Source organism: Macrotis lagotis, chromosome 1, assembly GCF_037893015.1.
Source record: "Macrotis lagotis isolate mMagLag1 chromosome 1, bilby.v1.9.chrom.fasta, whole genome shotgun sequence".
Lineage (NCBI taxonomy): Eukaryota > Metazoa > Chordata > Mammalia > Peramelemorphia > Peramelidae > Macrotis > Macrotis lagotis.
In genome coordinates, this window is record NC_133658.1 from 599,979,705 (window position 1) to 600,093,208 (window position 113,504).

General features: G+C 34.7%; 1 protein-coding gene across 1 annotated transcript; it reads left to right on the forward strand.

Annotated features, from left to right (window-relative positions):
* The first annotated feature begins 2,637 nt into the window (after positions 1–2,637).
* Positions 2,638–112,378, forward strand: MAP3K2 (mitogen-activated protein kinase kinase kinase 2). Its single transcript, XM_074214935.1, has 17 exons — positions 2,638–2,879; positions 42,559–42,628; positions 55,133–55,251; positions 56,914–56,954; positions 58,643–58,742; positions 69,149–69,262; positions 70,728–70,818; positions 75,858–75,988; positions 76,520–76,599; positions 80,466–80,533; positions 81,000–81,092; positions 81,674–81,877; positions 84,728–84,876; positions 85,288–85,419; positions 92,531–92,660; positions 99,290–99,467; positions 102,615–112,378. Exons 2-17 carry the CDS (start codon positions 42,625–42,627, stop codon positions 102,838–102,840), a joined length of 1,860 nt encoding a protein of 619 aa, XP_074071036.1. The 5' UTR covers positions 2,638–2,879; positions 42,559–42,624; the 3' UTR covers positions 102,841–112,378.
* Positions 112,379–113,504: the final 1,126 nt, after the last annotated feature.

Genomic DNA, 113,504 nt, shown 5'->3' on the forward strand with positions numbered 1-113,504 from the left:
AGAGGTTAAGTGACTTGTCCATTATTAAGTAGCTGTAAAATGTCAAAAGGAGGACTTGAACTCAGATTTTCGTAACTTGATGGCTAGCCCACATGGTGGCTTTCTGAATTTCAACTAGGCCCAGATTAGTGCAAGTAATGAAGCCCACCTATGAAATGTTTATATATATATATGTATATATATATATACATATATGTATATATTCCAATTCATACTATTCTTATGTATTATGTTATATTGCAATATATCTTGTGTATTGTTATAAGTATGTAAATATTATTTACACATGTAAATATGTAATTGCTTATACACAAACAGAAACATGCTTTTGTATTTTGTCTTAATTTAAATTCAAATAATGTGACCATTTCACAGGATTCATCATTTGTACTAATCAGTACCTGGCTGTAGTATATCCATCCTAGTGCCTCAGAGGAAAAATGATTAGTTGTGTCTAGAATTGAATAGAAGAAAGATACTAGCTAAGACTGAATTTGGGAAATTACACAGTACTTTTGGCAACCCTAAACTGTTTCCTGCAATACAAGTATTAAACACAAGCATTTTTCCAGTAAAATAGTATGGTCATAAATCTTCAAAAACTTCATTTTTGAGGAACTGAATGGGCTAAAACAAACTTTCCTCCTCTCCTACTCAAACTAGCAGATCAGGTTACTGCTTTCTGCAGGAGTTCTGGGAGTCTAAGGGTTGGTAGTTTTTTTTAATGTCATGACTTATGGGTCACCATAACTCTACTAACTGCATTTAAGTTAAGTGTTTCAGTCCTGTCTGATTCTCCATGACCCCTTTAGGGTTTTCTTAGCAAAATTACTAAAATGACTTGCCGTTTCTTCTCCGGATAATTTTACAGCTGAAAAACTGAAGCAACAGGGTTAAGTGACAAGCCCAAGGTCACCGGCTAGTAAATGTCTGAGGTCAAATTTGAACTCAGATCCTCCTGATTCCAGGACCCACACCTGTCTACTGCCGCAGTTAGGTCTCTCCAAAGGTGTTCTTAGGAGACTAAGAGGCTATATGCACTATGGTTAGGAGGCCAGCCTTGGAGTCAGGAAAATCTGGGTGGCAGTTCTGCCTGTGACAAATACTGGTTGAAGGGCCCTGAGCAAGTCACTTGAGCTTTCTGTGCTCAGCAACCCTCTGAGACTATCAAGTTTTAGAGTGGGTGCAGATCTGCGCAGATAAAGGGAGTTTCCTGTATCCGGGAAATCTCAGATTGACCCTCACTGGCGGAGTTCCACACATGTGTCAGACTCTGCTAGGCTGCCTGGAGATACTAAGCTAAAAGTGAAGCAGCCCTGCTCTCGGGGAGCTCGCCTTCTAAGGAGGAAAGCCCACATGCAAATGATGAACAGGGCGGTATCCATGCAGGATATTGATGGGTATTAATGAGCCATCGCGTGCCACTTGCTGACATTCTCAAAATACTAGGCGAAGTGTTAGGGCTGGAGGCCCAAATGCCGAAGGTTAAATTAAGATTTCTTTTTTGCCTGTTATCCCTAAACCACCCGAGTGTCCTAGGCGGTGGGTAAAAGGCGCGAGGGCCTGCGCTTGATTCCTGCTTCTGCCCACTGAGGCACGCCACCCGGAAGGGGATGCCAGGGCAAGGGAGTCGGATTTGGGGGGCTCATGTGCCCGTCCTGGGCCACCCGGTCCGGCGGCCGGGTCTGGATCAGGATGACGGGAGCCGGTTCTGGGCGCTGCCCAGGTCCGGCGGCTGGGGCGGGTCCAGCCCTCGGGCTCCAGGGCCGTGCGTCAGCGCCCTTCTCCCGGCCTCGGCTTCCTCACCTGCGGGCCAGGGCCAGCTGGGTCGGGCCGGGCTCCTCACACACTGCGCATGCGCCGCCGATCCCCTCCTGTCCCCCAGCGGGTGCGGGGGGGGCCGCGCCGCCACCAAACCAGACGCAGTAACAGAACAAACAAACCGCTTCTGGTTGGCCGTTCGTCCGGGCGGGCGGCCCGGGGGAGAGGTGGGGAAGGATGAACCGAGGGCCGCCGGAGGCGTCGCTGGGGCTGGGGCCTCGGAAACCCCGACGCCCCGCGGGGGCCGGCAGCCGAGCGGCTCCGAGGCCCGCCCTGCGCAGGCGCGCGAGCCATTCTCCCGAAAGAGCGCGGGGCGTGCGCGGCCACGAGCGCCGCCTTCGCCCTCCCCTCCCCCGCCCGGCCGCGCGCTCTCCGCCCCGAGCTTGGCCGCGCGCGCGCACGGGCCCGGGCGGCGCGCACGCGGGGAAGGGACGATGGAGCCGGGGCCGGTGACGCCTTCCGCGCGCTGTGCTCTACGTCATGGGTGCGTGTGGAGTGGCGGCACGGCTGTCGTCGGCGACGGCGGCTTAGGCGAGCGGCGGGGCTGCTCCGGCGGGGGTGGGGCGCTCGGCTCGGCCGCCGGAGGAGCGGACGCCGGCGGAGGCCGCGGCCCTGCGCCTGCTCCGCCCCTCGGCCCCCGCCCCCGGTGAGGAGCTCGGGCCGCGCCGGGCCCCGCGGAAGGCATCGGCGGGCCGCCCTGCCCTGGTCGTCCTCGGCCCGCCGCCGGGGCTCCATGTGAGGCGCGCCTGGCCCTCGGCCACCGCCAGCCGCGCGACTGACCGCCCCGCGCCGCCGCCGCCGCCGCCTCGCCGCCGCTCCCGGGGAGCCCTTCCCTGCCCCCCGCGCCCGGGCTCGCGCGCCCGCCCCTCCCCCCCAGCCCCCGGGGGGGAGTGGTGACAGGCCGTGAGGGGGAGGGGGGTGGGGTGGGCCGACAGTGGGGGCGCCCCCAGCCCAGCCCCCGTGGAGCCGCGCGGAGACCCCCGCCCCGGGGCCGTCCAGGCGCGGAGGGGCTGATCCGGCGGGCGACGGCCCCCGCCCCCTGCAGCCCGTGGAGCCAGGTACGTGCGTGTGTGTGCGTGTGTGCGTGCGTGTGTGTGCATGCGTGTGCGCGCGCGTGTGTGCGTGTGTGCATGCGTGTGCGTGCGTGTGCGCGCGTGCGGGGCTGGTGAGCCCTGTGCGAGGCGAGAGGGCTGGGCTCGGGGGTGCACACATGTGGCAGCTGGGCCGCCGCCAGAGGGAAGAGGGGGGCCGGGGGGTCGGGGTCCCCGGGGCGCGGGATGGCCGCCTGCAGGCGGGGGCCTGGCCCGCTCCCGGGCTGTCACTGGCCCGGGCCGGGCCCCGCTTCCCCGACGCGTTGGACGCGCGGGACGCGCTCCTGGGCTTAGGCATTTTGTATGGAGGGCCCACCTCTTGGGAGAGTGTCTGGGGCGGGGGACTCGTGGAAATCGGGGATCTGCAAAGGTTTTAGAAAATTGGGAGAGTTAGAAGCATTTCGCAGCCCCCGAAGTGCTTGTCTAAAAAGTATCACGTTTCTTTAGGACCCTCCAATTTAAAATTTATTTTCTTTGCATTCTTAAGGAAACAGGCATCTTGCAGCTATAGTCAGTTTTTGCAAGGAATGCCTGTGTTGAAGAAGGTGTGAGCTAAATAGTTCCTTCCCTCTTTGGGCTGGGTACTAGATACAGTTACTGTGTGCTCCTAGACAAGTTTTTTCCATGAGTTTCTCAGCTTAGCCAAGAAAATTTTCTTTGTCGCTTTTTTGCTTTTCATAATTTTTAAAGATCTTTTTTTTAATTGCCTTTTTGTTGTTGGGGCTTGGGGGGAAATGCCTTTTTGCTCTTTTATACTATGAGGAGATAAAAATGCTCTTGTATTCGTTCAGAAATGGGCTTTTGAGGCATCCTAGAGACTTAGAAAATTGAGTGTTCTACTTGAGATTCCTTAACTTGATAAATTTGTTGTTAGATATGTGGCAGCGGCCACACACTAAACTGATTTGCAAGTTTTATGCTTTCCTTGTCTCATGCAATGTTTCTGAATTATTTGATAACTTAATTTAGGAAATCCTAGAAAGTTATCTCCTATCAGTTTTGTGTAATTGAATTTTCATTCCTCTGCAATGAAGGATGAATGTATTCTGTGTATACTTACCCAAAGAATCCATTTCATTACTTTTTCCAGAAAGTTATTAAAATAAGGGACCTTACTTAACAGAGTAGTTTTTTTAAAAACTCTTAAAACAAATTTGGTGTACTCAAATTTCTTTCCACATGCTCAAGAAAAACAGTTATCGAGTATTTGGGAAATTAGTTTTTCATGTCTAAAACAAATTCACAGATTGATTTATTTGCAAAAATGTGAATTCATTTGGTTGAATCATGTAGACATTGGTGGAATGATTATATAGTTATGATCTATGTGGAACTTTTGTCCTGAAATAAGAATCTTCTAAATAGATCTAACTTAGTTTTTGGGGGGAAACTTTATAAACTTTAAAGAAAACGTTTTTGTATTTATTTACTATTATCTTCATATTTACGTTATTTTTCAAAAGGAGATAACTATTATAAGTTAGATACAGGCATGCCTTGCTTTATGCAAACCTAATATATATATATATATATATATATATAATCTAAAGTCATACAAAGTTCAATTAAGTCACAATTGTCATCATTTGCTTTACATAAAAGATTGATAAAGCAAGTTCTCTTCATACATAAAATATCAGATTGGGGAATACTACAATTTTTTAAGAATACAAATAAAGCAAGATAGTTGTGAATGAGTTGAATTTACCAAAAAAAAAGCCAACTAACTCTTTTAAATTGTCTAAGATGATGTTAAATATTTACTATGAAATGTATCATTTGATCTTGGCTGTCTTTTGAACTCCTTTAGGACATATATTGCATGTTGCTCATAGCATTTAATCATATATTACTTTTTAACTTCTACTGTTACTTAATTTTTAAACTGTTTAATGCTTGTGTATAGATCTTCCCTATCTAGAACGAGCAGGGGAAAGGTTTACACTTTTTTGTGCCTACTTAGTGTCTAATAAGTACTCAAATCCTATTAAGAGTTTTCAGTAAAACAAATCTTATTTTTTTAAAGATATAATTATAAAATAAGAGATGTCTTCTAATGGGAAACTATACCCTATAATGATTAGTAATATAAATGTATGTGTTCTTGAAGTAAATATAAGGATGGTGTTGAAACCACCCCATTTGGCTCTGTTGTCTGTTTAGATGAGAATATTTTTTGGTTGAATTACATAATCAGAACCAGTGAATAGGACCAGTACATCATCTTTAATCATTCAGAGCTACTATGTGAGAGACCTCAGCTTATACTGAACAATTTATATGAATAAAGAGAGAAACTATTTCAGAGTAGGAAGAAAAAAAGAGGTACTGAGCCTTGGGTTTGAGAGGTTGGAACAAGCATGGAGTAAAGGGAGGACTAAGCTGTGTTTAAGAAGTGAGATTTCTGGGAGAGTCTTTGACTCCATGGGCATTCCGGAGAGAAGGACCTTAGTCTGAGGGAATTCCTAAGAAAAGACAAAACTTTTTCACCAACCTCTGGCCAGGAAACCAGTACACAAATACTACAATATAATATGTTTTGTTATCTATAAATGTTTCCTGAAAACTGAATTTTGCCTCTTATTATAAAGACAGGGAATAACCAGAGATAGATAAGATAGAAAGCTTTGCTAGGTATTAGTTTTTTCTTAAATTGAATGCTTGGAGCAGTTGTTACTGAAATCAGAACTTTTTATCTAAAATAAAACTAAAATAAAAAAGTCAGGAGGACCTGGGTTCAAATCCAACCTCTGTGTGACTCTGGAGCAAAATACTCAACCCCTTTGTCTCCAAAAAATAAAATTAATTCCCTAGAGCAGATCTCTGTCAATTATTTAACTACAGGATACCTGAGTTGTTCTTTGAAAGAAGTCAGGGATTTTAAAAAAAGGGGGAGTTGAAGAGGGAAGGCTTTCTAAGCTTGGGAAGATAGCTTATGCAAAGATACTGAGGTGGGAGGTGAAATACTGTCTTGGAAATTAGTAAGTAGGCTAGTTTCTGGGAATATGATATAGAGTTAAAGTGAAGTCATTCTGGAAAGAACCATTGGAGGCAGAGTGTGAAGGATCTTAAATGGCAAATAAAAACTTTGTATTTTAGTCTAGAAACATTGAAACTTCTTGAGCAGGGGAATGACATGGTCCGACCTGTGCTTTATCAATTTGGCAATTATGAAGAGAATGGAGGACGGAGTGGAAAGAGTGGATTATGGAGGCAGTTGGCTGGTGTTGATAAGTTACCTGAATTATGGTGATGACCATCTGAGTAGAGAAAACTGGATGGATACCAGAGATTGAAAATAAAATCATGCATCATGGCAAGGGATTAGATATGGGGAGGGAAGATTTGAGGATGAACTCTGATGTTGGGAAACTGGTCACCTGGAAGGATGATGATGTGTGCCCTGATCAGAAATGGTAAGTTCAGAAAAGGTTTGGTTTTAGAAGAAAGATGAATTCTATTTTGGACTTCATGAGTTTGAGATACCTATTTTTTGTGTTTGTTTTATGATAAGAGGATTGGAGCCCAGGAGAGAATAGGGATAGATTCATAGATCTCATACTAATTTCACAGAGATAAACTGTGAATACATAAGAGATGATAAGATCTTTAAGACCTCAGTCTTGAGTGATAAATGTGAGGCAATTGGGATTAAGTGACTTGCTGAAGGTCACACAGCTAATGTCAAGTGTCTGAGGCTAGATTTGAACTCCTGTCCTCCTGACTCCAAAGTCTACTGTGTCACCTAGCTATAACCTTGGAAAAAGCAAGTTTTTAATAGAGTGATGAAATCAGAAACTAGTTTTCAGGTGGTTTAAAAGAGTGGAATATGAGGCAGCTAGTGGCACAGAAGAAAGAGCTGTACCTGAAATAAGGAAGAGCTCAGTTTAAATACTCCTGACACTTTAGTCTAGCTCTGTGTGACCTTGGGCAAATCAGTTAACCACTATTTGCTTCAGTTTCCTCATCTGTAAAATGGGGTTAAATAATAATAATTGCTTTACAGGAATGTTATAGTGATCAATTGAAGTAATGTTTTTCAAGCACTAAATGCTAGCTATTATTATTATTATTGCCAGTAAGTATAGTTTTTCCCTAGAGCTTTGACAGTGAGGGGAAAAAAAGAGATGTAAGCTCATACTTTTAAAGGTATGACATGATCAAATAAAAGGGATGGTTTTTTTTTACTACTAGGGCATATCTGGGTTTGTATGTGAGTGGCAAGAAAGAAACTCTTGTATATTTCGTTTTTTTTAAATTAAAGTTATGTTTTAAGTGTCTTTTCTCTTTATACTAATTTCTTCTATAGAATAGGAATCCCTGTAGAATGGGAAGGATGGGTATCAGGAATATCAAACTTGCCCAGATTCTTCTAAGGCTTACATGAGATAACACACAGAATGCTTTGCAAATAACTTTATGTAAATGTTAGTTTTTACTAGATTACCCTCCATGGGACTTAGAACCACAATGAAGGCTTTAAAATACTTTGTTGTGGAATATTCAAATTCCCATGGAGTCAGTGAATTTTCTAATTAAATTGCAGTGACTAGTATTTTATGTATATGCCCTTTTAGATAAATGGTGTGTTCATTTTTCTTTTAATGTTTTATATAGTAGATATGTGAGAACTAAATGTATATAGTCTGTTGTCAAATGCACATGTGGATATTAAGAATCTTTAGTCATTCTTTTCTGACTTCTGAGGGCACTTCTAACTCTAAATCTAAGATTCTTTTTGTCATTTCTGTTATGTATTAGAGCCTAAAATTTTTTTGTGAAAATAATTTTCAAATTCATTTATATAAATCAATGGAAAAATATGATTCAATATGCAGTAATTATTTTACACAGGCTGTTACACATAATGCATAAAAAGAGGTTAACTTGTAATGGTCTTCTTGATTAATGATTCTGGGATATCATAAATGCTATAGGGGTACATTATTTTCTTGTATTATTTGTGACTCAAAAATTCATTATTAGAACTTGAAATATTTTGTGACTTTTTATTTGACTTCTGTTTCTACAATGATTGTGTTTTAGTATTACTTGAGTATCTTTTTTTATAATTACTTCCAACATCTAACTCCTTTCTTTTTATTTTTGTAATATTAAAGAGAACTGGAAGAAATCACAAAATGATTGATCACAGTATAAATTTATGTCATTTGATCTCAACTGGGCTTTCCCCAGTCAAACATCCCACCCTATTCTTCCTTTAATGACTTCAATAGCTCACTTTTCATAGCAACTGTTCCAAATCTTTTGGTTTCACCTTTCTCTTATCTTTTTTTTTAAGTTTTTTTGCAAGGCAATGGGGTTAAGTGGCTTGCCCAAGGCCACACAGCTAGGTAATTATTAAGTGTCTGAGGCTGTCTGCTACCCTTTTTAACTAAGGACCTTATCTGATACCTCACTAAAAAAAAATAAAATAAAATACAGGCTACTGGCTAAGAGTTCTTCCTTTGCCTCTCCTCATCTCATATCATTCAGACCCCCCCCCCCCCATCCCCCTTATCTTTCTTCACTCCTATCTTGGTTAAAGAGGTGGTCATTTCTTATTGCCAAAAATCAGCCCCTCTAAGTGTACCCCATTATTACATCCCCATTTCTTCAGAAAAATGTGGTTATTAATGGTTTCTTAATTTCCAAAGCTAATGTCTTTTTTTTTAGGTCCTCATCCTTGACATCTTTGCAGCCTGTAATGCTATTGATCACTTTCTCCTGCAAACTCTGTCTTCTCTAGATTTTCATGATACTATTTTCTTTTGGTTCTATTCCTTCTTCCAACTGCTTCTTTTCAATCTCCTTTTCTGTTTTTCATCCATGGTAGATCACTCATTTTGGGTGTCCTCCAGGACTCTGTTCCTGGGTCCTTTTGTTTGTCCTCCTTATATTGTTACTTATACAGCCTCATCAACTTTCAATTGTAATGATTCCGAGAACTTTATAATCAGCTTTACTGTCTGCCATCTGCTACCATCATGTACCACCAGCTGCTTCTTGGACATCTTGAATTGGATGTCTAATAGGTATCTCAAACTCAGTATGTTCAAAATAGAACTAATCTTTCCCACAATTCCTTCTCTTAACAGTTTTTCTGTTCCTGTCATGGGTACCAATATCCTAACAGTCACCAAGGTTTGCAACATATGCATCCTTATTGACTCATTTTCATTTACATCCATATCCAATGTCTTTTTTTTTTTTTTAGGTTTTTGGCAAGGCAGATGGGGTTAAGTGGCTTGCCCAAGGCCACACAGCTAGGTAATTACTAAGTGTCTGAGACCGGATTTGAACCCAGGTACTCCTGACTCCAAGGCCAGTGCTTTATCCACTACGCCACCTAGCCGCCCCTCCAATGTCTTTTCAAATTCTCCCTTTGTAACGTTGCTTGAATGTATCCTCTTCTTTTCCCTCACCACTATTGCAATATTTGTCTGACCTATCTCCCTCAACCTAATCCAGCCTCCATTCAGCTGCCTAAGTGATTTTTCTAAAGTCTAAGTTTAGCCACATTAGTTCCTGGCTGAATGAACTATAAATTGCTGTTTGGCTTTTAAATTTCTTCATAACCTAGTCTTTTCCTGCTTTTACAATCTTCTTGTACTGGGCCTTTTTTTACTCTCCTTCCAGCACTTTAAAATCCATCTTCATTGTGTTATTTTGTAGCCCCTTCATCTTTGACTCCATGCTTTTGTGCAGTCCCCATCTTATTAAACAGAGTGCTCTGCCCCTTAATTTCTCTTGGTTTCCCTAGCTTCCTTCATGACTCAGCTTTTCTTACATTATACAGTACTTTTCCTGGATCTCTCTAAGATCATCTCCCATATACTTTGTTTATTTCTTGCTCTTACTTAGTTATTCACATGTTATCTCTCCATTAAAATCCAAGCTCCTTGTTTGGGGCTTTCTTTTTATCCCTAATACTTTGCACATATAGTCAGCAGTTACTAAAGATTTGTTGACTGATTAACTGATTGATTAATGATCTATTATTTATATACTGCTTTAAAGTTTATAAAGTTCTTTGCATACCTTATCAAGTTTGAACTTCATAGTATCCTTTTGAGGTGTATACACTTGAATTATTTTTGCATTCTACAGATGAGAAAACTGGTACAAAGAGAGATTATGTATCTTGCCAGGGTCACACATTAAGTGTCTAAAACAGAATTTAAACTCATTTCTTCCTGACTCCAAATTTGGTTTTCTATTCAGATACCACATAGTTGCCTTTATTAACTGATCTAATGAGCTATTGAGAGTTTTGCTAACAACCTGTTGGAAGTGGAGAATTTCACTAGTTGGTCCATAGAAGTTGAGATGGGTTTCATCATAATTACAATTTTTAAAAAAAAATTAGCAAATGCTTGGTATACACAACACAGAGTACTAAAGGTTTAGATTGGCATATGGAAAACAAAAGAAGTTCAATACATTAATAGAACACGGGATTTATTGATTCCACATTATTTAGTATTTGTTAGACCTTATTAGGAGAATTTTATTCAATTCTAGATAACACATTTAAGAGGGACATTGATAAATTATAATTTATTTTGAGGTGAGATAATAGGATTTAAGGAAATTTGAAACCATGTTACGTGAAAAACTATCAAAGGAGCCTGAGAAAGAGAAACAAAGGGAGGACAGGCTAGTTTTCTTCTAATGTTTAAAGAGCTATTATGAGGAATTACAGATAGAACTTAAAGAGAAGAGCTAAGTCTAATGTGCTCAAAAGCAAAGACTCAAAAACCATTTGTTAAGGAGAGAACACCTATTTGGTGGTAGGAGTTTGGAGTTTATGAACCTTTCCAACTCTTAATTTCGTTTGGATTTTACAAGGCAGTGGGGTTAAGTGTCTTGCCCGAGGTCACACAGCTAGATAATCGTTAAATGTGAGGTTAGATTTGAACTCAGGTCCTCCTGACTCCAGGGTTGGTGTTGTTATCACCTTTCCAACTGCTCCACTTTCCAACTCTTTTTTAAAAATGGTGGGAGGGGTTCATGTCATTTACACTTTCCAGTTACTTTCTTCTTTCCTAGAAAGCCCTCTTTTTAAACAAGTGCATTTAAGCAAAACAAATAAATACTTTAGAGATGTCTGAAAATCTGATTTTTATCTGTTGTCCACTACTTGAATATCTGTGTACTAATTGTCCTTCTAAAGTTGTGATTGAATGCTGCATTCATTAAAGTTCCAAAGTCTCAGTGTTATCTTCCTTTAAATTATTGTAAAATTGTTCTCTTGGCTTACTTCCAGCAGTTCATATAAGTCTTCTTGATTTTCTCAGTTCTTTGTCATTTCTTGCTATCTAATAAGTATCCATTACATTCATGTACCACACTTCAGCCATTCCACAGTTAATGGGCCCCTACTTTCCTTTTAGTTCTTTCTTACTATAAGAAGTAGTCTAAAATATACCAATACTGTGTATATGGATAAAATCCTTTTGCTCTATCTTTTGACTTCCTTGAAATATTTGACTAGTATGGCATTTTGGGGTGAAACTGGATGTATAGTTGATTGACTTTTTAATATAACTCCAAATTAATTTCTAAAAGAATTGAATCATTCACAACCCTCCCCACCATATATTATTATTTCCTTTCAATTCCAGGAGTCTATGAACTATTCTAAAGTAATCAAAGACATTTTGTTATAGAATATAAATGATATAATAATGTCATACATCCTTTTTCCTTACTTCCAAATAACTTGGCATATACCAGGTTGCCAAATGCCTTGGGAAATTTCTTGCTAATTGGATATTGTGACCATGGCATCCATATTATTCCATATCTTAGAGTTAAGGGATCAGTGACTGTGGAAAAAAAGTCATCCCTGAGCCGTATGGCTTTTGATTATACTATCAATTTCCACAGTCTCTCAGAACAAGTCTAGGGGAGCTTGACCTTTGACCTCCAATCTTTTGCTTTTAATTTTTTCCAAAATTCTACATTTATCTATAGGCATGGAGACTACTGAACCTCTTGAGTATGCTTGATTTCAAAGGGATACATTCAATATCTAATCCCCAATTACCTTCTCATCTTCAGCAAATAGCCTCTGTCTTAGTGTCTGATTCAAATAGCTACGCCCTTTTTCATTTATTAAACTCGAGACATCTTGACTCTAAGCAGGGATATTTATAAGAGAAAATAAAAATATATATAAATTCAATAATTATATGTCAGACTAAAGTTATTAGAAGTTCTTGTTAAGTCACTCAGTATTAATAAGGGCTCATATTGTACTGAAAGGCTTTGTAGAGGAAACAAAAGGTATAAAAGACATATTTAAACTCCTGTTGGATCAGAGCATTTAGAACCAGAGCAGTTTTTTAGGCAAGTCTCCTCCTCATTTTAGCCCTAGAGAGCCTAAGTGCTTTGTCCAAGGTTAGACAGACTTTGTAAGTGGCAGAAGTGGAATTAGAATCCAGGTCCTCTGATTTTAGATTTTATGTTAAAAATGATTTTATGTTAAAGTGGTTGATGATTTCTTTTGTTTTTTTCTCTTGTCTCAGTTCCTGAACCACATATTTGTACCAGGACTAATCTTCTACCTCCTGCTCTTGTAGCATAGTTCATAGAATGTTGATCCTAGAGTTAGGGAAACCTGAGTTCATATTTGACCTTAGATATTTAATAGATGTATGATCACAGTCAAGTCAATTAACATGTGTGCCTCAGTGTCTTTAACTGTAAAATAGAAATAATATGTCACCTTATAGGATTGTTGTGATGATCAATTGAAATAATATTTATAAAAGATGCTTAAAATAGTTCCTGGCATAAAGGGAGCACTATATAAATGCTTATTAACTTTCCTTCCTTTTTTGGATGGGGGGGTCTACTCGATCTGATTCTGTGTGCCCTTTGTTGACGTTCACTTCCAGTATTTGGGTCCCTTAGATTTTTGAGGATCAGAGTACTATATCTTCAGGGCCCTCTTGACTTTTTAAGACAGAGTGCTAGATACCTTGGAGCCTAAGAGTTTGGGAAAACTCATTTTGCCAACAATGTATTCCAGGACACTTCCGAGGTACCCACAGTAGGTTTCCAACCATCCGGGGGTTTTCTGTGGAAGTCCACTGCCCTTAGAGCCTCTGAACACAGCCCTGCAGGCTCACTCTGGGAAGGTTGCTTGCTTTGTTGACCTAAGCAGGGAACTGGTTTTTCTGGGAACCTCCTTCCAATTATTGCTCATAGGCTTCTGGCTGACTTTTGTGCAATTCTGGGGAGGGGGGGGTGGAAATAATAAGCTGCATTTACTATGGTTGCTTATTGGATTTCTTGATTATTATTTGATTTGATAATGATTTTTAGATTTTTGCTGGAGTAGGTGTGGAGGAGCTGAACTACCTGCCTCCTTTCTAGCAGCCATCTTCTAAGACTGTATGCCTGATAATTTGAAGAAAGGGAATCAGAAAAGGCATGGGATGCTAAGTTTTAAGGAATAGAAAAAATATTTTAATAGATGTTATATACAAAATGTTTGGAATGTTAGCTAGGTAGGAAACAGATTATGAATAGATGGATAGATTTAAATATTAAACTGAGGAGTTTGTCTTTTATCTTGGGGCACGAGGAATACACTGAAAGTTCTTTACCACCAGAGTGATGATGTGGCAGGACTCTTGTGTTTCAGAAAGGTTTTGTTTGTTTGTTTGTTTGTTTGTTTTTTGGTAATTGTTTAGACATGAGAGGAGATAATAGAAGCAGATTGTTTATATATAGGAAGCTGTTGGAGTAATCCAGGTGATATGTGATTAAAGAATACAGGCCACTATCACTTATGTATTCTTTGATCCAGAACATTGGTCTTTTGGCTTTTCTACCACCAGACATTCCATCTCTTGTCAAAGACATTATCTCTGACTGCTGCCTTCCCCCCTGCCCTGCCCTGGAATGTCCTTTATCCTACTGACTTACCTAAGCTTCCTTCAAGTTCCAACTGAAATCCTATATTCTCCTGGAAGTTTTTCCCAGTCCCTCTTAATTCTAGTGCCTTCCCTCTATTAATTATTTCCTATTTTATATATAGCTTGCTTGTACATAGTTGTTTGCATATTTTCTTCCTCCATTAGATTGTGGCCCCTTCAAGGGCAGGGACTTTTGCTTTTCTTTGTATACCTAGCATATGGTATATAGTAGATGGTTAATAAATATTAACTGGCATACAGCTGAATAGACTAAGATATATGTGAGAGATGTCATGAAAGCAAAATGGATTTTGGGAGTTCAAGGGAGTAAGAAGAGTTAAGAATGACTGAGATTTGGAAGCCATGATGGATTGAAAGATGATTGTACATTTAACAGAATTAGGATGTTTGAAATTCATCAATCAAGAAGCATTTATATGCTAGGCATTGGGGATACAAATACAAATATGATATATTTTTTTATTTTTTTCTTCCTTGGATTTTCATGAATAGAAGATGTGATCATTCCTTCATTTTAGGAAAGTCATTTTTAACAACCTTAATAGCAGTGTTGGAGGATTGAAAGTCTTATGGCAGTCTAACCATGTAGGAGCCTATTGTAATGGGCTAAGCTATAGATGTGGAGGTCCTAAACTAGGGTTATGACCCCTTGAGTATAGAAAAAAGTCAGATGCTAGCAGTGTTGTAAAATAAGAAGCAACAAATTTGACAACTGAGTGAATATATGAGGTAAGAGAGAGGGAGTTCCAAGATTACACTGAGAATGTGAGCCTGGGTGACTAAGATGGTGATGCCTGGAGAAAACCCAAGCAGTTCAGTAAAGGGGAAGATAATGTTGAGTTTGAGATGCCTTGGAGACTTAGGGACAATGTCCTTAGTCTTGTAACTCAGAAGATTAACTAAGGTTCTATGTATACATCTAAGAATCATCTTCATATAAACTTGAACTAAAACCATTAGAGATGCTGAAATCAATAAGGGTGAGAATGTAGGAGGAGAAAAGAAGCAGCTATATGATAGAACCTTAGATGACACCATGGTTAGAGGGCAATGCAAGGAGACAATCCAAAAAAGAAAATGAAGATAAAAAGAAAGGAAAGCAAGAGAGCAATATTATGAAAATTTGGGTATTGGTGAATATTTAGAAATAGAAAAATATTCTTTTTGCTCTAAAAATGATGATTTTGGATGAAATATAAATAACTTTGGAAATAAAGTTCTAGAACTGTCATCCATTGTTTAATGTGATTAAGAGTATTTAGATTATATTTTGTTGACATGAATTATTTCTACAACAGTAACAATTTTTATAAAGAAACCTGCAATTAGGGAAATGTCTGAGGAGAAAATGCATTTTTTTAGATTGTTTTAAAATTAGAATAGAGTTCTTATTTTGTCAAGTTGGATTATTTGAGGATCCTATTACTTTAGTCCTCTAATACAGTTTTAAATTCAGAGAAGTATGGTATAAATTGACTCATTCTGTTTTACCAGAGATTCCTATAGAGTTATTTATTTTGAGATTACTGGAACATAGCTATTTTTGTTAACATGTTATTTAGTTTTTATTGATGAAATGTAAATAGTCTTATGGATAAACTATATGTTGAATCATATTTGACTTTTAGATTAGCTAATAATTTATTGAGTGACCACTGTATTGAGAGCATTGTTACCAAATACTATTGGAAGAAACCAAAAAGAAGAGTTTATAATTTAGTTCAGTGATAAAACATAAAAGAGGTAACCATTGAGCCAGCACAAAGCAACATCTCAGTAATGGCGATGTAATTAAATGAAAACATATAAGTACTGAAAGAATGCTTAATCAAAGTTGTGTTTAGAGTGGGAGTGAGATTAATTGGAGAACATATCTTGGAGGAATTTTTGTGATAGAAATAAAACAGGACCAGGAATCAGGAAACTGACATTAGCTGTGTGATCCTGGGCAAGGGACCTAATCTGTTTGGGGCATAGTTTCCTCATGAATAAAATGACTAGGTGAACTATATAATTTATAAAGTGACCACAATTTTGATTTAACTTGATGAGTGTAGTGGACAGGCATTGGAGCAAAGAGAGATCACTTTTCCAAGTAGCAGGAATGGCATAAGTAACTTTTGGGGCAAATATGATCCATAAAGTATAAGGAAAGCAGATTGACTTGACTCTTAAAGAAGGAATAATGAATGGGAAAGTTGGAGAAGTTTTTGTAGATAATACTAAATCCTGGAATTACAGGATTTAATACTATATGATATTGGGAACTTTTGTAATTTTTGGAATAAATGACACTGGAAATTATATTTGAAGAAACTCATTCTGGGAACTGTATAATAGTGGGAGCAAGATAAACAACTAGAAGGCTGTTATATATATAGTATAACATGTTTGTAGTGCTCTAAGGTACTAATTTAAGTAAAGAAGGGAATGAATGAACTTTATAAATACTGGAAAATAAAGATATCGATTTTTTACAATAGAGTAATTAAGAATAGGATTGTTATTTTTTTAGGGTTTTTTTTTTGAAAGGCAAATGAGGTTAAGTGGCTTGCCCAAGGCCACACAGCTAGGTAATTATTAAGTGTCTGAGACCAGATTTGAAACCCAGGTACTCCTGACTTCAGGGCCGGTGCTCTATCCTCCATCTAGCTGTCCGGGAAGATACCTTTTTGAAAGAGAGTCTTTAAAGATTTTGAATCAATTACTATAGTTAGTATACAATAAGCAAAAAAAAAAGGGATTTTCCTATCTTTCCACTTGTCAATTTGTAACTAACAGCTGTGGTTGACTAGGATATCATTTGCAAAAACTTGCATGTTCCCTTTTCATACTTTAATCTTTTTCATCTTTGATATATGTTTAGTTTATTCTCATGTAAATTTTATACAGATGTTAAAAATATGAATAGTAGCTATATTTGATATATAAATCAGTAATTAATAGCATTTTCTCTGTTTCCTTTTTTTAGGGAATAATAGTAGAACCTATTACTCTTTTCCAGAATATTTGGTATGCCCCACTTTTTGATACTTCAAATTGTTTAACTTCCAGCAGTCACCTTCATATTTGTTTTCTTTGGTGTTACTTCTGTTAACTCATTGAAGCACAGAAGGATTGTTGTATTAGAGTCCAAATAAGGTGATTCTATCGTCACTGATACTGAGCATGATTTGTTATAGAAATTTTTATATGTGGTTAGTTTTAAAGCATAACTTTTTTCTTTTTAATCTTTGTTATAAAGTATGATTTTTTTGGTTTGAGGAAGGGAAGTTTTATTTGGAAATCAAGATGATAAAAAGTCAGTTAATTTTAAAAGAAAAAATAGAAAGAAATACTTAACATTTAAAAATTTTTCATCAGTTTATTATTTTAGTTTCATCATTACATAAAGTTTCACTCCCTTATTCTTGGAAACTGATGTAGGTGGATAAGTTGTAAATATCTTCAAGGTGGTCATTTTCACTTGTGCTCATGATTGCTACAGAATGAGATTTGCAAGTGTCCATGAAATATTTCTTGTTGTCTTTGGGAACATTATAAAACCACCCCTGCCTGCTCTTTTATTTGCTTCTCAAGAGAAAACCTGAGAGGCATCTTTCCATTTCGCAGCAACTTTGCTTTGTCTTGTTTTCTTTTATGACAAGAATGTCAAGATCAATATGATTTCTTTTGTCTAGCTGTGTTTCCATTTGTTACTCATCAGAACTTATCTCACATTGAGTGTCAACAATTATATTAATGTTTATAGAGGGTCCAAAAATTGTTTGATTTTGGATCCTATGTATATCCTATGCCTGCGCTCTATGATGAAACATGTCATTCTGCCATTCCTTTTTTATTCCAGGGAGTTGTACTTTAAGAGTTGTAGGACCAATAAACACATTGAGGCTGCACTTTACAAACATTATGCAAACAACTTTTCTGAGTGTTTTATTTGGTTTGCATTTAGTTGATACTATTTTTAGTCTATACATTTAAGTTACTTTACAGATAAGCCTGTGGTAAAGGAAGGAAATAAGTATTTATTAAAAATAGTAGACCGTAGAGTAGATTATGCACAAAACCCTTAATAAATATCATCTCTTTTTATCTTGAGAGGTAAGTGATATTATTATTCCCATTTTACAGTTGAGAAAACTGAGACAGATGGAATTGGTGACTTGACCAGGATTACACAACTAGTAAAGATCTAATGCTGAATGTTTTCCTGATTCCAGGTGTAGCACTCTATTCTTCCACTTGGTTGCTCTAAAAAGGCATAGGCTTTTTAGTTGGTTTGGAGTAATTTAATTTCTTACTTTTTAAATGTTTGATAAAATGGAAATCTGAGGAAACTGAGATCCAGAGAGATTAAGTGTTGTCAGAAGTCACACAGAATCACATAATTTGAGATTTGAAAGGGACCTCAGTGGCCTCCTTAACTAGTGTTTCCAAATTGTTGATAGATAGTAATCTTTGGGAAATTGGGATTCTTGGAAATTCTTGAAATCATAAGTTATTTTATATTTTTCAAAACAATTATTTATGCATTTTAAAATAATATTGTTTGTGTAATTAAAAAACAATCTTTTTCTGATAGTTGTGCTAGAAATTTCAAACATTCTCTTTTAAAAATATAATAAGTACATAGTTTGTCATCATGAAATAACGCATTGTGAAAATGGTTTAAAAACCTATTTGGCAATAAGCTAGTTTCCTTTTTGTCAAATATTTGAAATATTTTTATTTTATTCATGATTATAGCCATCTTAAAATTTTATTTTAATAAATTAGAAATATTATAGTTAGTATTTATAAAGAACTGTGACAGCTGATAGTGAATATTCAAAGACTAGAAAATTCCACTGAACATTATTAAGTGGTATTTAAATAACATAATAATTCAGATCTCCTATTAAGGTTAATAGTACTACAGATTGTACACATTAATAGCACTACATTTTGAAATGACCAATTTAATTTTGTTTCCAAAACTTATTTCTTCGCATACCACTCACAGGATTTGTATAAAGTATACTGTGTACATACACTTAATAATATTTATTTTATATGTAAGAATGATTCAGTGTTAGCAGCAGCAGACCATGAACACACTTATTATGTGGCAACAGTTACAAGCAAGACTTCTGATTAGATTGTGACCACTTCTCTCCTATGTGTTCCTGTCTTGGTTCCTGGAAATACTGACCTCAGCCTTCAACTCTGCAGGCTACTGTTTTCTGCTTTTGATTTTGACTTGATGTCAGGGTACTCCTTCAAACTACTAACATATCTTTGTTGATTGCTAACTTTAGTTCTTATAGGAGAATCATAACACTTTTTCTTGATTTCCCAACTAATTTTTCATGGGATTGGGGATTCAGAAAAACATTATTTTCTTGGAAAAAGTAAAAAAGGGACTTCCCAAAAAGAAATATTAATTTGGATCAATTCAAACACAGAAGGAACCCTTCCTATGAAAGACCCAACAGATGATTTTCTTGTATTGCAGGAAACCCAGTAAGTGATTTTTCTAATGCCTATTTGAAGTCTGACTTCCAAGGAGCAGAAATCCTACCATCTTTGAAAGCAGCCCCAGTTTCATTTTTGGACAGCTTTAATCATTAGGAAATTTTTCATGTTACCAAACCTAAATTTTTCTCTTTGCAGTTTCTATTGATTATTCCTGGTTCTGCTTTCTGGTGCTAAACAGAAAAATTTAATCTCTCTTCTAAGGGCAGCCCTTATAGTTGAAGACAGTGATCATATCTCTCTCAAATCTCCTCTTACTCAGGCTAAAATGCCTAATTCCGTCATCATCATCATGCTATACTTAGAGACTCCGTACTGACAATGGTTTTTATATTTGTAAGTAGGTTTGTTGGACTTAAAAATATAATTGCCATTCTTAACTTTCAGGACATAGAAAAAACAGATTGAGGAGAAGGTCTTGACTTCTGGCTAGAGTTTGCTAATCTAGAAAAAGTCTGTTAAAGATAGCAGACAGTGAAATTGACCTCTCTGATCCTGGGAGGTCAGCTGATTTGAATGTAGATTCCAACTCCTAACCCAGTGATTTTGCCACTATATAATCTGCCTCCATCCTTTTTCTGAGAGGCATTCAATTATTTTTTTAATACCTCAGCTGGCTTTAATGAGCATATAAGGAAAGTCTTTCTAGGTAACTTCAGAAACATTCTCTTTTCTCTCAGTCTTTTAAATAAACTACTTTTTATTCTTTCCATTACTTGAAAGAACAATGTGCACTTAAAAATATTTCCTATTTCATTTTACAAAGTTAAAAATGATTAGTAAAAAGAAAAAAGACATTGAGTTATTTGGATTATGTTTGAGAATTCCTGTAGTAATACTTAGTATATTTGCAACATATATATTATAGACAACACTGGTGTTAAATACTGTTTTTCAATGAGCAGAAGTTTGCCTTCTCACCTTCTCAGCCCACACCCCTCCCCCCAAGTTGAGAATGAAAAACAAAACCGCTGTTAGAAACATATAGTCAATCAAAACATTTCCACATTGGCCATTTCCTAAAAAAAAAGTCTTACTCTTTGCTCTGAGTCCTTGCCTCCCTTATTGTAGTGGCTTACTAGTGGATCTTCCTGCCTCAAGTTTCTTCCCCCACTCCAATCCAGTCTTTATTTGGTCACTATTAAGTGATTTTCCTAAAGTGTGTAGATCATGTCTCACACACAAACTAATACTCTCTTTTTCACACTCTCCTTGCCTCTCCCATTCAGTAAGTTCTGGTGACTTTCTGTTGCCTCCAGGATCGAATATAAATATAAAATGTTCTGTTCAAAACTCTCTATAACTTAGCCCTCTCCAACCTTTCCAGTCTTCCTATATATTATTCCCCCAAAGGTACTCTTCTGTCCAGTATATTAGCCTGTTGACTATTTTATTCACAAGATGCTTCATCTCTTAGCTCCAGGTAGTTTCCTCTGGTTGTCCTAATTCCATAAACACTACACTTCGACTACTGACCTCTCTGACTTTCTTTTTGTTGTTGAGTCATTTTTTCAGTCATGTCTGACTCTTCATGACCCCATTTGAAGTTTTCTTGGAAAATATACCAGAGTGGTTTGCCATTTCCTTCTCTGGCTTTCTTTTAAGTCCCAAATTAAAATCCCACCTTTCATAATTAACCTTTTAACCTACATATATAGAGCACTTTGTATGTATTTGTTGTAGTTGCCCCTCCCATTAGATTGTAAACTCCTTCTTTACCTTTTTGTGTTTCACAGTGCCTAAATTATAGTAGGTACTTAATGTTGATTGAATGATTTCATGTATTTTTTGCCTAAAACATTTTAATTAAAATAAGTAAACTTGGAAGTTGTTTAATAAAATATAAACTTAATATAAACTTAATTTTTAGATTTTAATTGAAGAAAACTTTGCATTATTTTTTCAATTCCATGTCACTTATTTAAAATATAGTCAAAATTTTGTAAAATTTTAAGTCTTAAATTTGATTCTGTATTGAGTTTAATTTCTTTCTTTTTATTTAAATCAGCAAAGTAAAAATGTTAACATAAATACATGATAGAAAATGAAGGAAAATTTTATAAATGCTTGCTGAGAGATGGAAATTCAATTTCAAAATTTTAGTCAATAATGTCTGAGGTTGTAATTTTTTAACATTTATAATTCAAAATCTTTTCATAAATTACTTAATTTTTTTTTCATTTTTGTCAATTCAGTAGAAATATATGACATATCAAATGGGTTTTAAATTCAATTTAATTTTAATTTCATGGATGCTCCAAGACACTGTTCATCAAAAAAGTCACTTCTAAAAATATCAGATGATCACCATTGTCTCTTGACAACCTGATCAAAAGATTGTTTTCTGATAAGAAATAATGTAATATTAAAAATCATTTGGTACTATTTGAAAGTGTGTGGTTCAAAATGTAAGTTTCTCAATCATACTTTTTACTTTGTCTTAAATATTGAATATTGTATTTGCACCTGTATTGGTGTATTGAGTTGATTAATTTTTAAAAGATATCTGTTAAATATGATAATCTTTGTGGACATGTGATATTTCTCCAATGCATTCCAATACATTCCTTCTTTTCTATCATGGGCACACTAGCTACACTCTCATAAAAACACTACTAAACAGCTGATCAGTATTGCTAACCATTTTGTTTGAGAATTTGCCAGATAAAAGAATAGTAACATAAGAGGATAAATTTAAATAAGAAAATATCCTTAATATTTCAGTGAAAGGCATATTAGGTTTACCCTGACTCTTCTTCACCCCAATTGGAGTTTTCTTGGCAAACATACTGGAGTGGTTTGCCATTTCCTTCTTCAGCTTTAAGGACAGTCAGTAAAGAAGACAACTCTTTTCTGAGTACAAATAAATGAGTAATAACTCATGGGAAAGTTCCTTAACATTTATGTGTATTAGAAGTATAACATCCTTCCTGACCATATCTCTGCATAAAATAGTAAATACTTAAGAGTTAATGGGAATTTGGTTTTATAAAATTATTTTGACAATATAATGTAACATGCTCTTGGGTTGTGCCATTCTCTTTGATGCCCAAACATGTTGGTATATTCCATAATATGTTTATGCTATATACTCATTAATTTTTTCTTACATGCAGCAACATCCCCAGATTTCCCACTCACTGATTTTTGAGCCCTTTTGCACTGACCAATTTCTTTTTCAGAGTATTAATCAGATTAAAAATGTCTTGCCCAATTGTATGTTCTATTAATTGATGACAGAATAGCACATTCTCCCTCATTTACCATCATTAAGATATCATACAAATAAAATGGATAAGTTATATCAGCTGTCTCATATAATTATAAAGCATAAACCTCATTTTTTGGAATTCATCATCACTGGACACATGTGATAATGTATTGTTAGAAATGGTTATCATCTCTAACCCCTAAACAAAATCATGGAAGAACTAATTTTTCTGCAATAATATGAACTTTCAGCAATTTTATGACAGAAGATTTAGTTGCTTTTCTATCTTCTTGTGTTTTTTTTTCAAAAAAATAAGTGAATCAACATTGTTTTTTTCATTTAAAAAAATTTTAAAAAATCAAGAGAGACTTATAGCATTCAGACATTCCTTCTTTTTCTACCATAGGCACACTAGCTACACTCTCATAAAAACACTACTAAACAGCTGATCAGTATTGCTAACCATTTTGTTTGAAAATTTGCCAGATTAAAGAATAGTAACATAAGAGAAGTATAAATTTAAATAAGAAAGTATCCTTAATATTTCAGTGAAAGGCATATTAGATTTCCCCTGACTCTTCTTGACCCCAATTGGAGTTTTCTTGGTAAACATACTGGAGTGGTTTGCCATTTCCTTCTCCAGCTTTAATTCCCAACTAAAATCCCACATTTCATAGGTAACCTTTTATCCTATTTATATAGTATACTTTGTATATATTTGTAGTTGTCTCTCCCATTAGATTGTGATGGTCCATGATTGGCTTCAAGGTGACTTGTAGGTGCACATGTCCTGTCAATATGATTTTTAACTAGCATGACATTTGCTTTGTAAGGACACAAATGTTTGTTTTATCTTGATCACATAGTTATTTAGCTGATGAAGTACTATTTCAGGGTAACAGGAGAATGAGGGAGATACTCTGGTGCAGTATACAGAACATAAATATGGTTATGTGCATGCATTTGTGTCTCTGTTGGAAATCAGTTGGTGCTCAAATGTCAAACCCTTGTGGTGGTTTGAAAACAAATTTGTTGATAGGTTAGAAACTGCAAGAACACATTATTCTTAGAAGCAGTCAGTTTAATGTAATCACTGCATAAACACCAAAATCATTGTGCTAAGGATCATGATGGTTTTGAATCACTGTTTAAGAAAAACAAAAAACCCAACGCAGTAATGCTTCAAACATTCATTTATGTTTTGTCAGTGAGGAAAAATACATTTGTTATATAACTGGGCAATCATTTTGCTGATTAAGTCACCATTAAAGAATTGTTAGTATCGAACCCCTAGGGGTTCAAGAACCATTGGGGTAAAGTTTTTTTTTTCTTAGCCAATTGTTAAGTATTGTTCTTTCTTTCAGGGATGCATAGTTTCTAAGCCAGAACCTAGAGATATAAAACCACTACTGATGACCAGTCACTCATTTTTTCACAGTCTCAGAGAGTGTAGATAGTAAATGAGTAAACATTAAAAACTTTAAGTTTTAGGGCATACAAAGAAAAGCAAAAGTGATAGTTCTTTAATTTTTAGGCAAAGAGACTAGATGAGTGGAAGTGTCTAGTACTGATGAAATGTTTAGGATACTTCTATTTTTTTTTTTTTTTTTTTTTTTTTTTTTTTTTTTTTTAGGTTTTTGCAAGGCAAATGGGGTTAAGTGGCTTGCCCAAGGCCCACACAGCTAGGTAATGATTAAGTGTCTGAGACCGGATTTGAAGCCAGGTACTCCTGACTTCAGGGCCAGTGCTTTTATCCACTGCGCCACCTAACCGCCCCAATACTTCTATTTCCATGAATCAAGGTGACTAACTATATATCTATTGGAGAATGACTATAAAGAGGTGAGAGTTTTGGTTTATATGTTTTCTCTTTAAAAGGGTCTGAAACTTAAAAGTATTTTACGTGTGTTAGCATCCTTTAATTTTTTTTTAACATTTTCTCTTTAGTAAAGTGATGAAATTTACAGGTCAATTCAAGTAACATTTATCAGTTATCTTCTGTATACCCTAAGAAGTATTAAGGATAATACAGTAATACAAAATTCCTATGACATGGTTCCTCTCTTCCTGGAGCTTAGCAAGGTAGAGGTATAAATATCAACAAAAGACGTGCATAGTACTGCATGAAGTCCTCTTAGGACTTCAAGTAAGGCTTCTTAGGGAAGATGATATTTCATTTGAGATTAAAGGACAAATTGGAACTCAGCAGGTCAGGAGGGGAAATGAGGAAGAAAAGGCAGAGAAAACAGAATGAGTAAATGTGGAATAGATAGTTGAATCTTATAGATGTAATAATACTTTAACACTTAATAAATCTGTTATCTTTTTCTTTTACATTACATTCATTTCCAAATAAATCTGTCCTTTAGCTTTTACTCAGCTAACCTTTAATTGTAGTAAAAATTAAAAAATGAAATAGTTAAATATCTTAACTCTTGCCAGTGATTTATCTGCTGGGAATGATGTTATTCTGAAATAGCTAAACACAAGGGAGGGAGCATCTCATAGCTAGATCAGTGATCCAACCTTTTCAAAGTGAGATGTAACCTTAGATTGTTGCTGTCATTAGTAAAATTGTTAGTTAACACCCTCTGAACTTCATTTCTTCAGCAATTCCTTCTACTTTCTCTCCATGACAAATTTTTTTAACACTTAAAATAAATTTATTTATTTTTGAATTTTACAATTTTCCCCCAAATCTTGCTTCCCTCTCCTTACCCCCCCACAGAAGGCAGTCTGTTAGTCCTTACATTGTTTCCATGCTATACATTGATCTAAATTGAATGTATTAAGAGAGAAACCCTATACTTAAGGGGAAAAAAATAAGATATAGCAAGATTGCATAATAAGATAATGTTTTTTTTTTAATTAAAGGTAATAGTCTTTGTTCAAACTCCACAATTCTTTCTCTGGATACAGATGGAATTCTCCATGACAGATACCCCAAAATTATCCCTGATTGTTGCACCTACAAAATAAGCAAATCCATTAAGGTTGATCATCAACCCCATGTTGCTATTGTGATATACAGTGTTCTGGTTCTGCTCATGTCACTCAGCATCAGTTCATGGAAATCCCTCTGGGCTTCTCTGAATTCCCATCCCTCTGGTTTCTAATAGAACAATAGTGTTCCATAATGTACATATACCACAATTTGTTCAGCCATTCCCCAATTGATGGACATTCACTCAATTTCCCATTCTTTGCTACCACAAGTAGAGCTAGTATTTTTGTACGAGTGATGTTTTTACCCTTTTTCATGATCTCTTCAGTGTCTAGACCCAGTACTGGTATTACTGGATCAAAGGGTATGCACATTTTTATTGCCCTTTGGGTATAATTCCAAAGTGCTCTCCAGAAAGGTTAGATAAGTTCACAGCTCCACCAACAATGCATTAGTGTCCCAGATTTCCCACCCTTGACACCCATCTTGTAGAATGGATAAGAAATCATAGTATCTCAGTAAGAGAGGACTTGAGAGGTTATTTCAGAAATGGGGTCAGGAGAACTTCTGGAATATGTGAGCAACAAGATGGCAGACTAAACATTTTCTCCAATGCCCACCACTTCTCAAACCTCTCTAGAACAGAAACCATGTGCCAAATTTAAAGCAATTTCAGCTCCAGGATACCAGGAATCTAAAGATTAAAAAAACCCACTGACAGGACTTCCAGCCAAGATGGCAGAGAGAAGCCAGGCACTGTGCTAAGGTCTCCTGGCTTTCCCTCAGAACTAATGTTGATCAAGCCTCTTAGAAATTTGATCAATAGGGTGGCTAGGCAGTACAGTGGATAGAGCACCAGCCCTGTAGTTAGGAGGACATGAGTTCAAATTTGATCTAGGACACTTAATAATTACCTAGTTTTGTGAGCTTCAGCAAGTTACTTAACCCCGTTGCCTTGCAAAAACTAAAAAAATAAATGGATTGATAAAACCTAGAAAAAGAAGCTAGGAGAAAAACATCTCCTAACAAGATCTATCTCGGGGAGTGTGGGTGAGCCGGAGGCAGAGAGCCAGCCCAAGGGCGGCCTGGGACTAACCTGAGAACAGAAGCAGAGTCTTTGGCTGTGTGAGTGGCAGACTGGGGAGTTCCAGCACAGAAAGTGTGGCAGTACATCAACCCACTTGGCTTGGCTGGTCTGGAGGAGCAGGACTGCAGGCCCCATAATTTCAGCATAGTCCTCTTCCCAGAAAAAAACAAAAACTTCCCAGAACAAACATGATCCAGGCTGGGGCAAACATGATCCAGGCTGGGGGGGGGGGGGGGGGGGGGGGGCGGGCAGCAGATCTCTTGCAGTAGAATAAGGAGATTAACTATCTGGCCCGAGAGTGCAGCCCACATTATTCAAGGATAACCAGTATTCAGGTGTGCACCTCCCCCCACTCTGGCCTAAGGAGTAGGTAACTAAATCAGGGTCACAGACACTCCAGAAAAAGCAACCAGTATCCCCTACTGGCCAGCCCATTTGGAGTTACTAAACCCAGTGATCTTGGGATCTCAATACCCCCCTCCCAACACAAGATCCTAGGAAAATGAAAAAAAAAGCCACTGGAAAGGGGGGGTTCATTGAAAGCTACCACGAAGACAAAGATCCTAACTCAGATCTAGAACTTCTAAGTAGAATAATGTATTGGTCTCCAGCCCAGAAAGACTTCTTAGAAGAGATCAGGAAGGAGTATAAAAATGAATTGGAAAAGTTGAGAAAAGAAACAAGAGAAAATTGAAACCTTGCAGCAAGAAAACAAATTCTTGGAAAATTCAGTTGGACAAATGCAAAAAGAAAATTCTCTCAAAACCTCACTTAGGCAAATGGAAAACTCCTTCAAAAATAGAAATGACCATCTAGAAAAGGAGTTACAAAAGGTAAATGAAGAAAATTCTTCTCTTAAAAATAATGGAATCTGTGGAAACTAATGACTTCATGAGTCAATAAGAATCTATTAAAACCAAAAAAAAATCAAAAAACAAATAGAAGAAAATGTAAAATACCTCATTGGCAAAACCACTGGCCTCAAGAAAGGAGAGACAACTTAAGAATCGTTGGGCTTCCTGAAAACACTGAGGATTAAAAAAAAGCCTGGACTCCAATATTACAGGATTTAGTGATGAAAATTTGCCCTGATATAATGGAGCCAGAGGGAAAAATAGTGTTTGAAATAACACACTGATTCCCTCCTGAAAAGGATCCCAGAATGAAAACACCAAGGAATATTATGGCCAAATTCCAGAACTATCAGATAAAAGAGAAAATCCTGCAAGCACCCAGAAAGAAACAATTTAGATACCAAGGAGCCATAGTAAGGATTACGCAGGACCTGGTTGCATCATTGTTAAGGGATTGAAGACCTGGAATGAGATATTCTGAAGAGCAAGGGAACTTGGAATGCAGCTAAGACCATCTGGCAAAACTGAACCTTCTCTTCCAGGGAAAGGATGTACATTTAATGAAATAGGAGACTTCCAACTTCTTCTGATTAAAAAAAAGAGCTAAATAGAAAATTTGGACTTTAAACAGGAGACTCAAGAGACATGAAAAGATAAAAAAGGGTAAATTAAAAAATGCTATCCAATAAGATGAAACTGGCTATATCCCCACTTGGGAGAAAGATTCTCATAACTCTCTTTTTTTTAAATTTAATGTTTATTCTCACTTTGTACAAATAATGTTTTTTTTTACCATTAATAAAATACTCTTTTTTAAGAGTAAATGAAATACCCCCTCCCCCATAAATATAGACTTGCTTGAGCGATAAAGTAAAGGGGAGAGAAAAAAAATTAAAATTAAAAAAAATAATAATAATTGTAGGTATGGCCAGGTGGCGCAATGGACAGAGCACCAGTCCTGTAGCTACGAGCACCTGAGCCTACATCCGGCCCCATATACCCAACAATCACCTAGCCGTGTGACATGCAAACCACTCGAACCCCACTGCCCTGCAAAAACCAAAAAAGAAAAGAAAAAAAAGACCCCAAATAAAATAAAATAAAATTGTAATAATGGTAGGGGTGGCTGGGTAGCGGACCAGAGCACTGGCCCTTGAGCCAGGAGCACCTGGGTCCAAATCCGGCCCCAGACACCCAACAATCACCTTGCTATGCGGTCCCAGGCAGGCCACCCAGCCCCATTTGCCCTGCACCCCCCCCCCCCCAAATAATAATAATAAAAAATGTGCTTGAGTCTTTGTTCCAACACCTCTGTCGTGGGTGGATCACACTCTTTATGATAAGTTCATGGCAAAAGTTACTTCCATATTTTTCCACCATTGTCATTGCTGATCACAACTCCCTCCTTTCATATTTCTCCACTACCATGTACTATATTTTCTCTCTCCTTTCACTCTGACTCTGCTGTAGGGTAGCTGAGTGGCCCAGCTGACAGATCCCCGGCTGTGGGGCCAAGAGGCCCTGAGCCCCCATACCACCCCTTAGGCCCAGCATCCACCTGGCCCTGTGGGCCCAGACAGGCCATCCAATCCCAGCTCCTTGCAAGAAGTAAAAAAGAAAATGTGTTATATCTGACAACTCTCCCCCCATGGTCCATCCTCTCCTCCATGACTTACATCCCCCCCTTCTGCCTGTCCCCCCTCTTTCCTTCTTACTCCAGATGCCTATACCTGATTGAATATATATGCTGTTTCCTCTCCTAACCACCTCTGATGAGAGGGAAGTTTCCCTTGTCCCCCCCTTGCCTTCCCCCCTTCCATATCATTGCAATAGCTCATTGTAATTTAAAAAAAAATCTTATTATGTGAAATATCTTGGCCTATTCCCCCCCCTCTCCTTTTTCTTTCTCCCATTACATTTCCCTTTTTTTTCTATTGACTCCATTTTTACACCATATTTTATCTTTGAATTCAGCTTTCTTCTGTGCTTCAACTATAAAAGCTCCCTCTACCTGCTCTGGTAACTGAGAAGGTTCATATGAGTATTATCAATGTCATTTTTCTATACAGCAATACATGCAGTTCATCATCATTAAGTCTCTCATATTTTCCCCTTCTCCACTCTCTATGCTTCACCTGAGTCCTGTATCTGAAGATCAAACCTTCTGTTCAGCTCTGGCCATTCCAAAAGGAACATTTAAAATTCCCCTGGTTCATTGAAAGTCCATCTTTTTCCCTGGAAGAGGACATTCAGCCTTGCTGGGTAGTTCATTCTTGGCTGCGTTCTAAGCTCTTTTGCCTTCCGGTATATTATATTCCAAGCCCTACGAGCTTTTAATGTAGTTGCTGCTAAATCCTGTGTGATCCTGACTGCAGCTCCACAATATTTGAACTGTGCCCTTCTGGCTGCTTGTAACATTTTCTCTTTGACTTGGGAGTTCTGGAACTTGGCTATAATATTCCTAGGGGTTGGTTTTTTGGGATCTCTTTCTCGGGGTGTTCGGTGGATTCTCTCCATTTCTATTTTGCCCTCTGCTTCTAGAATATCAGGGCAATTTTCCAATAGTAATTCTTTGAAAATGATGTCAAGGCTCTTTTTCCTGATCATGACTTTCAGGTATTCCAATAATTTTTAAATTGCCTTTTCTAAGTCTGTTTTCCATATCAGTTGTTTTTTCCATGAGATATTTCACATTTTCTTCTAATTTTTCATCTTTTTGGTTTTGAAGTATTGATTCCTGATTTCTGGTAAATTCATCAATCTCCCTGAATTCTGTTCTTTGTCTGAAGGATTTGTTCTCCCTCCTCAGAGAGTTTTCTTATCTCTTTTTCCATCTGGCCAATTTTGCTTTTTAAAGCATTCTTCTCCTTCATAACTTTTTGAACTGTTTTATCCATATGACCTAAGCTGGTTTTAAGCATGCTATTTTTTTCAGCATTTTTTTTGGATTTCCTTGACTAAGCTGCTGACTTCATTTTCATGTTTTTCCTGCATCTCTCTCCTTTCTTTTCCCAGTTTTTCTTCCAACTCCCTCATTTGATTTTCAAAGTCTTTTTTGAGCTCTGTCATAGCCTGATACCAATTCCTGTTTTTCTTGGAGTCTTTAGATGCAGGGGCTTGTGCTTCCTCATCTTCAGACTGAGTATTTTGATCCTTCTTGGGCTCATTTGCAAAATATTTCTCAATGGTGTTCCTCTTTGTTCTCTGCTTGCTCATTATCCCAGCCTGAGCCTCTTTTGGGGGTGCTTCCTGAGCTTTTGGGACACTCCCACAAGGGTCTCAATGTGTGAGGCTCTGTCCTCCCTCCTGGTCTGTGAATGACCATATGCACCCCTCTGCCACGGGGCTGAGTTGGGGGGGCCCTGCTATTCTGTGGGGGGGCCTAGACTGTGATCAGGATCTGAATGTGGTCAGAGCCCCAGAGTCCTATTCCAGGGGCAGGGGACAGAGCTTGACAGTCTCTCTTCACTCCCCTCCCTTAGCTCACTGGGCTCATGTCCTGGGGGCTCCTGCTTACCAGCTCTGCCTGGTTCTGTTTCCTGGTCTTCCTTAGCCATGCTGCTGCTCACTGCTTGTTGTGTGCCCTGAGGGTTGGGCAAAAACTAAAAAACAAACAAACAAAAAAAAAACCATTCAATTTGGATCAGTGTATACCATGGAAGCAGTGTAAAGACTGGCAAATTGCCTTTTGTGGGGGGTGGGGAGAGGGAAGTAAGATTAGGGGAAAAATTGTAAAATTCAAAATAAATAAAATTTTTAAATAATTAAGAAAAAAGAAAAATAGGTGAAGACGGAACTCTGCCTAACTCTTTCTGTGACACCAATATGGTGCTGATACCTAAACCAGAAAGAGTCAAAACAGAAAGAAAATTAAAAACCTATATCCCTAATGAATATGGATGCAAAAATCTTAAATAAAATCTTAGCAAAGTGATTATAAGTTATCACTAGGATAATACACTGTGAACAAGCAGGATTTATCCTAGCAATGCATGGTTGATTCAGTATTAGGAAAACTTAGTATAATTAACTACCAATAACAAACCTAACAGAAATGATATGATTATCTCAATACATGCTGAAAAAATTTTTGACAAAATACAGCACCCATTCCTTCTAAAAACACTAGAGAAAGGAGGAATAAATGAATTGTTCCTTAGAATGCATAGCAGTGTGTGTCAGAAACCATCAACAAGCATTATATGCAATGGGGATAAGCTAGAGGGATTCCCAATAAGATCATGGGTGAAACAAGGATGCCCATTATCACCACGACTATTCAATATTTGTGTTAGAAATGTTAGCTTCAGAAATAAGAGAAGAAAAAGATGCTTTTTTTCGTGAGTTTTTTTTACATGAAGCCTAGATTTATTTCTTTGAAACTTAGGATCATAGGTTCAGAGATTTAATACTGAACGGGATCTTAGAGATTTTATTTAGTGCCATCTCTTTATTTTTAGAGATGAGAAACTCATTCCCAATGTGGGTAAATAACTTCCCAAAAGGTCACATAGGTAGTAACAGCCAGTATTCAAACAAGGTTGCTCTGATTTCTTCTGATTGCAAATCTGGCATGCTATTAATTGCACCATGTGTTTCTTGTTCTTATTTTTGCCTTTTAGCGTAAGGAAAACAAATGTCATCACATTTCCACTTGATAGCCAACTCTTTAAATGTTTAAAGATGGCTATTGTGTCCCTTTTGATGCATCTTTTCTATTGGCTAAAACTCATTTCTTGGAGTTGACCAGAACTTGGCATGAACTTAAAGCCCATATCTGGGTGCTATCCTTTGGATCAGAGATTCTTAACCTGAGGTCCATGATTTTTTTTTAACATTGTAATAACATTTCAGTAAAATTATACTCTTATAATTCTATATATTTTATTTTATGTATTTCAAATATTTTGTTAATGTTAACATTATTTTGTATCTAGTAGACCATATTAGATTATAAGTCAGTCAGAGACTGACTTTTCTCTGACATGTCAGAGAAAGTTAATTCTTGCTTTGGATGATCTGTACCATATTATCCCCAACTCCTATTTTAACTTTCTGTAAACAAAATAAATGATTGGTGTTCTATATATAAGGAACAGTAACAGTTTGACTGTTCCAGAGAGAACATGATAAAAAAATGGTACCTAATAGATTAGAAAAAAATGTTTTGATCAAGCTTTAAAGGACTTTAAATGCCATATAGAGGTGTTTTTTTCTTAGACCTTAGAGGCAATTAAAAAAAACCCCTGAACTTTATTGATAAGGTAGTATGACATGCTAAAACCTCCTCTTAAGGAAAATCACTTTGGTAGCTGTGTGAAGAATGGATTAGAGTGGTTAGAGGCAGGAAGAACATTTAGGAAGCTGTTGGCATTATTCCAGTGTGAGAGGTGATGAGGCTCTGATGGTGGCTACATGAGTAAAAGTGAACAGGTAGACGAGATATTATAGAAGTAGAAATGACAAGATTAGTTAACTGATTGGAGCTTGAGGACTTAAAGATGTCAATAAGATTACAAATCTTAATGCCTTCATTTGCAATAGGAAATAGATAAAAAGAGGATTGCATTTGTGATGCCTATTTAACATCAGTGTGAAGTGGTCAGTAGATTCTGCTTATGTTGGCCTAAATCTCAGGTAAGAGATTTAGGACTAGATATATAATGGGTCTAGGAGTCATTTATCTAGAGAAGAAAATTGACATGGGAGTTGATGAAGTCACCAAGTAAGAGAGAATAGGAAAAAAAAGATGGTAGCCCAGGACAAAATACATACAATTATAGGACATGATTTGGATGACAAACCAGCAAAAAATACTAAGGTAATAGGAGGAACTCTATACTCATAAGAACCTAGGAGGGAAAAAGAGAATATCCAGAAAGAGTGGTCAACAATATTAGATGCTACAGAGAAGTCAGGAAATGAATATTGCATTAAGACCCTCAGATTTGGTCATTTGGAAATCATAGGTGACTTTTGAGAGAGCAGATTTCAGCTGAGTGATGTGATTAGAAACCAGATTTCATGGAAATAGTGATTGTAGTAAGCTTTTTCTAAAAGTTTGAGAAAGTTAGCTATCTTGGACAAGGACTAGAGAGGTTGGTGGGATATAATCAAAACTTTTTAATGTTTTGCACATATTTATAAGTAGCAAGAAAGGAATTAGTGAGCAATAGGATGGCAGCCTAGACATTTTCTCTATTTCTCATAACTTCTCAAATCTGTCCAAAGCAGAAATTTTGTGCCAAGGATAAAACACGTGTAAGTTTTTGTTGTTTTTTTTTTATTGTCTAAAACACTCAGAATCCAAAAAGAGATTAAACAAAGTCAAACCTAGAAAATGATGCTCTCTGACCTGTAAGTACGTTTTTCCTACCTCTCCCACTACTAGAAGCAGGGGTGCACTAGTAGATCTAGGGATACAACATAGGATTACATTAAAACATCTTGCACCGCATTATCCATGTCCTCTTCCAGTGACTCTAGACTGTAGAAGTTTGCTCAGGCCTTGACAGCTATCTTTGCCATAGCACTTGAAGAGAAGTTTCTGCAAAGTTCTGAATTGCCAGTGCGAGATCAGAGAGCTAAGGAGCAGAAGGAATGGGACAGTTAACTAGGCCTGGGCGTTTTTGAGTATAGAGAACTGTGCAGCATTCCTCTAAGCCTAAGGTAAAGAGCACAGCATTCAACTTGTTAATGTCCATTCAAAAGTCAATTGACTCAGAGACCTAAACTGTATTGGTATTTAAATTTTGCCCAGTGAGGGAGGAGGTCAAGACAATTTGGCATCCAACCCCCAAGCAAATGAAAGGGAAGGGAGTGATAAGAAAAATAGGGGAATGGAGAGTGGGTGGTGAAGAGGCATCAAAGATTTCAAGAAGAAATCTCTTAACGTGAACATAAATAGATAAATCAATAGGAAAAAACAAAAAATATAGCCTTCCTGTATAATAAATGAGTCCAAGTATCTATAAATAAATTCTTCAAAATGAAGGCTAACATGGAACCACAACCTCTGTTTCTGAGTTTCTGAGAGAGAAAAATGAGAATTATCAGAGAAAAATTTATGAGCAATAATGAGTATTCTAAAAAAACTGGAATCTGCAATGGCTAGACTCACAAAAGAAACAAAGGAGAGAACAGTAGATTGGGAATGCAAAAACACAGAAATGAAGAACAGAAGAGAAAATATTAAAAGAAAGTATGCTCTCCAAGCAAAACATTCAGATTTTGAAGATAGAAACCAGAGACAACCTAAGGATCATAGGTCTCCCAAACAACACAACAAAACAAAAAACTTTTGACATCATAATGAAGTTAATAAAAAAAAGGAATTGACCAGAACTTCTGAACATAAAAATGAAATCCCAGTTGAAAGAATTCAGATTGTCTTCAATTTAAAAACAAAACAAGACTGCAAACTCCAAGATATATAGTGGTTAAATTTAACAAATAAGTTTTAAAGCAAGATCTTCACATTTAAAGGAAAGGGTATTTGAATAACACAAGACTATTCCATACCCAATAGAAAAAAGGGGGAGGGAATGGAATAATGTGTTCCAGAGAACATTAACACTTAGGATGCAGCCCAGGTTACATTCAGGACAAAATATGGATGTTCAATAATATCAAGGAATTGGCAACTTTTTTTGTTTTTGCTTTTGCAAGACAATTGGGGGTTAAGTGACTTGCCCAAGGTCACCTTAGTAGTAAGTATCAAGTTTTTGAGGGTGGATTTTAACTCTGGTCTTCCTGACTCCAGGATCTCTACTCTATCCATCATGCCAACTAGCTGCCCTTGGAAACATTTTTTTAGAAGGAAAACCAGAAGTGAAGAGATTATTTGCTTCATTAACAAAATAAATGGCTATAGCAACAGAATGAAAAATAAACCAAAAGGAGGACTTCTTTCTAAAGGCTCACAAGTAGATAGGGATAAAAACAGATTTCTTATGGTAACATTGAAGAGATGGGAAGGGGGGGCAATATAGACAGAGCCTAGTGATATCCTGTCTAGGTGAATTCTTCTGTGGAAGCATATTTTAACAAGCAGGGGAGAAGTGAATAGTGGAATAGAAGAGTGAGTAATGTGCTGGATCAAGTTAAGGGTGGGACTGGGGGGGCGGGGTGTGGGCTCTGTGGTTTCAGAAATAGAAATCAATAGCATAGAGAATGAGGAGGGGAGAAAATTGTAAAACAGTGGGGTGGGGGTGGAGGAGGGAAAGGAAAGGAGATGAGGATCTTACACTAGATGAGACCTGGGGGATTTGATGCCTGAAAAGTCTACTTTCTGGGAGAGACAAATCGGAATTGATACTTGGAGGGGTGGGAGAGCATAAACACAAGGTGGTGATTTCTTTGTAAATGTTGAAGAGGAAAAAGGTCAATAAGAGAGAATACAGAGTGGGCAGCAGTATTATGCCACAGTATCCTTTCTGATAGCTGTTTTAACTGACACTCTTCTGAGAGTGGGGCAAGGTGAAAAAAGGGAAACTCATGGAGTAAACCACTACAAGACAGTATCAGGAAGCACCTAGAATGGATAGCCTAGAATGGATAACTGAATACAGGAAAAAAAAAGAGATCAGATGATTATAGGCGTTATAAATCAGGGAATGATTATGTAAACAAAGAAGATGGATAATGAAGAGTAAAAAGATATCCTTTTTAGAAAAAGGGTACAGAAATGAAATTTAAAATGAACAGAAATAGAGGTGAGGAGGAGAATGGGAATTAACTTGAATAAGAAGGCAAACCCCGTTTGCCTTGCAAAAACCTTTAAAAAAAAAGCTGATGAAAGCAAGAGAGCTGAACAAACAAAACCCTAAAGGGAGAAAGTTAACAAAAGAGAGGAATGGGACCATGGAAGGGGAAGAAAACCAGTGGGAACAAGGCTACCTTAAAAAAAAAAATTTAAGTAAAATAATTAAAAGAATATAATAGGGTATTTACAGCAAAAAAAAAGGAAGGAGGGGTTATAAGTTGAAAAAAATTTAGAGAAAGATGGAGGAAAATAAAAACAACTTTAAATGTAAATGGATTAAACAATTCTTTAAAATGAAAAAGTGACATTGAATAAGAAAACAATCTTATAATCTATTGTTTGCAAGAAATGCACTTGAAAAAACAAACTTAAGGATATGGGGGAAAATTACTGTGTATCAAGTTAATCTAAAAATGTCAGGAGTTGCCCTCATGCTGTCAGACAAAACAAAAACACATTCAAAAAATAAAAAAGCTCAAACTGTTATATTGAAAGGAATAGACAACAAACAAATTATCAGTAATAAATTGATATACCCCAAATGCCTTAGCATCCAAATTCATAAAGGAAATATGTGAGCTTCAAAAAGACATAGCTTTAACACAATAAAGAAACAAGCCAGTGTCCTATTGATTTTGCATAACTAGCAGAAAGATAAATAAAAGAGAAAATATGGAACTGAACAAATTGCTGGAGAATTTAGCGTTAAAATACTTGACATCTTCTCAGTTGTACAGTGAATGAATGTGCATGCTTTTCTGTACCACATAGAACTTTTATAAAAATTAATTATAGGGCAAAGAGATATTATAAACAAATATAAAGAGGCAGAAATAGTAAACCAGGTTCTTTATATATCATAACAAGAATAGAAGTTAATTCAGGGACCACAAACATAAGATACAGACCAAATGGAAACTTAATGATGAAATCTGATATAAATGGGTCAAAGAACAAGTCATAGAAATGATGCTTACATAAAAGAAAATAGGAATGATGAAAAAAACAACAAACCAAAATTTCTGAGATGTAGCTAAAGTAGTCCTAGGGCAAAATCATATCCTTAAAAACATAGATTAACAAAAAAAAAGAAAAAAGCAAGGATTAAGGAAGTTTCTTTGCATTTAAAAAAATTAGAAAATCAACAAAGAAACCTAAAATAAACACAAAAGAGATATTAAAAATTAGAGAAGAAATAGATAAATTGGAAATAAACCCATAGAAATGATAAATAAAACTAAAAACTAATTCTTTGAAAAGACTAATAAATTTGATTAACTCTTAGCTAATCTGATTAAAATGGAGAGCCAAAAAATCAAAGCTCAGTAAAATAGTAAATGAACAAGGTAAAATCACAGTAAACCAGACAAAAAAGAAAAGAGTAATCAGTAATCAACAAACAAATTGAAAACAGAAAAGAAATAGAAAAGTACTTTCAAAAATATAAAATACAGGAACTCTCAAAAAGTTAGAGTTCTTAAATAAATAGCCCAATATCAGAAAAGTATTTTGATTGAGGCGTAAAGGAACTGCCAATTGAAAAATTTTCTGGACCAAGAGAATTCTATCAAACTTTTAAGAATAGTTAGCACACATATTCCACAAAGTATTCTCAATGATTGGGGGCGGGGACCACCCAGAATCTGAGACAAATATTACTCTAATACCTAAACCAGAGAAATATAATTTTATGAAAAGAAAACTTCAGGCCAATATTACTAGTGAACGTTGACTCAAAATTTTTTTTTTTAACAAAACACTATTAAATAGAATACAGCAATTTATGCAGGAAATCATTCATCATGAACAAATGAGGTATATACCAGAAATATAAGGATGATTTAGTATTGGACCAACAGTTAGTCAACATAATTAATAATATTAAAAACCAGTCTATTAAAAACTAGTCCATTCAAAACCATATGAGTGGGGTGGCTAGGTGGCACAGTGGATAGTGCACAGGCCCTGGAGTCAGGAGTACCTGAGTTCAAATCTGTCCTCAGACACTTAAAAATTATCTAGCTGTATGGCTTTGGGCAAGCCACTTAACCCCATTGCCTTGCGAAAAAAAAAACCAAACAAACCACAAAAAGCTACAGAAAAAGCCTTTGACAAAATACAACTCCTTTTACATTAAAAATTCTAAAAAAAAATAGGTATAAGAGGGACTTTTTAAAAAAATATAAAAATATCTAAAACCAAAACCAAGAATTATATACAGGGGAGGCTAAGTGGCACAGTAGATAGAGCACTTGCCTGGAGTCAGAAGTATCAGAGTTCAAATCTAGCCTCAGACTTAATAATTACCTAGCTGTATGGCCTTGGGCAAGTCACTTAACCCCATTGCCTTGCAAAAAAACAAAAAAATTTTTAAAAAATTATATGCAGTGGAGATGCACTAGAATCTTTATCAGTAAATATGAGTGAAGTGAAATACAGATACCTCTTCTTACTATTATCTGATATAGTTCTGGAAATGGTAGTAATAGCAATAAAACAATCTAGGAATGGGAGGAGTAATGATAAAAGGAGATAAAATATCCTTGTTTGCTGATGATATGTTGATTTGTTTGGACTATACCAGAGAATACACAAAAATACTAAGCAAGACAGGTAATAGCTTCAACAGAGTTTCAGACTAAAAAAAAAATTCTCAAAAAAAATCAGCATCTCTATATAATAACAAAATGTTTGAAGCAATAATAGAAATTAAAATCTCATTCCAAATAACTACAAAACACATAAAATATCTGGGGATCAATCTCCCAAAGCATACAAATGACTCCTTTTGAATGGATTACAAAATAGTTCTTAAAGAAATAGCCTTAAAAAGCAAACCTAAAATTACCTAAGCAATATTAAGTGCTCATGGCTAGGTTATGCCAGAATAATAAAAATAACACTTTCAATGCTATGCTAATTAAATTAAGTGTAAATTACTTTACAGAGCAAGTAAAAATAATTTTTAAAAATTAATTTGGAAAAACAAAAGATCTAAAATAGGGAAATAAGATGCAAATCTAAAGGGGAGTGTACTTTAAGACTTAAAACTATATCATAAAGAAGCAGTCATTAAAAGCATCTTGTACTAGTTAAAGAATAGATATGGAATTGGTGGGGAGGGGGAGAGAAAAAAGTGCATAATAGAACAAAAAGCTTTTACTTTTTTATCTTTCTATTTTTTGGCAAGGCAATGGGATTAAGTGACTTGCCCAAGGTCACACAGCTAGGTAATTATTAAGTGTTGGAGACTGGATTTGAACTCAGGTCCTTCAAGGGCCTATACTCACTGCACCACCTAGCTGATTCCTATGCTTTTTAAAAAGAAGCATAGAAAAGCAGGATAACTTTGAAAATGTATTTATTACATAGTTTTTTATTTAAAAAGTAAATTGTGGAATGAAAATTCATAGTTTGATATTGAATTCTACTTTAATACTGTATATGGAAATGTTTTCTTTTTTAAGTGAAATTCAAAATGAATAAAAATTTAATAAAGGTGGGAGGAAAGAATGAGAGAGATCTTTGGAGCAGGATAAACAAGGGAGATTCAGAAACAATAGAACTCAGTAAAATACAATGTTTGAGAGGCAACTAGGTGGCACAGTGGATAGAGAGAGCACCAGCCCTGGAGTAAGGAGGACTGGAGTTCAAATGAGGCCTCAGACACTCCATGATTACCTAGCTGTGTGGCCTTGGGCAAGCCACTTAACCCCATTGCCTTAAAAAAAAAAAATACAGTGTTTTTTAAAGTAGAAAACTTAAGTTCTTTAGAAAATTCCTTATTAAAATAACAATTGTTTCTGTTTTGACCAGAAATCCTGAGGGCCTTCCTTCCCAGAAAGACTTTTTATTAGTAGGTAAAAGAGGCTATCTTTTTTTTTTAAAACTAGCCTAATTATTGAAGGGTTTTGTCCCAGTCAGACTGAGATCTATTAAAGACCTTTGCTTAAAAAGTCTTCCTTCTGGCCATTGGACCCAGATGGCTCTAGAGGAGAAGCTGATAGCTTTGTACAGTCCTCCCTCACTTAAATCTAATTATTCACTTGCTTGTTATAACATCACCTCTCTTATGCATGATGTACCTCTTTGAGAACAAAGGACAAATAATATTTGTTGAAAACTGGTGGGAAAAACTGGAATATAGTCTAGCAGAAAGTAGGCTTATGCTAATACCATACACTATATACCACAATACATTCTGAATGAATATATGTATCTGGTATTAAATATCACATTATTTTTAACAATTAGAAGAAAAATAGATCATATACCTCTCACAATTATGATATATATTCTGAACCAAACAAGAGATAGAGACAATTATACAAAAGAAAACATAATAACTTTGATTACTTGAAACTGAAAAGCTTCTCAATAGACAACATTGGTATATTTAGGATAAAAAGGGAAGTGGTTGACTGGGGAAAAAATCTTTATGTCAGATTTCTTAGAAAAAGATTTGATATACAATATATCTATCTATATTTGCAATTAATAGCCATTACCCAATAGTTAAATGGTTCATATCAAAGAATATAAATAAATTGTTCCCCAAAGAACTGCAAAATGTTCACAGTCAAATGGAAAAATGCTCCATATCTTTAATAATAAGTGAAATGCAAATCAAAATAGCCCTAAGATTTTGTTTCACGACCTACAAATTGACAAAAATGTCAAAATTTAGTGTTGGAAGGGGCTGTGGGAAGTTTATTCTTATTACTACATTTTTGGTGAAATATTAGGGAAGCAATTTGGCAGTATGCAAATAAAGTAACTAAAAAACCATTGAACTTCTACCACAAGGAAGCTAATGATTAAAAGAGAAAAGTCGTCATGTACTCCTAAATATTTTTAGCAACACTTTTTGTTATGACTAATAAATTGAAACAAAGTAGGTGTCCATCAACTGAGGAATAGCTAAATAAATTGTAGTATTTGAGGGCAATGAAATTTTACTGAACTATAATAAATTATACATATGATGAACACAGAGAAATGTAAAGAGAGATGTATATAAATTGATGCAGAATCAAGTAATCAGAACCAAGAAAACATTATACATAGTAACTACAACATAAATGGAAAGAATGATAGATCAAAAAATTAATAAATGTAACAAAATTAAGAAAAACAAGTGAGATGTGAATGAAGAGAGATAGAGAAGTTATCCCCAACATACCCTTTGGGGAAGGTAGAAAGCCCATAGATATTACATATTGCACTTGTTTTCAGACTTTGTCAATTTGTAAGTCAGTTGTGCTGACTTTTTTTCTTCTCAAAATGTTCTATATAGCATGACTTGAGGGGAAGGGGGAAAATAAATGGCATGCTTATAGTAATGTAAGAAATAAAATTTCAATAAAAGCAAAGAATTGAGATTGGAGCATATAGCCCTGTAGACAGGCAGATTATGGTGAAGATATGGGCTATGTCATCAGAAATCATAATAGAAAAAAACAGAAAAGAGATACAGAGTGGGAGAGAAGAAGGGTTGAAAATAAATGTATTTGGCTAAATCTTCAACTGAGAGGGACTGGGGAATAGTAGTTTTGAAAAGATGAAGAGATAAGAAAAGGTTTGAAATAACCATTTTGAAGAATAGGGCATCAATTATGGAAAAATCAATGGACCATCTTACTGTAATTAGGAACCAGTTGAGTTTTATATCACATAAATTTGTAAGGGATATAGTTTGCTGAGTTGTTTGACTTTTTCCATCTCAATTCTGCAGCAAGTGATTAGGATAGGACAAGTCAGACAGATAATGGGAATAATTGAGGGTTGACATTTGACAAGACTGAGATTGTGATAAGATATGGAGGAAAGGGATTCAATAGTAAATGATATTGTAGAGTTTAATAAAAGGGTCAAAATTGGGAATGGATAAAAGTAAAAGCATAGTAGAGGGATGATTTGGTAGAAAAGTATTAAATAAATTATGAGGAAGAAGAGCAGATCTAGTAAAGAGAAGGCATAAGGAAAGATAAAATGACATTTGATGCAAAGGTTTTTCCACTTGATAGTTGGTCTTTTTGTTCTAATGAAGGAACAGAAAGAGAGATAAGCAAATATTTGTTAAGGCACCTACTAAGCCCTTTATAGGTACTATCCCATTTGATCTTCACAGCAACCCTTCAAGATAAATGCTATTATCCCCAGGCAGTTGGGGTGAAATGACTTGCCCTATCTTATAGGATTATGAAAATCAATGAGATAATAATACATAAAATACAAAACATCTTAAATGCTATATAAATGTTGCCTATTGTTTTTAAACATGTAATAATTATTAAAAAAAATTTTCTTCCTTTTTTAAGGGATTTAAAGAATGCTGATGGGAGACCCATTTTCCTAAAGAACAATCTATCAAACTGGTTGCCACTATGGGTGAGTTTATACAAAAACCAGAGCATGATTAGCTTTAAATTAAAGGAATAAATTTCTTGGACAGGAGAGGAGGGTTATTAAGTGATTTTCAAATTTTTTTGTATGGACTTTTATCAAGTATTGTAATAATATATTAAACTGTATCATAATTATTCAACAGATGTTTGTTTACTGGGTACTCCTAATATCATTGTTGGATTCTTGTATTAATAGTAAAAAAGTGAAAAAATAGTAAAAAGGTGAAAGAAATGTCTCTTGTAATCTAATATGGAAAAGTCAAAAAAGCACATATAGACAGACAAAAGCAATACAACTATAAAGGGCAGCTAAGTGGTGCGGTGGATAGAGACAAGCCCTGGAGTCAGGAGGACCTGAGTTCAAATCTTAATAATTACCTGACTGTATGACCTTGGGCAAATCACTTAACCCCATTGCCTTGCAAAAACAAAACAATGCAGCTATAAACATGATATTTATAAGTATTATGAGGAAATACTCGAGTCAAGGAGTAATTTGAACTAGATGATGTGATTGGTTAGACATTGGACACATAGAAAAAGGAATTGTATAGCTTAAAATATAGAACAATGGTTTCCCAGCCAGAGGTAGAAAATATCTAATAAATATAATATAAATAAGAATTTATTTTCCTGAAGTTTTGTAAATCTAATCAGAAAGGCTTTAAATTAAAGGTTGGAGGGTGGAGGGAAAGAAGACTGTTCAAAAAACCAGATACTATAGGGAATAGCTATAATGAAGGAAGAATAATATTTGAGGACCCTTAGAAGGTACCAGACAGCATTCGAGCAAGCTTATAGTAAAACACATGGCTTCAGGTATTATGCTTAAAAAATCACAATGTATAGCCACCAAGAAATGACCTATTAGACGCTTCTATAGAACCACGCTAATTTTACTGTATAGATATTACTCAGACTTGGTAGGATGAGACCAATGCTGAGAGTGTGGTTCTGAATCAATATACTGTATTAAATAAAACAAAATAAGTAAAAGGGGAAGGGGCAGAGTAGCATTTTTTTTTTTTTTGCATCATTGTCTCATTTGGTTTTCAAAACAATTCTCTGAAATTGAGTGAAATTATTTCCATATTACAGATGAAGAAGCAGACTTAAAGAAATGCCATATCTTGACTAGAATGACTCAATCAGTAAATGTCGTGAGATATGATCTGAACCCAGAGCTTCCTGTCTCAAAGTCCATTGCTCTATTCGTTATGCAATGCTGCCTTTTATTTCATTTTGAGATTTATTCATGTACTCAAGAAATCTAGGAACCAGAGTTGGGAAATAGTGAAGAGTTTTTACATGAATTTGTAATGGGAATATATTGCAGATGCCACTTGGACAGAAAGAGGAAATAGGTAATAAGCCAAAAGCAGCAGCTATTAATAGTCATTTCAATTGTGTCTGATTCTTTGTGGGTCTCTAGAGTTTTCTTGGCAGAGATACCAAAGTGGTTGGCCATTTCTTTCTCCAACTCATTTTACAGATGAGAAAACCAAGTCAAACAAGATTAATTGACTTGCCCAGGGTCATATAATTAGTAAGGGTCTGGGACTGGATTTGAACTCAGGTCTTCCTGACTCCAGGTCCCACACTTGATACACAGTGCCACCTGGGTGTCTCCAGCTTTAATTAATTTCATTTTTCTAAAGGTAGAGGAACCAATCAAGGGAATATCCATTTTGGAGCAGTTTTTTATTGATGACTGGTTGCTCCAATGGAAATGATAGTTACCTTAAAGTTAAATGTCCCCTCCATTTTTAAGTTCGTAATAGAGGAGAAGAGTAGGACTAGGCATAATCTGATATGTATCTTAGATTTTTTTTTTTTGAAGAATTGATGTTAAATACTCCAAAAGAAGAATAGGTAGGTAAGATAGCACACTAGAATTTTATAGGGAAAGTCAGGTCAGGAAGGATGGGAACCTAGGTATTAAGTTCTGAGGAGGCAAATAGAAACATTTCTCATGATGAGCATGTTGAGGAGTTTTCTGAAGAGATTATTGTTGATGCACAGGAAATTCACTCATAACTTAAATTTTAAGAAGATGTAATGAAAAGGAAAGCAAGATCAAGTAACAGAGACTGAAAAAAAAATATGGCATGATTTTATAGGAATCAGAAATCTCAGAATGAACTATAATTTAAAAAGCTAGATATAGACCAAAAATTTTAATGAAGGCTATGGAGCTGTGTTGAAGAAAAGAAAAACATTAGAAAAAGCACAGGATCATAGCCTGAGATGGATGAGACAATTATAACAGATAATAGAAGGTAAAACTACTTAATTCATACTTTGCTTTTTTTCCTCTTTTTTAAGTAGCATGGACCTTGAGCTAGAAAGAACAGAAAAAGTTGCCAAATTTGGGAACTGATAGTCAAGGTTAAAGAGAGAGAGAGAGAGAGAGAGAGAGAGAGAGAGAGAGAGAGAGTAGGACCTTAAATTCCTTTGACGAGTTCAAATCAACTAAGACGAACTGACTCCACAAGTAATGAAATAATTGGTGGATGATTAAATTATTTACAATATTTTAAAGATTAGAGAGAAGGGAGAGGTACTGCAAGACTAGGTAAAGCTAAACAGTGTTTCAGCTGTAAAAAATAAAAAAGAGAATGGAATGTACAGACTGAAGAATGGTTATCTTAGTCCCTAATTTTTTTAAAAAAATTTTTTATTTATTTAAGGAAATGGGATTAAGTGACTTGCCCAAGGTCACACAGCTAGGCAATTAAGTATCTGAGGTCAGATTTGAACTCAGGTCCTCCTGACTCCAGGGTAGTTAGTTACTCTATCCACTGCACCACGTAACACCCCACCACCACCTCTTATGCCTAGCAATTAAAGAGATGGTTAGTGAATATCTAGAAAAGGAAATGATTTTCACAAAGTCAGTTGTGACTTCAACAAGAAAAGGTCATATCATACTAAACTTAATCCATTTTTTATCAAGATTATTAAACAGGTTAATCAGGAAGACAATAAAGATATAGTTTGCCTGGATCTTAGCAAAATATTTAACACCTTTTTTTATTGACAAGATACAAAAGATGTGTGCATGACCCATATCAGATTTATTACTGTCTTGGAGAGCGTGGAGGAGAAAGAGGAATGGAGAAAATTTTTGGACCTAAAATTCTTACAAAAATGAATGTTGAAAACTCTTTGCATGAATTGAAAAAAAATACTATTAAGTACAAAAAAAAAGATGTGTGCTAGATCTGTGTACAATTGTAGATTCAGAATTGTTAGCTCCTAATGGTTGGACAATTATCTTGGGAAGAAGTCTCCTGTACTGTGCCCCAGGGATCTGTGCTTTGAACAGTATTATCATTGACTAGGTTAAGGCCATGGGAAGTATATTTATCAGATTTATAGACATTATAAAGCTGGTACAGATAGCAAATGGTGAGTAATAAAATTCAGAAAGATCTTGATGGACTAGAATATTAACTGAATCTGACAATAATATATTTATCCCTATAAATTTTTAAATTTTTTCTATATATTTGGATTTAAAAAAATTAGCTTTACAAATAACAAAAGGTAGGATATAATTAGACAACAATAGTTCTTCTGAAAAAGATCTGGAGACTTGTAAGCTCATTATGAGTCATTATTTGTATAACCATGGTAGCCCCCAAAATCAAATGCTTTCTTTCTTAGACTACATTAAGAGATAGAGTCCAGAACCAAGGACGTTTAGACCTTGCCCTGGTCAAGTCATATCTTTGATAACTAGTTTTTGGTTCTGGTCACCACAATTTAAGCACGCTACCTTGTAACTCAATCTAGTTCCAATTTTAGAATTGAACAAACGTAAGGTGCAGAGAGAGAGTGAAAGACTTGCCAGAGGTTATAGAGGTTTTACAAGAGGTTACACAGATTTTTCCAACTAGGAAATACTTTCTAAATATAATCGACTAATCATTAAGCATTTTTATTTTTCAAATTTTTTAGTGAACTTTTATTTTTATAGTATGTAGGTACTATTCTAGACCTTGGGAATATGAAGTAAAAGATGAAACAGCCCCTACTCCAAGGAACTTTACATTAGGGAAAACATTTAAATATATACAAAATAAAAATCAAGAGGACACTAGCATTTGGGAAAGATCGGGAAAGGCTTCATATAGAAGCAATTAATCTGAGTCTTGATAAGTAAAAGGAGACACTGTACAGTCATGAGAACCTAGAAAAAAAAAGAGAATATCCTGGAAGAGAGGGTGATTAGCAATATTAAATGCCACAGAGTGGTCCTCAAGTCAGTGAGCATTTATTGAATGCCAATGCTAACAATAAAACAAACAAAAAACCCAATTCCTACCTTTAGAGTATTCATAATATAATGAAGGGAACAACAGCAGAATACTATACAGATTTGATATACAAAGGAATAATTAGAAACTCTCAGAAGGAAGGTACTAACATTAAGGAGGGACCAAGGAATGCTTCTTTTCTTGAAGGTTGGCCCCATGATGGTGGCAATGTCAGAAATGAGGAGATGTTGCATCTACAGGACTTGGCAATGGATTGGAGGGGAAGAGAAGAGGAGAGAGAGAGTGAAGAGTTAGGTCTTATACCTAGATTGTGAACCTAGGAGACTGGGAGGATGTCAGGATTCTTGACAACAGTCAGTTAGGAAGAGAGAAAAGCTTGGGGGAGACAGTTAATGAATTCATTTTGGGACATGTTAAGTTTATGATGTCTATCTATGGGACATTCACTATGAGAAGTTAGCAAGGTTTGAACTGATAAATAAGTAGATTTGAGAATTATCACAGAGATAATAATTGAATTTGTGTGAGATCACCAAGTGAAATAGTTTAACTGGAGAAGAGAAGGCAGAACTTTAGGAGATACCCATACTTAGCAAATTGCTTATGAATAAAGATCCGACAAAGCACTGGTAGAGAAGATGCAGTCTGATGGATCAGAGAACTAGGAGAGAGTGTCACCAAACTTAAGGAGAAGAGAATACCAAAGAGCAAATGGTGACTGCCAGTGCCAGAGACTGCAGAGAGAGGACCATTGAATTGGTAATGTTGGAGAGAGCCATCTTAGCAGAGCACCCTATCCTTCTATGATCAAATATAAAAATCTCTGTTGAGTATTCAGATCCCTTCATAAGTGCCCCCCCCCATCTTTATGGGGGGGAATATCTTTTATACTACCTCCCATTTTCTCCCACAATGTCTTTTCAATCCACTGGCTTCCTTGCTGTTCCTTGAATAGGACAATTTATCTCCTGATAGGACTGACTGTCTCCTATTACTGAAGGGCTTTCCCTCCTCATCTCTATCTTCTGACTTCCCTAAGCTTCCCTTCAAGTCTCAGTTAAAATTCCTTCTGCAGAAAGCCTTTCCCATTCATCCTTTTGTTGACTATTTCCTTTTTATTCTTTATACAGCTTGTTTTCATGTTGTCTCCCTGTTAGCTTGTCAGTTCCTTGAGGTCAGGAAACTATCTTTTGCCTTTCTTTGTGACCCTAGCTTAATGCAGGGCTTAGCCCATAGTAGGCACTTAATAAATATGTATTGACTGACTGATTTTCATCTCTAAAATTCTATATTAATACAGGTTGCTCTTTTACATGATAAATGTGTTGTTACAAAACAGAGCTTTCTACATCATGACAGGCAGAGACAAACAGAGAATAAGAATGAATTTGAGAGTTTGGTACTTGAGTCCAAAAGGTGTTCAAGTTCTAGCTAAAATTCTTTCCAACTATGATCTTGTTTGCCATTGAAATTTTCTGGATTTCTTCATATGTAAAATGGGGATAGTTATTGTGAGGGAAGCATTTTTTAAAGTAATATATAGGGCCGCTAGGTGGCACAGGGGTGGCTAGGTGGTACAGTGGATAGAGCACCAGCCCTGGAGTCAGGAGTACCTGAGTTCAAATCCGGCCTCAGACAATAATTACCTAGCTGTGTGGCCTTGGGCAAGCCACTTGCCCATTTGCCTTGCAAAAACCTTAAAATAAAATTAATATATAAATGTAAAGAGTAATGGATTTTGCCTTGTGAAGCTGAGTACAGAAAGGAAAGCTTCAAGAGGGGAAATGCCATTTGAATTATGCTTTAAAGGATGTCAGTCTTTTGGTAGGTATGGTGCATATTTGAGAAATCAAGTGCGTCAGTTTGTAGTGTGGAGAATCTGAAGGGAACAAATTTCAAATGAAGTTAGAATGATAGGATGGCACTAGATTGTAGGGGACCTTAATTACCAGGAAGTAATTTGAATTTGAGATTTTTAAGCAAGTGACTTCATCAAATCAATACACGAGAGATTGCTGATGAAAGTATCCAGGATGAATTGGAGGGAAGAAGATTTCATAATGAATGGAACTGTCCACAAATGGAATGGGCTACCTCATAAATGAATTACCTGTCACTGGAGATCTTCACGCATCACCTGAAAGACAACTTGTGGTGATATAGAGGAGCTTTAAATTTCAGGTTGAATTGAGTAATATTATCTGAGGTTCTTTCTAACTTAAATTCTCTACCTCATAATCCTTATTTCTGTCCCCCATTCAATCCAATTGTCTGAAATGTACGAGACACTCATGCATTTAAGATAAAAGAAATTTTTTGAACAATTCCTCTTTATAAGGATCTTCCGTTATACTGGAGCAACATAACATATAACATAACATATAAACAAGTAGATATATGCCAAGGAAGATATACGAGAAGGAAGAAAGTACCAACAAAAAGAAGAATCAGAAACATTTTCCAAGAGGAGATGGCACAAACAAAGCTTTGAAGGAAGATAATAATTCTAAGAGATAGATGTTAAGATGGAATAGGGAGGGGAATAAAGAGGGAATATGTACTGACAACCTGGACAAATACAAAGAAACTAAAGCTCAAATGCCAATATTGGTAGGGAGGTTTGCAGATAATTTGCAGAAGGGAGAGACTGGAAGCTTGGAATCTATTTATGCTGTTGTGGTAATCCAAGGGAGAAGTGATAAAGACCTGAACTGAGGTCATGTAAGTGCAGAGAATTGGATTCATGTGAGCTTTTTTGTCTCTGAGAGATGAAAAATAGGAAATGACTGAGTGATTAAAAGTATTAAAGTATTAAAAGTATTAAAAGGGAGTCGTGAATTATCTCCCTTTTTTTGCACCGAAGATATCTGCTTTCTTAGAACTACGTATCTAAATTTTCCCTTTCACCAAACCTTCAAGTTAGGTGTATTTCTAATAAACTTGAAAAATTAATAATTGGTAAAATATTTAAGAGCAGCTAGGTGGTGCAATGGCTAGAGCACTGGCCCTGGAATCAGAAAGAGCTAACTTCAGAGCTAACCTTAGACGTTAGCTGTGTGACACTGGGCAAGTCACTTAACCCTGTTTGCTTCAATTTTCTCATCTATAAAATGTAAAATGAACTGGAGAAGTAGCAAATCTTTCCAGTATCTTTGCCAGGAATACCTCAGAATGGAGTCATGAAGTGTCTGACACATAAGAAACAACTAAACAACAACAAAGATTATTAAATAAAGGAAACCTTTATTAAACTTTAAGTTTTGAGCAAGATTTTTTTTAAGGTGGAGCCTTCCTGTATTCTTAGTTCAGAATATAAATGTAATCTGTCTTCCACATGACAGTGCTTTTAAATATTTGAATATAGCTCCCAAGTCAACTTCTCTAGGCTAAACATCCCTAACTCTTTTAATTGCTTTTCATACAGAATGATTCAGTTCTTGTCACCATCCTCCTTGTCCTCCTGTGCTTCTATCAGTCAGTTAATACTGAAATATAGTGCTCAGAACTCTAGATAATATTGCTAATATTTTCAAATAATACAGAATAGTAATAGAACCCTTGCCTCCCATGTTTCCTATTATTGTCATGAATACCATCATTCTAGTTACCTGCTTTGAAACTTTGGTGTTATCCTCTTAATTTTCATCCCATAGTTAATAAACTTGTTATTTACCAAATCTTACTGATTCAGTATCCACAATATGTGCAGTACTCTACTACTGGACTACTTGGCCTCAAATTTATCATCCATTCATCTGCCTGAGTGATTTCTTAAAGCTCTGGTCCACTCATGGCACCCCCTGCACTTACTCCTTAAACTCCAATGACCCTTATTACCTCTTGGACCAAATACAAAACCTTCTGTTTTGTGTGTTCAAAGTCCTTCATAAGGTAAGCATCCCCTTCTGCCACCCACCTTTTCACCTTACTCCCTACTGCTTACTTTATGATCTAGTGACACTGACCTCTATGCTGTTCTTTTTTTTAAATTTTTTTTTTATTTAAGGCAGTGGAGTTAAGTGACTTGCCCAAGGCCACACAGCTAGGTATGATTATAAATGTCTGAGACCAGATTTGAATTCAGGTCCTCCTGACTCCAGGGCCTCTGCTCTATCCACTGTGCCACCTAGCTGCCCCCTAGCTTTCTGTTTTTTAAACTAGATGCTCAGACTCTTACTTCCAGGCATTTTTTTCTGACTGTCCATCATGCTTGGAATATCCTTTCTTATCTCCATTTATAGGCTTCCCTGGTTTTCTTCAAATCTCATCTTCCCAACCCCTCTTAATTCTGGTGTCTCTTTTAAAATTATTTGCTCTTTTTTGTGAATATAGTTGAACTGGACATGTACGCTTGTCTCCACCATTATATTATGAGATCCTTGAGTCCTTTTATGCAAAGGCTATCTTTTGCCTCTAATTGTTTCTCCAGTGCTGAGTACAGTAAGTGGTGTGTGTGTGTGTGTGTGTGTGTGTGTGTGTGTGTGTGTGTGTGTGTGTGTGTATAGACTGATTGACAATGTCTCTCAAATAAAGTATCTTCCTCTTCCCTCATGTAAGTATCACCCTACTCCAGGTTCTCATCACCTCTGCTGTAACAGCTTCCTAAATGGCTTCTCTGCCTCAAATTTCCCCACTTTAACCAATTTTCTATATAGCTATCAAAGTGATTTTCCTGAAGCTGATCATGCCATCCTCCTGATCATTAAACTCCAATACCTCTTTTGTCTTTAGAATAAAATATAAAGACCTCTAATTTTAAAGCTTTTCACAGCAATTACTACTTTTCTAATATTCTTAATACTTAACTGCCCCTCTTGCAACTATGCCACACTAGCCTACTTGCTTGTTTCTCTGGAATTTATTCCTTTTTCTCTGCCTCATTAAATTTATGATTTCCTTCAAGACTTAAGTGCCTTTTTTTTTTAAAGTTTTTTGCAAGGCAATGGGGTTAAGTGGCTTGCCCAAGGCCACACGGCTAGGTAATTATTAAGTGTCTGAGACCAGATTTGAACTCAGGTACTCCTGACTCCAAGGCCAGTGCTCTATCCACTGTACCACCTAGCCACCCCTTAAGTGCTTTTTGATGAAGCCTTTCTTAAACAACCCCTCCAGTCTCTAAGCTTCTCTAAGCTACCCTGTATTCATTTTATATATATATGTTCTGTATCTATTCATAAATGTGCAAATTGTCTCCCCTGTTAGAATGTAAAACAGACATTCACTTTTATCTTTGTAGTCTTAACATATTGCTTCACACATAGTAAGTGCTTAATAAGCTCTTAAATGATTAATAATGATAACTACCAAATTTTATTAATTCAGCCTTCTATCCTACTGGTTTTTTTGGTAGCCACAGTAGACCTGAATCACTGAATTTTTAGCCCACTTAAATTCTTAAGTCATAGGAGCCATTGTCAGATTAAATTATTTTGTCTTGTATTTTTGTATTTTGTTCAAAACTCAGGTATAACCAGTCTTAGCAACCACAGTCTCATTGATTTTGTGGTCCACCAAAACTTTTAGAATTTTTTTTTTTAACCCAGGTGTAGGACTTTTCATTTGTCCCTCTTACATTTCATCTTTAGTATATTGTGTTTACCCAACAGAGATTTTTTAGGATACTGATATGATCATTCTGTGTTATTATCTATCCCTCCCATCTCCTTGTTCTCTGCAGATGCATTTTATCTGTATCTGGTTCAGACTTGTTGATAAAAATATTTTAAAAGGTCATGACCAGTGAAAGTTTGATAACTATCTGTTCTTTGAGTAAGTCACTCAGTCAACCCAGATTTGCCTAATTAATACTGTCTTCCAGTGTACATTCCTCTACCTTATCCTTTATTGTGATGTTAACTAATGGATAATGCTCATTTTTAGTGATTACTGCTCAAAAGCCAATTTTTAATGATTTTAATGACCCATTCTAGAATTTTGCATAGGACCAGTGACAACCTACACTAGTTTATAATTTCTAGAACCTACCTTTAAAAATATTTTTTAAAAATGAGACATTTGCTTTGCCTGAGATCTGCTATTGGTTATGCTTTTTCAAAGATTATTAATAGTTTTGCAACACTTTCTTTCACTTAGGTGAAATGTAATTTGATTTGATCAGGAAACTGCAGTTTGTTTAGAACAATACTATGCTTCATTAACCTCTTTTATCTTGGGCTTCAATTTCCTTTTAGTCAGATTTATTGTACACTTTTCAGTCTGAAGAGAATTTCCATAGCAGAGAGGATAGAAACAACAAAAAATTAACAAGGAAAGGCTACCTGAGAAAATAAATAGGGATGATTATATTCAAAAGTGAAATTTTATGATACTATGTAAAAAAAAGCCACAAAATATGACAAAAGTCAATAAAGACATCATCAAACCTGAGTCCTTTTATAGCTATTATTAATCTTTTTCATTTAGTCATTTTCAGTTTTATTAGTTCACTTCAGGGAGCTTTCCATTCTTGGCCAGTTACATTTCCTTTTAGAGAACCCAGTTATGGAATCGCAGCTTTGAATTCCGCTTTTAAAAATCTAGGGCAAAGCTATTGCCATTCTTGGTATCACCTCTTTAGATGATGCAGTCAGTTTTTCTCAATATTCCTATTATTTGTACATTACCAACCGGGCACCCCCTTGTTTGTTAGAGCTTTAACTAGAGTTGTAGCTTATTTTATCTCTCAGAAATTAAGAGGAAACAAATGACCATAAGGGATATTGAAAAGTTTTTAAATGCTCTATTTAGTTCATAGGATCATAGGTTTTTAGAACTAAAAGAAATCTCAAATATCATCAATGTCTAGTCCAACACCTTCATTTTATATTTGAAGAGATTGAAGCCCACAGAGGACAAGTGACTTGCCCAAAGTTTACAGAAATATCAGCAGAGCTAGGATTTAAAACTAGTCTCTCTGACTTCAGACCCAAGACTCAGTGATCTCCTTTGATTTCAGATAGATGACATGCTATGTTATATAGCTACAGGAACAACCACAGTGCCTTTTCCAACTCTGGTGAAAAATTCCAGCCTAGACCTTTGGGCCATTCCCAGCCTTTTCATCTCTCTGTAGTTTTTATTGAACAATTATGAACTACTTGGAGAATGGGGGAGGACACATGGAAGCAACACTGATGGTTGCCATCTACTTTCCTATATTTCTTCAAATAGCCTGGTTTAATAGATTAAGTGATATATATATATGGAAAACCTGAGTTTGATTGTCACATCAGGCTCTTGAGAAATTGTGTGATGACAAATCATTTAATCTCAAATTCAATTTTGACATCTGTAAAATGGGCATAGCAATTTTTATTATATTAAATTCACAACCTTGTTGTGAAGCTCAAATGAGAAAACATAAGTTGTAAACTTTTTAAAGCCCTTTAAAGAAAGTGAGCTGTGGGGTGGCTAGGTGGCGCAGTGGATAAAGCACCAGCCCTGGAGTCAGGAGTACCTGGGTTCAAATCCAGTCTCAGACACTTAATAATTACCTAACTGTGTGGCCTTGGGCAAGCCACTGAACCCCATTTGCCTTGCAAAAAAAAAAACTAAAAAAAAGTGAGCTGCTGCATCCTACTTTGCATCCTTTTGGTCTGCAGATGCCAACTATAAAATCTGTACTAAATTCTTCAGTGACAGGATCACATTAAATAATATGTCATCTGGTAAAAGCCCAAATATGCATTGCTCTCTTGAGAAGACCTAGAATTATAGAATCATTTCAACTAAGCCATACTGAAATACCATTGTTGTGGTATATGTTAGTTATGAATTTTCCATTAACCTATCAGAAAGCAGACAGTCTATTCACAACCTATCGCTACTTTTACACAGTACTTTTTTATCTTTACCCAAATGTTAATTTTATCTTCTAATTTCTCTTTTGAATTATTAGGTACATTTTCTGCTACTATTCTTTCCTTGTCATATTCTCATATCCTGAGACCCACCATATAATTTTATTTTAATATTATCTTGCCTATAAGATAGTTTTGTGTGTGAATCCCAAGAATAATACTTTAACAAAGTTTATATAACTATATTTTGAGTTTGTTGTTAATTATCATAATTTTGTTACACTATGTAGTTCATTAGCAGCCTATTCAGAGGGTCTGTAATGTATTTTTCAAATTTCTGTATTTTTGTTTAGTCTTAATGTATGTTGAAATGATAGTTTCTGCATGTGATATTTTTAAAAACAGATGATCAGCAAGCCTTGGATTCAATAATGCAAGATCTGGCTGTCCTCCATAAGGCCAGTCGACCATCATTATCCTTACAGGAAACCAGAAAACCAAAATCTTCATCACCCAAAAAACAGGTATTTGCTTCATAATTTCATAAAACAAAAAATGTTGCTATGTAAATTGTCTTATTGTCCTTTAGGGGTGGCTAAGTGGTGCAATATATATAGAGTACTGGCCCAGAAGTCAGGTGGACCTACGTTCAAATCTGATCCCTGACTCTTACTAGCTATGTGACCATAGACAAATCAATTAACCCTGATTGCCTCACATCGAGGGCTATCTCCAGTAATCCTGATTCATATCTGGCCACTGGACACAGATAGTTCTGGAGGAGAAAGTGAGATTGGTTAGCTTAGTATATTCCTTCCTCAAATTCATATAAATGTCTTGGCGTCACCTCCCTGATAAATCATGGTTTTCTTCATGAATGAAGAACAAACATTATCATCATCTTCATCATCCTCCTTCCCCTTTAAAAAAGTATTTTGATTTTGTTTGGGTTGGTGTTTTTGTTGTTTTGGTTTGGGGGGGTTGGAGAGAGGGAGTGTTTTGTTTATTGTTTTAGAGTTTGTAATTTTTGGTTTTGTTCTTTGGAGATTGGAATTTCTGTCTTATCCAACTTGAAAGTATAGGAGACTTTCACAGGCATGATGACAGTACTGGTCAGCAACAAAAGTTTTAATTTACTCCATTTTTCTGACTGGACCTGTTTTGTCCCTTCTTAAGGCAGCTTGGTGGCTCCCCACTTGCCTTATTAATACAAATGATGTTTATCCTTTGTTCTCAAAGGGGAGGCCATGACAACAGGGAGGTAATGCCATGATAAGCAAATGAATTGTATTTGAGTGAGGGGGTGCTGTGCAAAGTCACCAGCCTCTCTTTCTCCTCTGGAGCTTTCTGGGTCAGGTGGCTAGGATAACTGGAAATGGCCCTGTATGTGAGGCAATCAGGGTTAAGTGACCTGCCCAAGATCACACAGCTGATAAGTATTTTAAGTGTCTGAGATCAGATTTGAACTTAAGGACTCCTGACTCTGTAGCTGATGTTCTATCCACTTCACCTCCTAACTAATCCAAAAATCTGTGAAGCTCTATCTCTGCTGTCTCAGAACTCCTGAACTCAAGCAATCCAATTGCCTCAGGGTTCCTATCATCAGGGAATCCAGGGTTGCACTATCACACGTAGCCCTTGCAGTAGTTTTAAAGGACATATGTAGAATCTAGTGTCTGGATATTTAATTCCAGTTCATTTAAATTAGGCTCAAGTATCTACTGATTTAAAGTCAAAATTTTTCTATTGATAATAATACTTAGAAATTTTCCTTATATTTACTTCCTAATTAGAAAGCAGGAAAGAATATTGATATTTTATTTTTAATTTAGTGTCTTGAGTTTTATTTAATATGAAATTTTCTGTAAAGCCTAAATGTACTATAAGGAAAGTATTTTTTATAATAATAATTTTTTCAAATCATTCAAAAAATTACTTTGTTTCAGCTGATTTATTTCTTGAAAATTATGCTTTACAAACTTTAGAGGTATAATTGTACAGTATCTAACACAAAAAAGAAAGAAGAAATATAAAGTATTTTAATGTTCTAAAACTAATGATGTGTTATGTTATAGATGTTAATTTTTATCTAAAGAAAAATTAGAACTTAATCAAAGATCATAGCTGATTTCTATCTATCTCTTAATGATTTTCATTTACGTCTACAATTTGTCTTTTCATTATAGAATGATGTTCGAGTCAAATTTGAACATCGGGGTGAAAAAAGGTAAAGTAGAATAAAGATAAACCCTTTTAATGAGGTTGTTTTTCTCATTAGTTTGAATGTATCTTTTAGATACCTTGCTGAAGCTATCAATGATTTTTTTATTGTTTAGTTATCAATTGTGTTTGATTCTTCATGCACATTTGCTATTTTCTTGGCAAAGAGACTAAAGTGGATTTTAATATAGTCTCATTGAATAAAGTTGAAAAAGCATTAATTACTCTTTGATAACTTGTAGATAAAATGTAGAACAGACATTTAAAACCCAGTCTCTTGAAAGTTAAGCTCCAAATGATGTGTCTCTATAAAGAAGTATGTTCGTGTATTAATTGTCCTCTAATTTGATTACTATGTTATTTTTATTTCAGATTGTCAAAAAATGTTGGTAGATTCCACCAAGTTAGACAATAACTTTAAAACAATTCTTATTTTGTATGTTCAATTCTTTTGTTGTTCTAAATAAAAATAAACAACACTTAGTATCTTATCTTTTATATGGACTTTTCCATGACAGTATTTGAAGACTATTGATCATTCAGTAACTTGAGGTAGTTAAATACTAAATAGATATTTGAAAGCTCATATGTACATAGCTTGCAAAGAGAGAATTATTTTCTATCTGATCAAAATCTCTTTGGTCATAAAGGTTCTTTAAATTGAGTTATTAAAACGATCTATATGAAACTTTTTTTGAAAAAAAGCCAATAACTTTTACTAGTGTTTTTCTTTGGGTTATAGATCTGACATTTCAAAGGTGAACAAAATACCCGTGCAAATAGAATATTAGAATTTTGAAACTGAGAGTTTCTTTTATTCTTACTGGGGGGGGGGATCTTTCTTTTTTTATTGCTGTTTGCTAAACAAAGTAAGAAATTATACTGTTAATTTTCTAAAATTAAATTCAAAATATTAATGTTGAGTTTATCCTTCAGATTTGTTTCATATATTGTATAATTCAAGAGTTGTGAGTGAAAAATATGTTAATTCAATCCAATTGATTTAAATAGTATCTTTTAAATAATCAGTTGGCATATTGAAGTGTATTGAAAACATTTTGAGGTCTTTTTTAAGGGTATTCAAACTAATAAAATTGATTTGAAATGTATTTTTATATGCACAAAAAAACTTTACTGAAAATCACCATTACCCCTGCTGAGTGAAAATTCTGTCACTATATTTCCATAGTTTTTTAATCTTTACATTACTTTTTTAATGCCCACCTATCATTTTGTATGGTCATCAGACTAGAAAATATTGAAAACAAAATATATTTTAATTGAGAAAATGTGAAAAACTACACTAATTTGAACTGCCAATTTGTTTATGTCAGTTGAATGTTTTCATATATATTCTCTGAATTTTATGTCTGTTTAATCATTTTTGGGGGTAGGGTGGGAGATGGCACTCACATCCAGTGTGAAAACTACCTTCACTAATTGTATTGTCAATGATTCATCTGCCTAAGCTACCTGAGCACCAAAATTTCCCTATGGCCATATCATATATCTGCTCAACTAAGATGTATCAGAGGCAAGACTCTTGACCTCAGGTCTTCCTGTTTTTGAGGTCAGCTCTATGCAGCTTTTACTGTCTTTTAATCAGTACACAATCTTTATTGCAAGATTAAATCTGAAGATCTGTAGATTGGGCTATAAGATCAACAAAAACCTCAACCATTTGTTTCTTTACAGAATCCTTCAATTTCCCAGACCACTTAGATTAGAAGAGCTGAGTTCTAAAGCCAAAATTGCTTTTGGACAGTCTATGGATCTTCATTATACCAATAATGAGGTAACCTAAAGAACTCCTGTTTTCTATATTTAATACCTGTGGTAAGCAGTTATAAATGTTGAATAAATAATTGAATAATTTTATACTCTTTTAATCTGGATGAGTGTTTCAGGCAGGACTTCTTAGTATTCAAAAAGGATAGTGTGTGCTAGAGGAAGTAAACAAAATTAAATTTTGTACATTTTATCTGTCTATATTTTAGTTTGTTTATGTTTCTGATTTGTCAAAAAAATTGTCAAAGTCTCCATTGAAAATTATATAATAATAATTTACAGAAAGACAATGAATTTTTTATTATATTTATTATTTATTTGTTAGCAATATTTATTAGCAATTTTCCCTTTCTTTTGTCACACAAGCCCTCCAACCTTTCCATATGAAGTTTTTGTTCAGCTTCAATAATAATAATAATAATAATAATAATAATAATATATTAGTCAGTGGAATTTATATACATAGCTATATTTGTCTCTAACTCACAACTGAAGCTTTCCTATCTTATTCTTAGCATAGGACTAGATGTTGTTTGATTACTTGTCCAGTTCCTCAATTTCAACTCTGGATAATCAGAGGAAGAAGTCAGTCAATAAACATCTTTAAGTGCCCACTGTTTAGCAAACTTTGAAATGGGTGGGTGGGTGGGAATACAGAGGAAGATAAAAGACTATCCCAGTTCTAAAGCAACTCCTTGTCAAAAGATGAAAGAAACATGCAAACACAACTTTGAATAAACAAGACATATACAGGATAAATAGGAAATGATCAACAGAAGATAGCCATTATAATTAAGGGGCATTATAAAAGACTTCCTATATTTAACTGAAACTTGAAGGAGTCCAAGAAACAGAGTTGAGGGAGAATTTTCCAAGAATAGTAGGTAACATGAAAATGTCTAAAGTTAGGGAAATGGAGTTTCTTGTACAAAGCATAACAAGGAGACTGATGATACTGAATTGCAGAGTAGATAGGAGACCATAAAGTACAGTAAGACTAGAAAGGTTAAAAAGTAGAGTGAGGCAGGATATAAAGGACTTAGAATATCAAATAGAAAATTTAATATTTCTTCTTGGAAATGGTAAGAGTTGACACTTGGATTTTCTTGAGTAAGGGGATTATATGGTCAGACCTACACTTTGGAGAGGTGAGAGAGAGGCAGGGAGACCAACCAGCAGGTTATTGTAATAGTCCAGGATGAGTTAATGAAGTTGGTAGCAATTTCAGAGAAAAGAAGGGTCATGTGCAAGATGTTACTAAGGTACAAATCTACTAGACTTGACCACAGATTGAATAGGGGAAATGAGAATAAGGAGTTGAGGATTACACATAGGTTATGAGCCTGTGTGACTTGGAGGATATTGGGTGCCCTCAACAGTAATGGAGAATCGGAATAGGGAAGAGTTTAGGGAGCAAAGTACAATAATAAGTTGTTTTTGGACATGTTGAGTTGAAGATGTCTATGGGTCATTCATTCCATTCAAGATATTGGAAAGTTTGAGACATAAATCTGAAGCTTTGGACTCATAAGTAACTTTGAATACAAAGAGGATAATTGAGTCCATGAAAGCTAATGAAATTTCCAAATAGTGTAGGAGAAATAAAGTGGATCCAGGACTGTCTTAGAATATGCACATTTAATTAACAAAAGATTACTTCTTATCCTATACGATTCTTTTCATTGTCTTTCTCCAAATCTTCCATAGTAGAGATTTTTCCATAGTACTCATATTTCATGTCCACCAGTACTGCACCAAAGTTGTACACTTGATGTTTTTCATTCTTGCTACATGACCAACCAAGTTCTTTTTCCAGACTAAGATATCTTTTGATATTTTTTGTACCATTTCTGAATAAAAAAGTCACCTTTGGTAATCTGCAGCCTAATTACATCAATTCATTCTTCTTTTCATGTGTGTGTTGGTTTCATATCTCCAGTTCTTCTGAAATTGTCATTTTCATGTTTAACAGTCATATACTATTAGAATGATATTGTTGTGAAAGATGGGATTTTTGAGGGGAAATAATCAGGGATCCTTAAAACAGTTGTGCCATCTTCCCAATGTTGTCCATTATGGAGATCTCTCTCTCTCTTTCTCTCTCTCTCTCTCTCTCTCTCTCAGTGTTCAGTAAATATTATAGGATCTTTTATTCTTTATTCTCAAGTCATTTATATGACTCTCAGACTCAAGATGTGGTCTATTGTAGAAGATTATCTCCTAAAGCATACTTATTTTCTTTTCATATTTTCATCAAGAATATACTTGATACATGCACAGGTAAGGATTACAAAGATTTTATAAGGATAAGAAAGTGGGGATTGATAGTTATTAAACGTTGTCTTAGGTGCCTCATTTGAGATAATGATATTGTCTGGGTTTTTTTCCTATGAGAAAGTTCTCCTTTGAGATATGTTAAAAATTAATTTTTTGTCAAATTATTCTCTCTAGCATAGATTTTATCTATATATATATCTCTGATTAGCTTCAGCCACACTATTCAAACATGACTTGAAAACCTGAAATTTTTTTTCTTTCACCATTAAAAAACCTTCTGGGAAACATTTTTATGTTAAGCTATGTGCAACAGAAAGCAATAATGAAAGTATTGTTAGTCAGAGATATTAAGATATATTATGATATACATATATGATCTGTTCACTCTGGATCTATCTTAAGTATTAGAAATATAATATACAAACTTCTATGTCTCTCACATAAAAAAAGGTGAATTGAGATTATTTCCTTTTACCACATTAAGATGAATCTTACTCCTATGCAATAACAATGTTTGTCTTTCATTCTCAAAGAAGATCATGACATCAGGGAGGTGATATCATGACTAGCACTTTAATTGAATTTTGAGTATTTGGGGGGAGTCACCAAGTCTCACTTTCTCCTCCAGAGCCATTTGGGTCCAGTGGCCAGATATGAATCAGGACAACTGGAGATGGCCCTGCATATAAAGCAATCAGGGTTAAGAGACTTGCCCAGAGCCATAAAGCTAGTTAATATCAAGTTTCTGAGGTCACATTCAAACTCCTGTCCTTCTGACTCCAAGACCAGTACTCTGTCCATTCCACCACCTAACCCAATCAGCTGTGGTACTTTAAAGCTTTTAAGTACTTTACTCATGTCAGCTATGGGAAATTTTATCAAATATTATCATATTCATTTTATAAATAATGAACTGAGACTGAGAAATAAAGTAATTTGACCAAGGCCCCATGGTTAGAAAGGGCCTAAGGCAGGATTCAAACCCAGACTTCTAATAAGTTCAGCACTTAACTTTTACTTTACTATACTACACTTTACTGTCTATTATAGAGCTCACACTTATACAACTTAAAATTCATATTTTAAATAAATTTGAACATGAATTTTTAAATGTTTCCTTTTGAATCTTGGTATTATCTATCAGTGGAAGGAAATCATCATGGAAGGAAATAAGATTGTGTTATGATTTTGATTTTTAACTGCTTATAATCTATCCATTTTATAGTTCCTTATATATTTTTGCTAGAGATTGATATCAGGTTCATCAATCTTTGGTTTCTAGAATCTATATATCTCAAGATTCTTCCACTACCATAAAGACCAGGACATTTTCTGCCAATTGTCTCTGATCTTTTTTGTTCCATTTTGTCCAATTTTGTTTCAGTTTGTTCCAATTTTTCCAGCTCCTCCTTGGTGAAGGAAATAGAAATAACAATATTCTAGTTTTATCATTGATTGGTTCTGCTTTTTCTCTTTCAATATGTGTTTTTTCCAGACTGAGGGCCTATTTTTTTTTTTTTTTTTTTTAGGTTTTTGCAAGGCAAATGTGGTTAAGTGGCTTGCCCAAGGCCACACAGCTAGGTAATTGTTAAGTGTCTGAGACCAGATTTGAACCCAGGTACTCCTGACTCCAAGGACAGTGCTTTATCCACTATGCCACCTAGCTGCCCCCCATTCTTTCTTTATTCTTGTCTAGCCTTTTTTTTTATAACAATTTTTATAAGACTTCGCTTTTTCTGGGTTTTAGCTTTCCTGGTACAATTCTTTCAGGTTTCTTATGTTACATAAATTGTAATCAGAAGCTGGTAAGTAATTTAGTTCCAGCAGTTGGAGGTTTTTAGCTTACTTACTTGTTGATTAGAACAGTGTGATACTAAGATTATTTATGTGTTTCATTTTTAGTATCATAGAAGCAGTGCTATAAAAGTTTCTAGAATTTATCTAGTCCAACCCCAGTTTTCATTTCACATTTGAGTAAACTGAGGTCTAAAGCAGTTAAATTATTTGCCCGATGTCACACAAATAGGTAGTGGCAAAGCTAGAATTCAAACTAAGGTCATTTGATTAAATCCAATGAACCACCTAATGCCTAATTTCTCCCAGCTACTAGTGTCCTCCTCAGTAAACACCTTGCATTTATTTATTTATTTTATATTATTGAAATAATTTTGCTATAAGAGTAAACATAACCCCCCCCCCCAAGAAGATGAGAAACTTCAAAATTAGTGAGAGAGAGAAAAAAATGTACTTTAGTTTTTGTTCAGATTCCAATGGCTCTGTCTCTAGGGTGAGTTGCCTTCTTTATCATAAGTCCACCAGAGAAGTTGCTTCAATATTTTTTCCATAGTTGCTATTACTAGCTGTATTTCCCTCCACTCTATTCTTCCCCACTCTCATTTATTGTATTTTCTCTCTCCTTTCATCGTGTCCCTGTCCAAAATCGTGTTGTATCTGAATACCCTCTTCCACAATCTTCCCTCTCTTCTATCACTTATTCCCCCCCCTTCCTTCTCCCCCCATTCCCCTTTATCCCATCCCTTCTCATTTTTCTCTAGGGTAAGATAGATTTCTATATTCTATTAAGTGTGAGTGTTATTTCCTCTCTGAGCCATTTCTGATGAGAATGAAGGCTCACTCATTCCCCCTTGCCTTCCCCCCCCATTCTACTCCACTGAAAAAGTTTTTCTTGACTCCTATGTGAAATATCTTAGCTCCTTCTTCCTCTACTTCTCTTCCACCCAGTACTTCCCTTTATCACCCATTGACTCCATCTTTTTACTATATTATGCCATTATATTCCGCTCCTTCCTGTGTCCTGTCTATATATGCTCCTTCTAACAGCTCTTATAAATGAGAAAGTTCATATGAGTTATCTTCTTCCCATGCAGGAACACAAACAATTCAATATCATCAAGTTCCTCATAGCTAGGGCTTCTCTTCCACCCCCTCTATGGTTCACCAGAGTCCTGTACTTGAAGATCAAACTTTCTATTTAGCTCTGGTTATTTCTTTTTTTCTTTTTTCTTTTTTTTTTGCAAGGCAAATGGGGTTAAGTGGCTTGCCCAAGGCCACACAGCTAGGTAATTATTAAGTGTCTGAGACCGGATTAGAACCCAGGTACTCCTGACTCCAGGGCCAGTACTTTATCCACTACACCACCTAGCTGCCCCAAGCTCTGGTTATTTAAATAGGAAAGTTTGAAAGTCCATCTTTTCCCTTAAAGAGAATGTTCAGTTTTGCTGGGTAGTTGATTCTTGGTTGTAAACCAAGATCTTTTGCCTTTCAGAATATCATATTGCAAGCCCTACGAGCCCTTGATGTAAATGCTGTCAGATCTTGTGTAGTCCTGACTATGGAGCCACAGTAGATGAATTATTTGTTTCTGGCAGCTTTTAGTATTTTCTCTTTGACTTGGAAATTTTGGAATTTGAACTATAATATTCCTGGAAGTTTTTCTTTTAGGATCTCTTTCAAGAGGTAATCAATGAATTCCCTCAATTTCTGCTTCTAGGATCTCAGGGCAATTTGGCTGTATTATTTCTTTTTCTTTTTTTTTTCTTTTTCTTTTTCAAGGCAATGGGGTTAAGTGGCTTGCCCAAGGCCACACAGCTAGGTAATTATTAAGTGTCTGAGACCGGATTAGAACCCAGGTACTCCTGACTCCAGGGCCAGTACTTTATCCACTACACCACCTAGCTGCCCCAAGCTCTGGTTATTTAAATAGGAAAGTTTGAAAGTCCATCTTTTCCCTTAAAGAGAATGTTCAGTTTTGCTGGGTAGTTGATTCTTGGTTGTAAACCAAGATCTTTTGCCTTTCAGAATATCATATTGCAAGCCCTACGAGCCCTTGTTGTAAATGCTGTCAGATCTTGTGTAGTCCTGACTATGGAGCCACAGTAGATGAATTATTTGTTTCTGGCAGCTTTTAGTATTTTCTCTTTGACTTGGAAATTTTGGAATTTGAACTATAATATTCCTGGAAGTTTTTCTTTTAGGATCTCTTTCAAGAGGTAATCAATGAATTCCCTCAATTTCTGCTTCTAGGATCTCAGGGCAATTTGGCTGTATTATTTCTTTTTCTTTTTTTTTTCTTTTTCTTTTTCAAGGCAATGGGGTTAAGTGGCTTGCCCAAGGCCACACAGCTAGGTGATTATTAAGTGTCTGAGACCGGATTTGAACTCAGGTACTCCTGACTCCAGGGCCGGTGCTTTATCCAATACGACACCTAGCCACCCCTGTATTATTTCTTGAAAAGTAAAATCTAGGCTCTTTTCCTGGTCATGACTTTCAGGTAGCCCAATAATTTTTAAATTATTTCTTCTGGATTTGTTTTTGAGTTCGGTTGTTTTTCCAATGAGATATTTCACATTTTCTTCTAATTTTTGGCTTTTTTTGGAAGAGTTTTATTTCTTCCTGATTTCTTGCAAAGTCATCAGCTTCACTTAGTTCCATTCCACATTTGAAGGAGTTATTTTCTAAAGAGAATCTTTTTAATTTCCTTTTCTAGCTGACCAATTCTGCTTTTTAAGGCATTCTCCTTATTTGCCTTTTGTTTTGCTTTTTCCATTTGGCCTAATTAACAAATTATTTTCTTCAGTATTTTTTTGTATTTCTTTTACCAAGCTGCTGATTTGGTTTTCATGATTTTTCTGCATTGAGCCCATTTTCTATTTCTTTTGGAGGTTTTAGATATGGAAGCTTCAATTTTGTCGTCTGAGTATGTGTTTTGATCTTCCATGGGACCAAAGTAATTTTTTATGGTCTGATTCTTTTTCTTTTGTTTGCTTATTTCCTCAGTCTGAGACTAATTTACAGCACTTCCAAGACTTTGGAGTTTTGGGGGGGATACCCCACTGGGTGTCTTTATTCCTCCAAGGTCTTATGTTTTCTTGACTGTGTTTTGATATGTAGGTGACCACAGGCGTTCCCCTCTGCCCTGGAGCCGTGAAGAGGGTCCCTGTTATCTTAGTATGGAAACCCAAACTGCAACCTGAATCTGAGTGTGGGCAAACAGCAGAGTCCTGCCCCAGGGAGAGCAGAGAGATTACTGCAGTCTCCTCCAACCCCTTTACCTTCTGTGGGCTGTGCTTTGGAGGTGCAGCTGGTTTCTCCAGATTCTTACTGCAGGTTCTGCAGCCCATGCTCCTCGGTCCACACTCATTCTGTTGTAGCAGAGTTCTCTCATCACCCCTTCATGTTGTTCCCAGTGATCCCTGGGATGGATTGGGCTGCGGCTAGGGCTTTTTTCCAGCTCCCTCTCCTGGTGAAACACACCTTTCCTGTGGAGCTTCTAAGTTACCTTGGACTGGGAAAATGTATCACTCAGTCTTTCTGTGGGTTCTGTCCCTCTAAATTTTGGATGGAGTCATAATTTGATGGCTTTTGGAGTTTTTTGGGGAAGGAGTTTCCAGGAAATGCTGTCTTCATTCTGCTATCTTGGCTCCGCCCTTTGTATTTCTTTTTTATTTGCTCTGTATGTTTCTCTGTGTTTATGTATATATACATATACACACATAGTTTCTCATAATGAATTATAAGCTCCTCCATTTTCTCATAATGAATTATAAGCTCCATGAGAAATTGATTCACTGTTTTTTTCTTGTGTTCCCTAATACATAATAATACTGTTTGTCTTTAATTCTCGAAGAAGACCATGGCATCAGGGTGGTGATGCCAAGACAAACACATGAATTGGATTTGGATTTGAGTGGGAGGTGCTGTGCTAAGTCATCAGCCTCACTTTCTCCTCCAGAGTCATCTCAGTCCAGTGAGCAGATTTGAATCAGGATGACTGGAGATGATCCTGGATATCAGAGTAAAGTGACTTGCCCAAGGTCATATAGCTAGTAAGTGTCAAGTATCTGAGACTGGATTTGAACTCATCTCCTCCAGACTCCAATGTCAGTGCTCTATCCATTGTACCACCTAGCTGCTACCCCATACATAATTCACTTCCTGACCATATTAGGCACTTAATAAGTACTCATTCAATGATTGTCACAACAACAGATCATTAATCATAGGAGGGAAGTTCGATATTAGTGTATAGTTCCTGAAAAATCACCTTCCCTACTAGAAAAGTAACTTAATCATATACCTTAATGTCATAGATTTGTAGCATTCTCCTGTATAAGGGACTGAATTTTTGTGGATATGATTCTTTTGCTAATAAAACCTAGCAACTCCCCTATTTGGAATTGTGTATTTAGATAAAATAAAGTAAAACTTTAAAATAAACTTTAATACCTTGAATTTTAAAGTGAAATAAATGGAAGGAAGCAGCCAGTAATCTCATTGTCATTTTAATATTATAATGAATTTGTATAGACTAAGAGATATTCATGATAACTACAGAAATGTCTTTTAAATGAATAATTTTTTCATCACAAACTGCTGATTAAATTCAGTAGTTTTAGTTTAAATATATTTACTATAGTCTTTTAAAATTAGAAATTCATTAAACATTGGGAAAACAAATATTTTTAAAAAATTTAAATAACCTTATTGAATTTTTTTCATGGACAATAGAACAGAAAACCTTTTTTCAGTGCACTCTTCTCATTTTTACTATGTGAAGACAAGATGGGGTGGCTAGGTGGCTCGGTGGATAAAGCACTGGTCCTGGAGTCAGGAGGACCTGAGTTCAAATTTACTTAGCTGTGTGACCTTGGACAAGACACTTAACCCTATTGCCTTTAAAAAATAAAAAAAAAGACAGGAAAAGATTCTTCCCTTTAAAACTAGATTTCATTTGCTGTGTGCTTACACTTCCCATCCAAAAACGATTTGTATTTTTGATCAATCAGTTCCTATACTAATATAACAGTTCATGAAAGAAATTGAAATGTTCTCAATAAGCAGGAAAGAAAAATATTCTGTGATTTATTTAGAATAATTTCCATAGGCTGGGGATTGTTTTCTATTCTTAGTCTAAAGACTAGAAGACCTTAGAATACAGAATGTTTTGGGGGGGACTTTTTTTTTAACCCAACTCTGCCACATCAGAAGTATGGGCACTTACCCAAACCACTACTCCAAGAACTTCTCCAGGATTGTCAGATATTCAAGTTAGCAAATTAAAATCACTTAAATTAGTATTTAGTTACTATAGGTTAGTGTTGTTGTCTCCCCCCCCTCCCCAGAAGCAACAGTATCTTAGAGAACTAAAAAATAAACCTGTTGTAAATTTTTTGGAAGAAGTCAATAATTCATGTTTCTTCCTTGTTGGAAGCATCATGATATATAGTAAAAAGAAAACTAACTTTGGAGTAAAAAAAAAAAAAACGACCTGGTGTCCAATCCCACCTGGCTTACTTACCCATGCAACCTTAAATCATTGAACCTCCTTAGGTTTCAGTTTCCTCATTGGTAAATAAGAAGATTTAAGTCTAGAGTTCCCTTTTGACTCTAAAGCTGTGATTCTATATCTCTTGAATGAAAGCACTTTCAAAAAAGCTAAAGAAAAATATTTGCCATTTCTTTGAAGTATTTTTCCTGTATTTAAAATGCCATCAAAACATTAATATTGAAAAACCAAAAGAAGCAACAGAACTAATAAATGCATAAAATACTACTCCGATTTAAAAGGTAAATCATGAAAATATTTCATTAGAAAGGTCATATCATTCTGTTAATAACTAAACAGTTAGGGTCCATCGTTCTTAGATAAAAATTGAAGTGTAGAGAAAAATTGCACTTGTAGCCAATTATAAAAATATGACCATATAACGAAATATACCTAGATAATAAGTTTTAATTGTTTTCTGCCAGAATTGAAAGTTAGTATAGGGGTAGTAACTATTATACCAAACTCATATGATTAATTTTGGGAAACTGGGTAGAAATATCAGAAATATCTAACTTTTTCACTTTATTTTTATCTTCCTAAATATTTACATTGTATTTCAATTCACTTTAAATTAATTGTTTCTTTTTCATTGTACTTGTATTCCTAGGGCCTGTCAGCTAGTAGTTATTTAATAAATTCTTGTTGATAGATTGAAAGTATAAGAGAATTTGAACTGTGGCTTAGTGTGGCAATGTAACAATCAGATATATTAATCTGCCAGTGTAGAAGCATCATGGTGACCACTGTTTATTCCTAATTGAAACATTTCCTATTTAAAACTTGTCTAGCTGGTGATTCCATTAACTACACAGGATGACTTGGACAAAGCTGTGGAACTATTGGATCGCAGCATTCACATGAAGAGTCTCAAGATATTACTTGTAGCACATGGTCATATACAGGTATGTATTTGCATACTTTATTCATTAGAGAACTTAAAAGTCAATTTCAGTAAAGTTCTGTCCATAACATTTTTAAAACAAATTCTATATATTCAGTGGTCACATCTATAATTTAATTGAATGTAAATTTGTTGTAATTACAATTCTTATGATTATATATGTCCCAATTCTTAAAGAATGTTGCAAAAATTAAAGACAAGAGTCTTAGACATGAGTCTTTTTTTAATTGCATTTTAAGAAATAGATAACATGAACAAGATTTGAAAGACTTAATGAGATACATATAGATATTGAAAGATGTTCCAGATTGAGGCTAGGTGAGTACATTGAAGAAGAAATATGATGGAGTAGAAAGATTTTTGAATTTGAAATCAAACAAGCTGAGTAAATTCCTACTCTGTTTCTTGCTAGTTCTGTGAACTTGCACAAATACCCAGTTCCCTTACCTGTGAAATGGGAATAATGCTAGTTGTACTAATTTCCTCACTGGTTTATTGTGTCAGTGAAATGAGATAAGTTATATAAATTGTTTAATAAATTATAAAATGCTATATTAATGTAAATATTCTGTTTTTTACTTAAATAGTTGAAATTCATTAGTAGTACTTCCACATCCAAGCATTAGATCTGTAGTCAAGGATTTCTGTTCCCCAAAATTTCATTACCAGGTGAATAACTTCCTTTTAATGATTACCATTAACTAGGAATAAATGGAAAATCTACTTCAATTAGAAAATATTTATTAAGGACCTACTGTGTGCCAAACATTGTCCTAATTCAATAAAAATTCAAAAAATATTCTCTGTGTTTAAGGAGCTCACAGTCTAATGAGGGAGACAATATATAAATAACTTTGTACATTGCCAGCTATTGACTGGATAAATCAGAAATAAAAGAGGGAAGGCACTAGAATTTAGGGGAATCTGTTAAGACTTCCTGTAAAAGGTGGAATTTTAGCTGGAGTTTTTGAAGGAAACCAGGAAGCAGAGTCACATGAGAGCATTTTAGGAATGGGAGTCAACCAGTGAAAATGCCTAGAGTAGGGAAGTGGAGTTTCTAGTGTAAAGAACAGCAAGGAGATGGTGGGGTTAGATAGAACATCAGAAAGATTTCATATAGAATTTCTATAAACTAAAGTTGACTACAGAATCCCTTTTTTTTTGTGATCCTCAAAGGAAAACTTTCATAGAGCTTATTTTCATAAGATGAATTTAATAGTCATGTATGTTATTTTATTAGGTGATATCAGTGGCAACTTACGGAATAAAACTTTTATACTTTGTAAGTCTGCAATGACAAGAAAGCAAAGAATTTACCATGAATAGATTGCCATTGTTAGAGCAAAAAGTAAAAAAGTTCTTAGAATAACAAACAGTAGGTTATACTTGGATAGAAATAAATAGATCCCCTTTGAAGGAATAATATGGGAACGTTTTGTTTATTTTTCTTTTTTATTTATTATTAGGCTGCCAACTTGGAGCCTTTGCCATCAGTGGAAGATTTGGATAATACAGTATTTAGAGTAACAGAGATTAAAAAACGACTTCCTATAATAGGTAAGAACTTCCATTTTACTGAATTCAGAAATAGAGATAGTTTCTCCTGATTTTTTTTCTAGACTTTGAGGTATGTGCCCTCCAAAACCATCTTTGCTAAATAAGAATTTGCTTATTGTTTCTGTCACCTTTCTTAATAAAACAGTTGTTTAGGAATGTATTTCACACAATAGCAAAAAACCTGAATCCTGTGTAATTATAATGACCAACCAGCTTTGACCTAAAGAAGAGATGGGTAAATGTTATCTCCCATCTTACTGAGATATTGCATAAATTGTCAGACTCTGTTGCAGTATTGGTTAGTTTTTTGGAATGTCTTTTTTTCTTTCTTCGTTTTTATTCTTGGTAATAAGGTTTCATATCCGGGGCAGGGAGGGGGAGGGATATGTTCAGAAAAATAAAGGTAAAGTTTTTGTTGTTATTCAGTCATGTCCTCTTCATGACCCCATTTGGATTATTTTGACAAAGCTGTTGGAGTTGTGTGCCATTTCCTTCTCCAGTTCATTTTCCAACCAAGGAAACTGAAGCAAACAGGGTTAAGTGACTTGCCCATGGTCACCCAGCTAGTAAGTGTCTAAGATCAGTTTTAAAGTCAGGTGTAAAGTATATTTTAAGTATTATAAGATTAGTAATTACTGGTGTTAATGTTTTATTTTTCCAACCTAATTTCTTCATATTTGATAAAATCTCAAAGTTAATAAGAGCATGAAGAGGTCTTATTTCTACAAAAAAATCAATAACTTTAACATATTAAAATTAACAGATGAACATAATCCTGTGTTTTTTAAACTACCTAATTTATCTCTTCCGGTTTACTACATTTATTTTTATCTCATTGGTTTTGGGTTGTGATTTAATATAGAGTTGAGATATTATCTCAGAAATACTTTAATAAATAATAATAAGATCTATGGGTCATCAACATATGAACATGAACTGTTATACAAAGTAAAAAAGTTGTCTCAACTCCTGACTTAGATTAGTTGATCTTGAGAAAGGGTTTAAAGGAGAAAGAAAGGTAAAATTATGGATAGGTTTAGATTACAAAGCTCCTAAAGATAATGTTAAAAAAAAAATCATATTGATAAGACTTGGAAAAAGAAAATAGATGGGAGGGAAAAAAATGCATTCCCAAGGGATTAAGCACAGTGGATAGGTTTAAAATGAGAATTCTGGCAAGAAGTAATCACTAAAGAATAACAAGGAAATTGTGAATAAGGTTTTATTAACTGTAAAAAAAAGAGTAAATTGTGCTGTGGGCTATTAGAGTAGCTATTGCTTTATAATTGAGGGGCAATTCTTTGACTTGCATTTGGATTCCATAGCACCAAACATATACAGACCTTGTTGTTGCTGCTGCTTGATTAATTCAAAGTAGTGTTTGTGGGCACATCAGTTAACATTTTTTGTTTAGAAAGGGTTAAGAATATAAAATGCAAAAGGAACAGAAAATTAATCATTGGTGGTGACTTTTATGCAAATATATCTTAATCTAGTATTGAATTATTAGAAGCATAAGACATAGTATGATATAGTAGATAGTCAGAGGACCAGGGCTTAAGTTCTGCCTCTGTTGGTCTTGTTTCTCTGGGCAAGTCACTTAACCTTCCAGTGTCCAAGACAACTCAGTTGCAGATCTGCATGGTAGAGGGAATTTCCTCATTGGGAGTTCCATATACAGATAAAATAACAGGTTTCCACCAAACAAAGGAGACATAGATTCCATCCATGATCATGAAAATTAAGAGGATTCTCTTAATCTGTGCATACCTTAGTTTTCTCATATATTCTGCTCATCTCAAGGAATTGTTATGAGGATCAAGTGACTGTGTGTGTGTGTGTGTGTGTGTGTGTGAGAGAGAGAGAGAGAGAGAGAGAGAGAGAGAGAGAGAGAGAGAGAGAGAGAGAGAAATTTATATATTTTATACATAACTAATGATTTTCAGAGTTCTTTGTTTCAAAAATATATTTGTGTCAATTTCAACAATTTCTTAACCCCAAGCAATAGGTGAAATATGCTTAATTTGATCTTTTAAATTGTTTAATATAGTTAAATATAGGTTTAATCTTTATCTTCCAGGACAATGAATTCCCTCCTTTGGATTTCAATACCAGTATGAGACAAAGTTAAAACTATATACATATAAGACAATTGGTTTTCTCTTAAAAGAAAGTCCTAGGTATTGAATACCTTTGATATGACCTTGATCATTCATAGTCTGGTGTCTATTTAATCTTTTTTTTTTTTAAGAAAAACTTTTCTCATGTAGAGGGTATGCCGGTATGATTCAAGAAGTAATGGGAGTGGCTAGGTGGTACAGTGGATAGAGCACTGGCCCTGGAGTCAGGAGTACCTGAGCTCAAATCTGGCTTCAGACACTTGATAATTACCTAGCTGTGTGACCTTGGGCAAGCCACTTAACCCCATTGCATTGCCAAAAAAAAAAACAAACCTAAAAAAAGTAATTGGCATACTTCTAAAAAAAAAAACTGGGGAAAGAATGTTCTCCCAAAATACCTATGTGACCTAGTAGATAGAGTGCTGGTCCTGGAGTCAGGTCAGTTCAGATCTGGCTTTAGATACTTACTAGCTGTGTAACCCTTAATTCCTATGTGCCTCAGTTTCCTCATTTGTAAACTGGGAATGATAATAATAGCACCTACTTCCCAGGGTTGTTGTGACAATCAAAGGGAATAGTAATTTTAAAGTGCTTAGCATAGTCTGGTACATGTTACAAAGTACACACACACACACACACACACATACACTATTTTGTCGATTAATTGTGTCTGATACTTGATGTCCCCATTTGGGGGTTTCTTGCCAAAGACATGGAGTGATTTGTTATTTCCTTCTCCAGCTCATTTTACAGATGAGCAAACAAAAGCAAACAGGGTTAAGTGACTTGTCCCAGGTCACACAGGTAGTGAGTGTCTGAGAATGGATTTTGACCTCCTTCTGATTCCAGGGCTGGAACTATCCCACCTAGCTGCCATATATGTTTGTGTCTCTAACTTTTCACACTGAGAATGTATTGTATTTCTCTCTCTCTCTCTCTAATCTTCAACCTTTCCCTATTTACCAATTTCTTTCCCTATTGCCTTCAGATATGTTCAAGTCTCTTCCATCTTTTAGAAAAATACTTTTGCTATTCCCACAGATTATTGTCCTGGTAGCCAAACTCTTGGAAAAAATAATCTACATCTACAAATCTTTGCAATATGAGCAGTGCCTTTATCTCAAAACTAATATAACTTTCTCCAGTTAATCAATAATCTCTTCATTGACAAAGCTGATGACATTTTCTCAGACTTCATCTTCCTGACTTCTCTACAGCATTTAACATTATTAACTGCTCTTTCTTCTCTTCAGTTTTTTATGAAATTTCTCTCTCCTGGAACTTCTTCAGGGTTCATCATCTGTATCATGCTCTTACCCTCTCCTTTACAACTTGACTTCAACCAATATTTCTTAGTTCAGTATACATTTTTCCTCTTCCTGTGCTCTGTGGTTCAGCCAAATTGAGCTTCTTCCTGTTCTCTTATACAAGACACTCCATTTCCTAACATCATGATTTTTCAGGGACTATCTCCCATCCCTCAAATACATTCCTTCTTCATCATTGTCTGTAGGATAAAATATATATTCCTTAAGCTGTCACTTAAGTACTTGTACAGTCCTAACGCTGTCAACTAATGCTGATCCATACTACCACATCCTGAGTGAGAGGTGTTGGATTTCAGGTGCTGAGTAACATACAATTTTAAACATGGACAATGCATGATCATGGGAGAAAATAAAACCTTGCTAGTTAAAAAATGGGCTCACAAAGAGTCAGACATGCCTGAACAATAACAAAATTATAAACTTAAAATAAAAACTATCTCACCTACCTTTCCAACCTCATACTGCTCCCCTTCACAAACTCTGTTTCAGACAAACTAGACTAGACTACACACATTCCCAGAGTTTAATCCTCTAACTTCTTGCGTTTCTGCATTTATATGTAATTTCTATTGCTGAAATACACTTTCTCCTCATTGCTCCTTCTTAGAATTCTTCTGAATTCAAAGTTAATCCCCCATATTTCTTCCGTGAGACCTTCCCTAATGTCCACAGTCAGTTGTGTTGTCTCCCATCTCAATTTTCATGCTATATTTCTCAGCACTCTTTTAGGTAACTGTTTTGCCTTTCTTTTCTCAGTGCCTTCAATAATGCTTTATATGTTCAATTCATTTCAGTCTATTTTCAGAGAAATCTCCAAAAGTAATTGTATCTTTCAGTTCTCAGCATTGTGAATTTTGGGGAAAAAATGTGGTAAAGATTTGGTAAATTGATTCATAGAAAGCAAACTCAGAATAGACTGATTTATAAATCAAGATGCCATTTTATTCATTTATAATGGAAAATATGTCTAGGATAAAGGCTGATTCTGGCTATTCATCCTGCCTCATAGCTGGGTTTCTCAAGAAGGAATATTACATATCAGAAGATCGGGGGTTTTTTTTGTTTTATTTGTTTTGCGAAATAATTGTAACAGAGATATGCTCTTCAGGAATTTAAAAAAAATTTCTATCATTTATTTATTATACCATCTACATTTCTTAATGTTATCCTTCTCTTTCCACTCCCACCCCCCACTACTGACACCCCTTAAATCAATGCTGTTTAAGAGATTTTCCATGTAATAGATCCCTATGGCATGGTGATGTTTATGGACACCTCAGGCTAATATATTTAAATATATAACAGAAAATAAAGGATTGCAAAGGAAAACAATTATAAAAATGCAGTTAGAAATTTTTTGTTTTAAAAAACAAGTTCATAGATATTCTCCATGAAGTTCAGCTCCCCTACTCTATAGGAACCAAGTGTTGGAGACAGTTAATATATTGCAGTTGATTAAATTGAAAGGATCTGTGTGGTTTAAATTAAAGTATTCAAGCTATGGTTCAAAAATTTGTTCAGATAGAAAATATAAATAAATTTATTTATTTATATGTTCAGCATTTTAATAACTTTTTTTTACCATTTAAAGGCCCTACTACTAGAGATAGAAGCTCACCTCCCCCTGGCTATATTCCAGATGAACTACATCAGGTTGCTAGAAATGGTTCATTTACTAGTATCAACAGTGAAGGAGAGTTTATTCCAGAAAGCATGGACCAAGTAAGTAAACTAATCTTATAATTTGGAGTTAGGGTCAAGATCACTGAACTTTTATTAACAAAGGTTTACCTGTTACCTGATGTGTATCTTATTTTGACCCCTACTGTATAATCAGTAATAACTTCCTTCTCTAGTAGGTTGAATAGCAAAGATTTTTTTTGAAACTCCTGTTTTTCACTAAGTTGGGCCTAGAATTTTGGAGGTATTTTCATAAAGAAAAATCTGATTTATTTTAGTTTTTCATAAAAAAATTATATATGAGCTATTTCAGAATTTATCAATTGTTTTTATGTGTTTCAAAGAGAAAAAAAAGAAAAGGTTAATAAAAGTAATTATAGTTTTCTACTGTAACTCTGTGACAGGAATTTGAGGGCTTTAAGCTTTTATTAATATTTTTAATATTTTAAAGTTTGAAATATTAAAGTAGAATACTCTTTTTTGGAAGCTTGTAGTGATATTCACCTGGAGAAACTAATTTTAAACTTAATCAAAAACTTCTCCTTTAATGTTATCATGAAATTCCATTTCTAGATGTTGGATCCACTCTCATTGAGCAGTCCTGAAAATTCTGGCTCAGGAAGCTGTCCATCACTGGATAGCCCTCTGGATGGGTAAGGCCCTGGTGCTTATCTTTTCAGAGATATAATGGTTGTCAGTGAAGGTAAATAAGATTATTATACTCTTATGCTAAACTTTAGCAAGTACTTAAGACTTCATATTTGGACTTCCATATCATCAAATAATCAAGTATTCCTTTGAACACTGAAGTTCTTTGAATACATAGGTACCCCTTATTTGCCCATATAATATATTTTAAACAACTTAAACTGAGAACTGGAACAGATTTATTTTTTAGCTTAAGTTTTTTACATGATTTTTCAAAAACATAGGATTTTTACTATTTCCAAAATTTATTTGAAGTTGCATATAAATTAAATCATTAAGATGGAACAACAGTAGGAACAGAAACCAGTTAATCAGAGAAATAGTGTTAGTGTTGCCATTTAAGAAGGGTGTATAGATTATTCTAATATCTAGCACTGAATTTAGCTCTTAGTTTTCTGGAGTTTTCTAAGGCAAAGAGGAAAACTCAAAAGTTAATCTAGAGAAAATTTTTGCTGGCACTGAATTCAAGGAAGTATTTATTGTGTGTTGTTATTTTTTAATGTTTTTGCCAAGGCAGTGGGGTTCAGTGACTTGCCCAAGATCACACAGCTAGGTAATTATTGTCTGAGGCTGGATTTGAACTCAGGTCCTCCTGACTCCAGGGCCAGTGCTCTATCCACTGCACCACCTAGCTGCCCTTATCGTGTTTTTATAAAAGTAAGGGGCTTTAGGTAGCAGCAAAGTCTTTAACAGTCTTAGTTAATTATTTTGTGAGACACAGAAAAGTTTTTCAAAGGATTGAATAATTTTAAATTATTAATTCACCAAATAAAGACAAATCCTGACTCTATCCACTGAACCTCCTGGGTGGGTGCCTTGAGTCTGAGGACAGGCCTAGATATGCAGTTATCTCTGCTGCTTACTAGTTTTGAGACCTTGAGTAAATAATTTATTTAACCTTTCAGTTTTCTCATGTATATAAAAAAAAAGACTCCTTGAGGCCCCTTCCAGGTCTAGAATCCTAATAATCCTGACACTGAAGTGGCACAGTGGCTTGAGTGCCAGGATTGGCATCAGGAAAACCTGAGTTCAGATCTGCCCTTAAACACTTGCTGGCTGTATGTCTTTGGGCAGGTTATTTCACCTCTGTTTTCCTGTTTCCTGATCTGTAAAATGGGGATAATAATAATAATAGCTCTATCTTCCAGTGTAATTGTAAGGATCAAATTAAATAATAGCACAGTATAGACACTTTAAAAAGTTAACTATTATAATTATTATTAAATTAATATTAGTAGTGCTGTTATTAAAATTTAACATTCTACCTCCCATTAGGTGTCTCTAAGCACAGATCTTCAAAGCAGCTAAGTAGTATAGTGGACAGAGTGATGAAGAAGTGAATTCAAATCCAACCTCAGATACTTAATAGCTGTGATTTTGAGCAAGTCATGGAAATTGTCTGTGTTTTTTCATTTGTAAAAATGGGTTTAATGATGGCACCTACTTCCCAAGGTCATTGTGAGGATTAAATGAAATATTGTAAAGTACAGAGCCTGATATATATAATAAACTATATAAATATTAAGTATTATTACTTTCAAAGTGACAGCTGGGTGGTATAAAGTGGCCGCTAGGTGGTACAGTGGATAGAGTACCCAATTTGAACTCAGAAAGACGCATCTTCTTGAGTTCGATCCAACTTTAGGTATTTATTAGTTATGTGACCCGTATGACCAAGTGATCTTGGGCAAGTCTACTTAACCCTAATTACCTTGAGTCCATAACCATCAATCTGATACATATCGGGCTATTGGACCAGTTGACTGTGGAGGAGAAAGTGAGGCTGGTGATTCAGCATAGCACTCCCTCACTCAAATCCAATACAAATGCTTGTCATGGCATCGTCTCCCTGATGTCATGGTCTACTTCAAGAATGAAGGACAAACATCATCATCATCATCATCATTATCATCTTCTAAAACTCAGTTCAAGTACCAACTACTCCATTAAACCTATCTAAATACTTCTTCCTTTTACCAGTTGTTAGTACTGTTTTTCTCCTTTCTCTTCAAACTATTAATCAATTATTTACTCATGTGTGTGTTAGTCTGAGTATATGATACATTATTTTAGCAGAATCTAACCCCATTGAGAGTAGTAATATATAATTTTTGTCTTTCTCTCATAATATTTGAAACCTAGGCAATGAGTGAAATTAAGTTATCAAATACAGAGGAAGAAGAGAAGAGGTTGACAATCAGAACCTTGAGTAATTTTTATTTGGAAATTATATTATAATATTATAAAATTGAGTAATTTTCAGTAGAAAATGATCATTGTATTTGAGAAATTCAATACAGGGAATAGAGACAGACACCAAGGGATTGAAGTGAGATACAAACATCTTTAAACCATGCTGTCTACCCTAATGATAATATTTACAACCAAGCATGGATGATGTGACAGTTACAAATATATAGTATTTCAGTGGAAGGATCTCATCCATGTGTAAACTTCATAGATTCAGATTGTAACCATCCATACTTTCTTAGCTTTGTCATTCTTGTCACTGCCCTCACATGAGTCTTCTGTAGAGGACATTAAATTCACCAAAGGCTTTTCTTTAAATCTTGTAATGTACTATTTATATTAGAGCAGCAGTTGGACTGTTTCTCTTTTATATCTTTTTTCCAGTCTTTCCTTTCTTGTTCTGAGTGTAGACTCTCGGCCTTTCATTTGTACTTCCTGTTTTCTATCTCAAAAGAATTTTTAAAAATTAAGATCTAAAATATAATCATTAAAAAAATCAAGAACAAAGTCATTATCTGTTACTCTGGAAAGCTGAGGAAAAGAAGGAGGAATCTCTCTGCTCTTTTGAGGAGAGAAGATTGTAATTGTCTGCTTTGCAGGTTAAGGATTTGACAAGAAACCAGAGATTTGCCCTTTAAATAAAAAAGAGACAAACTTAAAAAAAAGAGAAAGCAGCACAAGGCTCTCATCTTTGAGACAACTTTAATATAAAATCACCAACTAATTCCCTCATCAATTAATTGTGGATCTTCCTAAAAGAATAGAAACAAATACCTCGAGGGCAAGGACTATATTTTTTTTCCTTTTTTAGTCTTGCAGCTCCTAGAATAGTGCCTCATACATGGATATTTATTAAATGTTTTGAGTTGAATTGCCTTGAACTGCACATTTGGCCAGCATATTAGAAATCATTTGTAGCCTTGCTTAAAGGTTATTTGATGTGGACTTGGATGTTTTAAAGTTTTTTTAAAATGTCTTCCATAGGATATATCTTTATAAAATGGCTGATTTTTTTTTTTAGACGGGAGAAACCAGTTGCTGCTACAAGTAGTCTTTGCTACAAGTGCTCCCTCTCTTGGTTTCACAGAAGTAATTCCTATAATATACATTGTACTACAGCTAACAAGAATGAAGAGAAATTATCTGGGGAAATCTATAGCTGAAAATTTGTGAAAATAATGTGTTAAGATATGTCATAACTGTAGTATCAGATTAGACTTAATTTTAGGTACCCAAGTACTTGGAATCTATGGTGGTTTGATAAATGGAAAACAAATCTGTCGAGTTTTTTCAACCCTTATGTGACGCTAAATAGCTGGATTAATTGATTTTTTCACTATAATAGTTTTGATAGACATAACCTTTGCTTCTAAACTTACTTGCTTTTAGAAATCTACTTCTTCACGCCACAATGTGTTGTATTAAATTCAAAAAGTTTATGAATGGAAATTCAAGGAAAATTCCAATAATTTTAATATTTTTAATAATGTTCATTAAAATCTGTTTGTCATTATGAATTTTTCTGTTAATTTTTTTTGCATATTACATTTTACATTTATAGTGACAACTATCCCAAAACTCGAATGCCAAGAGCTCAGAGCTATCCAGATAATCATCAGGAATTTACAGGTTGGATAATATAGATTCCAGATATTAAAAGTGATTTTACTTTATAATTTGCAAAAAAAAATTTTAGTGGGACACAATCTATCTTAAGTCTTGACTATCTAAGAGATTTATTTATTCAGACTTAATGGGAGAAAGGACTATTGAAAGATATTCAGAGAAATTAGAATGCTTAGATACTCCTATCTATAGGGGGGAAGACTTCCTGATGAATGTTTTGGACTAATTTTTTAATATCTGGATTGTGATATGTGTGTGTGTGTGTGTGTGTGTGTGTGTGTGTGTGTATGACTAATTAGAAAATTTCTAAGCTTAAATTGATTGAAAGTTGTATGATTGTTGAGATTGTTTTCAATGTTGAAAGTTGTATTATTTTGTAACTTAGAAATAACATACTCTGTTAGGTGGGGGGGTTTCAGTTGGGTTGTTGTTTTTTTTAAGGCTACCAGTGTTTTCCTTTTTCTCTCAGATTATGATAACCCTATCTTTGAGAAATTTGGAAAAGGAGGAACTTATCCAAGAAGATACCATGTATCCTATCATCATCCAGATTATAATGATGGTAATATTCTATTTTTAATGCTGCTAGAAATAACTTTTTTTTCAAAATGAAAACTTTTTAAGAAAGATTTGAGTAAGCTTTTCTTTCGTTTTTAAAATCGAGATTTTTTTGCAGATTTGTTGCTAATAATTATTCAGATAAAATGTTTTCCTAATAATTTTCTAGCTTATTATTTTTCATAAAAATATTTTCATCATTTGACATTGGTCCCTAGGCAGTTTGTTTCAAAAAGTTTATGAAATTGACTAATGAAATCTACATAGCAATATCTTCATAATATTTCATAGTGATCTTTGGTTTCTGTTGCCTGTTCACTTCTCTTCTATTCTGCTTCCACCTATTTTTTAAATTAGTTTCCTTATTTTTGTTTTATAATATTCTATATCTCAAATATACAACTTTGAATGAATTCTTTGTAGAAAAGTACTACAACAAATATAAAAGAATGTAATTATATGGCTGTTAATGTTACCTGGTTTGGACACAGAAAAAATTTGTATACTCTGGACTATAAAGTTTAGATTACTTAAAATTCTAGCATTATTAATAAATTATAATGTAATTTTTAAAATTATTTTTAGGTCGCAAGACTTTTCCAAGAGCCAGAAGGACTCAGGGGAATAGCTTCCGTTCTCCAGTTAGTTTCAGTCCTACAGATCGTTCATTAAGTACCAGTAGTGGAAGTAGCATCTTTACTCCAGAGTATGAGGACAGTCGAATGAGAAGGGGAAGTGATATAGAGAATCCCACTCTGACTGTAATGGACATAAGCCCACCCAGCCGCTGTAAGTAGTAGTCATTGGTACACATACATTTTTAGTAGAAACTTCAAAATTTTAAACTCTAAATGCCTTATCAGTACAGTAACTGTCATGAAACTACTTCTGTCCAAGCTGTTTGTTCCTAACCTAAATCCAAGGGATAGGCTGTCAGGATAGTGGAAGATGTCAGTTTCAACATGGTGTCACTCCTTGCTACTTTGGGAGATTCTATTATGCTGCTCTTTTATTTTAGTGTGAAAATTACCACTGGCAATTGTATAAAAATAGTTGCAAAATTTACTGAGCTTTCAGTCATTGATCATTTATAAATATGTAGCCTTTTCTTTCTTTCTTGGTCACCATATAATTGTTTTTAAATTCATTTTTATTGATTTCATATAGTTTGTTGGGTTTTGGTTTTTTTTTAGGTTTTTGCAAGGCAAATGGGGTTAAGTGGCTTGCCCAAGGCCGCACAGCTAGGTAATTATTAAGTGTCTGAGACCGGATTTGAACCTAGGTATTCCTGACTCCAGGGCTGGCTCTTTATCCACTGCGCCACCTAGCCGCCCCCAATTTCATATAGTTTTATACAATTTTCACCATAATTTCTCCCTTTGTTCTTTGTCTCCTCTCTCAGAGCCATTCCATATAATAAATATTATTTTTTTAAAAGAAATGAGAGGAAAAATCAGCATAACTGATAAATGCAACAACAAAAAAGTCTGAAGATATAAAAATACTTAATGGATATCCCACCTGTACAAAAGGGTGGGAGTGGCAAGAAAATATCTGTCTATTCTTATGAACAGTGCATCTTCATAATTTTGCAACATTCACTTTTTAACCTTTTATGATTCTTTATTTACATTCTGTGTATTGTTTTTGTCTTTGTTCTACATCAGTTCATTAGATCTCTATGCATCTCCATATTCACCACATGCTTTATTTCTTACAGTGAAGTAATATTCCATTACATTCTTGTATTACTGTTTAGCCATTCCCTAATAACATTTCATTTGTTTCTATCACAAAAAATGCTGTTAAAATATTTTGATATATAAATAGCCTCCTTGAGGTATACCTAGTAATGAAATCTCTGATCAAAAAGTTATATGGATATTTTAGTCACTTTAGTTAGATAATTCTAAATTCTTTCCAAAATGGTTGAACTGAATCAGAGCTTCACCAACAATTCACTGAGTGTCTGTCTTTCTTCAGTATTGACTATTCTTATCATTTGTTACCTTTGCAAGTTTGTAGAGTGTAAAGCCTTATAGTTGTTATTATTTGCATTTCTTTTATTAGTGATTTGCATCATTCTTTTACTTGGATATTAATAGTCTGCACTTTTGGGGTGGCTAGATGGTGGCGCAGTGGATAGAGCACTGGCCCTGGAGTCAGGAGTACCTGAGTTCAAATCCAGCCTCAGACACTTAATAATTACCTAGCTATGTGGCCTTGGGCAATCCACTTAACCCCATTGCACTTTTTCTTTTGAAAATTGTTCTTGGGGCGGCTAGATGGTGCAGTGGATTAAAGCACCAGCCCTGGAATCAGGAGTACCTGGGTTCAAATCCGGTCTCAGACACTTACTAATTACCTAGCTGTGTGGCCTTGGGCAAGCCATTTAACCCCGTTTGCCTTGCAAAGAAAAAAGAAAGAAAATTGTTCTTATCCTTTTATATTTTATCTATTGAGTCATGACTTTTTGGCTTTTAACTGTCTTAGTATCACCACCATTTCAGGAAAATTTGATGCAGAGATTTTTTATTTCTCCATTTGTCCACTTCCCTTCTTATTCTAAGTACATTAATTTTGTTTGTGTAGAAATTCATTTTTTAATCTTTAAATATAATTTCAACTCAGCTGCAGGCTAACTTTGGGAGGAAGAATTTTCTTCTTCTAGGCTAAATGCTCTATCCATTTCTCAACCTCTCTCCCTCATTAAGGTTTATTGTTGTACTTGCATGTAGGTTTTTCCAAGCTTCAAATATCTAGTGAAGCCTTAACCAATTTGGTTCTCCATTTCTAACCTCCTGAGTTGTGATAATATTCCTTCCGAATTTATCTTATAATGAGAACAGTCTGGTGTTTGACTGTATCATGAATGGATTATGGAAGTCACCATTTCAAAATGGTGATACTATCAGTAAGTAGTTCAGACCATATAGTTTATTTTATTGCAGTTATTTAGAAAAAAATTCTCTAAAATGTATTTAGACTAGAATCTTAGGGTCATAGATTCACAACTAGATGGGACCTCAGAGGTCATTCAGTCTCCTCTCTCTGGGAGAGATTCAGTGACTTTTCCAGGTCCACATAACAAGTAAGTGTCTGAGGCAAAGTTTTAAACTGAAGTCCTCCTTCCAAGTCCAGCACAGGAATGGAGTGACAGTAGAAAACATGAAATTCTTTGCCTCTTAGCTTCCAGTTTACTATTTTGTCATTTATTGAAGTGTGGTTCTTAAATATTAGAGTATTAGCACTTTAAAAATTAAACTGATTTTTGGTTGCCTTTGAATTTTATGACCACAAGTTTATTGAGAACATTTGTTACAGAACATACTTTATTTAATGATATAGTGGCATTTCTTAAAATCAACTCTAACATTCCCGTCTCCTTTTTCTATTACTTTTTTTATATTTTGAACATATGAATAAATAGCTAACCTAAGAGCAACACCTTTCTAAAGGAGAAATAAAAGAATACATGTCTCTTGCTTTTAGAATTCTCTATAAAATCTCTGAAAGGTGGTAACCAAGATATGTCCTTTAAAGCTTTTCTTGAGTAGCTTAACTTTAATGCCCTTCCTCATTTGATTGTTTATTTACTTTGTTATCTATACCCTACTAAGTAAAAGATGTATTTTTCAGCACCAAGAGCACCAACTAACTGGAGACTCGGCAAATTGCTTGGTCAGGGAGCCTTTGGCAGAGTATATTTATGTTATGATGTTGATACAGGAAGAGAGCTGGCTGTTAAACAAGTTCAGTTTGACCCTGATAGTCCAGAGACTAGCAAGGTAAGAACAATCATATAAATTTTAATAACATTGACCCATTTTAGTGATTTAAATGTAACAAGAGGTGGCATTTTCTTCTTTCTCTTATAAATTATTTCCATTCTCCTTTGAAAGATTTTAGTTTAAATAAATAGTATATGATGATCATTCTAAAAATTTTAAATTGTAAATTATTCTTTTCATAGTATCAGTTGAAACAAGTGAAAAATCTGATTCAGTGTAGTTTTAACCACTAATCATGGGTAAACTTCCTGCTATCAAATGCCTACTATTTATGAGTATTTCGTAATTTGTTATTTCCCGGTGAATATTTTTAAAGCAAACTGTATCATTTTCATAATTTAGATTTGTTATATCACTCAGATAATTCTTCTAGGTATTTTATAAACTTTACTATAAATTCTGCTTCAGGAAGTAAATGCACTTGAGTGTGAAATTCAGTTATTGAAAAATCTGCTGCATGAGCGAATTGTTCAGTATTATGGCTGTTTACGGGATCCCCAGGAAAGAACACTTTCCATATTTATGGAATATATGCCAGGGGTAAGTTAGTAAATTTTTTAATAAAGTATTTTTTTATTCAAGGTATGTCTTTAAAGAAAGAGCATACAAAAATTTTAGACCCAAAATAATATTTTTGTTAATAGATAGTCTAATGACAATGAAAGGCTTGAAGAATATTTACACTTAAAGGAAAAGTTAAATATATTACAAAAGAAAATAGTAAAACTATACTAGTGTAAGGGATTTCAACTTTCTTCTCCTAGAACTTAAGTTAGTTATAAGCTTGACCTCTGGAAAAACTTAAATGAAAATAAAGAGGATTATACTTTTTTCTTAGCATCTACACAAAAATTGACTGTGTATTAAGAGCATAAAAATCCTCACAACTAAATGCTGAAAAGCAGAAATAGTAAATTCATCTTTTTCAGTTCATAATGCAAGAAAAATTAATTTTAAAAGGAATATGGAAACCTAGATTTAAAATTAAATTAAAATTACTTAGTATGCACAAATAAATTTGAAAAAAGTAAAAGATCTTATGTTTCTTTCATAAATAAAATAAAAATCTCATCACTGCCTTCCCAATGTCATTGTGGTTCTAGATAGCTGTCTTCATTTTCTCCACCATACACTGGTTACTAGACTTAACCTGTATTGTATTTGCTGTACTACTTGGCAGGAAAACTTTAAAATAAAAAAAAAATCAGCCCTATAGAACCTAAAATATATAGAGCTACAGTTATGCCTAAAAACCCTGAATTCAGGTTTCAATGTCTGTCATGGAGAAATTGATTAGAGTCCTACCCATTTTTATATTTAAAAATGTGCCTTAGTGTACATTGCAGTTACCATGAGCATTTACATAAAGAGTATATCACATGTTGCAGATCTTAAAAAAATTTAATTGGAAACTAAATAATATACAGTATTCTAATTTGAAATAATGAAATTTATGACCACAAGTTTATTGCGAACATTTGTTACAGAACATACTTTATTTAATGATCTTGTGGCATTTCTTAAAATCAACTCCAAACATTCCCAGCTCCTTTTTCTATTATTTTTAATATTTTGGACATGTGAACAAATAGCTAACCTAAGAGCAACACTTTTCTAAAGGAGAAATAAAAGAGTACATGTCTCTTGCTTTTAAATAAATTAATGTAAATTATTTTAATTGGAAGCTAAATAATGTAAATAATTTTAAAAGAATGAATAAAGGAGCAAATTTTAGAATTAATGAATAATTTCATTAAAGAGAATGACAACAGTGAGACAAAACATAACCATAATTTTGGGGTTGCAACCAAATCATTATCTAGGGGAAAATCAATTCTTTCTCTGAGTGTGGATTGCATTTTCTATCATGATTCCTTTGGAATTGCCTTAGATCATTGTATTGCTGAAAAGAGGCATGTCCACAGTTGATCATTACTCAATGTTATTAATACTATGTATTCGATTACATTCATATACCACACCTTTTTCAGCCATTCTCCAACTGATGGGTTTCCATAGGTCCTTTTCTCCTTTTTTTGTGATCTCTTTAAGGAAACAGATCTGGTAGTGGTAATCCTAGATCAAAGGGAATGCCTAGGTTGATTGCCCTTTGGACATTGTTCTAAATTGCTCTCCGGGGTGACTGGTTCAGGTTTGAAAAATTTAAAAAACAAACGTTGAAGTGTTTTTATTTGTGATTAAAATTATTTTTAAAAAAGATTTTGAAAGGCAAGAAGTTAAATGATTGAAATTTTGTTTTTGGACTTTGCTTTTTTTTATAGTTTATACCATTTTAATACTGTTTTTCTTGTGTTGAAAAACTGTCATTTCATAAATAGCTTTTCTCATAGGAAAGGACTTGATTTATATAATCTTGCTACTTTTGAATACAAAGGATTACTATTTGACTTCATAGTAGAGGATCAAATTGGCTGAATCTATATAGAGTCAATAATTTAGTAGTTTTATTTTCAGTTCTCCTGGATGACTGCTGCAGTTAGAATGGTAATATTTAAATAACTTACACAAACAGCAATGACCAAAAACATGCTGGACCTTATATTATTATGAATAAAGATTTGTATTTTTTCCCTAATGACACTATTATAAGTATTTTCTTAGTTGTTAATTAACTTCTAGGTGGGAATAATTCACATTAAGTTAAAAGATAAATCTCTAGTTAAAATTGACATCATTAAAAGTTAAAAATTCCACATGTACAAAAATACTCATAGCAACTCTTTTTGTAGTGGCGAAGAATTGGAAATTGAGGGAATACCCATCAATTGGGGAATAGCTAAACAAATTGTGGTCTATATAGGTGAAGGAACAATAATGTTCCATAAGAAAACTATTGTTCCTTTAGACTGACAGGATTTCAGAAAATCCTGGAATGACGTGTATGAATTGATGCTGACTGAACTGGACAGAACCAGAAGAACATTATAAATACTAACAATAACATGGAACAATGATCAATCATGATGGACTTGTTTATTTCAGTAGTACTATAATCAAAGATAATTTTTAAAAGTCTCATGATGGAAAATACCATCCATATGCAGAGAAGGAACTGTGGAGTTTAAATGAAGACCAAAGCTTATTATCTTCAATTTTTAAAAATTGTCTTATGTATTATGTTATTTTTTCTCTCTAATGTTTTTTTCCCTTCCATTTGGATCTGATTCTTCTCTCATAACATATTCAATATGGATCTATTATAATGGTTATATAACATGGTTATAAATATAGAACCTATAACAGATTGCTTTCTGTTGGGGGGGGAAGGAGGAGGAGAGAAAAATTACAAAACTCAAAACCTTGTAAAAAAATTGGTTAAAACATAGCATATAGTTGGAAAAACAAATAAAAATTTAAATTAAAAAATCAAATAGAATTGATATCATAATTAATTGTTCTTTAAATGTCTGGAAGAATTCATTTGTGAATCATCCATTTGATCCTGGTGAATTTTTCTTAAGAGAGTTCATTCCTAGCTATTTCAACTTTTTTTTTCTAAGATGGTGTTTGTTATTTAAATATTCTCTTTCCTCTTCTGATAATCTGAGCAATTTGGTTTCTTTTATTCACCCATTTCACTGAGATTGTCAGATTTACTGGCATATTTATAATTGGGCAAAATAGCTCCTAATAGCTAAAAGTTTTATTTCATCTTTACTGAATTCTCCCTTTTATTTTCATTCTGGTAGTGTGATTTTTCCTCTTTTAAAACATTTTCAAATCAAATTAACCAGTGGTTTATCTATTGTATTGGGGTTTTTTTTCATAAAATCAATGCCTAGTTTTATTTATTAATTCATTGCTTTTCTTTCAATTTTATTCACCTCTCCTTTGACTTTCATTATTTCTAATTTGGATGTTTAACTGGGGGTTTTAAAATGTTATTTTTCTAGTTTTTTTAGTTACACTCCTAATTAATTGAGCTGCTCTTGCTCTATTTTACTGATGCAGTAAATATTTAGAGATGCTAATTTTCCCCTAGATAATGCTTTGGTTGCATCCTCCAAAATTTTGGTTATATTAAAAAACAATAAAATTCTGAGTTTCAAATTCTCTCCCTCCCTTCACTCTTCTTAAGAAATCAAGCACTTCGATGTAGGTGATACATGTTTAGTCATGCTAAACATATTTCCATATTTCATAATATAATGAAAGAAAACCCAGAGCAAAACAAAAAACTAAAGAAAGTTTTTCAAAAATATGTTTTAATCATGAGGACAGAAATACAACTATTTTTTAAAATTTATTTTTGTTAAAGATATTATTTGAGTTTTACAATTTTCCCCCCAATCTTGTTTCCCTCCACCCACCCACCCACCCACGGAAAGCACTCTGTCAGTCTTTACTTTGTTTCCATGTTGTACCTTGATCCAAATTGGGTGTGATGAGAGAGAAATCATATCCTTAAAGAAGAGAAGAGAAGTCTAAGAGGTAACAAGATCAGACAGTAAGATATCTGTTTTTTTCTAAATTAAAGGGAATAGTTCTTGCACTTTGTTCAAACTCCACAGCTCCTTACCTGGATACAGATGGCACTCTCCTTTGAAGATAGCCCAAAATTGTTCCCAATTGTTGCACTGATGGAATGAGTGTGTCCTTCAAGGTTGAACATCACTCCCATGTTGCTGTTAGGGTCTACAGTGTTTTTCTGGTTCTGCTCATCTCACTCAGCATCAGTTCATGCAAATCCCTCCAGGCTTCCCTGAAATCCCATCCCTGCTGGTTTCTAATAGAACAATAATGTTCCATGCCATACATATACCACAGTTTGCTAAGCCATTCCCCAATTGAAGGACATTTACTTGATTTCCAATTCTTTGCCACCATAAACAGGGCTGCTATAAATATTTTTGTACAAGTAATGTTTTTACCCTTTTTCATCATCTCTTCAGAGTATAGACCCAGTAATGGTAAGCAATACAAGTATTATCCCATTCATTATAGAGTTAGAAACAGACTTAGGTTAGGTGAAATTGCCTGTGAGATTATGGAATAAACTGTAAAGAAGAGAAAGACAAGAATCGCAAGGAGAATACAATTCAGGGGTAGTAGAGAAACCATAGCAGTGAAAGGGCTAAGAAAGAAAGATAGGAGTAGAGTATAAGGAAAAGGAGATGGCAGGGGGTAATATGAAGATAGAAGTGAAGGCAGTGGTTAAAACAAATTGTATTTTTCCTTTGTTTTTGCCCAACTATTACTGTTCAACAGTTATAATCAAGAAGTTTAAAAATGAACTTATTAGGCTAAATTGCAGTGTACGTAGATTCGCCCCTTGAATTCATTCTTGCCCTCCCTGGCTTGAGATTCCTACTTATGAAGAAGACTATTTTTAAAAGAATATCATTGGAGTGGCTAGGTGGCGCAGTGGATAAAGCACTGGCCCTGGAGTCAGGAGTACATGGGTTCAAATCCAGTCTCAGACACTTAATAATTACCTAGCTGTGTGGCCTTGGGCAAGCCACTTAACCCCATTGCCTTGCAAAAACCTTAAAAAAAAAAGAATATCATTAAAGAGTTTTATTTCTTGATTTCAGAACAATCCTATACTTTTTTCTTTTTTAATTTTTATTCATTTTGAATTTAAATACAGAATGACCAAAATAAATTCCATTTATACAACACAGCATAAAAAGAGTATAAACATGAATTTTCCTTTCACTATTTTTTAAAAAATAACTGCGATAAATACATAATTTTCAAAGCTTTTCAGTTTCCTTTTAAGTTTTATTTTGTTCTTTGTTGTGTGTTTTTTATTTTATTTTTCTCCCTCCCTCTGCACTTCACTCTAGGGAAGGCTACCAGGTAGACGTGTGTGTTTTTGTGTGTGTGTGTGTGTGTGTGTCTGTGTCTGTGTGTGTGTCTGTGTCTGTGTGTGTGTCTGTGTGTGTGTTAAACCCTAACATATATCCACATATTTATCAGTTCTCTTTTGGGATGTGGATAACATCTACCTTCATAGTTTCTTTATAATTGATTTGAGTATTTCTAATCCTCAAAATGACTTAGTAGTTTAAAATTGTTCTTAGAACAGTGTTGCTGTAACTGTGTACAACACTCTCTTAATTCTGCTCTTTTCACTTCACACTGCTTCACTCTCACTTTCATGCAATTTTTTTCTTGATTGTTTTTTAATCAACCAGCTCAATATTTCCTATAGCTCAGTAATATTTCATCATAATATATACCACAATTTGGTCAGCCATTCCTCAATTGTTGAACATACCCTCAATTTCCAGTTCTTTGCCATCACAAAGTGAGCTGCTGTAAACAATTTAGAATACATAAGTTATTTCCCTTTTCCTTAATCACTCTGAGAAACAGATCCGATAGTGCTATTTTAATAGGCCAAGAGGAATACAGAATTTTATAACTCTCTGAGCAAAATTCCAGATTACCCTCCAAAACAGTTAAATCAGTTCACAGTTGCACCACAGCAATGAATTAGTATCTCATTTTTACCATATTCCCTCCAACATTTGTCACTCTTCATTTCTGCTGATCTGATAGGTATAAGATGATATTTCAAAATTGTTCAAATTTGCATTTCTCTAATAGTGATTTAGAGTATTTTTTTCATATAACTACATACAGTTTTGATTTCTTGATTAGAAAAACTGCCTCCTTCATACCCTTTGATCATTTATCAGTTGAGGAATGACATGTATTCTTATAAATTTGACAAAGTTGTTTATATATTTTAGATATGAGATATTGGGAAACTATAACTTTTTCTCAAAATTTTTGTTTTCTTTTTAATCTCAGCTACTTGGTTTTATTCTTTAATTTAATGTCATTGGAATTATCCAGTTTATACCTCACGGTGCTCTTCTATCTCTCGTTTATTCATAAATTGTTCTCTTATCCATTAGTCTGATACATAATATTTTCCATGATCTTCTAATTTTCTAATGGTATCTCTATTTTCTAGTCATATACATATATATGTATCTTAATGATTTAAGATAATGGCCAATGCCCAGTTTCTTCCATATTGTTCTCTAACTTTCCCTGTAATAATGAATGCTTATCCCAAAAGCTTAAATTTTTACATTTGTCAAACACAAGATCACTATAATTGTTTGCTACTGTCTATTGTATGTTTCACTCTCTTCCACTGATTTACCTTTCTATTTGGTACAAGATAGTTTTGATAATTACTACCTTTAAATATATTTTTAGGTCTGTTACTGCTAAATTTCCTTTCTTTACTTTCTTTCCCATTAATTCCTTTGAAATTTTTGACTTTCTGTTTCTTTCAAATAAATTTTATTATTATTTTTTCTAGCTCAGTAAAATAATTTTGGAAATTTAAATGGGATGGCATTGAATTAAATAGATTAGATAAAAATTGTCAAATAGTGGCTCTGCTTACCTATGAACAATTAATCTTTCTCCGGTTATTTACATCTGACTATATAAAAGGTTTTATAATATATTCCTGTAATTCATGGTTTGTTATGTATATTCCTCAGGGATTTTATTTGTTTATGGTTATTTTAAGTGGGCTATCTCTTATCTCTTATAAGGTAATATATAGAAATGCTGGATGATTTACACAGGTTTCTTTTATATCCTTCTACTCTACTGAGTACTTCTTAATAATCTGTCATTCCCCCCCCCCCCAATATAGGGTTCAATTAAGGACCAGTTAAAAGCTTATGGAGCTCTTACTGAGAACGTGACCAGGAAATATACCCGGCAAATTCTGGAGGGAGTTCACTACTTACACAGTAATATGATTGTACATAGAGATATTAAAGGTTAGTATTAAAGCATTTTCATTTTTAAACATTTATACACTATATTTAAATAAATTTGTAAAGAGTTTGGATATAGAAGAGTTCCCTCCACATTCTCCACCATTACAAGAGGGCAACCAGGGCATTTTCCTCATCATTTTCCACTCAACTACTTTGCTAGATTTCATCTTCTCCAGAAACTCATCAGTTCATAAGATGAAACTCATACCTTCAGAGATAATTTTCTACTTTGGCTACAGGATTTCATCATTTCTTGGATGCTGGTAACCTTCTCCCCTCCTTTTCAGCTTTTTATGTGATGTCTTCTCAGTTGGTGAATTATAGTTGAGAGGAGGAATTGTTTTATGTCTTTCTTTGTATTCCTAGCACTTAACGGTGCCTAGAACATAGTAAGTACTTGATAATTTTTATTGACTCTTGACTCTGACTACAGTGTTCCAAAAATCTCATAGGATGAGAGTATCAAAGAGAAAAAAGTGGTTAACAGTGTCAAAGGCTGCAGAGAGGTCAAGGTTGAGAATTGAGAAACATCTATTTGGCAATTAAGATTCTATTGTTAACGTTAGAGAAAATTTTTCCATTGAATGATGAGGTCAGAAGCCAAATTGTAGAGTTGAGAAGAAATTGAGGATCTTAAACTATACTACATAACTATAATTGTCATAAGTTTTGTACTGGGCATGAAATAAATTGGTCAGAGGAATAGAATGAGTACATAAATACAGAAGCAAGTGAGCATCATGATCTAGGGTTTGATAAACCCAAAGATCTCAAATATTGGGGCAGAAATTCAGTGTTGGTTAAAATGGGAAAACTGAATACAATCTGGCAGAAAAACTAAGTACAGCATCTCACTCTGCATTCCAAGATAAGCTCCAAATAGGCATATGATTTAGATGTAAAGAGTAACATCATAAGGAAATAAGAGCATAGAAGACATTACAGTAGGTGTGATAAAAAGTTCATGATCAAAGAAAAAATTGAAAGGTTCACTGGAGGTAAAATGAACAGTTTTAATTACATAAAATTTAAAAGTTTCACACAAAATCAGTGCAACTAAAATTAGTAGAAAATTAGGAAAGAGGAAAATATTTGCAACAAATTTTTCTGATAAAGGTCTCATTTCTAAGCTGCATAGCGAACTGAATCAAATTTCTAAAGATAGAGTCATTTGTCAAATGGTCAAATGATTTTATGAATAAATAGTTTTCAGGGGAATAAAATCAAAGTTTTAAGTATATTGAAATTGCATTAAAATCATAATTAAAGAGCTACATATCAAAACAGCACTGCACAGGTACTACTGCACAGCTGTGAGACTGGCAGAGTTAACCAAAAAGTCAGAAAAGACTATGAGAAAATAGGCACTTAAATGTACTATTAGTAGTTATATGAAATGGTCTGACCATTTTGAAACTACTCCAAAAGCTATTAAGCTGTACATTCTTTGACCCAAAAATACTATCTAAGAGTTCAAAGGAAAAAAAGAAAATAATCCAAATGTTCAAAATTACATATAGCTACTCATTTTGTGGTAGTAAAGAATTAGAAACTTAAAGGATGACCATCATTTGGGGAATTACTGTACAAGTTTTGCTCTATGGATGTGATAAAATTCTGGTTTACTCTAAGAAATGATGAAAGAGAAGGTTTCAGAAAAACCTGGTAAGAGTTATTATAAACAGATACAAAGTGAAATGAGCAGAATCAGGAGAAGAGTTATAGCAATGTTGTAAAAAAATCAACTCTGAAAGACTTAGGAACTTTGAACAACACAGTGACCCACCACAATTTCAAAGGACTCATGCTGAAATATTCTGTTCAGGGGGGAGGGAAGTAAGATGGGGGGGGGGGTTGTAAAACTCAAAATAAATAAAATCTTTAATTTAAAAAAAAGAAATATTCTGTTCACCTCCAGATACAGAAGTGATAGAGCTAATTGAAATATATTTACTTTAATTTTTTAAAATGTGACTAATAGGAGAATTTGCTTTTCATGACCATGACACTTATTATAGGATTTTTTTTTTTTTTTTACCTTCTCAATGAGTGGGAGAAAGGGAGGGAAAGAATTTTGAAATTTCAAATTTTTTTTATTTTTTATTCTTTTAGGTTTTTGCAAGGCAAACAGGGTTAAATGGCTTGCCCAAGGCCACACAGCTAGGTAATTATTAAGTGTCTGAAGCCAGATTTGGACTCAGATACTCCTGACTCCAGGGCCTGTACTCTATCCACTGGGCCACCTAGCCGCCCCAAACTCTCAAATTTTTAAAAATTAAACTTAATAAGATTTTAAGAGGAGGTTAGCCAAAAAGGCAGGAATGATGATTGTAATGGGCAGATGGATGAGAGAGGATTTTTTGAGGATGGGGAAATATGAGCATATTTGTAGACTATAGGGAATCAGTTGGAAGAGATGGAAGATAAGTGAGAAAGTGGAGATGATAGAGGGTCTAGTCTAATTTGGATGGAAGAGAGTGGAGATGGAATAGGATCACTTGTGCATATAAAGGAGTTTGCTTTGGCAAGAAAAAGGGCCTTCATTTGAGATGAGACAAAAGAAGATATTGTGGCAAAAGGCAACCAGGTGATTTGAGATGAAAAGAAAGGGAGAAGAGGGATCTCTTAGCAGATGGTCTTTTTTAGCAAAATTTGAGGCAAGGTTCTCAGTAGAGAGAAGGTGGGAAAGGGTCCCACAGGAAGTTTAAAAGAGGTATAACAAAGAAGAGCTAATGTGAGAAGGATATTGAATTATTTAGGGAGATATAAAAGGATTGGCTTACAGCAATGAGAACCTAGTTGAGGTTATGTGACATTCGTAGTGAACTCACTTGGTAAGGGATAAATTCTATAGCACATTCATCAAAGCAAATGCATCAGGTGTTAATAGTGATCTAGATAAGGCTTTGCAGGACATGGTTCAGCAGGCTAACAAAGGGGACAAGACAAGATGACTAGTGTTTGGATTATAGCCTAGAAGAAAAACTTAAAGATCAGTAGATTGAAGATTATGATGTTGTCGGTGTATGTTTGGACTTTAGAGTTCTTGAAAAGGAGTAATATGTAAGCAGATTTGTGAGGTAGGAAAGGGTCAGGTTTTGAAGACCTGTGAATGCCAGTGTTTATTTTTCATTCTAGAAATAATCACTACTAAAGTTATTAAGTAGGGGATGTAACATAGTCAAACATGTATTTTCAAAGTTACTGACCTCCAGGAGGTCAGATGGATTGAAGGGGAGAAAGACTTGAAACTAAGAGAATAATTAGAACTATTAGAATATGTTGAGTGAGGGATGATGGGTTCCTAAGTTGGGGAGTTGGCTATGTGAGTGAAGAAGGGGAAATGTATGGAAAAATGTCATAGTTAGAAATAACTATGAAAAAATGTCATGGAGATAGAAGTAATTATATGAAAAATGTCTTAGAGATTTGAAATAATTCTCATCATATCCCAAACTCACTCATCTTCTGAACTATTCAATTATTGTCAAAGGCAACACTAACTTTCCTGTCACCAAAATTGTATATCCAATCAGTTGACAGTTATTTCTACCTCTGTGACATTTTTCATGTATTTCACCATTCATGTAGCCAGTCTCCCAGGTTAGTCACTGTTCTTCAACTTGGAGCTAGAGCAATTTTTAGTCAATATAATCAAACAGCCAGTTTTTGTTTTTATCTCCATGTTTAATCGCAAATGGTTAGAAAACAGTAAGCCCATTTTTTAAAAAGTTGTTATTCAATCAGAATATTGGATTTTTTTTTTTTTTGCAAGGCAATGGGGTTAAGTGGCTTGCCCAGGGCTACACAGCTTGATAATTATTAAGTGTCTGAGACCAGATTTGAACTCAGGTACTCCTGACTCCAGGGCTGTTGCACCACCTAGCTGCCCCTTCTTTTCTTTTCTTTCTTTTTTTATTTTTTTAGATTTTTTTTTTTTGGTTATTTTTCTAAACTAATTTTCCCAAGCTTCTCGCTTTTCTTTGAACTTATGTTTCCAATGTTTTGAAAAGCACAGTTTTCCTGATAAAATGCAAAGTATCTTTTCTCCATCTAAATCTATCTCACTCACAGACTATGTAGCACCATCTTTAATAAGAAGGCATCATGGAGCACTCATTTTGGGCAGGGAACTTTGCTAAATACTGGAAACATGAAGAAGTATCAGATATTTTACCTGCCCTTAAATCTAATTTGGAAGTTGGGACTTAGACACACATCAAGAGATAATTAACAACACAAGGTAGCTTAGATTAAGTGTCAAATAAGTGGCATAGACAAAAGTACAAGTCAATTAAATTGATCAGTGAAAGTCAGACTCCCAGAAGAGGAAGAACTATAAGTTGAAACTGGGCTTTGAGTGAAGAGAAGGGAAAAAACCTAAGCACTGAAAGCAACATGAACAAATTCCAATGAAATCACTAGGGGGTTGTAAAGAAAGCAGTGGACGAGATTAGAGGGAATAGGTAGGAGAGCAAAATGTTAAGTGCCAGTTTTATATATTTAGATAGATAGATAGATAGATAGATAGATAGATAGATAGATAGATAGATAGATAGATGTAGATATGTTCATTATAATTAACATTTACATAGTGTTTTAAGGTTTACAAAGTTCCTTCTTCATACAGGTTTTGTGACAGGTGGATAAGGATGATTCTTGGTTCAGGGAATATTTATGTTTGTTTTTGGTCTGGACCTGTGCTCTGAGAATAGCTAATTCTTGAAAAGTAAATGTTCTCTACCAATACAGATTGGTAACTTTCTGTAGCATTGGAAGATTAAGTGACTTGCCTTGGGTCATGTAATCTAGAAAAGGGATATAATCTTACTTCTTCCTAATCCAAGGCCATATTTCTATGTACTGTACCATATAATCTCTCAGCCATCTGCCACCAAATTGCTTAGTAATTTGGGACAGCTAGGTAATACAGTGGGTAGAATACCAGTCCTGGAGGCTGGAGGACCTGAGTTCAAAACTGGCCTCAGAGACTTGACACTTAATAGCTGCGAGACCTTGAACAAATCACTTAATCCTGATTGCCTCACATCCAGGGCCATCTCCAGTTATCCTGATCCATACCTGACTACTGGACTGAGATGGCTCTAGAGGAGAAAATGAGTCAGGTGACTTGGCACAGCACTCTTTCACTCAAATCCAGTTCATGTGCATGTCATGGTATCATCTTCCTGATATCTTGCTCTTCAAGAATGAAGGACAAACAACAATCAAATTGCTAAAGCACAGATCTAACAATGTGACTCCTTTTTCTCCAGAAACTTTAGAGGTTCCCTCAAGGATAAAATAGAAACTTCTTTGTTGTTATTTAGAGCCCTTCATAATTTGATATAACTAAACTTTGCAGTCTCTTTGTGCATTACTCCCCTTATAAAATATGTGCCAGCCAAACTTCTTCTTTTCTCCCATTCATTACATATCAGCCTTTGCTAGCTGTTCTCTTTCCAGAATTGTACCTGCTTTCTCACCTATGCTTCTTAGAAGAGTTAGCTTCCTTCCAAGCTCAACTCAAGTTTTTACCAAGAGCCTATCTTGATACCAGTTATTTATACTTTATTATATATATTATATATATTTTATATACTATATTTATACTTTCCTTGTAGTTTTTGTGTGTGAATTTAAACTCTTTGAAGATAGGAGCTATTTGTTTCTTTTTTGTTTTTATATACCCTGAACCTAGCATAATGTTTGGCCCCAGCACTTTCTGTGTGACCGCAGGCAAGTCATTTCATCTCACTAGACTTTATTTCTTTCATTCTTAAAATTTGGTCTTATCATGTCAGTTTAATTCTATGGTGTTTTAAAGTATTAGGTTACAATTTGGATTTCCATGTTTTGGGAAGAGATTTCAGATCTTTTAATTCTGGGAGTTTATTGGGTGGAATTTTTTTGAAACAAGAGAATTGAAGATATGACTTTGACCCATTAAAGGATTTTCCAAGACCAAAAATAACCAGTAACAACACTAAAAAAAAACACTTGAATTTTTATTGTAAAATAATGTATTATATAATGAATAGTTTTGGACCAGTTTGGGTATTACATATTTGTAATACATCCTGCAGTGGGCAAAGTTTATCAAAGAAATATGATTCTGTTTCTGTTTAAGAGGAAGGAGGAATTGGTCTTATAAGCCAGGAATGCTAGCCTAGATCAAAAACAGAGCAAGGCAAGATTCCTATGCTAATCAGTAGTGGATGTGCAGAAATGGTACACTTTCATCCTGAGCAAGACAGAGAGACTCAATCTCAATAATACATCATCATTATAATGTATTGAATCCAGAAAAATCACAGCTTTCTCTTCTCTAAAGAGAGCTAGAGACCACCAATGTGGAATTAGGTATTCACCAAAAGATAGTTTCTGTATAAGATGACTTTGATTAAATGTTATTGTGGAAATTGTGGGTCATTACAAGAAAATTAGAAATAGATAATATTTATAGCTAACAAAGAAAGGTTCAGTAGTTAAGGAGAAATGATTAGAGTGAAAAGACACAACAGTAAAACTTCAGAAAATGAAGATTCATTGATATTGTTTATTTCAGTTTACGAGAAACCTACCCATAAACCTGAATCTATTGAAAGGATTTGTTCTTTACTTTACAGGAGCAAATATTCTTCGTGATTCAGCAGGAAATGTCAAACTGGGGGATTTTGGTGCCAGTAAACGACTTCAGACAATCTGTCTTTCTGGTACAGGAATGAAGTCTGTTACAGGCACACCATACTGGATGAGTCCTGAAGTCATCAGTGGGGAAGGTTATGGCCGAAAAGCGGATATCTGGTAGGTTTTTATAAGCTATATTTTAATGAATTATTACTTCTATTTCCATCTTTCTACCAACAAACCAAAGTTGGTAAAACCTGATTTACACTCTTTTGTCCTGGGACAGCTAGGTAGCACACTGAACAGAATGCTGGCCCTAGTAGGGAGTCAGGAGGACTTGAGTTCAAATGTAGCCTTTGACACTAAGTAGATGTATGATCTTGGGCCAGTCACTTAACCCCAATTATCCCCTGTTCTAAAACAAATTCCTTAGAAGAATACTCTTGGATTCTGTAACTTATAGAAATGTCTACTTTGACTCTTTCTAATGTTTCAATAAATCTGCCAATTGAGCCTATGTCTAAAAAATGTATTAAAAGGATTGAAGTTTTCTGCTTTAGAAGTATAATCAATGTACTTATGCAAATTCTTTCCCTGCTCCTTCCTGCCTTACACATATTAGGGATGTATTTTTACTTAAGGTTTCCTGATATAAAATTCTTAGTAAATAAAGAGAAAAGTGACTAATCTGACCATAACTTTAAAAAATCTCTTGCCTACAGTTCATGTATAAGAATTGTCCTTGATAATTGAGAAATTAACCTATATTTAAATATATTAAAGAAAAGTAGCAGTCTGGTAGAAATTAACTTTATTATTAATTAATTTTTTCAATTAAGTATTTTCTCCTCCTTCCACCTCCCCTCTCCTCATAGAAGGACAACACAGTTGTTACAGTGTTTTACAAATATGCGCAAACAAAACAAATTTCCACATTGTCAATGAATAAATGCCTCACACTTTTTTATGGTAGGAATTATCTGTTGACTTAACAAGTGTGGCATTTCTATCACTCTTAAATTTCTTAAAACCCCATTTATAATTGTTCTTCCATTTTTGATCATAGGATCATAGACCTAGAACTGGAAGATACCTGAGAGACCATCTAGTCCAACCCCTCCTTTTAGATGAGGAAAATGAGGGAGGCCCTAGTCTGTTGAGCAACTTTCATTAATTGCAAGGAATACTATTTGTGGTTACCACTAGATAATATAGCAACATAATAGTGATGCAGTAAGTGAAAAGACATGATGTTTACATCATACAGATTATTTTTAAAAATAGATGAGTTTTGGAGGCTAGATGGTACAGTGGCTAGAGCACCAGCCCTGAATTCAGAAGGACCTGAGTTTAAATTTGGCTCCAGAAACTTGATACTTATTATCAAGTATGACCTTGGACAAGTCACTTAACCCCACTGACACAAAAAAAACCCAAAATAGACTAGTTTCCCTGAAGTTTAGCTTTTAAGGAATCTTTACCTTTTTTTCTGGTTAAAAAATAAGTCCATGACCAACATCAACTGCTATGATACTTCTAGAAAAATTATAATAAACATTCATTTTTCAAAGGACTTAAGAGTCAGAGGGAAGGGCATTTTGTTCTTGGTCAGCTAGCATTAAGTACCTACCACGTGCCAGGCACTGTCCTATGTACTGGGGGGGATACAAAGAAAGGCAACAAACAGGCTCTCTTCTCATGAAGCTTACAGTCTAATGAGAGAGACAAGCCACAATAGTTTAAAGAAGCTAAGATGTATATGTTTATATGGGATAATATCAGAGGGATAAATTTAAAGAGACTAGCAGAGGTTTCTTATAGAATGTACAATTTCTTCTGAAATGCAAAGAAAACCAGAGAAACCAGAAGGCAGAGATGAAGGGGAGTGTTATAGGCATGGAAGACAACCATGTCAAAATGCTTAGAGTTGGGAGATGAAGCTTCTTGTGAAAGGAACAATAAGGCTAGTGTCACTGGACTGCAGAGTATTTAATGAAAAATAAAATGTAAGACTAGAAAGGGTGATTATTTAGGCATAAAACTATTCTAGTAGACCCAAGCATGAGGTGAGGGTGCCTGCACCAGGATGGTAGCAGTGTCAGAGGATAGAAAGGAGGCATATACAAGGGATATTGTTAAGATGGAAACAACAGGACTCGATCACTGACTGGAGGAAAGGGAAGGTACAGCACTGTATACCTTATGAAGAAACAGTTAGATTGTGAGCCTGAGTAACTGAAAAGATGGTAGTACCTAAACAATAATAGGGAAGTTAAGAAGAGGGCAGGTTTGGGGGAAAACTAATAATCTTTGGAACTTGAGTTTAAGATGTCTATATATAGGAGATCCAGTTCAAAATGACTTAAATGATCATTGGGAGATATGAAAATAAAGGTCTGAAGAGAGGTTGGTGTTGAACAAGTAGATCTGAGAGTCAGTTGCAAAGAGATGGTAACTGAAATTATGGATAACTAACAACCATGATGAGAGCACCAAATGCAATAGTATAGAGGGAGAAGAGTGTCTAGAATAAAACTTTGGGGGACCCCCATTAATGGAGAATGGACATGACCTAGATGAAGATCCAGCAAAGACAGAGGATGAGATCAAATAAGTAGGAGCAAAATTAGAGAGCAGTCACAAAAAACTAGAGAGAAGAGAATACCTAAGAGAAGAGTAACTGACAGCATCAAAGACTGGCCAAGAAGGATGAAGATGGAGAAAAGTCCATTAGATTTGGCAGTTAGGTGATCAGTAGTAATTTTGGAGAGTCTATAACTAGACAAACAACAGTTAGTACAGATTTTAAAAAATAAGATTTCTAAATGAAAACGTAATTTTCTCCACCATTTGAAATCCTGTCTATCCCTTCAGGTCCCTGCTCATATCTTAACTCTTCCATGTAGCCTTCCCAGATGCCCCCTTCTACCAAAGGTGGTCCCTCCTTCGCAAAGCAGTTTGTATCTTTTATAAACATTTATACTCTTTTACTATACTAGTTTACATATGTATCTATAAGTTCTTTAAGGGAAGAGATCATATTTTGTTTAGCTTTTTATCTCTCTTAGCACCTAGCATAAGTACATAATGGGCATTCAATATATATTGAATTAAATATGAATTGCACTTTAGGTCAGTTATAGAAAGGCATAGTTTAATACCCACATACATTTCCACAGTACTGCTTTAGGGAAAATATTCTGAATGCGAATCAAGTTGTAATTGGTTTTAACATGAAGGTTTATTATTGTTTTTAACTTTAAGCATGTTGTAGTGTCAGGTTATGCAGTCTGTCTAAATAATCAATTTTTGCTCTTTTTTTAGGAGTGTGGGCTGTACTGTGGTAGAAATGCTAACTGAAAAACCACCTTGGGCTGAGTTTGAAGCAATGGCTGCCATATTTAAAATTGCTACTCAGCCAACCAATCCAAAGCTGCCACCTCATGCTTCAGACCATAGTCGAGATTTCCTCAAGCGGATTTTTGTAGAGGCCAAATTGAGACCATCAGCTGATGAACTCTTAAGGCACATGTTTGCGCATTACCACTAGCACTTAAGCTAGTCAGTGCCTCTACACAGCTCAAATCTACTGCATTTACCTTCTCTCTGACTGCACTTTTTTCTCTTTATAAAGGGAGAGAAAGAAAAAAGAGGGAAAGTATTTCTCTTGATTCTTGGTTTCATTAATTTGTCTAAAAAATAATCTCACATTTTTTATATTTAGAATACTTTTTCCCCTATCAGGACTTGAAACTTTTTTTATAATGTACTGATGTGATTCTCAGAGATAAAGCACTTTAGTACATATTCATCATTATTTAAAAAAAATAAGCAACAAAAAGAGACTGTAAAAATCTTAAGAACTAGAAAACCTTTTCTCATACTCCTGATACATTTTTTGATGAGGAGGCAGAAAATGTTAAATAAAATTACTTCTAATTTCTATTATTTAGTGACATAGTTAAAATAGATCCGCACGCCTGGAGTTGAACCCCAGAATAGATTAGATTACCGATAGATTTAAATAATATACTTCATTATAAATGTGTGTGTGTGTGTGTGTGTGTGTGTGTGTGTATGCGTGCGTGTATGCGTGCATGTCCATGCACGCATGTGCGCCCTGCCATGTCCTAGCTTCTGCCTGCCATTCCTTTGGCTGAAAAGAAATCTTGGAAGTAAAATATAAATTTCTAAGAGGTGTATTTACTTATCATGCTTAACAACTATCAGAGAGCCAGAATTATAGGTAAATACACTATAATAGATCCATATTTCTAGAGAAGACAAAGCTTAAGGAATAACCCTCTAGTGAAAAAAAGGAAGTCACTATTACTATTATATTTTTAAACATATGGAAAGGCAGCAAGAAATTCTGTTAAAAGCAAAATATAAGAAGAAAATACCTTTCTTACAGAATGTAACAAAATGGTAGGAGACATCCAGTGAGTAATCGACAGAAATAGTAAAAAGAAAAAATTGTTCAGCATTTTCTGTTGTAATCCTGAGGGGGATAACGTCCCTAGTTAAGTGAAAATAGAAACAAACTGAAAAACAACCAAAAATGTTCACACTTTTTCCCTTTCTTTAGCTAACACTTCCTTATATATAGTATTAAAAACCATGCAGTCTAGAGGACCTCATATTTTGAAAGGTGTTGGTTGTCTTGGCATAAAAAGAGCAATAAGGCACTTGGGAAGCGGGGGGAGAATATATTCAAGAGGTATACAATTATGTACCTAAAAATAATAGTGGGAAAAGATCACCTGCAAAAAGATAATAGCTGAACTTCAAGAAATATTCACAAATTCAGCACAAGGATTGTCTAATAGCAATTGTCATTACTTCAGAACAAAGGATAAATGTCCCAGAAAATAAAAATTCCTTTTTCCCAGCCACACACTGTATCAGAATCACTAATCATTCAGTTACAGAACTGAAGTGGAATTGGTAGAATATATTCTATAATATATTCTATTCTGTCTTCCAACCCCAGATGTAAAGAAAATAAAATTTAATATTTTCCATTTATCATGAAAAGACCAAGAAATTCCAGGCCATGTGTGTCTTTGTAATGAAAGAAGTGGAGTTTATATGGAAGAAGTGGAGTTTCTCCCTAAGAAGACAAAATGGAATATGAAATTTTATTAGGCCCCATGGTATACTACATTGCAAATGAAAAATAAGGATTTCAGTATCTTGGCTACTTGTGTTTCTTTACTGTGCATAGGATAGAAAAAATATTTCCCTCCTCAAGGTTTTAAATTTCATTATTCACATGGGGTCCCAGTAGTAGTAGTAGTAGTAGTAGTAGTAGTAGTAGTAGTAGTAGTAGTAGTAGTAGTAGTAGTAGTAGTAGTAGTAATATTCCTACTAATGAGGTATGTGTTTTTAAGCATTCTTTGAAAATGATTTGTTTCTGGAACAAGTTTAATATAGGTACAATGAATGCAAGATTACTGAGTAGCACACTGACCAGGATTATTTGCAGTTGATTTTCTCAGAAAAAAGAAAAAAAAGCACTGGTAAATTGCCAAAACTTCATTCATTTTCAGAGAATCAACAGAAGCAATCAGCAGAAGCTAAAGAAAATGTTCAGTGTCAGTTATTATTCTGAGAATTCATAACTGCAGGGGAGGGAAGGAATTAGAAAGTATTGACTTAGTACACACTATGTGCCAGAAATATAAACCCTAAGTGTGTGGATCTATTATAATTTATTTATCTTTGGTGATTATCTTTGGTGAGTAGTTCATTCTCTTCTACTCAAGCACTATCATAGCATATGGACCAGTGAACTTTTCTTTTGTCTCCTTTTATTGTGATTTCCCTTTGTTTCCTTTTTGGTCTGTCAGGGTAACCAGCAGTGCAAAGTATGGGATATGGCTTTTACACAGAAATCCTGGGAGACTGTGTAAAAATAACAACAAAAAAAACCAAAATGGAGTTCTCTGTGTTCTTTGTCTCCTTGTTCTGGGCTAAAAGCTATAAAAATTAAGTAACTGAAAAAAAAAGCCTTTCTTTCCTACTGCTGCAGAGGACCTTTGCTTTATAAGCAATTTTTTTTTAAATTAGAGCTGGATATAGGTGGGGGAGGGCATATGCTTTATGTAAAATAGACATAGTTTACATAGGTATCCTATAAAACGTATCTGAATTTATTGATTTTAAATAGGTTTGAAGGTACCAAAAACAAAGTGAAAATGAGCAAATATGGAGCCATTGGTTTAAAAAAAAATGCCCAGTGGTAGCTGGAACATTAAAAAGAGAGAGAACCAAAACAGAATTTGAAAGGAAGAGCCTATATCAGGTGTACCTACATTAACTCCAAAATTTAATATTATTTCTTCCTGTTAGATTATGATGTGGGGCGACAAATTAAATTGCACTCTCTGATGGTTGGATTTTTTTCAGAAACTATTCTCTGATTTTATCCTATTTTTAAATGCACAACTTTTTTCTATACTATAATATTTCTTTGCTGCAGCTGGAAAACAAAAATTACTTAAGACTGCTGCTTTTGTGCCTTTAAAAAATGCATTCTGTCTTGGCAATGGCAGACATGTTTGGTGCTGGAGAAGGTTCACTTGCAGTCTCTTTCATATGCTTTCCAGGATATCTAGCTCTTCCTATTTATATCACATATATGTTTGTGTGTTTGTTTATATATGTGTGTGGATACATGTGTATGTACACACATATGATATAAATAAAATTAGGCTGTGACAATATTGATGTTATAATTTTGCCCTGGGCTAAATTCAGACTTCTATAGGTATAATGTGCTGAATAAGAATGTTGCAAAATAAGGGAAAATTATGTGAGCTATATTAGTTACTTATATTAAATTAGTGTGTGTGTGTGTGTGTGTGTGTCACACACACACACACACACACACACACACACACACACACACCTGATATTTTTAATGTATTTTCAAAGGCAGTATATTTAGGTCTCATAATTTCTGTATGACCTCGCACAAAATTTCAGTGAAGATCTCATAACTGATTTTTTAAATAAAAAGAGACTATATTACATAAGGCATCTTAAAAATCCTTTTCATTTGTAACTTAGATTATAAAATAATGCAAATGGAGAATTGGAAAACAAAAAAACTTTTCATAATGAATTGGACAACTCTAATAACATCTTCATGACAAATCCTATATAAAGGAAGATAATTTTTTTCATTTTTTCTCTACTGGCTCTACCACCGAATTTTCAAATAGTCAATAGAATTTTCTTTAGCAATCTAAGCAGTGTAGATAGCCAGAACCTTTCTCAGTACTCTGAAAATACCCTCAAAATCTCATATATTGTTATGTCTTGTCTACAGTCTTGGTTAGTTTATTTTTCAGTCATGTCCAACTCTTGACCTCATGTGAGATTTTCTTGGCAAAGGTACTGGAGTCATTTGCCATTTTCTTCTCCAGCTCATTTTATAGATGAGGAAACTGAGGCAAATAGGGTTAAATGACTTGCCCAAGGTCACACAACTAGTAAATGTTAGAATCCAGATTTGAACTTGGGAAGATGTCTCTTCCTGATTCCAGACCTGGCAGTCTATCCACTGCCCCAATTAATCCTGGTTAATAAGTTCTTAAATTTTGTGATTCTCATACTACTGAATCACACTGATGTGATCAAATGCTTTTCATGAGATTATAGTTACAGGGTCAGAAGGAATTTCTATAGTAAATGTCAATGCAAATAAAATAACCAAATTATAGGTGGATAAAAATTAGAATTCATTAGACAAATGTCAGACAGTTCCTTAGAGTTCTACTGGAATTCACTGATTAGATTTTGCCCTTGGAGCTTATTGCTATAAATTTATTAAATGAGTTTACCATTAAGGATATTTCAACTATCAATTTTTATGTGAGAAGAATCAGTTTTATTCTTTTAGTTACATCTTTTAAAAAGCATGGAATTAACCTGTGTTATCATTTTATTAATGTTAATTAGAAGATTTGTTTTTTTCTCCAAAATACATTTAGGTTGTGGGAAATTATCCAACCTTAAAATTACAGGTGCTGAGAAACTGAGATCAGTGTCAGGAACAGTGATAGAATTCCAGAACTAACTCAGATCCCAGAGCTCAACCATTCCAAATTTACTTTTAGTACAAGTTCCTTTAGAGCAGGGACCATATCTTTCTGATCTCTGTATTCCTTTCTCAGCACCTAGCATTGGACCTTTTCCCTAATAGATAAGATAAATGTTGAATAGAAGAGACTCTTCTACAATATACCTAATAGGCAATTGTTCACCCAGCCTGTGCTTAAATACAGATGATAATGAAGGTTTATTTTATTTTTGAGAAAATAAGATTGGTTAGTTTGTTTCTCAAAACTAACTTGTTTAAAATTTTGGAAGGAATTAAAAATTCAGTATTAATTCTGGGAGGCTCTGTTTTCATCACCATAAAATTTAAAAGCTTAAACAGGTCAGTTCTAAATCAATATTCATATTTATTTTAGCCTGAACTTTTCATTTTAGACAAATATTAAGATAATTTAATTGTTAGCTTTTTGTTAGTACTTTTATATGTTCTAATTTTATGTAAATAACCATTCAAATCATAAATCAGACATGCAAATAGCTTTTCAAAAATTATATGGCTACTGCAGTTCATTTGGCCACAAAATATGAATTTGTTTTTGTCCATGCTTCCTAATGCCTCCCTTCTCACATTTCTATGTCCTCCCTTTTTTCTCTGTTTCTAAACAGAGAATATTAGCCTTTCTAACAGACATAATCTGCACTTCTCAGTGTACTTAGAAAAACATACCAAAAGGTCAAGAAATAAAAGATGAACTATACATTGTTGCAGGACTACTGCTTTTCAGTTATGTTTGAACCTTACAGATCATGGGTCACTGTTTATTTCCATGGATGGGCTAAAGTAATACTTTTAATCTTAATGTTTTAAAAAATATATAGAATTAAGAAAAGGGATAAAAATTGAGAATAAGAGATAACTATAAATCAGTCACCAAGATTTTATTAAGCACCTGTTCTGTTCCAGGTACTTATTATACTTGACGCCAGAGATACAAGTACAAAGAATGAAAAATTTCCTGAACTCAACTTTATATTCCACATTCTTTAAATGATAATTGTGCATGTGCCACTAATTGCATAGTTTATATATCTATAAAGCCAGAGGGGCACTGGGATTAGGGGATATAGATCCAAATGTCAGGTTCCTATTTAGACTGAATAACTCGGGATCACCCTTTCTCACTATTAGAAAAAATACACAAAAGAAAATATACTATTGGTGTATGAGTAGAATTGCCTTCATTTCTTATTTCTACAAACAAATCTAAAAGTACTAGTTAGGGTAAGAAAAACAACTCCATAAAAGTATTGAAAACTGCCAAACTTGAGATGGCTTGAAAGTGGATGACTTTTACCTAGAGCTATTTAGATATATCCTATTGTATGACCCTGAGCAAGTCACTAAATCTTTTGTGTCCCAAGGCAACTCTAAGTCACTAAGCTGATTAGCATTTGTAGAAGGAATTATCTAAACTGGGATTACTTTGTTCCTTCAATGAAATCATATATCTGGTAGAAAAACTATAAGACATCATGATTTAATGGAATTCTCACACCAAGTAGGAAATTCAGAGAAATGTGTTTTTGTTCCATCTCTGACACTAATTTATTGTTTCCTTTACAAGTCAGTTCATCTAACTGGACTTCGATTTCCTCATCTGTAAAAAATAATGGGGTGGACCAGATGATTGATAAGCTTCCCTGTTAGCTTTAATGTTAAGTCTTTGTTTTTCATTGGAAGATTCAGATACATATCATTAATGGACTCTTTAAAAAATCGGAAGTAACCAAAACAGGTTTATTAGCTTGTTCATTGCTATTTATCAGGAAATTTCCTCATATTTTCAGCAGGATAGGGAAGTTACATAATGAAATCATGTTCCCAGCTAGTTGAATTGTTGTTTTAACTTAAGAGACTTAAAGGAACTGTTTTATCTGCAATAGAGCTCAAGAATTTATCTTACTATTCTTTTAAAAATTTACTACAAATTACAGTTTTCATATTTGCACATTTAAATTTAAATCCATGTGGTATTTTTGTTAGGAAAAATAAAGGTATTAAAACTAGTAATGTCCCTGATGGCTAGTAACTTGGTTTATATTCATGATATGCATTATCAAAATCAATTTAAACCAAAGCTTTTATAACTTCTGTAGTCAGAGCCATACAAGTTGTTTCATAAATGATTAGCACACCTGTAAGGCCAACCAATAACCTTTTTATGTGGGACAAAACAGGTACCTATTAGAGGAACCAATCTCAGTCCATCCTTTTAGAAGATAATGTTTCATGATCGGTCTTTTTTACTTTAGATGTGCAGTTTCTCTCCAACAGTAAGAAACTTTATATACTTGGATGACTATTAGGTCACTTAAGGTAAAATTGCTTTGAAATGGTTCCTGCTTCAGTTTCATGGAATGCTCTTTAATGTCTTAAAATTCGATAACTTGTTTTTCATTTGAAAGGCATTTCAGGCAAGCTGTGAAGAAAAGGTTCATGGACTGACCTTGTGCCATAAATAAATAATTTTGGAATTTACTGAGAAGTAATTTTTTTTAACAGAGTTAAAAAACTCTGCTTTTGAGTCCATGTGCAGAATTCATTCCCATACTAGAATTTTAGAAAGACAACTTCAGCCAATAAATGTAACAAAAAGCACTTTTATTTATAATTATAAGATAATTTTTTTATTGCAAACAACAACTGATGGTACTACCATTCAAAATAAGAGGGTAGGAGAAAAATATATTTGCATATTGAACTCCCTTTAGAAAATTAGATTCTATAAAATGATTTTGAGTAGCTCTTGGTTTCCAAAGATTCCTATCCCTCTCCTGCCCCCCCAAAAAAGTAAAGGGAAAACTTTTGAAGGGAAAGATATTAGGGTAAGACAGAGTGGTCCAAAACCTTGCAATATGTTGTTCAAATACAAGTACAACATCTAAAAAGATAGGAATTGTTCGTTTTCATATAGTTATCTTTAATAAAATGTTTTATAATTATATGAGAGGTTTACATTTCCATTCACCTTGGTTTTTAAATTTTCTGTCCTGTATTCTTATATGTATAAAACAGTTAATACCAAAAAACACCTCTGATGTTGGACATCTCTTATTTTTCACATAGCTCTTGTTCAGATATCATTGTAAATAAAAGTAAACTCAAATAAATTTGAAAGACTTATAATTGTCATAAAAATATGAATATGCTCTTGTAAATTTGCCCTTTGATCTAATGTACATTTTTTAATGTAACCATTAACTTCTATGTATTTAATCTGTGTTTCTTTGTAAATGTTTCTAATCTCAGTTGAATGCTGGGCACAGTTTGTAATGTATGTACAAAGATGTTTTTTTCTATCAATGTTGACTTTTTTGCACATTTTGGAAATGTTTAATTTGTACACTGATTTACTACTCTGACCAATAATTGTATAAGAGTGTATGAGAACCATGTATGAGTGCATTGTACTACTGTATGTATGTATGTTTAAAATTCTTTTGAGGTGTAGCTATCAGTAACTGCACTGCTCTTGCTGATTTCAGTGGGATTTCTTGCTTTTAAAAAAAGTGTAATTTGTGTATGGTCCTATCTTGGTTGAAGAACTCAGGAGTTCAGCATTACTTTGTAATTTCATGTTATATTCTAAAAACCATTTCCAAGAGTATATGTCTAACTCTGTATGCATCAGAGATGTGTGTATATGTGAGTATGAATATATTTGTGTGTGTGTGTGTGTGTGTGTGTGTATCCCAGTAATTTCTTATTTCAGTTTCATTTATACATTTTTATGAAATTGTTTTTTAAGGGTACTACGTTTAGTTAGAATAAATATATAAAAGCTTTCTGAGAGATGATTTACTAGATAAATATATTTTCAGCTGGCTGATGTTCAGAAAATATTTTTTTAATTTTCTTTTTAACCATTCAAAATGTATTTGTATTTCCAAAATTGGACACAAAATTTACTTAGAACTCTGTTAAAACACTCTTGCAAGGAAAAACAGTGAATTCTCTAATAAGGATTTTGTGAAGTTTAAATTAACAAAATGCTTCAAAGAAAATACACTGTCTCCACTAAAAGCTAAAAGCAGCCTTTGAAGTCTCAGAGCTATGAAAATCTTAGAAAATGAAATCCATCTTGAAAAGATGTTTAGATGTTTGTATCTGCTAGCCTGTCCATTGTTGCTTTTGAATGTTTTCCTTTTTCTGCCAAAAATGGACATTTCCCATTTCAAGTTTTTCTTCACATTGGGCAAGGTCAGAATGGGTCTATAAAGTGATATATTGATATATCGTGGTCCTTTGTATTTGAATTACTACAAATTGATTTAGAAATGTTCTATCATGCTTTGATGTGGCTTTATTCTGTACTGTGTGTTTTAAGAAACTGGCAGAATAAGAATCGGAAATTGAATTTCCAATCTGATAACATTTATGTGATTAAAGAAAATCTGTATGTTTTTTAATATGCGGTACCAAGTAAAATTTCTCATGCCTACGTATAAAGTGCACTGTTGAATGTCACTAAATCTGTAGTTTTAAAAGGAGCCGGTATACTCTTATTAGGTGAAGTACCTACCAAAGGTCTGGTACAGTGTGGTTTGTTCCACATTTCATGCACATTTTGATTTTAACACATTCAAAATGGTGCTTGTAAAAATGTATAGAAATACTTTTGATTTTTAATTTCTATGTATTTGTTTTATTTTCTTGCTGGTAAATGGCTTTTATTATTTTTTATTTTTTGTATCTATTGTAAAAGAAACCATGTTTATTTTGTTAGTGACCAATGACTTTGTTTATATGAAAATTTGTATATTGATGGTACACATCTTTGTTTAGTTTATCATGCATGAGGACCTGAAAGAATTAGCACAATGAAAATTGCTTTTTCTTCCAAGGTAATTCATTTCTTGAAAGGTTATGGTACAAAGGCTTACTTAAAGTAACCTTCTGGACTATGGAATGAATATAAATGGCACTTTGAGTGTTTAATAAAAACAAATATTTATTTCCAGTTTTTTTGGTTCAATTCATTAAACTTTTAGAGTATTTTAGTTACAAATTCAGATACAATTTAAGTCTTTAACACACTGAAGAGGATTTCAATACACATGTTGACATTCAGTCACATACCCTATCATTTCTTCAGTCGTCTCAATTCCCTTGAGTAATCTTCCCTTCTCAATTGTCCAATTTACTCTATGTCAACCACACAAGAGATGGAGGGCACCCTTGATCTCTATCATTGATTCGTAAGTATTTGATTTCCATGATCAGGAACTCTAAAATTGTCTCATTTTTGACCTTCTCACCTATTGTCCTCACTGAATTCCAATCTTTTCACCCTCAGTATTCTCTCAGGTTATCATGATAACTTGCTCTGGCTTGACTTTCCTTCCTTCTAAATCTCAACTTTCTAGTTAACGAGTTTCAACTGTCTATCCTCTGAATTTTTTGTCCCCTTGTCCAAAGCATAGCTCATGCCTAGCCAAACCCCAACAATGGATTACTCCCACTGTCTTAACTGCTACTGAGAGCAACCAGAGGAAGTTACACAATCAGTCCAATTGGGTCCCTTACAAAATTACATCATCTAACAATTAGGCAATACTTTTGCTCCTCTCTTAATTTCTTATCCCATCCTACCAAATCCCACACAGATCTTGCCTCATACTTTCCCCAAGAAAATAGTTGCCATTTACTTCATGAAGTTCCTCTTCCCTTTTCTGTCTCAAAACCCTTTGACTTTGGGCTAAGGAAGGAAGAGGAGGAAATGCAGAGGCAAGTAGGGATCCATGTGAAACTGCTTATAATGTTTTTTTAATTTATATGTTGATTTTGCAGCATTTTCTCTTTAATAAAATCTTTGTCGTGTGGGATGACTCAGGAGAAAAAAAGTTGAAGTTAACACTTTGGATACACAATGCCAAAAAAAAGTAACTATTTTAAAATCAGTGATATTCCCCCATTCTATCTGCTACACCATTTTCTTTAGGAAATAGCCCTTTTCTTAGCCAAAGCCAATCCTCTCAAATGTATCCTTGATCCTTTGTCTTCCCACTTCCTGCTACTGTATACACCTTCAAATCATCCCTGCCTTTCTGCTTCTTTGTCTTTAGTCACTCTACCTTCTACCTTCC

Coding starts and splice junctions, on each gene's coding strand:
- MAP3K2 (XM_074214935.1), top strand. Junction 58,743..69,148: donor TTCATTATACCAATAATGAG/GTAACCTAAAGA, acceptor AAACTTGTCTAG/CTGGTGATTCCATTAACTAC. Junction 84,877..85,287: donor ATAGTCCAGAGACTAGCAAG/GTAAGAACAATC, acceptor ATTCTGCTTCAG/GAAGTAAATGCACTTGAGTG.